The sequence below is a fragment of the Chiroxiphia lanceolata genome, chromosome 3 (assembly GCF_009829145.1).
Source record: "Chiroxiphia lanceolata isolate bChiLan1 chromosome 3, bChiLan1.pri, whole genome shotgun sequence".
Classification (NCBI taxonomy): Eukaryota; Metazoa; Chordata; class Aves; order Passeriformes; family Pipridae; genus Chiroxiphia; species Chiroxiphia lanceolata.
Window position 1 is genome coordinate 52,297,988 of NC_045639.1, and position 144,179 is coordinate 52,442,166.

The following is a 144,179-nucleotide window of genomic DNA, read 5'->3' on the forward strand; positions in this document are numbered from 1 at the left end:
CTGTAAACAGCTAGGTTGAACACATGCGTAACACAATATAGATTCTTTTTTTTTTTGAAACCTAAAGGTCAGGTGCTCTGCTTATTTGTGGCTATTTGGCATTAGGCTGTATTTGACAGAAATATTAAACACTGGGCAAAAGTGACAAAAACATAACTCACTTTCTGTAGTGCACTTGCTACATACATTCTCATGAAAAACTGAAATACAAGTTAAATACATACTTATTTTATTGCAGGCTATAGAATAAGTGTATTTAGGCAGTTTTTCAAAGTGTATTGTACACTGCATGCACAATAAATCAGTTTAATAGCTTGACTGTTTTACAATTTGTGTTCAAAGAACTGTATGATAGGCAATGAAATCATGTTACAGCATGACTTATTGTCCATTTGGACTACATCCATTTTGTTATAAAGAAATTTTTGGAAATCCAAACTGATTAATGAAATATACATTAAACATTTTAATATCAGCATTTGCTCCAAGAAAGAAACTTCACATGCTATATTCAATTTTTAAATCCCTCCAAATAGAGGATTTTAGACAATAAATTTTGAACGTGATTTCATTGCGGTATTACACTGAAGATTGGTGTAATATTTTTCAAAATGATGTCACAGTTTCCAAATACAGATTTTGGAATTTTATGCTAGAAATCAAGATAATATTTCAGGGCCTGCACATCTAGCTTTAAAACTGTCTTGAAAGGATGACTTGTTCATGTTGACAAGAACTTCTACCTGTGTGAAATATCTTATAAAGATAGCTAATGACTAGCAGGTCACCATCAAATAGTAACATTGAGAATATTCAAGTCTACATTTGTAAAGACTTATGCATGCAGTTTTGTCTCTTACACATTGTTTAGATGTGTGGACTAAATGTATTGTGCCTCAAACACCAACAACTCGAAATTACACTATGTAAATATATACATATATGATGCTGTATATGTTTAGTACCACAGTAAATAGAACTGTAATCGAATGATACTAGACATATGTAGGACCATAGTTAAATTCTAAGTAAGAAAAAAGTCAGAGAAATTCAGTATTTCACAGTAGAAGGAGGCAGTGCTTTCTTACTGAATTTTCCCCCCTCAGGACTTGTAAACATCATAGCTCTTATTCTATCAGTATAATAATTGAATATTTTATTCATAATGGTAAATAGCTAACCAACATGAATAAAGTTGTCAAAACACAGTAACACTTTCAGACAAAACAGGTATTTATTAAAAGAAACATTTATAAATATTTTGTCTTGCATTTTAAACTACATTTTCATAAATAACAATATTTAAAAGTGCTGAATATGGTAGGATAGTCAGCAACGCCACTGTAAACAGATTTGTTTTCCACTTTGCAGATTTTTTTTTTCTAGATCCCATTTTGTCAAACACTACAACAGTTAAAATATTTGCATAGGGAATAGAGAATAGCCCTTTTAATCATCTCCTGAATTCTTTATAAATTACAAAACCAAATGAGTTTAAGAAACAGTTTGTTAAATTGTTCGTATATATATATCCAAAAAAAGCACACAGGTTTCAAGTAAAAAGAATGACTAAAAAATTCCCCAAACTTGCTATTTGAAGCATGTTCAATAAATTAAGAAAATGAGAGGTAGTAAAACAAAGGGAAAAAAAGAAGCCCCAGAAGACAAACTAAGACCTGCATCCTCCCAGTTACTGTATCACTGCCTTGGCAGCAGTGGTTCCCGCCAAAGAGGGCATCAGAGGCTGCCCCAGGGGACTAACTGGGTGGCTGGAGCCAACTGTGCTTGGGCTAGATTCCACTCAAGGACACAACTGCCAGATCTGCCAGTCCAATCAAAAGCAACAGGCTTATGCCATGTTTAGTCCTACGTAAGTGAGAAGAACCTTGCCTCTTAAGTCTTAGTATAGTATTAAATATATATTATGTGTATATATATATATATATATATACACACATACGTACATATATGTATTTAGCAAGTATTCAAAGACATTTCTTGGTATATCTTTAGCAGTTTATGAGAGATGCTAATGCTCATTTTGCTTGCGTATGGTAGGTATGAGGATAGGTTTTTTGAAGTTCCAAGTCACTGTCTCTTTAAACATCAAAATGTGTCCTGAAATGGGACATTTTTTTGATAAAAAGGCCAAGCAAACACCTATTAAAAACACCATGGCAGCCAAGTGATGGGAGTACTATGCTGCCTTACCTCTGATTAAGGGCTCAGTACAGGATTCTTTACCCAGGAAAGACACCCATTGCATTTCCATAGGCATTTTGCTTGGGTAAGATCTGTAGGTTTAGGAGCCCTTGAAGTTTGGTTTAGTATTACTCTCCAAACCCCTTGTTTTCAAGGAGTTATTCAAAATCAATGAGGCTAGAAGCTAAGATAAGTCTTCTTTAACCCGCCACCTCGTAAAACATTACTTTGTTTAAAAACATTTTTTACCAGATTTAGCTTTCAAAAAAAAATCTTACAGGACAGATGCAATTCATCAAAAGGTTCTAAAATGCTCTAAAATGCTACATGTAGGCAATCTTTTATTAAATTTCTTTATTCAAAAAACTAAATTATCAAGCTCTTTGTGTTGTTTTTTTTTGTTTTGTTTTGTTTTTTGCTGAAGTACATACATTATACAACAGTGTTAGAACTGGATAGCCAGTCTTTAATAAATCGATTACAGTATCTGACATCTGAAATGTACATTGAAAATCTTTGTTCTTTTAACAATTTAACAATATCAGCGCATAGATTTTGTCACCCAGATATGGATCCCTTTAAGTGATTTGTGCTTTTTTTTCTTTTCTTTTTTTTTTTTTTTTTTTGACATTGCAAACTCTGTAATGAAAATGCCACAGTTTTGGCAGTGAACAACCAAAGGAATCCTCTACTTGATTTATTTTAAATAAACAGTGATAAATAGCTCTTTTTCTCTGTACAGAAATATTGGCTTCAAAAAGTCAGCGTATTGTACTCAGTAGAGGATGTTGAGTAATGCTACACCTTAAAAATTGGCTTTTTTCAGTTAGTGATGTTAAAAAATGCAAGCCTCATTCTGGTTTGCTGCAATTGTATCTATGTACCATAGGACTGTATTGCACAAAAAAAGTCCTTAAATACAGATATAATTTATGTTATTGGATTAAATATTGCAACAACTAAGTGGTAAGTGAAGCAGTTTTACCTTGCACATGCAATGTGAGGATACACAAGGAGACTGTTCATAAAACTACAAATACATCATTGCAATCTTGACTGCAGTAGGGTGAAAGGAGTGTGAAACAAATGTATTTTGGCAAATCCATTCTTCCCCTCCCACATCATCATGAGCAAGGAGGACCTTGGTAAAAATGTAGACAGAGATCATAATATGTATTTGTTTTCTTCACAGTAGCCTGAGTAGTGCTAAACTGTAGTAGTTCTCCAGGAACCCAGCTCCAGATGTTATTAAACTACTTTTCTTCCATCCCACCCACCCAAAAAAAATCAAGTTATTTTGTTTGAAAATTAAAACTAAGTTTCAGAAGTAGAGCCTGTAATACTTTCAACAAGAGACTTATAAATCTGAGAGTTCAAAAACCTTGGAAAAGAGTCTCTGTGCATTAGGGTGTATATCTGGAGCTGGGCATCTTCATACATGTGAGGGCTGGGATCCAACAAGTTTCTGTTGATCACTTCTCTCACCCGGGAATCAAGACTAACCTGAAGAAGATTAGAATAGAATAATATTAAACAATAATATTGGAAAAGCTGTAATATGTATCTTTTTTCCTCATGGCTCCGTTGAACATGCTGACTTTATCAGTTTATTTAGGTGATGCTCTGTGCTTCTTTCAGAGCCATCACACAATTACTGTGTAATGCACTGAGACCATCGACCCTATTTCAGTTTTGACTTGATCTTAGCATCCATCTTAAAATCTGTACAATGAAACACAGCTGTATAACAGATTAAATGCAGTGCAACTAAACTGAGCTCTGCAGTAACCTGAATTTTCTAAAATATGCTATTTTACCCTAAAAAAATGATTTTTATGTACTTAAAATTATTTCTCTGAAATTAATGTTGAATTACCCTCATTCAGAGGGCTGAAATGCTTTTTTTTTTTTTTTTTCCCCTGAGCATTTGTGGTTAAGCTTTTAGAAGCTTTCTATTCATCATTCTCACCTGGCTGCCTACAGTTTTTTGCCATTTTTTTCAGGCACTACTCTTGTTCCTCACAAATTACTCAGAGTTTTTACAATTTTTAGAGTTAGTCTTCCCATTAATATTAACTGTTTCAGGTTTATTTTCTTTTTAAGACTATTTAATATCTGGTTCTTTATACTTTCAGGATATCATATGTCCACATTGAAGTTGTTAGCAAATTTCAGTTTTAGCTTCTCATTTACTTACAATTTGTAATGAACTGCTGTGTCTAGGCAGAAAAGGACATATTATGCTTGGGATGAATGCACAGATGATTTTAGTATATCATTTAGAAATTTGAGTGAATGTACAGCTTATCCACAAAATGCTCTAAAACCCAGCAAATTAATGCCTTGTGGATTAAATAAAATGACAGTAGCAGGAAAGCCCACTGGGACCAGCAAGGTTTACTCAGCTAAGAAGAAAAAGGCTAAAATATTGAGCAGAGAAAGGCCAAGCAGAGATCAGTTAAGCTACTGTGATTTACACCAAATTGCAATCTGGCCCTGCTACTCTGCAGCCATACAAAAAGATATTCATAGTGCCTGAAGGATTGAATTCAACCATGGAAAAGCTCCATGTACTAAGATACCTTGACATATGAAGGACAGTAGCTAGGATGAAAACTGAGAACATGTTTGCACGTGTGAGTTTGTGTGCTTTTATATGTGTTGAAGCAAAGTCTTTGAAACACACTGCTGTGGTGTGACATGGTATGGTACAGTATGGCACTGAGAAGTAAATATACATTTTCAGTATATCTTCAGCACGAACTGTAGAATCTGGCATTATTGGTTTGTTGGCATATTGGAGGATGTTACTGACACAGCAGACAAGCTCTTTCTCTTCCAATATTTGCTGTTACTTGGTTATCAGTCACAAAGTATAACTATGATGCAGATGAACTGCAAGTAAGCTGTTGCCTATTCATGCTAGGAAACTGTACCTATTACTCAAGTACACTAAATCTGCAGAACATTCATTACACCTGCCCTACACATGCTCTCCAAGAACTCATTGCTGCACCTGCAAGCAGCACCCCAGGATGCAGCAAGTGTCCCTCCTGTCCAGCTCTGAGATGGATGGGCAGTGAGCAGTGCTCTGTCAGTGGCTATGAGCAACCTCTTTGCTTTCCCACCCTGCTGCTTCCACTCCTGGTTCTTGCATGGCAGCCCTACAGCTACGTGAATTAAGGAATCTGAAAGTGGCATTTCTTTTTTGCGCTGTTTTCTGATTGAATTCACTGTTTAACTAAGGTATCCGTGCAAGCAGACTGGGCGGCACAGCAGGAACAAATGGACCAGTGGAACTGCTCAGCCAGTGACTGCGTGCAGGGATGTAGTGCTGAGGTAGTTTCAAGTGGCAGTGTTGCATCCATGCATCTTCAGAATTTACTTGAATAGATTTCAATCCCAGATCATTGCATTTCTGCAGCACAGAAATGACACACTAAGAGTTAATCAATTCTCCCCCCCACACAGGCACATGTATTTATATAAAAAAACCCGTTTGTGCAGGTAACTAATTGGCTATTCAATATCATATATAACAGTTTGGATTAAAAAAAACCAAACCAAAACCTAAAATTTGACAGGTTGGTGGGGTTTTGGGCCATTGAGCATAGTAAAAGTTAATAGCACTTATAAAATTTTAAAAAAAATAATTATGGAACATTAATTTGCATTGTATTTCTTCAGTGACTCACTAAAGCCAGATGGCAAAACTAGTTGGAATTACTAAAGGTATTTTCTTGATAAACAGATGAATACAAGGTTGTCTGTTTAGACCACCAAGACCTTCTGCCTCAATAACTTCATCACTGAACGAGTGATGCTAAATATTTCAGCTCTTATGCCGAAAGATAACATCTGGAATGGGACGCCTGGATGAAAAGAAGTTTTCAGCTCCCATGCTGTTCTAAAGGACCGCAAACAGTTCTTGTTTGCCTCCTAAGATTTCCAGTATGGGTAGGAGAAACTGGATTGATGAGATCTGCACACACACAGTGTTTGAATTTTAACTGCTGGTTGATCTTAGCTTAAAAAGACAGCTGAGCATTCATCACATGTATATGTAGTAAAGATATTGTATTAGAAGAAAGACTCATTATTAGCTTGCTGTATTGATAGTAGTATCTCACTCAAGGCAAAAGTAGACACTATGGCACAACAGAAGATAATGGAGCTATAAATTGCTGTTGGCTTCATTCATATGAATGAAGTTGCAAAGTATTCTTGAACGCAGTGCCAAAGTAAAATGTAGAAAGCAAGGTCCACAGTGAGCATAAATTAGCCATTGAGTACGAAGTCAAATGCAATGCACAGAGACAAGGCAAATGTGATAAAGGTACATTATGTGGCCTAAGAAAGACTCTTCCATAGTGCTTTTATATTTATGTATCTCTGTATTCCAAAACATTGTTTAATAGGGCATGCTTTTTCTTTACTCCAGGTGAAGATAATTTCAAAATGTCTATTTCAACTAAAGGGTTGAAGAAAATCTAAAATAATTTCCTAGATATTATATGTTTCATTGGAGAAAATATGTGGTCTTCATTTTTGGATTTTCACGTAGGAATAACAAGAGCAAATTTGGATTTTCTCCCAGACAGCTGTTGCAGCACATAACTCTATAAGGATTCTGATTTAAATTCCTTAATTTTGGTGCCTTTTCTCCAGAAATCCATTTGTATTACTTACCTCCCCTCTCTGGTAGGTATGTGGCATTGCTGAAGATGTATACCTATTTCTCAGCCTTCTCTTACCAGAGTTTCTTGAGTTTCTTCTTATAGAGAACTTAAATGTGTTGTGGTCAGTGATACTAAATGACCCAGCACCTGTGTCTCTACTTTTTCTGTCCCTTCCTTTCCTGATTTAATGTCCATACTAGGACTTTCATCTGACAGATCAGGCAGGCTTTCATACTCCCATCCTGACAATTCAGGGTATAACATTTCTGCTCTGGAATAACAGAAAATACAAATGTAACATTTACAGATTTACCTCTTTTGGTGATAGTATAGAAATGTAATCTTCATATATAAGTCTTGCTTTTTCTTCAATAACTTTCTTGTTCTGTTCCTTCTTTAGATCTTCACATGCAAGCCAGAAAAGCAGGTTCTCCTCACTATACTCTGTTCTAAGAAACTCTCTGAAAAGGTTCCTCCCAGCTGGTGTTTTCATCATCTTGTCAAAATTCTGAGCCCAAGACAAAATTTCATCTGCAGTAGGGTTTTGGCTGCAAAAGCAAATATCATTACAAGTATGCTTCTATTTTTGTAACAGTGTTTTCATACATTTGCCCAAAAATTCTCCTTTCAACTGCACTTTAGTCCAAAGTGAAAACTGGAAGCAACAAGGCTTCATCAGTGACGGGGGAATTTTGTTCACTCTTCACTTGTGCATTCATTATCTCAATAGCCCACTAAACATGTTTTATGTTATGAGACATGCACTTGGCTTTCTACAAGTTTTCTGCTAGTGTTCTTAGCCATGCGACCCAAAGACAAAATCCCACAGCAGCACTGAATTCCTATCTCTGTAGATAAAGAAGATGTGATTGCAGGAAGATGGAAATAGACTCTCTTTCATGAGGGTTTTAGATGACACCTGGTGTTCCTGCCTGCTTCTGATGGTGACTGGCCAAAATTTGGCTGCCACACAATTTGGTTTAGGAAGAAAAAGAAAAATAAAAGCCTCTTGGCAGCCAAAAGCATACTAATGAGCCCCAACAAAATAGTAATTCAGAGAGCTTTTAAATTAGCATATTTCTCTGTGCTTGTGCCTAAGGGTTGCTAAGCTTCACTCTGTTTGGTGCTATTGACCTGAATGATGATCTATTGGCATGAGATGTGATGGATGTTGCTGGCACACTGGAAAGAGAAAAAATGGGAAAAAGTCCTTATTCCCATTTCCTGAAGGAAACTATTTGTGGCTTTTAACAGTGGATGCAGTGGATAAGTGATCAGAAGACTAACTTGCGTCACTAATCCATTAATGTACCAATGAATAGCTCGAGAAGGTAATAATCTGAATTACTTAACAATTAAATACAGTTTCAAACTTAATTCTGAGTGCCCACCCTTCCCTTCCTGATCCAACACAAGAGCGTTGCTAGCTGTTGTTAATAGTTTCTGTGTAATCATAATGCACAGTAAGTGACATTTGTCTATATAATTTCTCTTCAAGTCCATTTATCAAGTCCTACTCTGCATGCAAGGCAGACTGGATGATAGGAAGTTATTTGTGATAAATGATAAATCAGAAAGAGTTTAACATTTAAACTATCCTGCAAAATAATTGTAACCTGAATGAAAAAGTTTAAACACAGATGTGAAGGTGAAAAATCTTCTCTCTGAGGAGAGTGCAAACAATCTATTCAGGTGGATGTTGCTGACAAGCAACCTGTACTCCCTTACTGTCTGTTGGGAAGCTCTCTTCACTACACTATTTTTTGGAAATTTATGACATTGTCCTCTCATAAAAGACCATGATTAGCAATGAAGACAATGAGTTGTTTGGGTTGCTTTTACCATCAGATATGTCCTCTAAAGTTTTAATTTGCTTTTCCTGGGATTAGAGAACTCAGAGCCTCCGATAGGTTAGCATTTTTCCACACACAACAAATATTGGCCCAAGCTTTAGACAGAAATAGAAGCTCAGACTTTCAGTGTGTTTAATCCAATTTTCAAGGTATGTGCTTTTTAGTTTATTTGAGTGAAACCATTGTCCAAGCTGTTTTATGAATGGCAGCCATGTTGAAAATCTGATTGTGAAGTGCACTTGCCCATTAGTTTTTCTTCTTTTTTGGAAGAAAATGATCTGACAGTTAGCAGAGAATTTTTATAGAGATCCACATATGGAATCATCCATGCACCTCCCATTCTTCCCCACAGTTCCTCCCCACAGATAAGAAACCGTAAATAAACCTGACTTATGAATCAATGGTTTTGTCATTTCATTGTCAGAACAGATTTTGCTTCTTTTTGCATAGATTTTTTTTGGAGGAAAAGCAATTAAAAGGACTTTCCCAAAGCACAAGACCCAAAGCAATTCTTAAAATTAGTTAAAGACAAATTAAAACATTTACTAGACAGCAGTTAGAACAACTTACCATTCTTCTATGACTTGGATACTCTCCAGTTTTGTCGTATGCGTTGGCCTTCCTGCATTGTCTCCTCTGTCTTCATTCCTAACAGTGAGGCTGCAATGTAGTACAACACTTTATTTTGTCTAGAGAAAGTTAATTTAAAACAATGACAATAGTAGTGACAACTTTTAAAAGATATAAACCTAAATAAAGTGTCATTTTTCACTCTTGCCTCTAAACTTTTGGAGAAAACTTTTTTATAATGACTTTTCCGCTGTGTTCTGATGAGTATTAATTAACAGTTGCTATCAGCATGTGTATTTTTTTAGAAGCTCACAGTTTATCCGCTGAAAGGGAAAAACTTAGAGGTCACTTTTGGAGTGATTTCACTTAGTAAACTGAGAATATTAGTGACAATAAGGGTAGAGGGGGATAAGAATATTTGAACTGGACATTGATGGGGTTTTGATGCCCCACCAGTTCTGGGTAGTTTTTCATTCTTCATGAACATTCCCTTTTTTGTCTCCAGGATATGGTAACAGTAGATGGCTCAGATATAGAACTTAGTATGTGGCAGCTCCTTATGATTTCCTCCTCTGACCTAAATTTGTTTTCCATTCCAAAAAGTAAAACTTACAAGCCCCTGAACAGAAAGGGATCCGTTATTGTCATATTACCACAAGCAAGGAAAGGAAAGACTTCCTTTACTTGAGGACGTTTTTAATGTTTTCTCTTCTTTTTCAGAGCTGCTAACTAGCATCACTTATTTTTCTGCAGATACCTTTTTAATCAGATTTGCTTTAGTGGTAGCGGTATCCTCTGTGTGTGTTCTCTGTGAATGTTCTGGAACGTAGTTTTGCCAGTGCAACCAAAATTCCTGATAACTATTGAAATAAAGTATGTTTTGAGTGACAGTTATTCATATAGGAAACCTGGTTCCAATAATTAAGCTTAAGAAGCGGAATGTAGTAAGGAGATGGAAATTTCCCTTTATCAGGTGTTCCCTATGTATCCAATTGAGAGAAAACAAGCAACCAAGCAAAAAATCCCCCTCCCAATCCCAAGAGAGCTCATCTTTTGAATATTGAGTATTCACCATGCAATGATGCTCTCAGTCATCCTTGAGTGTTGCTACACAAAAATATGTTGGTAGCATAAAGCTTCTCCCTCTCCCACTAATCTGAAAAACTCAACACTCAGCTCTAAAAAGAAATCCCAGCTCTGAGACATTTTTAGTACAAAGAACCTTTCTTTCTAGACTCTCTGTATTTATGAGTCTCTTCAACACTTTTTTCAAGCATTTGGCAGACTTAATAGGTGATCTCAAACACTGTTCTGAAAACTGGAAGTTTAGGCTTCCAGGTAAAGCAGAGCACATATTAAGACTTAAACATTACAAAGACGTACACTTTCAAACGAAGCTCTTTGATACTGGTTGCTCCTTCACTTACCTGCCAAGACCTTAGTTCAGGCCCTTGGTCCTACTTCCCCTGTTACAGCGTAGGAATGCAGCTCCAGTGCTGCTAAGGTGTTAGGGTGTCATCAACTGCTGCAGGAGAAACAACACATCCTGAACTCTGGGGTTGGCAGGTAAAAAGCCTTTCTATCTCCTCTGACCTGTTCGTCAGTCTAAAGAGGGAGCACCCAGGAAAGACAACAGGAGTTCCATATACAGGAGGAGAAAAAAAAAGGGACCATCCACTTTCTTCTGTCTTGTAATCTTTAAGTCCCCACATGTAACTGCTTAGGGTCACCCTGCATCTGGCCAGAGTACAGAGATGGGGTGAGGGAGAAGCAGGGAAGGCACAAAACTGCTCTCTCTCCCTGCCTCCTTCCCTCCTTTGCAGTCCACAGGTAGAGCAGCATTTATCTTCTCTGCTGGGTGCACAGAACTGAATGTCCTTTAGTTCCATGGAAGAATAACACCACGGAAGGAGGAAACAGCTTGTGTACATTGCAAATGTAACAGGGTGTTCACCTAAGTCTGCCTAAAAGAGAATGAAGCTACTTGTTTTCCTTCACCACATGAGCAGCAGCTAAACTGTACTGATATAATTTACTTGTCAGGCAGTAGATGTCCAAGGATGTGGAGTCTTACTGGAAGTAGAAAGTGACTCATCTGAGAGCAGTCAGTCTACACTGGTAATTTAATTTATTGTCTGAGATCAAGTACTGTTTGTTTTGCTCACACAAAACCTTTGCTAGACTTAGGAAAACTATCATGAGTTGATGAAGAGGAAACAGTGAAGTAGTGAGTGGTGAGGAAAACGGACAAGAAAGCCACGTTAACTTCACTGCACTTTTTTTTTTTAATCAACGGGGTAACAGATAGGCATTATGCATTTTGATTTTCTACAAAACTACGTCTCAATAAAAAGTTCAGATGGTGGGTCTGGAACATAGTGTACCACTTTTCTGGTATCTAAACCAGAGTGACAATATAAGATACACACTTGGCACTGATTCCTTCATCTCAGCATTCATATGTGGAGTTTAATGGCTGAATTTAGTCAGAGTTGCAAAATAGGGAAGACTCTACAGACAGAAGTGTTATACTGGGTTGGAACACTTTCTCACGTTTGGGTATTGCATTAAAAAATGTGCTTAATTTATAATGCATCTTGGCCTAAATTCTGCATTATGTTTCCAGTGACAACCACTAGCACTACATTTCAACTTTTATTTATCTACATCTGTCAAGGCAGATCCATTCCACTAGATACATTACTTTTGATATGTTTTTCCTGTGAATGAAACCATCATTTTTATACAGAAGTACATTCAATTCAGACATGTTCTGTTTTCACTCAAGGAACTGGTTCATATTCTCTTAGGAAAAAAAAAATTAAATATTTACACATTTGTGACTGCAAAGCTAACTTGAATGCAGGCTTTAAATAACTGATCACAATAACAGACTGCTACCTTTTAACTCAAAATGACTACACTGCACTGCTCTTTCCTGTGTTGCTATCTAGCAAGAAATACACTGTCTGTTCACATTTCTCTGTGGAATTTAAGCAGTCCACAGGAGAAAAGGCATCTTGCATACCTGATGTCCCTGATGCCTTAATCCATCATTGAAGCTAGCTGATTATGTCAGAAGAATTATGCTGTATAGTGTAAAACTAAACAGACTAAAAGTAACAGGCTAAAGATTAACAAAATGATCTTACTTAGTTAAGGCTTTAAGAAGAGGAAGTTGCTGATATACCTTATCAAAAATAGTTAGATGAAATGGAAGTGTTCTAGAGAGACATCTGATGTAAATTAACATCTGTGATGCTACTATTATTTATTAGTCGGAATACACCCAGCAGATATCTTTAAAATTTAGAGATGCAAATCGATAGCACACATGATAAAAGCACTAATGTCTTAAAAAGAGAGAGTTTGGGATGTCTAATGACAGAGTTTAAATGGCAAGCATAGCACGTGTTTGTTTTCTGTTCCTGTGGAAGGTTTGTTCTGCCCACTTGTATGTTGATTTTATTGCTCTGGAGAGTACAGTTAAAAGTACTTCAGTGGCCTGAGCTTGATATACCTTTCAAATATATCTTGGGTTCCTGACTGCTACAAAACCAATAAGTTTCTTTAACTACTGCAACAGTATTATTATGAGAAATTTCTGTTTGGAGTCAGTGTATTTCCATTTTGCAACTTCACACACGTTATAAGTAAAAATTTTAATGACAGGGACTACTTGAAGAAGTATACAAGTAGAATAAATGAACACAAATAAGGTTAAACTGGTCCAGGTTCCTAGCTGATGTGTTTTTGGAGGAAATACTGGGATTCAGAAAACCAATCTTTATTTACTTAGCTGCTATTATTTGGCTGTTAATATTCACGTTCAGCAATTAAATAATTGTTCTATTGTGTAATTACTTAGTTAAATCAGTATTGCTGCACCCTGGTGCATGAGAAGGTAAAAAAGCCAAGGTAATTGGAAAAATCATCAGGAGAGTTGAACTAATTTAAGAGCAAACATCTCACTGACTCTTCCTCCAGGTGTTTCCATCTGGTGGTTTTAGCTTTTTTGTAAGTCGCATCCCTAGTGCTGCACTTGTCTTCTACTCCCATTAAGAAACTGGAAGTAATTTAGAACTTGGACCTGATCTTTCATTCTCTGTATATCCAGTAAACAAATGGTATTTAATTGCTTCCCAAGGGTCATGTTCTTATGTACCATTAGCCTAAATCTGGTGAACCAGTGAAATGACTGTTATCAGTATGGCAAGAAAACCATGCCATTGTGACAGGTGCCAAGATTAATCTGCTCATGCATGGCTGACACCAGTTACTACTCACTCAGGTATTTTCTCAGTTCTGTGTATCATATGCAGTATATCACCACAGTATTTTGCAATTATGTCTGGCATTGAAGATAATGTGACTATTAAAACATCTTGCCTTAGTGGTGGTTTTTACTGCTGTCATGAAAATAAGGAGTAGAAATCAAACTGGGACACTGTGAACTAGTTTGGTAGGCTATTGAGTGGCCATTCAGGAGATCTGTGCTCAGTTTCTACTTCTTGGCTGAAGTTTGTAGATGCTAGGCTCTGCTGGGCAGTGACTGCATTTGAGGCTGAACCTGTGTATGTCACTTAGTAGGGCCATGAGCCTTCAAGCCACCACTGTAACACAAAAACCATCCTTATTCCAGCCTAAAGGCCACATTAAGTCAATTGCACATACAGTCTAAAGGCAGAATTTAGTTTTCAGGTGAAAATCAATATTCAGTTAAGATTCTCTGGGTAACAGATGTTCTGACATGTTTCCTTCACTGATCTACCCTTTGAAAGAATATGTCTCACTGGCACCACACTTCACCCTATCCTACTCCTAGGAATTTTTATAATCATAAGATCAAGAGACACAATATTTTTAATTTTCTTAAAAAACCCCCCCACAACTCTCCCCACCAAAAACCCCAAGATTTAATTGTGATTTTAAAATTCCACTGGGTAGGTGATGTAAAATGACCATTCCCCAAAAGTGTTGACAAACACAAGTCAAATTTACCAAACAGATTCAGATAGGAAATTATTTTTTATGACTGTTTGGAGGAGGAAAATCTTTTAAACAAACATTGCACATGAAAACAAGAACATATGATTAGTGCATTTTCCTGAAGTATGGGGAAAGTGTTTTTGAAAACTCCAAGACAAAGATGGGCAACAACCCTTCATCTTTCACCAGCTGGGTAAATACCCTCACTCTTCCATTCAAAGTGGCGGTGCTCTTGCTGATCTCCATGCTCTCTGATTCCTTTATTTTTATTACAAGTGACTGGCTTAAAACATGATATATGAACAGAAACTTATTTTTTCTGGGTCAAATTCAGATGCAGAAAAAGTGCATGCTAGTATCTTTTTCATTTTTGATTGTGGTCCAATCTGACCAGATTGTTTTTAATACTGTGGTTCAACAGTCAGTCATTGAAAAATCAATTGTTTGCACAGTTCTATTCAGAAGCTCAGTCCTATATGCTGAAGCATGCTCTGGTAGATGTCAGAGATAGATGCGGTCCCCATATCCCATATGACAATGCAAAATACAACTATACTGGCACTGTTTAATTTCTTTTATGAAAACTTATTTATTTTACAACTCCAAGTTATTTTCTGACGCCTTTTTTTTTTCTGACAGATGAAATATTTAAGCCTGATGTCAATGAGTCAGGCTGTGTTTGTTTGTTTATTAACAGAGGAGAATGATGATTTTGCTATACTGTGCAAAGCAATAACATTGAAAATAACTACAGTATTATTTTGATCCATTCATAAAGAACAATACAGCTATGGTAATCTCAAATCACTTTGAGTCTAGTCAGTAATGCTGTCTACTATCTCCCTTTTAATGTCACAAAAATAGGTATCCATGAGAATGAAATGTTACATGAACAATATTATCCAAGGATAACATTTTGGGTTTTTTTGTAACCTGAGTAGAGGGTAAAAGACCTGCTTCTGTCAAAGTTAGGAAAAGAATTAACTTTTTTTGTTACAGATATAATAATATCCAGAATAAAATGAATAATATCCAGAATAATTATTATGAGAAAAACTAGAGCTAGAATCATTATTTTTATGAAGAAGCGATGCCTTGTACTAGACATTTTCATAGGCTCAGGAAAAACTTGCACTATATCTTTCAGGGCCCTGGCTGTATCAGAGGGAAAGAGGATGCATCTCTTATCTGACCTCAGAGAATTCAAGTCCTTGTAAGAATAACAGGACAGACTAAAGCTCTACAGCTGTTGTAATAATATCAGTATATGCAAAATATAGAAATGCAGAGCAAACTTCAGCCAAATCTGTGGTATTACATGAATTCTAGAGTGGAGACTTGGGTAGACTCCTGGCTGTCTGCAAGACAAATGTAAGTGATGTGCAGTTCATCCACAGAAAGATGTGAAACAGTAAGAATTGCAAACTTGGTATTGTCATATGTCTGCACTGGTAGTCTACGAGGGAAAAGGTGGTCAAGAGCCTTTGGAATCACTTACTTGATTGGAAGTGGATTGGAATCTGGTTAACTCAGTTAGTAGAACATAATAATTTTTGTTACAAAGAAGAAACAAAGATCAAAAAAATGTGAAGGATTTTTTTTTTGTTAGTGTCCATTCTAGTTTTTTAAGAAGATATGATTTTCAGATCTTTACTGGATTCAGTACAGATATGTAGGATGTAAAATTTTATACGAAAATGAGTTAAAATTTTAATGAAAAATAGCAACATCCTACTCTGAGTAAAAAATTGTCTTGTGCTTAAACTAAATGATGGAGATTGTGTTTAGCAGACTGACACAGGAAAGCAGTCTGTTGAGGGAAAGCCAACAATTACCATAAGGTTATAATCAGCCTACTTGGCAGTGTCTACTGAAACTATAAACTCCTTTCAAAAAGTCCAGGTACCTGTGGTGCTAAGTCTCCTGCATGCCAGAGTTACATTTGCCTTAGGTGATAAGATGGTGCAAGAGGCGTGTATAATCCAAATTGTTTTTAAGAGAAAAAAACAAACAAACCTGGACTCAGTTGTTTTAGTGTGAAAGTTGTTTGAAGAGCATACAGCTGAGAAACAATCTGCAAGAGACAGTTCAGCACTTGTATGTGCTGTGAACACAATGGAAAAGCTTAGTGTCTGCTCAGGATCCAGTAACAGTAAATGCAGGCAGACTTCTGGCTCCCATGTGCACATTTCTGCACACCATAACTTCTGTGAGCAAAGAAGGAGCTCAAGATGTAAATTTTCTGGTCTGATTTTTGCTACCCAGGATGGCTGTAGAAGCTGTTTCACAGGCACTTCCACTGGGGTTTTATGGAGAATATTGCTGACTGGAACTGAGTTTCTGTTTTGCACAGATTTGACAGTTAAAATTAATTTACTTCTAAATTGGATTTCTAACAAAACATCATTTGTGGAAAAGTTTAATGAAATTAATGACATTTCATAATTGGTTTTGATGGTTTAAAAAATAATTATCATTACATTTTAAAATTAAATAATCAATTGTCTTGGTTTTATTCATTGTTAGTTACCATTATTCTAACTAGTCTTTTGTGAGTAATTCTAGTTAGGGTAATAAAATAATAGCTTTAAATGAAATATTGTGCTTAACTTTAAGAAGCTCTTTAGAAAAAATACATTTTGTCATAGGCGATGTTTTTTTCCAGTAGGCTTTCTAATTAGAAGAAAAGAGATTTTCTGTTAAGAAAGCAGCTCATTGCAAAATCCAGCAACTATAATTCTTAACTTCATGATATGTATTTATTAGAGCCTCATCTGTCAGAGTCCTGCAAACAGCACCTTCACCTTTCACTCAGAATGACATTTATACTAAGAACTGTGGAGAGAAGCATGAAAAGCAATGCCTTACACATAAAAATCCTAAAGCACAGCAAAAACTGCATTTGTTTTTTGTATTTGAAGTATACTTACTTCCCTAAAACAGTCTTGAGATTTCTAGAAGAGTAGCATTGATGGTATGGCTGTGGACTATGTGGACACTGGAATAAAGAGATGCAGTCAAACTTCTTGTGCCTACACACGAGTATCTTGGCCTGTTTCTACACACGAGTATCTTGGCCTGTTCACTGCTGTATTTCTGACACCAATGCTGTAGCAGCAACCCAGGAGCGACTGAAAGAATCACTGCCAATTCTCCTGTCTTTGTTCTATAGTGCTCCTCTTGCAGTGCTATTTAGACTTTTCTGTTGAAGGAATAGCTTTTAGCCCTGTGAGATATTTAAGTGTTTAGAAGGAAATACACTTAAAAATACTATGGATGAATGGGGACCTTCTTTTCTTCTTCGTGAAAACTTGAACTAAGTTCTGTGAATACTTTTTTTCAAAGGCTTATGATAAGGCCAGCTCATCCATGTTCAGAGTTGTGAACTCCCCCATGAAAAATAAGAAACTACTCAGTTCACGAGAGATTGTATCTTTCTGCCATACTTTGAAGGTGGGGGAGAGCGGCTTCAATTTCTTTCTGCTTTTCTATTGTAGTGCTTTCTTACTACTGTGTTGGATTCAGCGTAATTGGTCAGTCATTACAGATTCAACTATAAGCCATAAAAGAAAAAGGAGATTGGTGGAAATAAGGTTTAAGATATCTGGAGCACCTCAGACTATTAAGGTCTAGTCAGTTAAGATGTTTAGCTCTGTCCTGATAGTCTTATGTTGTGCTAGTCCTCAGCTTGAGAATTGAACCCAGGTGATCTACTGCTTAAGAGTATAATCATCTCTCTGTTAATGGGAAGTCTTGGCCAAGATTTTGGAGTTTATGTAAGATCATTATGTAAGGTTATTAAATTGCATCCCACATGCCACCGTGAAGGTAGATCATCCTTACTGAAATATGAATGCTAAACTAAAGTAAGTCATAGAGGGATGTGCTTGGTAAAGCATGTACTTAAAAAGGTTTTAGCAAATCTGCAGTGTTTCACTCTCTTCCCTTTCCTGTGTATTTAATGATTTAAAATGGAATAGATCTAAAATCTGGTAACCTTTCTTTTCATAAGGGACAATCAGATTAACAGTCTCTTTCTAAAGCCATGAAGCTATATTCTCCTGCTGTATTTTCCATAAAAGTTGAATTCAGCATACGTTTGGCAGACAAGTTGTCAAATTTGTCCAAACACTACATTTTCCTTTGGGACGTCATGAATAATTAGAAAGCAAAGCCTTGTCGAATCAGAAATCCACAAGTCAATACATCTTCCATCATAGATTGCTACTTGCAATGTGATCTTTGATGTATATTTTATAGATTCTTTCTTCTTTTAGAACATGTTTAGAAGTGTATTCATAGTGGAAAAGCTAACCTGCTGGAAAGCCCTTGAGAAAAGCAACATTCTTCTAAGATGCCCACAGATATATCCAGAACTGTTTTGCAAACATTTATGATCTGAATTCAGTCTTTGCCAAGCTGAACACAGAATCACACAAATACAGAATCACAGAATGGCTGAGGCTGGAAGGGACCGAGGAGGTCATTTTGTCCACACTGCACCCACATGCCCCTGTCCCACTCAAGGCAGAGCCACCTGGAGAAGGCTGCCTGGGATTGTGTCCAGACGGCTTTTGAATATCTCCAAGGATGGAGAGTCCACAGCCTCTCTGGGCAACCTGTGATGGTACTCACTAACCTTCTGTGCTGGTTTTCAGGCAGGATAGATTTAAATTTTCCATAGTAGCTGTGAGGGGGTACAGCCTGGAGCCGGGGGGGCATATCTAGGTTGTTATTCTATACCGCTCACATCATCTCCAGGGAGTGGAAGTAAGAACTCTCGCATCTGGGAAGAAGGTCGTGTGGTTGCCAGTCCTGGGCAAGGGTGGTGGGTGTAGAGTCCATCTGCCACTGTTCATTTTCTTGGCTTAGTGAGCATTTTCCATGTAAATCATCCTCTCTTTTGTACACTGTTGTTATTAGTGTTGTTGCTGTTTGTTTTCTTTCCTCATTGCTGTTTCCAGTAAATTGTTCTTATATCAACCCATAATCTCTGCCTTTGGTATCTCCCATGGGAGTGGGGAGGGGAGCGGTTCGTGGTTTTCTTTTTAGTGGAAGTACTAAACTGAGGAACACCACTCCTAAGCCAGGATATCTTCACAGTTACAAAAGTGTTTCCTGATGTTCAGAGGGAACCTCCTGTGTGACAGCTTGTGCCCCTTGTCCCTGGTCCTGTCACTGGGCACCGCTGAAAAGAGCCTGGCTCCATCTTCTTTGCTCACTCCCTTCTGGTGTTTATACCGATTGATAAGACCTCCTGAGCCTTGTTTTCTCCAGGTGGAACACTGTCAGCTCTCTCAGCCTTTCCTCAGAGGACAGGTGCTCCAGTCCCCCAATCATTTTAGGGGCCCTTTGCTGTACTCTTCCAGCATATCCAGGACTCTTGCAATGAAGAGTGCAGAACTGGACATAGTGCTCCAGGGGCCAGTAGTACCATAAGCACCACATTTACTGCAATTATATTTAAAAAGAGACTGCAATTGAGGAATATTTGGGGGAGGCTACTTAAAAAATGCAATTATATTTACATTAAAGGATGACTCAAGGGTGAAGGAGAGAACTGTGGTCTCAAGGTCAACGCAGGCTAAACGTTATGTGAAAGGAGACTTTTAATGGGCAGCTTTGCTGAACTTGTTTTCTTCCTCTGTTCTTGTGCAACTGATTTCAACTACCTGGCTACAGATATTGCAGCTCAGCAGGCGTTCAGAGGCAGATGGAAATTACCAGTGTGTACTGTACCTGAACTTCTGAAATAAAGGACAGTATCTCCCTCAGACTACCACTGAGCAAAAGTTGTAACTGTTCAAGAGTGGAAGGAACTAGTGATTTAAAGCAATCTGGCTTTCCTACGCTCTTTCTTGCCTCTATCTTGTTTTTCTGAAAATCTGTAAGAAAATACACTTTTTGCTGGATTCTACTTTAAAGAGATTATACTGCTTTTACATAATGATGGCCACAACAGACGCAATTACAACTTTTAGAAACTTTTAATCCTTTCTAGGCTATTTTTTTTTGAGATTTTTGTTCTAAGATGTGGAATGTAATTTCTGTATAGGTAAGAAATTCATGGGTTGCCAAAGTTTGCTTGCCAATGATTTCTAGGTACTCTAGCTTTGTTTCATTACTATAGAGTTGGTTTCTGCTTTAGGCAATATGCAACTCAAGGATGTATTTCTCTTGTAAGGTCACCTAACAGATCACTAGTCTGGCTGCCACCTTCATTCCTTCATTTAGAATAATATTACCATTCATATTCCATCTTGTATGATGAATACATTTCATTACTAGACATTCTGCAGTGTCCTTACTCCTGGCTACAGCTATTTTGCAAGCAATTCCTTCACATATTTGAGACAATTAAAAGTGGCAGTTCTGTAGTGTTCAAAGAAATGTAAATTGTATTCCTTGAAAGGGTAGCTAGATGAATAAAAGCCCTCCAAATCACTAGCAAGCAAGCCTAATGGTATCAATTAATTCTCATAAATGAGCCTAGTCTCAGTTTCTGTGGTGGCTTTTTTTATTATTCTTACTTTTCAGAAATCAAAATAGCAGCAACAGTAAAGAAGTGAGCCTGCATAGGGTCATTCCTTTGATTCTACAGAATTGGATGTAGTTTCCAAATGGGAAGAGATGCCTGGAAACATTCATACTAAATTCACATTTTTCTTTTTCATAAGGTGTTTTGAAGTTCTCCAGTTAAAGAGCGTTTTAGGAATTTGTAAAGGATAATTCCTACCATGATGTTTATGAACACCATATTTCGTGAAATTAGCCTGGAGTGAACTAGTTTATGCTTACCCACATCACAGTCAAGTAAGATGAGGGATCTTCCACTTAACATTTGTCCAGATAACAAACAGGTTTGAGAACCTCTGTGCCAGTCTGTGTATATTACAGACATCTGTTTTGTTGGTGCTCGTTTCTAGACTTTCTGTCAGACAAGGCCCTCAGCTGGGAAGCACTTTCAACATGGATGGCAACAAGAACTGAAGATATACATTCCTTCATAATGGGTGCTCAGCATCTGCCAGTATCAGGCCTTCAATCAGGCACTTCAGAAGAACCAGTTGACATCTAGACAAATATAAGTGCTATGGAATTATTAAGGGTGACTAGACAAGATATGTATGTCCTTTGCCTTTCTGCCTCGCATAATGAATATCTGACCCACTTTTCTAGTGAGAGGATCTCCACCTTGTAAGTGTTACCTACTAGGGGTCCAGACTCATTTCCATGAAGCATTTTTTCTCTTATAAGCAGCAGACGTTTATTCCTCTTTTAACTGACATTTTAAACCGATTTGGAATTATACACGGTTAAAAAATAAACCAAAGTAAAATGGAAATTCTGCTGCTAACAGACTTTAGTAGCCTAATTTTTTTCCCATTTGTTTTGGAACTACAAACTGCATTTATTCTTGCAGATAAAATGGTCTGGGAGAATTTTCTGGTCCTGAGGTTGACTGGCACCATGTAGCCAGTCCATGAAAGCCCATACCCAAAATCCAGGCTTTCTGCACCTGCAAGAGGCCATTGCCTGAGACTGTGCACTTTGGCAATGGCCAAATTTCTGCCAGGGAGTTAACATTTGCTAACAACTTAACTGTACAGGCTGACTGCAGCCCATATTAGACCCTTGCCATGCTTAATTTACTGGTATAGGCACAGCCAGTGTGCTTAATTTGGATAAGGGCATTTTGTTGTTGTTTTTGCATATGAAATATTTAAGTTTTTATTATTCCACAATGAATAAAGTTCAGAGGCTTTTCAAGGCCACCTTGGCACCTTTAAAATGTCGCCATCTATCAACATGCCCAACTTCAGCTTATATTTTGATCTCAGACCCATTTTGACCTTTTGCATACTTCTCCATTTCTGCAGTTTTCCATGGACTCCTGAGTTAATGCATCTTTGTGTAAATATCCAATTGCAAATTTGTAATAAGGAAACACAAAACCAGCCTAAACCCTATCAGGGGAGATTTCAAGGGCTCCAAACTCCTAATATCTGAAAATCACAGCATAAGCTGGACTCAGGTATTCTCAGCACTCCCGATTTTTTTGGGTTTTTTTCTTTTTTTTCGACAGCAACAATCAAGCTGTGTGCTGGTGACAGATAATCTGTCATGACATTATGAATCTTCCTTCAGCCACTGTTCCACAGACACCAAGCTGAACAGCATTTTGGCATAGGCAGGTGGGAAATTGGTATGAGGGGTGAGGGAGAGCCAAGATGCTGATGCTCTGAAGCAATCCATCTCTTAAACAGCCTCAGAGGAGGCACCAAGCAGCTTGTCCCTGGTGGAAGTGATTGTGCCACTGCTTTCTCTCCCTCTAGTCTCCTCAAGAGCAGCTGTCCCTGAATACACTCTTGTGTGCTGTGCCAGGACAGAATCAAGATCCTTTTCTAAAGTTAACTAGATTTAGCCTGCTATCTCCTTCTAAGGAGCTACTGTCAGTATCTTTTGCACCACTGAGTTAGAATGAGCCTTGTGTAATCCCAAATCCCCTCTGAGCATGTATTTATTCTTCAATTTAGGAGGATTGCAGTTCTGGATTTTTTTTTCACTGTAATTTTCTTTACAGAATTGTTTGCTTGAAATAGGACTATTTTCTGCAGTTAGACTGATGAGGTTTTTGTACCGTAGTAGTATTACACACAAAAGAATCTATGCATTTCATTTGTAAATCTTCAGAAACATATATTTAAAATTTGCTAATCTATTATGTTTACAATCTACTCATTTTCTAACCTGCCTGTGTTATCACAGATGGGTAAAAATGTCAGTAAACACATGAGCCTCCATCTGTTCCTCAAAATGAAATGAACTTTCAAAGTTGAAATTATTAAGAATAAAATCCTGATACTAGGAAAGCTTGGCCCAGAAAGCCCAGACCTGGTTTTGATGTTAATGAGGATTCTACCACTGCTTTGTGACCACTGTTAACAGACCAGCTGCATAAGAAACTGTTGCTCTGCTCTTTGCATTAGCCTTCTATTTTTATTATTTTATTATGGGGAGGAACAAGTTTACCTCATACCTTTGAAAACAGAAACATTTATGAGTTTACATGGACTTAGACTCAGTTTATGGTGTTAAGGTTTTTCTGTCCAGGGTTCTTGGTTGGAAATTAATTTAAAGTTAATTATATATGCTGAACATCTGTGTAGTGTCTTGTGCATCTCTGTGTTTCCACCATGATTTCACAGCAAACCAGCAGCACCTTAGTGACTAGCCCTTTGCATCACTTGCCAAAATAAATGCAGTGTGTAGCTTACAGCTTTCTCCTAGAGATTTTGATTTACTCTGCATGTCCTGCAAAGCAATGGCCTGCACCAAAGCTGCTTCTGCACAGCAAATGGCCTGTGGAAACCCCTTGCTGCTGTGGGAGCTGGTGGCTCACAGTTCTTGCCCCTGCTCCAAGGCTGTGCAAGAGCTTGTGCTTCCATAGGAATTTGGAGGTAGGTGGCAGGAGGCTGAAAGAAAGGAGGAAGATATAAGGTGGTTCATGAGCTTGGATATAGGGATTTCTTGGCTGCTTTTTGATAAGGGGAGGTGAGATATATTTGATTAATTTAGAACAGCGACCAAGGCAGGCTCTCATGAGATTTAACAGGTTAACTTTAAGTTTCCTTCAGTTGTTTTTACATTCAATTTTGTTTTCTATAAATTTTATTTCAAAAGTCCTTTTGGTTTGCCAGGAACATTGTTTTCCTGCATTCATATCTTACTCCTTGGAAGCCGATGAAAGAAAATTATTAGTTTGCAGCAGTTAGGATACCTGTGAGCTCATCTAGCATACCTTTACACCTTGTGTCATCATTTATGTAGAAGATATGTGCTTCCCCTCTTTTGAAACGTAGCGTTTCACATCTGCTTCACAGGGAGGTGCAGGAAGTGGTTAAAGCTGCCTTTACTCACCACTTCTGGAGCTCTGGGATAAGCTGCATGTTGAATCATATACGAGGGTATATTTGTGTTCTGGCTCAAGGAGAGAAGATTTCCAGGAATTATTAGGCTAACACTGACAATCTGGCCCAGTGTCACAGAAGGGCACAAACCCAGAGGTTGGCAAGTCAGGCTGTGATGCCCTTGAAGAGTTGTGTAAACAAGCATGCACAGAGCCACCTGTCCCCAGCCTGCCCTGAGAACCTAAACTTCCATAAATTGCCAACAAAATCACTTGCCCTGTCTTAATTGTAAAGAAGAATGAGCTTATTAAATATCATACACATTAGGAAGACATGCTTCTCTGCTAGGATTTCTTTTTCACTTTATAGATCATCCTTTTCTTTTGCTTAAAAGGGAAAAGAAATGCTTTACTTGGGTATTATTTAATAATTACTATTAACTTACAGAAGTATGAAAAAAATACTGGAGAACCTATTTATTTTTAGAGCGTCTTCTGCTTATTTTTCCAAATGCTGAGAATTTCAATTTTTTATTTTAAGTAGCCCAGGGAACATTGAGATGTCCATTTCTGAGGACTAAGTATTTAGATCCTTAGCCCATACTTCACTCCATGGTGTATTCCAGTGACAAGAAGAATGTCTGCCAGCTTTCTCTCATGGACTCATCACTGAGGATATGTGGACTTAAAGGCAAGGTGATTTAAGACTGATTTTCAGGAATATCACATTCAGTAGCTTGTGTGACAGGTCAGATAACAGATTTTATCCAGGTTTAAATACTACCGATCGGATGAACTGGTTCTCCTTTCCTAAGAAAGCACCAGTGCTGCCCATCACACTGTGATGATGGAGATGATACTGTCCCATAGACACACAAAGCATGAGTTCCTGTGCTAGCTAAGCCTACTATACCTCAGAATAAATTATTCTCCAGGAAGGAGTGGGAGTGTTTTCATCTTTGACCTCTGGAACAGCAAATGATAAAAATATAAAGATGTCTTGAGAATTTTTAAAGTATAAAAAGGCTCAGAGTGGAACATCTTTTCCCATTAAATATTTTTAAAAATATCACCTATTTCAATAAAATAGAGTACAGTAGCCTGCACTTCGGTATTCTGCACTAGAGTACAATAATTCTTGATGCACTTTTCCATACTTGATTTTTCTCAGGTGTGATGTTTTGAAAAAGTAAAACACAGAGAATTGAGTACCTCTGTTTCAGATGTGTTGTCCTTTGTGTTTAGGGAGGAAAAGAAGAATTAAAAATAAAATTAAAACCCAAAATATATTTTTCAAAATCAGCACTTTTGTTTCAAAGATAAGGATTTTATTTTCTTGTTAAAAGCTTAAACAAAATCCATATCCTTCTTCCCATGCCTGTCTGCAGCAGAACTTTTAGACTAGAAGCAGACTAGAGGTGGGCTGGTACAAAAAAGTCAGCCAGGCTCCAGCATTTTGTTATTCACATATTTCAGAATATGTGGCTATAATTCATTGCATTAAATTGTTTTTTTTTCCCATAATTTCTTTGCCTCCCTCTCCCCCAAACTTTCTACCATAGTTAAATAAGATAAAGCAGCCATGACTATGGTCCCCAGAGATTATCTTGTGTAGACTCATGCAAAGCTTAGACACAATTTTTCAATAGCAAACTAACATTGAATATGCCAGGAAAAATTTATTCCTCTCAAAGTACTAGAGTGGTGGGAAGTGCAAAAATAAAAAGTGGGGGGTTTTGTTGTTTTTTTTTCATTTAGAATACCATGCACACTCTGTTTGTTATCAGTAAGATAACGTTGTAGAGAAAAGAATTTATGTAATTTAAACCTTTCCTTAGAACTGTTTCTGTCATCTCATATTCATGGCACCAGTGACAGAAACATCTTCTAGTAGGCCCACGTAAATTGCTAAACCCGTGCAAGGAAAATGTTCCTGTTAATAAAGAAAAATATTTGTGTAAGGAGGTCATCAGGAAGAAGTTTCAGACATAACTCACAGCAGTCATAGACAAGTTATAAGAACTGGAGGAGAGAGGTTTCTTGCCAAGAGTAACTCTTGTTCATTGCCAAGATGGCACATACCTTATCTTCCCTGGCATCTCTTGTATATGTTAAACTCTCTTCCACAAGTCTTAAGCAGTTGTTTTAACGGTTCCCTTTCAGGTAAAGGCTCACTCATTTAAATCAAGCTACAAGGAAAGTAAAGCGATCATCTTCACTTATCCCCTGGAAGCCTTTTCATGTCCCCCAGACTGCCATACTGCTAAGGTCTCTTGCAGGGTAGATGTTAGATTCCTTGTGAGCCTTCTGTGTATAGTAAAAGCAGAGGGATTATTTAGCATCAGTGTCCCACCGTTTTCAGATTCACTGAGCACCTTATGAAAGGAAGAAAGGATAAAAAGATATGACTCCTGCTTTGGGTGGGAGACAAAGAAGGAAGCAATATAAATTTGGCAGAAAAGCCAACCTCCTTGTGCTAGCATCTGGAGAGTTTTTTGAAGAATGTGATTTACAATTGTTTGCAAGAGAACAACTGGCTTCATGTCTGCTCAGGAAGCTGGAGTAATGGATTGCTAAATAAGGTTGGGGAGGTGAAACAGCAGGCTTACTACTCTTACCTTGCTAAGCTGAGCTCAAAACTATAAAGTCACAGTTCTAAATACACTCTGGAGCAACTCTCTGGAGAAAGCATAATTGAGGAAATTATAAACTGTCACGTTAAGAGTCTTACTGCAAATTTTGCAACTCTTAGGCTACTCAAGTGTTTGAAACTATACCTAGTAAGGAAGCACTCTCTTCTGTCCTCCACTGGAATGGAGTTTTGCAGGAAATTAAGAGATGGGATTAGATTCAGTCTAGGACCTTGGCTACTTGACTGGTACTTAACTGTTAGCAGTCTTCCTGAAGTGAGTGCCTAAGGTCTACATTTGGTCACTGAAGAGAGGAAGGTCCTATAGAAGATCTTCACAAGGATATATTATCTGCTTCTGGTGTACGTGGACAAGTTTTTCCTGCTGGGAACTTCCGAAGCACTTTATTTTCTCCACTGCGGAGGACTGCTTCCTTCACTACTGATGCTCAGAAATAAGTTCAGAACTTAAGCTAGTTGGGCAATGTCCTGAGCATACCTATTAAAATAAAATGGCCATTTTAATAGTCCTGTTTATCTCCATCTTTTCCAGTCTGAGCAAACCTTGGTAATCAGTCTTGCTCTGTCCTTGTAAACTGAGAAGTTTGTTGTCCTAACAATTATCAGTGCCAATAGACGTACCGGGTCTGGCTGGGATGGAGTTAATTTCCTTCATAGCAATCCATATGATGCTATGTTTAGGATTTGTGACCAAAACAGTTGGTAACACATCCGTGTTTTAGCAGCTACCGGGCTGTGCTTGCACAGTGCTAAGGTTTTCTCAGTTTCTCATATTGCCTTGACAGCGAGCGGGCTGGGGGTGCACAAGAAGCTGGGAGGGGATGCAGCCGGGACAGCTGACTGCAACTGACCAAAGGGATATTCCATACCATATGACATTGGGCTCAGCAATGAAATGACATGTAATTACATGCTTTCCCTAGTTCCAGAGGTCTTAGTATTTGAGTAACATGAATTTCTCAAGAGATACCTGTCTGGAACTGTTGCTGGATTGATTAGTGATGAAGACAATGCTTTAACTGTCAAAAATATTTTTAGAACTCTAATGATTTGTGTGGAAATATGAACTACTGAACTAACTCTTCAAACAGGAAAAAGTGAAAATTTCTTACTAAAACCTGCACATTTCTATGAATGGTGAGGAAGTTGAGGTAATAAGGGGTTAGTGATGTAAGAGCCATCCTCAGTCACACACACAGTTGGAAAAGCAGAAGAAAATTCTTCTAATCTTGGTACTGACAATTAAAGCATTGTCTTCATCGCTAATTATGTAATTACATTAGGTCCAGAGAACTTGTTACAATTGTTGATTAGGATTTCCTATTACAGAGAACTACCCTAGTGAATTAACTACCTAGAATCCTCTATATATGAGAGAATAATAAAGTTTGCTACATTTTTTTTAATTCATTTTGTAGTTTTTAGAGTACACAACTAAGGCAACTGTACTCTACCTGCACAGTTCAAATTTACTAAATGAATTTGGCACTAAAACTAATGACTTCATCTCAAGTGAGATTATAAAACGTCATACAGCTTTTTTCAAAGTTTTGTCCCATCTCTCCTCTAATGGAGTTTACATTGCCAAATCATAGAAGATACAGCTGAAAAAGTTGTATTACCTTTTCTAGCTTTTTGATTTTAGTAAATGCAAGTGATGTAACTATCCCCTTTGACCAGTTCTTTGACTTAATTCCAGAAACTAGCTTAAATTGACAGGATCTTTTCCATGCTCAGTTTAATCTACTTTACAAAAAAAAAAAAGCCTTAAACCCTTAAAAACCTGAAAGACAGCAAAACCAATTACTAAAGCAGATGAATATATATGTCATGTTTTAAATCAGCAATTGCTCTAATTTAGATTTATTATGCATAAGCTGTTCTCCACTCTAAGGAGTGGAGGCACCCCAAGTATCACAAAGCTCATAAAACTTCAAAATACAGTTGTTAAATAAGATTTCTTGAGCTACAGCATGCTTACAAAATAAAATCAGTTGTCTTTAAGTTTTAGAAATTTGACTGATACTTTCATGGCTACTCATACTCTAGTACGCAAGGCAAAAGCCAACCCTAGCTGTACATGTACAATGATGAGCTTTATTTCCATTCAGGAAGGAGATGTAGTCAGGGTGGAAAGTTGTATGAAAACTTTATCTCTGGGGTTGTTAAAAAGCAAGCAGAGTGCTCAGAATTAGTAATAACAGTCAAAGGCAAACACAAAATATGGTGCATCCATGTCTTGACTACTGCAAGATCTCATCACAGATTTCAGACAGGAGATAGGGGAATAGGAAAGATACAGAGAAACATGAGGTAGGTGGGTATATAGGACAGATAACGATAAATCATGGTCTGGGTCAGTTTCTGTATCACAGAGATTAAAATAGAGAAGACTATGAAAGAAAAAAACAGCTGATGGGAGATATGAGAGAGCTCTATAAAATCTTGACTATCCCAGGAACAATTACTCACTGTTGTTCACAATCATAAGAACAAGGAGGCATCAAATGAAAGCAGTATCTAGTAGGGTAAAACAAATAAAAGGGAGTAATACTTCATGGAGTGCACAGGCCTGTTGTAGAATTTATTGCTACAGGAAATCCTAGGTGCCAAAAGTTTAGATGAGGTCAAGAAGTTGCTTCTGAAAATGGTTTGACAACTTAATGGAAAAAAGTTCAATCAAGGGCTATAAACCACACTGGTTAGAAATGAACTCTGGGCCAGAAATTTCCTAAGCTGCAGAGTGCCAGAAGTAGTGAGTAGTTTTGCTGTGGGTAGGTTGAAGACATGCATGTCTACTTGTTTTATCCTTTCTTTATGGTATCCAATAAAGGTCACTTCCTGAAATAGGATATTGAGCTAAATGAACCTCTGGCCTGTAAAAGTATCACTAATCTTACATTGTGCCCTTGTCCCGCAGCAGAGAGAGTAGCAGCAAAACATTCTCTACTTACTATTTAATACACTTCCACCTCTTTTGCAATATGGACTGAACATATTGCAAAGTAACTTAGTGAAAGCATGAGCTCTTTCTCATCCTTGCTCCAAACATCCTCTGCCTCTGGATGAAACTGGAAGTAACAGTCAAGGCAGGAACACCCTGCTACTGCTTCCAGGATGTGGCATCCTGGAAAAAAGCTGTCCCATTTTGTACCTCGTGCATAAATGCTGGTATGTATTTTAAAATATTCTGGGGCAAATAGCCTCAGATTTTAGACTGGGGCCAGATGGCAGATTCAAGTGAAAATAACACAGATACACAGAAGAATGAGCACTCTAGAAAAACTGAACTGTCTAGGTAATAGGATGCACAGGCTCTGAACAGTACGGCATGTCTGTAACTTTGCATTTCAATACTGTGTTCATAAAAGTAAGAAATAAAGACCTGATGCATCTCAAGACACTGAGAATTTAAAGCTATTTCTGAAACTGACTTTAAATTTTTGACATTTCAAGTGAACTTTTTGTTTAAGGGACAAGCAGCCACAATTTTTGAGCCTTTTTTTCCCCTCCACTAAAATTATGCCACACCATTTTAAAGCGGAATTTAAGGCTTGTATTTTCAGATTTATAGAAAATGTATTATTCAATAACTAAGTAGTATAATGGGATACCACATATTCACATTTATGACCATCTCCTTTTTATCCTTCTGAATGCAGAGAACTGCAATATCAAAAGTACAAGCAGAAAAAAATATTTTGATGCAAACTACAAAATATTCAGTATCAAGTCTCTCATTCACACACAGGAATTTTACAACTGAAATTTCCTTATTCACTTATGGTTTAAGTAGGGTAAATATAGCTTGAACTTACTATTCTTTCCTTTTCCCCCTCAGAAGATGTCCAACCAAATTTGGGAATTTTTAAATCAAATTTTTAAGTAAAAAGTTAAATTGTGCCTCCTCTCCCACAAGTCTGCATGTTCCCAATGCTTCACACTTTCCATTCTCATTGTTTACCTGTGGTGGATACGGAACCAAATATACTACAGGACATACCATGAACAGCTGCAGCAACAGCACCAACAAAAGCAACATGTGTTGTTGGGCCTTTGGTTTCCAGGTGCTTGAGACACAGCTGATGTTCCTTCATTTTGTGACTGCTGCCTCTTTCTCATTTCAGCTACTTCAGTGCCCAAGTGGCTATAAGAACACAGACATAAGAGATGTACAGAATTACTACAGACCGTCATAAACGACATTCACATTTCTACAGCAATCTCTGATTCAGCTGATTTTTACAGCTCATGGCAACAAAAGCACATGACCATCAACTGAGCTGGCCAAGTAATAGTTCTACTGTGCTAAAGGCAGCTTCCAAAAGACCACATTTTAGTGACACACTTACACTACTGTGTTGTTGAATCACGTCTATTCTTAACGCTTTGGCTGGGCTCAAAGGACTGTTTATTATCACTGTTTTGAACAGCAAGGCACACAGCTTGTGTAGCACTTGGGAAAGACCGAGTTGTTCCTTACCATAAGACTATCACAGCTCTTTCCATTGTACTAAAAATACAGTGGGATGACTTTAAACATGAGCTGGAAACTGATCTTTTTTACTTTTTTACTTCTTTAGTCAGTGCTGGACCAAAGAAATTAATGTAAGTGATATTATATAGGCACTAATAGCTGTCTGTTAAGAGCCAAGATTGTTGTAAGTGTCATAACTGAGAGGCTTGCTACTTCTTTGTAAATAAAATGAATGATAAATATGTATTTCTAAAATGCTTCTCCAACCTTGAGACAATTTTCTTGTCACAGATTTTCTCTTGTTCATTGCCAGTTTTTTCTAGGTTTTATTAGGCCAAGATATTTTTCTTTCCGGTGACTTGAAATATGCAGCTGGAAGTAGTACACCATGCATTATCTAATTTTCAAAAGAAGTTAAAGATTTATTGCTAAGTTATGTTATTTAGGGAGGTTTAGATATCAGGATCCTTCTAATGGTTCACATATTTTTACAACAACTATAAGTTTCCTAGAGTAATGGCTAGTACAAACACATAAATTAGAACAAATTTAGTAGTTTTGCCTTTGAAAAAGTACTAACAGATTACTGTGGAAAGGAGCCTGGTTTAAAACAGAAGTGGGTAGAAAATGGTCTGGTGTGAGCAGCATGCTCTGTGCTCCACACCTCCAGGGCATCCTGCTACAGCCAGGAGTGCTGGGGAAAGGCATACTTGGTTGATTTGCCACCTGGGTACACCATGCACAGACAAACAAGGGATGTGCCACTCCACCTACATGCATTCAGGCAGCAGCTGTGAGAGTTTGCATTTACATGGGTGCTAAAACTCCTGAAGATTTTGTTCTGTAATAGCGTCCTTCTAGACAGCTTTCACACAACACGTAGTAAGGATATTAAGCTTCAGAACTCGAACTCATGCTTCAAAACTTCTTATGGTTTATAGCTGCTCTTACAGATTAAAATGACACACAAAAAAACCCCCACACCTTTTTTTCTTATCAGATGTAAACCTGTGTTGTTAACAAGGGATACTCTGACATAATTGGAAAACTGCCCATAATTTTACAACAGATTGGAAGTAAGGAAAATGTGTTGCAGCATAACATGTAGCTCAGAGAGTGAGTTACAGTACGGAGTCACTTTCTCCAAATTACAGTACTGAACTTCTGCTGACTGGGCATGATGCAGTTAAATTATTTCATAGATAGCTGTGTCATGCCTGTGAATGATATTTGCTTCAGCAAGTGCAATGACTGCAAAGAAACAAAAGAACATTTGTTTCTTTTAATCAAGATAGAGATTCTAGAAATATCTGTATAACCAAAAAAAACCAACGAAATTTATTAGTTTCAGAAATGAGTCAAATTACCCATATTTAGGTATCTGTTGGGCTGTAAGCCCATTCATTCCACCCACATACCTGAAGTGAAGCATTTTTTACACAGTTTTAGCTATATATTAAAAATATATTATGGCTAGAATCTGTTGCACTGTAAATAAAGGGGCCAGGATGAAGGTTACCCATTCAGACATGATGATGACAGTTGCTGACTTTGCTGTAGTTTCAAAATAAGTTTAACACACCACAAGATGCTCCCGCCTCTGAAATACATACCTCTCTCCCTTTTCTCCTGCCCAGCTCACAGTCACTCATTCCCTCACCTGAGCTGTCCCCTTCTCTATGTTGGCAGTAGCATTTGAGGAAGTACTTGGTGAATTGGATAAAAGAACAGGCATGATTTAAATTTAATCCAGAGGAGAAAGGAAAAAAAAATTAACTTGCTTCAAGTCCCTGTCTCGTTCACCTTGGGAAGATGTGACCACTTGGACCACAGCAAGGGAAGAAACAGTACATCAGGCAGGTAAGGAGAGTATGGGGACCACTTTCTTCCATTCTTGCTCACGCCATCAGCATATGATGGTGAAACAGATGGGAGTTGTGCAGCTGCAGAAAGGTAAAATCTGCAAATGCAATTCCCAACACACAGCACACAACAGAGGGGGTCAGAGTCAGAAGTGGGTTTTCACAGGAATGGTTCACATCCTCAGTCTTGCCCAGCAATTCAACCACTGAAAATTCTCCAATATTCATCTTGTGATCTGGAATGCCACGGCCAACTGTTTCAAAGGTTTCCAAGTCTGGTAGGACAGAGTTGTGAGGAAACGTGACTCTTCATTGTAGAGCATTTCAGGAGAAATGGTTTCCTCCAAGGCTGCTCAGAGCACACAGGTTAGCCAGTCTTTAGAGTGGGACTGCTTGTTTTGCAATGCTGACTGCTCTGGAGTATGGGAAGGGACAGAATCCATCCCCTTTCTGACCATGCATTATTTAGAAAAGGAAGAGAGAAGTCCTTGATTGCATGTACAGTTATACTTATCTCTTTAGGCTGTATTTGAAAAAGAAAGAAAGATATAAAAGAAAAGAATCAGAGAATCAGAGAATGGCCTGGGTTGGAAGGGATCTTAAACATCATCTAGTTCCAATCCCCCTGACATGGACAGGAACACCTTTCACTAGACCAGGTTGCTCAATGCCCATTCAACTTAGTTTTGAACAACACTAGCGATAGGTCATCCAGAACTTCTCTGGGCAACCTGTTCCAGTGCCTCACTACCCTGACAGTACAGAATTTTTTCCTAAGATTTGAGCAACTCCCCCAAATCCTGTATATACATCCAAGGAGAGTTTGCATTCTACCTCTAGTACAATATGTATGATAAAGCATTAATTACAATGCCAGCAAAGTGCTGCAGTGGGGTATATTTTGAAACTAGTTGCAAACTTGGATACTGTATACTAGGACTATCCTTAACTTCCAAGCATAATGAGGAAAGATCTTACTGGCACAGTGGGAATAAGTTGTATTTACTCCATTTCAGATTCTGTCCTTTCCACAGCTGACATTGGTGTTCCCCCTAAACCTTGCTGTATCTCACAATGCAAATGTTGATTTCACTTGGCATGACTGGTGCACTGATCAATAAAAACATGAGGCTGAAAATCCAAGAAAGGGGACAGTGTTCTCAGTGAATGCACATGTTCACTCCACTGGCTTAACCACTCGCTGAAGTCAAAGTTATCAGCGCTGTTCTTCTGTTTGCTTTACATTCTCTCAGACAGCTTCTAAGCTGAAGTCTATAAGAAATGTGAAAAATCCGCCCTGTGATGCAAAGCTATAATATGTTTACTGAGGATGAAGTAGGATGGGTGGAAACTTCAGTCTCATGCTTATTTTGGTTAGATTTCATGTTTCATGTTTTATTTGCAAATACCAGGTGTCATCTATGCAAAACAGTAATTAGATTGTTTAGGTTGCAGAAGGAGGAATTCTTGGCTATATTTAGAGCCTGAACTGTAGACAGAGGGTTTATATTTGGTGCCTTGGTCCCAGGCACGAAAAGAAATTTAGAATCTTTAATTCAGCAAGTAAATGATGAGATGAACTATTTTTCTGTACTTGAGTGTAAAAGTTAGTACATAATTGTGAAGGAGTAGAATGTTGTGAACTGATATTGAGTAGACTTTCTAGGATAGTACAAATAGTACGTACTGTCTCCAAGATTTCAGTTTGCCTTTTAGCTTTTTCATCATTTTCATTCTTCCTGATATCCTCTAGCTTGGCAAAAATGCTGCGTGGTGAAGGCGGGCCTTTGTCAAATGGAACAGTTTTTCTCCTTGGTTCTCTATGTACGATCTTTCAGACCGTCACGTCACAGGTATCAGTTCCTTCTGTCAGTTTTGCATCTAGTTCTTTGCCTCCATTTGGTGGAGGCATGGTTTACTAACAGTTTTATGATATCCATTTGTGCTGATAGGAAATAGGAATAGGATTCCAGCTTGCTTGTCTGACTCATTCTCTTGGGGGTGGTAGATATTATGGCCCTTTGAGCAATCCCATAATCATGAAGGACTTCATTTCACAGAACATCTGCTGTCCCTTCTTTGCAGCTGAGGAAAGGAACCCAGGAGTACCACAACTGTTTATTTTACCAATTATGAGACAGGTAGCTCTTATAAGCCGCAGAGCAAGAAAGTCTGTGCAATCCTGTGTTTATCTTCAATCTTGTAGTCCTAGAAGAATATGATAACTAAAAACCTCTCTATTTCGAGTAAGGCTTCCTGTTAGTTTTGGAAATGATGGCACAAGGATCTATTTCTTTGTTCAGACAATCACCATTTATTCCCCTGGGTTCTTGGGGATAATTATTACAGAAGCCCCTTGTGTACAGAGCACTGTCTTGGGAAGAGAGTTCAAAAGAAGTAACTCACAGAAGAATCATTTGGTTTATTACCTGGGCAGCCCTATTGAATACAGACTTCAGTCCTTTCAAATTCCATAGAGTATCTCTACAAGATGAAAAGAAGGTAATTTCTGAAAGGTTGCACCTCCCTGCCTCTCCACCTCCTGCAGGACTTGTGCTAGGTTTTATCTAGGTTTTAGAGTGTTTTCCCTAGAAATTCCCAACGAGCTGGACATAGCAAAAACATAGGCTGCATCATTTCAATCATTTCATTTGATGTCTATCTTCTGATGAAGCAAGAGTAAGCTTTTTTTTTTCCCCCTTTCTTTTTTTTTTTCCCCCCTAGCCTCAAAAGCCTGTTATTACAGTACTGCAAGTTATCAGAACTTTTGGCACGGTCCCATCCAGCTCCCACTGCTCATTTTGGAGCTTCCCCTTGCACATGACCCTCCTGTAGGCATTTTTGTTCCCCTGTCAGGATTGGGAAGGCATTCTCTGGAGAAGCTCATGCACTATGAAGTCAGCAAAACATCCTGAAACTACACTGGGGATTGAGAATTTTTTTATCATATCTTCTGGAACCATTATCTAATGGCTGCTTTGAAACAGAGATTATATAACGGTGCAGATAAACACACACCATTCTATACAGCAAGGAAGTGGCATTTTGTCTTTTGTTGGAGGTAGGACAAATAATGGCTTAGATTTCAGGACAGAATTGGTGCAGAATCAGCTAGAGCAATCCGTCTTTTTTTGAACTTCTGAAATAGGCAAGAAAGTTCACCTTGCATCAGAAAGGTGCAGTCAATGACTTAAGGATATAGAGGGTGATTTACTCTGCAGGCAAGAAACTTAGCACTTAAAATATCTTTTTTTTTTTTCTGTGATCTATCACATCAGTTCTTCCACATTACTTCTTTTGACTTTGACAATAAAGGACCAAAACCTTACATAAATTCATACCTTATATCAGCTTATTTCAGCCCTGGATGTGACTCTATAAATCTCTTAACCATACTTGATGTTTTCACTGTCTTAACTGTCATTCATTTGGCACATGGATTTCTAACAAGAATTGTTTTTAAGTTTGGGGATTTTGAAAGCCCTCAAGCCTTAAGTACTAAGGTAGACACTATTCATTTAAGATCCCGTCCAGGCCTCACTGTAAGAACCAAAATGCACACTGTGGAAAGCTTTGTATATTGTGGATTCCAGACTTGCAACTACCATTCTGGATTTCCCACATATTTGGAAAATGTCAACATTCATAAGAACAGTTACATTAGCACTTCCTTTAATTTTTTTAATGAGTTGTGTGGGCATAACTGGAGTGATCTTTACAAGAATTTGATTGGTTGCTTGGGTTTTAGTTTCCTAAAACAGTCAATGGGAGAGTGACAGAGACAACTCTGAAATACTGTTGGGTTATTTTTTCAAAGTAGTCGGGTGCCTTATTGAATTTTTAATAGACAAACATCTTTTTAACTTGAAACACTAAGCAGAAACCCTCAGAGAATGTGACTATGATATGCTTAATGATCTGTGATATGCTATGTTTTAAATCCACAGTGTGATAAGCTGTATGTCATAAATCCATAGTTTTTTTAAGAAAAGACATACTAGATTAACAGAAGCATGCAACACAGTCTGGATGCAGCTGCCAGTTAAAGAATCTCGCAGATGCATGTGCTGCACTTGCAATGCAAAGATAGCCCTAACACAACATTGATTTTTGATTTGTGCTGTCTTCATTCATCTGGAGGAGTGTTTAAAAGGTACCACAAGCTAAATGAAGATGGACCACAAGATATCTCTGAGCTAAAAAGATTTCCATACACTCCTTGCAATGCTGAGTGAGTAGTGAAATCAAAACAGCAGAACCATGGGCACCCTTTTAAATGCTGCTGACCGCTTATACAGCCATCATAGAGCAATGGCACTCATACTAGTCACTCTGCATGAGAGAAAGCACGACATGGGTACATTCCTTTTTGCCACAGAGTCCTGAAAGCCACTCAGTAATTCACAAATAAATTTGTATACAGTAATAGAGAAGAAGAAGTCTACCAAAAGAGGTATAATTCAGTTACCTTGGGCTCCATTTACTTATTTAAATGTATCTCTAGTCTATCACAGAACAATCAGAAGCTATTGCCAACAATGAAACCTTACCTGTACCTTAATTGATTTAAATATAGTCTACATGGAAAATTGCAATTAATTGAAGCAGTATGGGAAGTTTGAAATGTTTGCATTTTAAGAATTTGTGTTTTGGAAGGCAAGATCAATACACAAGGCACTTTCTAAAAACTATTCTGGTTAACAGTAGTCATGTCAGAATGTGAATTATAACTCAAATTTTAACAGATTTGCTTTTCTGGGTTCTTCAGAAACTGTATTTTGCACCATGTCTAGGTTAAAAAAAATTGTGAAGAGTAAGAAGGTCTGAATCAAGACAGAAGTTGACACATGTATTTGTAACTAGAACTTCATATTGCATACCCCATGCTGATGTGCCATATAGGCCAGTACACAGATTCTGTGTTTTACATGCTGAATTCAGCCCAGAAAAGGCATGCATATATTATAGTTTTTAATTTTAAAAGCTTAGCTGCTACATCAAGCTGTATGAACTGTTGATTTTAACTCTGATGGTCCCATACTGATTACCAAGGCAGCAGAACCATGGAGCAAATTTCTTTCTCTTCAGTAGCTTGCAGTGCCCAAGACATCGCACAGCCCCCTTGGTGTCATTCTTCTTGTATTAATGGCAGGCCATCTTCAGATAGTAACTCTTGAAATTGTAAGTTTCGTATACTTGTTGGCTCAGAGAACAGGTTATTGCACCTACTGAATTTTGCTTTCAGAGAACTGAAGACTTGAGCATCTACAGTAAAACATCTTGCTCTTCTATTAGTTACTGCAACTCAGCAAAAAATTTGAAGACGTGCAGCACTGCTACATTACAGACATCTTTATCTTGTCAGGTCTTTTGATCTGGAGATGCCTGACTCTTTCTATAGTCTTCCAAAACAAGCTCTGAGAAGGTCATAAAGTGGACATTTTATCCATTATAGAATTGAAATAAAAAGAAATTTTGTGGACCACTAGCAGAAAATATTTGGACATTAGGTGTTTTATTTAGGGTAGAACACTGCTATGCAAATATTCATTTAAATTGAAATTGTGCAATTGGGCTGAACACTATAAAATCCTTGCCTTTTTTACAGTAATATTCTTTTTATGACTTTACCAGACAGCTTCTGTACTCATAAAGGATGTCTGAGATTTCTTTTTATTATTTTATGGTGAACTTGGTATCCTGAGGAAGCCTTGCTTAAATCTTTGCATCATCAAATAGATAGGAATTTGTACTTATGAATCAGACATTACTGCTCAGTGACAAAACATTAAGCCTGACAGTAATGCATTATTGAAAAGATGGCTGCATGTGGTTTTTAAGAAGCTGCACTAAAATTATGATTAAGAGCACTTTACAGTCTTCAGGAACATTTTATAAAAAAGCACAATGTAAAACTCATCAGGAAACCTTTTATCTTTTTTTAAACATATTGTTTTTATTGGTAAGTGTTTGAAAAACATCTGACAATGCTGTTTTACACTACATCTATATACCTATTCGTTGTGGCCAGGATGGCTTCCACTGACTTAAGACACGTGAAGCCAGTACAGTTTAGAAAGCTGAAAAGATACTTTCCTCACCTTGGGGAAACACAGATCTTGACATATTGCTGGAAAGAAGTGTTTAGTCTCTGAGGAAAGTCTCTGACATTCCTCATAAAGAGGACACTAAGAAGACACATGAGAACACAAAGAGCTTTATTGCTGGCATTAGCACTGTAATGTCTGAACAAATTTTTCTGTGCTCAGAGCCATTTCTCTGTGCAAAATGCCAGATGTCATTTGGGGATCATGTGATCTGCACAGATTCTGTACAAATTTAAGCAGAAATTTAAGAAAAAAATCCTAGGCCTAGCACAAAAACTTGTAGCTAACAGAGGGCAAACATATTTGCAAGTGCAATCGAAGTATCAAACAAGCTTTAATGTTTTTTAACCACTTTTTCAGTAGACAAGACTATTCTGGAAAATTTTCATCTGCAGAAATGACAGCATTTAATGAAATAAGTGTACACAACCTTTGTTTATGGTGCACATGCTACTATGGGCTGAAAGACAAAGGAAGGCATTAAGAAAATTGTTTAAGTGTGAGAAAAGCTTTTCTGAAACCACATTGGACGTGGTTCTAGTCTCTGAAATGACAGAATCTACATTTTCACTGTAAAATGAAGACCTGCACCCTCTTCTTCCAAAGCTCTTTATTTTTATTCAAATTCCTTCTTGAAATGGCAGTCTCAAATTTGAATAGAAGGAGCTTCAGAAAGCTTTCCTTAATATAGGCTTTTTGAAATAACTGGATATTTGGTAGTCATGTTGACTGACTTCTGAGGTATCCTCTGACATGATCTCTGTGTGTTTCAGCTCTCCTCAGCCATCTTCGCAAATAATAATAATAAAAGAAGTCTAATAAACAAAATCAAGAGATTAGTATGGTGGGGAGAAGGTATTGGTTAACATGGTGTGACTGAGAGAGAGAGGAGCAGAAGGTGGCATGAGGTTGAAACAGCCTTAAGGTCTTTCTGGATGGCTTGGAATAGTGAGAGAAGGTGAATCCAAGCAGTACATGGAGATGGGTTTTTTCCCAATATGAAACAGAGGGGCAGGGATTGCCCAGGTGGCCTTGTTGTGCTCACATTACAGAACATTCACATTCACATTATGAATTTCATGACCATAGAACTAAAGGAATATTTGCCCTTGGCAGAGACTGGACAGAGTGCATACCCACCAGCAATCTTCATTCCCTCCCACAAGCTATGCTACTTCTGTTAAACTTATAGCAAGCTCCTGATACTTCTGCTCCTCTAGTTAGTGCTAATGCTTTCTGGTCTGAGGAAAGGAGAGGAGACCAATTCTACTCTGTGCAAGGGACATGCTCTTTTCCACCACACTGGCACATGGTATTAGAATCAACTGTTGTTCCCATGCTTGGAGAAGGTTTGTTGTCTGAAATCCTATATTTCTACTGGTCTGAATCTTTCACTGTACTTGCTTGTTCTATGTTTAATGATGTTTGGTTTAGCTGCACATTCCATGCAGCAACACTCACTCTTCCATCTGCTACTACCAAGCTTCACGTCCTTCCTGCTCTATCACATGTGAGGTTTTTCCACTTTTTCTTTAGTAGTAGGATGGCTTGTGGATGTGTGCCTCTTACTGCTGTTTTTGAGATGACTAGAGCTTTACCAGTCCAGAGAGAGCTAGGAGCCACTGATCACAGCCACCAGCACAGGACAGTCATTGAGAGGAGCTATCAAGGGCTCTTTTATCTCTTTCTGCTATTCAGCAAGTTACCAGGAAAAACTGGCATGGAATAAAAACAACAGCTGACAAGAGTGGGACAATAGGAAGATAACAAACAAATATGGAGGGAAGACAAAAGAAGTGAATTTACCTTACTAAATCTTGGATTAGAACTATTTTGGAGCAAGAAATTAGAGTGGATGTCAAAGAGATGACAAGCTATGTGGCTTGAAAAGCTTCAAACTTTTAATGGAAAACTTTGTTGATATATAGAAGAACAGGCACAGAGCTTTCAACTACTGTGTGCCTTGAAGCATATTTATTTGTTAACAATGTAAATATTTCAGCAACAATATTTATATTGGTCAAATATATAAAAATTCAGCCTAGATCTCATGGAAAAGGCGAGGCATCTCTGTGCAGTGGAAGCCACCAGTCTAGACTCTGAAGTTGTTTGCTTCTAAGGTTCTCTGACAGCAGAAAAAAAGGACCACAGGGTTTTTAAAAGATGACACTGTGTTCTTTGAGCTCTGATTTGTACTCACCTGCAACAGCCCAGTGCAGTGGTACAGGATGGACTCAGCTGATAGCAGAGTGACAGACTTTCATGGGACCATCCACCTCCTCCTGACCTGAGCCAGTGTCCTAGCTCAGTTCCTTTTCCATTGCCTCTTTTCCTTCCCTCCCCTGAGGTCACTGTCTTTGCCTGGCTAAGATGTCTGTCAGCTCTGTTGTGAAACTTGATAACCTGCAGAGCAATATAGCAGGCAGATATGTGTCTAATGCTGCTGCAGAAAGATTCACTACAACTCATCTCTCACTAGGCAGCACAGGAAACAAAAAGAGATTTGTGGAGAAAAAGAGAAATCGGACTTCCAGATTAAATCCCCTTGCCATTACAAGAGCTTTCTAGAACTTACTGTCTTTTCAGTGAGAGAAAGCAAGTTTCCTTTCCCCTGTCCTGGTTTTATCCCTTTCCTGTCTGGAATGATTCCCATGTAGAAAACTGTATACCTCCTTTGTGTATCTCATCACTTAAGAATCTACTTCAGCTGCCTGAATCCCCACAGGTGTCTTGTTTGTTAGCTTGCCTGGAAGAATGGGTGTTTCTCCAGAGCTAATCACAGGTCACTTTCCAACTACCACAAATTTATGTGTCTGTTGGTACTTTACAACATCAGGTAGTGGACACCTGATGTCTCTCTCTCCTAAAGAGAGAGGTATAATGCAAGTAGGAAGCAAAAGAAAGCCATAAATGTCTAAATTATACAGAAAATGCCTGACAGTGAAAGTGGTATCTCTCAATCCATAGAGATTCCCTAGGCAGAGGGTTTGAGGTGTTCTGAAACTAGAGTGAGAAGTCCCCAAAACTAGTTAGCATGTTGTGCATTGGAAGGGATGTATGAAAGTTCAAAGAAATAAAAACTACTACGATTTCTTCTCTCTTTTCTCTTCCCATTGTCATTTTTTAATGTGTTGTCCTAGTTAGAACAGCTGGGACCAGTTCATCACTGGATGGGTGTAACCCAAAACTGTGTTCTATAGCCTTCCATGCCATTTCCCAGAAACTGTTATCAATGAACCATTTACACCATCTGCCCATAGAGCCTGACTCCTCAGGCTATAAACTAGGTGTTAAGAGGCCTGTGAGATAGGAGGATGTTCCTGTCCTCACACCCACTGTGGAACTCCCCGCCCTGAGGGAGGTACTGGGCATTCCTGCTTGAACTGGAGGATATATAATCTTGGGAGTCTTGAGACTTTTTTTTACCACTTGTGGGATCCAGAGGAAGACTGCAGGTCACCGCTCTCAACCAGACTGCAACCACCACTCTCGACCAGACTGCAACCACCACTCTTGACCAGACTGCAATTACCACTCTTGACCAGACTGCAACAGCACTCTCACCAACAGGCTTTTTCCCTCTCCTTTTACTTTGGACTCAGGGGGCCCAACGAACACCACCCTGTTCATGCCCCAGGGTGCTGGGTTATACATTTGGGTTTTGTGGGTTAAAACCAACTGTTTCTCTGTATAATTGTATTTATTGTATTATTTTATTAAATTGTTATTCTGACTTATAATCTCTCCTTTGAGTTGAGTTCATTTCCCCTGCTGGTTTACCTTTAAACCAGAGCATGTGTCAATTTTAAAAATAAAAATTTCCAACCATCCCAGCAAAACAAATTTTTATAGCAAGCTGTGCATGTATTTTCATATTCACCAACAGAAAATAATAAATTATGTCTTCCTGTAGAATCTGACAGTTATTGCTGCATGGAAAATTTACATATTAAAAAACAATATACCAGTTTTTCTTCCTTTGTTTTTTAGCTTTTTAATTCTATCAAGTATGTGAGTAAACTCTTCTAAAATGTCTACAAATGCTAAATAAAATTTTGCATAAAAAGAATCCAGCATTTTTCATTCTTGGAAAGGACATTTTGCTTTGGAGGACAGACAATAATAGTAAGAAATATTCCAGAAGTTAATTTGTTCCTCATTGTCTTTGTATGATGGTATACTTGAACCAATATGTGCTTAGGGAAGGCTGTGGTGCTACCACATTTTTTCAAAGCTTAAGAAGGAAAAAAGAATTGTGAATTATTCGTTGCCCAGAAAAGAGCATAATACATCCAAACCTCTTGAAGACCACTTCTAAGTGAATTACAAAACAGACTTACATAAAAGGTCTACTTTTAACACTTCATTTTTTTAAAGTTTAAAGGATGGAACTTAAAACTACTTTCCCATAATATGAAGTTCACAATTTTTCTTAATCTATTTATGTACCAACATAAAAAAAAAATCTGCTAAAACACAAGGGACTGAAAACATGTTGTGAAAACTTAAAACCTTTGAAATCTCTGAAAACATGCAAATTTTGGTATGAAAGTGTCACGCCTAGTCATATCCATACATTTACAAGCTCTCTACTCTTATACTGAGCATTAGCACAGGTTTGCAATCACCAACTATGTTACTGTAAAGTAGCTTTTCCACTAGAGCATGCAATGGGATAGAGTAAACCAACCTTATTTAGATAAATAGATCCCTGAAGATCAGCAGACAAGACCTCTTGAAAAACCGCTGTGACATCACCAAGTGAAGCTTGATGTGAATGTCTGGTATAGCACCCTGTTCCAATAAAAGCTCTGCTCACTGGCAGTACAGCTTGCTGTCCTCATTTACTGCCACACAGATGACTGACTCCAGAGAGGAGGTCCATAGGCATCCTTTTGTCCAGTATTTCATAATGTTAAAAAAAGCTACAGAGCTTTGTAGAAAGATACATATATATTCTCCAGCAAGTGAAACAGGTAGGGGGGTTTTGCTGAATTTTAGAAAAATTATGTCTATAATAGAGGACAAGGTAATGTTTTGATTTAAAAGAACTGTGCAATAAGTCTGGACAGCTTGTTGACTGTATGTTTAAGGACAGCATAAGTGGATTAAAACTCCACTTTCCCCACGATTTGCCCTTTCTGAGACATTCAGCTATACCATGACTTGGACACTGAATCCTGTTCCAAACTCTTTTTGAAAGCAGGACCTCGCTGTGAGATCTGTAAGACGATGAGGAACACGGGAAGCTTGGGAAGAAGTTTGAGTACAAAGCCTGGTTGTACTGCGACCTCACACACCAATTCCTTCCGAGGACCTTCTCAGTCACAGCAACTCTTGCAGCAGCTTGGGTTTATACCAATTCTGTTGGCCAGTAAAGCTTAAGCTTGCAGATCAAATATGAACAGGATGGGCCTGTTCAGCCTCAAGAAGAGACAACTGAGAGAGGACCTTGTCAATGTTTGTAAGTATCTGAAAGGACGGTGTCAAGAAGATGAAGCCAGGTTGTTCTTGGTGGTGCTGAGCAATAGGACAAGAGGCAACGGGCAAAAACAGATGCACAGAAAGTTCCACCTCAATATGGGGAAGAACTTCTTCACTGTGTGGGTGACCACGCACTCGCACAGATTGCCCAGAGAGGTTGTGGAGTCTTCCTCACTGAAGATATTGAAGAACCATCTGGACGCAATCCTGTGCCACGTGCTCTGGGATGACCCTGTTTGAGCAAGGAGGTTGGACCAGATAACCCACTCTTGTGCCTTCCAATCTTACCCATTCTGTGACGATTCTATGATTCTGTGTTTTTCTCCACAAGAGCCTTAGAAGGACCTCTCTCCTTCACTTGGCTGTTGGATTTTTTCCCAGGCACTTGGGTTAATTTTCTGCCTTTGAAATTTTCTTTGAAAGTTTGACCTGTCATTTGGTTGAAATTGAATGACATACACGAAGTTAGTGGAGAGAGAGTGATAGAAAGACACAGCAAGGTCTCATATGTATCATCAGCTTAGGATGATACATATCGAAAGGAAAGGAAAAGTCAGAAACCAAAAGGAAAAGTCAGAAACCAGATCAATGTGAAGAGCTTTGAGCAGTATGGCCTGGCTGGATAGCCTACCACTGAACAATAAATTCCTGTTTTTCCAGCCACAACTGTGAGCTACCTTCAGTCACTGAAGCAAAGGGGGAAGGGTGTTGCTGGGAAAGGATGCTGAAGGAGAAGAGTAGTGCTTGCTTTCTAGCCCCAGTATATTGAGTCTAGCAGAGCTAGACCCCTCTGTGTTTGTTTTTTTTTTTTAATGTCAGGAGTGTTTAGGCTAGATCCAGTCCTGCCAACTGTGCAGCTTCATCACATGCTTTGGGGAGGAGAAAAAAGTTATGCAATAAAACTAGAAAATATGGTTGAAGCTACCAAGCTTTGCATCAGGCTAAGGAGGAGGTTTAGTATCAGTGACTACTTCAGTCTGTTTTTAAAAAAGGCAACAATTAGAAACAAGGTTTCTTTAGAGGTCGTTTGTGTGTTTTTTTACTCCCCTAAAACATAAAAATTCAAAATATTCCAGCTGAAGGGCCTTATCTAGCCCTCATTTCAGGTCAAAATTCTTGCATCCCATTTTTATTTGCCTCAGCTGATTCTACTGAGGCATAAGGTAGAGTATGTTATTCTGTATTTATCCGTAATATTGAATCAGTTGCTTTAAAATCTCTAACCTACCTATTTCTAGTATCTTTTCTTCCAAACCCCTTTACAATAAAAGAATAATGAAGCCTTTTTTTTTGAGTGCGTAAACTGGAAATTAGGGCACAATACTAATAGCAAACCGTGCTTTTTATGGACTAAGGTCTGTCTTTCCTCTTATGGAAAGTACATGTTCTGTATGATAGGACTTTCAAAAACATCCGGTCATTATAATATGCTTTGTTCACTGAACCAACTCTTAAAAGTTTCTCCAATTTGAAGCAAAGTGAAGATGAGGCTCTCATTCTGAAGAAGCTGAAAAACTCTGAACATACTCTTAAACCCCTTAGGTTTAAGAAATTTTGGAGACAGAATCTTTTAAAAAATGCATGTTACAGAAAACTGCATGGAAATATTTTTATTTACTGCAAAGTTATCTATGCTTTAAGCATTAGGCATAAGGTTGTTTCATACTGCTGGTTTCCAAGGTTTCACGATGTGGATCAGAGATTTCTCTGACATTCTAGCTCTTTCATGAAGCAAAACCCATTACATTTACCACAGTTAAATAAATCTTTATCCTTTGAGGAAAAAGATGAATATTTTAACACAACTGTGCGGAGTCAGAGACCTACTTTATGTCTTTCCTTGTTGATACCTGAGTGGTGTGCAACTAAAGGCAATGGTAAGTAGTAACAGAGGCTTTACAGAGGGACATTAAACACAATGTTTAATATTTCTCAATATTTCTCCATAAAGAGACCACTGTTTTGTTTCAAGAGCTCTCAAACTAAATGATGTTCTCATGTTATGTTTTATATTTGACATATGCATCTTGCAAAGTTTTGGTACATTCAGTGAACACACAACTGAAAAAAACCCTCAGCATTTCTTCCCAGCACACTCAATACGAGTCAGCACGCCTAATGTTAGTCTTACAGTCCTTGCTAGTTCTAATGCACATCTCTTGGAGTGGCTTCATTCCACATTTCAGACAAGGAGAACAAAAAAAATCCCAGTAGAGTTACTCAGTTATGCTTGGAGACAACTCATGAAGAATTGCCCTGTGCTGCACAGAGGAGCTCACGGATGTAGAACAAATGAGGCTGATACAGCAGGCACACGTGGCACTCACGGAGCATGTGGAGGCAGAGGTCTTCAGACTACCATTCCACTGGAGGCCACCTGAAGCCTCTTCTGAAAGGAAAACAGCTTATAGACAAAAAAGAAATATACAACAGATATTAGCCCTAATAGGAATACTTTCCCCAGCAGTACTGCAGGTTTGTTATTCATCTGTCCTCTTGTGGGGCAAAAGTCACCCAGAAACCTTTGTTTCTGTTATTTGTTAGTATCTGTAGCTGAGATACAGTCAGCACTTCCAGCACTGTACTAACTGTGCATTGGCATTCAACATTGGATAATTGAGCATTCCATATATTTGCAATTAATAATTCATTCCAGGGCTGTCTTGGACTGTATGGAAACATTCTTCTGTTCATTGAATTTCCCAAAATCTGCTAAGTCTTCCTAAGGGCAAATTCCAACACAATTCCTTTGTTTTTTCCACACTGGGCAGCCATGCTTATGTTGTTTGTAGGGTGCTGCTCATGGTGAACTTTGAGTTCTGAATGCCGTTCTACTTCACGTCTGTTTCTAAGTGTGTTTTACGTTTGTCTTCATTTCCCACACTATTGATAAGAGTTAATTATGGATCTTTCAGTAGGCCAAGGGCTTTGCCTCAAATTGCAGCCCTCGTGTGATTTTGTATCTAAATTCACCTTCCCAAAATTACCTTTGAAATGTAGACCAGTCATTAACTCCATTTTTATTTGCATGTAATATCTTGCTAGAAAACATGTTGTTTCTGGGGCTCATTTTTGTACATTGCTCCTAGTTCGAACATAGCATAGGTTGTTAAGCACCTCTTCTTGAATTATCAAAAATTCTTCAGTACCATCTACTTTCAGAAACATGAATGCTCCTGCCCACCTTCCTTTTCGAATAGCACTGACTACTGCCAAAATGAAAGAATGTCTGAAACTTCTCTATTAGCCTTTCCAATTTCCAGACTTCCAGCTCTTAGTGGAGGATGATCTGCTCTTTTCTTCCCCTAGAGCTGGGGTAACAGTTTCCATTACTACTTTTGTCATCTCTGGACTGGTGCCTGGTTGTGGTTGGTATCCCTTGCAAGGCCCTTGAATGTCCTCCCTCTTCCAAACCCAACATGTGGTTCTAGCCCTGGTTTCAGCCCACCTAAGGATGCTGTTCTGTAGAGGGAACTGCAGGAATAAGGTCCCCCAGTATGGGCTGAGACAACTCCATGAGCAATTCTTACTGAAGGAGGAAGGAACATGGCAACATGAGGGAGATTTTTTTTCCCCTATTTTTATGTAAATATATCTGTCACCCTTCACTCCCATTTCAAGGCAATGCTTTCAACCACAAGCAGGAAGTGGTTAAAGGCATGTTGCCAGGCAATTCTTTTCAAGTTAATTAATCATTACAGATAATTCGAATATAGTCAATGAAACTGATGAGAACCAAGAAGTTGTGTACTCCATGTGCTCTGACAGGAAATCTAATTCAGTTGAACCAAAAAATGGCTTATGAAAAATTATGCAGATGATATTGCTCAACACTCCTGCTCAGGTTCTTGTTAAGTCACCAGGTATCTTACCTTTGATTTATTTATCCATAAAAAAAAACTTCCAAATAACCTGTTCTATCCTGAAACACTTGTGAATTACTCAATAATATTCACAACTATGACTGCACCTTTTTTCCAGAAAAAGACTCAAATTATAAGCTGCTGCTCATACCAGGTATTAGACAAGCCTTTCTAGTGATATTTCAAAGTTAAAGAGTTTTAAAAAATACAAAATATTCTGCAAAATCCAACAATTGTGTCTTGCTATAAATTACTGAACAACATTTAATGTGGTTCTGCCAAGGACTAATCAAAGTTTCCCTGTGACTGCTGGAAAACAGCATTTTTGCAACATTACAGGTTTCCAGGGGTGTGGTAGTGGTGGAAAGATTTTGTTGGTTATGTTCTAAGTTTCTGGTTGGGGGAAATCTCCCCTCTCCCTGCCTCCTTTCAAATTTGTTCAGTTCAACATTAGACTGTTTCTGCCACTGATGCCATGATTCATCAATTTCCCTAATGCTGGGAGCACTCACTAGATTTATCTCCTCTGATGCACTGTTTTGCCTCATTGCCTAAAGCCCACCATGTATCACTGAAGTTGTATTACTGGAAGTGCAGCACAGGAAACAGTGGGGAGAGAACATCTTGATTCAATGGAAAGGTGCTATTCTGCATGTAATGCCTACAATGCTTAGATGGAGTTGTTTTAATGATGCTTTGGTATTTCTAAATCAAAGTTCAGAAGCTTTGCAGAGTTATTTCAATCATTCGAAATGAACACAAATATTTAAGTAAGGCAGATTTCCATTGGATTGATAGTCTCATTTTTGCCCAAGTTAATTGGCACTTCTATCAGCTCTGTGATCTTTTCAAATTCAAATTAATTCAGAAGAACAGTTTTACTGGAGTGGGTCCTTTCCTATTCACATCACTCATCATTTAATTGCCTGTATTGAAACTATCATTTGTATTAATGAATTGACACTTTAGTGACAAAAGGCCAAGTTCTGATCTTCCTGTTTAGCGGTAAATGAGGCTACTCTGTTGACTCTATTGTAGGTGTTTCTTCCTTTGCAGAGGTGTGGTGAGCCTGAGTCTTCTTGTAGTAATCAGGAATGCCAGCCACTTCAGCATTTCTAATGACTCTTTCTCTGTCCCTGCCTATTTCTCAGTCAGCAGTTCAAGACTGTAGACTTCATTTCAGTTAGCCTTTTGGTAGGCTGAATTAAATCAAACTGGAGCTGACTGAAGTAATTTAGTGTCACTACAACCCCTTTATTCTTCCTTTGCTTTCCCATTCCTACCGGCACATACACACACAGTCACAGAATCACCGAATGGTTGGGGTTGGAAGGGACTTCTGCAGTTCATCTAGTCCAACACCCTTGCTCAAGCAGGTTCACCTACAGCAGGCTGCAACAAGTATTTCCAGAGGAGACTCCACAACCTCTCTGGGCGGTCTGTTTCTGTGCTTGGTCACTCTCACAATAAAGTTCTTCCTCATGTTCAGGTCACAGGAACTTCCTGTGTTTCAGCTTGTGTCTGTTGCCCCTTGTCCTGTCACTGGGCACCAATGAAAAGACCCTGGACCCATCCTCTGGACACCTTCCCTTAAGATATTTGTTTACATAAGATGAGGTACATTAAAAATTTAATCAATTTATGGGTGTTACAAGGGACTCCTGACATTCATGTCCTCTTTCACTCCTCAAGCCCTCAGAAAAGGAGAGTCATAAAACCCAGTATTCTCATTTACCTACTGAGGTTGAGAAAGTGATCTATTATCCTCTTGGTACATCCAAGGCTTTAATGTCAGCAAGGCCTATGGAAACAAGATTTGTTTTGGTTTTATGGTTGAAAGAACAACCTCTGCCATTACACTAAAAACCTGAGTATCTTCTATGTTTTTGTTTTATTGTTCCCTAAAATTCACACTGAAGAGTAGCTGCTACAGTGAACTAGTTATCTAGGTATCTCTGTCCATTTTGTCAGTTCTGTTCCAGAATTATACATAATGCATACCCTCTCAAGGAGAGTTTGTTTTTTTCTGAATGGAGAATTATTCACCACAGCTTCCAAGCATAATTTATTCAAACTCTCTTGAAATGTATCGATTAGGATGTTCAAAGTAAGTGATCTGTGGCAGTGAATAAATTCCCCCCAGGGAACAAAGGTGTCTGCTGAAGATGAGACCTGGAGAGTATCCCAAGGCATTCTCAAGTGCACAAGAAAAAGATTAATTATATCTGCCCCTAAAATGGCTGTGGCTAGAAAGACGGAATTGCACAAGGAGAGTGTAATCACTATTCTCCTGCTGTGCTTTAGCAGGGGAAAAAAAACTAAAAAGGAGGATTTGATCTGGAGGAATAAAAAGGTTTTGAAATCTATCCGGTATCTCATTTCCTCTCCCTAGGAGTGCAGAAATTCCAACTCATCCTACATGTATGCAACTCTTTTGATACTGCTCTTATCATTGCACTTTTTCCACCTCCACAGGTATAGCTCCCGATGCAAGTACCACTGCTGTCTCTCTCAGTGCACCTTACCACTGCCTGTGCTACAGAGGCAGCTGTGGTAGTAGCAGCAGCAATAAACATGGTGGGTGGTGCAACAGCAGCAAGGAATAACCACTTTTTTTTCTTTAAAATTCAGTCTAAAAATGGGGAGATGCTTTATAAGCAGGTTTAATTTGTAATTGGCAAGGTAATTATTCTGTTAAGGTATTTCAAGAGGAACATGAAGCTCTGCAACTGCGTGCATGTATATAGTTTGCTGTGGCCCTGCAATTAGCAGAACATAAGCTTTCCATTGGGCATCAGTGGCAAAAAGGCTATACCATGGAGTAAAGGGAAATCTAGATTTTAATCTTTTTTTCACCAAAATATGATATTGATGACACCCATTTCCTGTGAAATTTAATTTTTTAACCAGCACTGTGAATGTTGATATAATACTGCCATGTCCTGCAGAGAACATATTGATAATATACGGATGCTTTCCAGGGCAGGGAAACAGTCAGGGCATTAAACAATCCCAGTTTGACCATGCTAGTTCCCCTTGCCATCACAGCAAACAAAATCAGTAATCCTTTCTGCTCACTATGAGATTTTTCTGGGAAAGAAGTTACCTTATATAACATCACCTTAACTTTTATGCCCTCACTCCCCAGCTTGCTTTTCTTCTTTTGGCTACACAAATATATTTCTTTTCAACAGTGTCCAGCTACTAGCCAACTCCCATGTCAATCTAGAATAGGCATGGTAAGGAATTTCTCAATTAAGCATTCTTTAGAAAAGTCTGTCTGTCAAAACTGAGTGCTGAAATAATTGGTTTTGACAGATGTTCTCTTAAAAAAAATCTTTTATATCAAGTCTGGAAGTTGCCAAAGTATCTCGCTGAAGTGGTTTAGTTTTGCTTTTTTCTGTTTTGGTTTCATTTGGATCAATGGAGCCAGCTTTTCATTTAAAGAAGTCTTTGGGTTGAAATTAATCAATTTATATTGGGAATTGAAATAAAGGAATACCCAAACCCTTCTGTTTTAATTAATTCATCCTAATTTTCACATTTTCCTATGAATGAAGGATGGTTATGCTTAAAAGACTTTTTTCCCTATTCAGGGGAGGAACAGTTTTGAAAATGCTAAAGATCCTCCTGGGATAGGCCAAATCTTTCTGGCTCTAGAATTGTTCAGGATCCTGTGTCAACTCATTCCTAGAGATGCCAGCAAGTTAAAAGTAGAATACAATACTTCTATGATAATATCAATTTTCTACTTGCTTATAAACCACTAATTTTCTAGATTTAAAAGTTGCATTCTCCTCTGGAATCCAGTTTATCTTGTTTTCAAGCAGTTGTGCTGAAAAAACCCTGAGTGCTTCCTCATGAATAGTGAAAACTGCTGTGATCTGACTAAAAATAGAGAAACAATTCAGAGGAGAAATCAGACCTCAAGTTATAGAATTAATAAATAGTTGGTTAGGAAAAAAACCCCAAACCAATACTTAGCAAACACATTGAGAATTCTTCTTGTACCCAAATCATGTTTGCTTGTTTCTTAGGATGTGAACAAACACCTTAAATTTGGCTCTCATTAACTGATTGCTACCGATTCAGCTAAGGTTATTTTACAGCAGAAAACAGCATTCCCTCATAGCAGGTTATGTATTTAACAAAGAGTAAATACTAACAAAAGCTTTTTAGGTTAACAAAGCTTTTCTACTTAATAAAACAATTATACTTGAATACAAATCCTGGGTACAAAGCCAAATACATTGGCGGCTAGAAGTAAGTTGGTTATTCTAAGTGTCTCATAATAAGAAAAAAACCAGAATATTTAGATTTTTTTGACAATTTAATCTCTTCCGTTACAGACATCTAGGCTACCTCTGCTAATTAGCTCAATCCCTTTTGAGTACACCAGTAGACAAGTAACGATTGAACTGAAGGAATGGGACTCTTTGGGAATAATGGAGAAGAAAAGCTAGAACTTCACTCAGTCAAGTAGTGTCAATATTATAATAATATCTAATATCTTATAATAATTATCTGATGTTTACGGTAAACTTGTGCAAAAAGAAATCTTATATGTGAGAACAATAATTACTCCTGTCCATGTATAAAGCGATCGAGTGATCAGAATCAACATACTGTATATTATGACAAGGTCTTTAGTCCTGATTGCACCCCAGCACATGAACTGTGTGGAAGGTATCCTGTCAGGACAACTGAACGGATCAGGGATGCAAAACTGAGTGATACGCAGCAACTGCTGCCTGAAAAGTTCTGCTTCAAAGATTAAGAAATTACCCTGGTACTTCTTTCACAAGATGAGTGTCTATTATTTGCATAGCTGCTTTCTAGAGTTGCTGAATCATAAATACATCTAGGAATTATTACTCACCATTTACTATCTCTTTACTCTTAAACTGGAAAAGCTATATAAACTGATATTTTAAAATGAGAAAGTGAACAGTGAACAAAAGCTTTACATGAGCTGTTGGAGAAGAGACATAATTTAAAGCGCAGCTGTAGTGTACATCAAGGAATAACCATTTTATCCAGTGACCCAGTAAATCTGCCTGGATATATTTCTGGTTTAACTCCATCTTAGCTATTGCAAAGACACAGTTTGGTAAGAAAGCAGCTTTATGCACTAGCATAGAATTTTCATCAGATTCCAAACACCTGAGATATGCATCAGTTTCCCAAATAACTCTAGAAGGAAGAGGAGTTTTGGTTTTCTATAACAAACCATATGAACATAAAAGCAAGTGCATAAGGGATATTTTGCAGAGTTACACAAGAAATCATCAAGTAAGGATTTAGAACACAATGTTTTCTTGAATGCCCCAAATGTCGCCAGATAGAACTGAACATATTTCATTTTGAATACAGTTAAAGTTTTGGGGTTTTTTTTTTCTTCTTTTCTTTTTAGGACCAGAGCAATGAGAGACAAAGTTCTTAACACAGAATGGATAGCCCTTGCACTTTTTACTATGAAGAAAGAGGGAGATAGGACGGAGATTTTTGATTTATTTGCTTGACAGTGAAGAAGCTTGACACTGAGAACTGAAGATGTTAAATTGCTATAGAACAAGCAGAAGCAAAATTACTATTTCTATCAAAACCCAAGTAATAGCTTGGATACACTGTGTCTCCTAAATGAGTCCTGGGCAAACGCAGAGGACAGTTTCCACTCCTTGCTCAAGAGGATGACATATGCCATGATGCAGGAGTTTGCAGATGTTCACCTTGTTCTCCTTTACTAAAGCAGTTCTGCCAGCTGTCTCAGCTTTTTCAGGTCCCTTTCTCTGTTCTTTGTCCTCCTTTGTTATCAGGGAGTGCTTATGCTTCAGCTGCAGAAATATCTACTGTAAAGCTCCTGTGACAGTTTATAGCCATTTGGCAAAAAACAAGATGGTTTATGGTTTACACTTTATCTTGTCAGGAAACTGTGATTTGAGTCAGTGAGGTTCAGCAGCCATGTAGTTGTAACAGACTGACCTCAGATTTCAGGAATAATCTCAATCTGGTTGCCTGCTGTAGTATGTCTTTCTGGTAGCTTAGCTCTCAAAGTCCATTAGTTCAAGTGAGTTTATGGAGGATAAGCTGCAGTCAAGACAATACTACTTTGGTCTTTAGCATCATGTCATATTCAGTCACCAGAATGATATGAAAGAGATTCAGAGTTTTCCAATCCATGCTAAATGGTATGCAGTGTTCCTCACTCAAACTTTTCTTCAGTGAAAATTGCAATTTAATTGCCCACTTGCAGTTTACATGGGTTACTTCAGTATGCTTCCTTTGGAAAAGGTAGGAAAACAACCCCAAGCCCCAATCCAGCAACATACCTCATATAGCATAGTTTCTTGAAAAGATGAATTTCTTTAAATTTCGAGTCACTAATCCATAACCTCCTAACTACCATTATATTAACCCAGATGCAACCTAAACACTAGCCTCCTTCAGATACAGAGGGTATTTTTTATCAAATGGGGGCAATGAATTACTTTTTTGATGTGATGCTGAAGACAAATGAAAGGAAATCAGAAACTGCAATGGAGAAATTAAAGTAATATATAAACAATTACTCATTCTTTAGACATGCTTGGCAAATTTTCCTGGTAAGAATCACTTTGGAAGATAATTTAATAGACAGAGAGTACAGGAAAACCAGTTTACTTCTAATGGCATTGCTATGGTGTAATGGGGCTGAGATGGCTATATTCAAGACAGATCCATTATTTGTTCTAGTTTTACCATAAGTGACACTATGATATTTCCAAAATCAAGCCTGAAAGCCTATTAAAAACATTTTGTTGGCTTGACTCATAACAAAATGTAAGAATTGCTTTTTTGAGTCCTGCTGAATGGAGAAGCTTTCAGAACACTCAGACCAATGACCCCTAGCTTTTACGGCAAAGTACAAGGCAAACTTAGTGGTCTAGTGATATGCTTTTATCGCCCTTTCTCTTTTAATGACGTGTCCTTTTCCATCTGAGTTATTGCAACAATGGATAGAAATGTTGCTTCCCTATTTACTCATTTATTCCCATTTCTGTGCATTTGTGTCACTTCCATGAAAGGCTTTAAAATTTGGTCAGTCTGTTAGTCTCACACAAAGATACCTGCATGCTTTTTAACTGATGAAATAAGTTCTGAGGTCCAGGTGAAATCCTGATAATTAAAGTTTAATTTAGCATAAAACCCCCTCTCTCTTACTGCACTTTGGTTGTAACAGTGTTCCCTGCTGTTGTATTCCCCTAACAGACCACATATACTTTTTATTTGATTTGTCTTTCCATATTCATTTTCACTCATATCCTAAAATTTGACAATATATAAGCAAGACATTCCTTTCAAGAAAAAATACAAAACCAAACAACAGTACATGTAAACATTAACTCATTAGAAAATCTAGACACTTTCTCAGTGTGTCCAACTTTACATAGAAGGCAGCAGAAAAATCTGCTATGATTCACATCTGGCACTGTCTCTACGACAGTTCACCACAACTGTAATAAACAGCTAACAAAGGAATTCCACTTGTGCCCAAGTCAGGCACCATATCAAACTGATCAGAGACAGTCAACAAACTGGAAAGATGATCCAGTAGCTGAGGACTATCCTGAAAGTCTTTTACCTTTCAGTAGGAGTTGAAGACTAGAGGTTGTGAAATTATGTATTTCAGGTATTCATGTAAAACATAATTTTTCCATTTCATGAAACATTTATATGACTTTAAAATCTTTCCACGTTTGATCTGAGTGACTCCAGACTTCTCACTTGTGCACAGGTACACAGGTTGCATCAAGAGGAATGTAACTGTTAGCAGATACAAAGCTAACAGGTGATGCATGACATGTAAGTACCTTTTCTGCTCATCATGAACTTAAACTTTGCTTTCTAAATCCAGATGGAAGAATGAGTGAATGACTGCTGGATGAGGAGAAAGGAATCTTTTCCTTTTGACTAGACAGTCAAAAAGGCAAAGTCAGACTTGAGAAGAAGGTTTTTAAGCCTTAAGAGAGTCTTGTCTGTAATTACCAAAACTGCTTTACATTATTTGCTTCAGTCCTACAATCACTTTTAAAAAAGAGCTTCTATCATATATGACTCCTGTCATACTAATAGTTTCATGGACTAGGGGAACAGTCTCTTAACTCTTCCATGGGTCTCTGGAACAGGGACTAACAGATAATTCAGAAATGTTAAGTGGAGTTTCCTAAATCCATCCACATTCTGCTTGCATCAGCATAGGTCCTGACCCCAGGAAGCTATTTCCTTAGTCTTGTTTGATGTTGCTGCAGCATTTGAAAGATTAAAAACAAATGGTCTCTTTACAGAAGGCAACAATTTCAAAATTGTCTGACACAACTCTCAGAAGAGCTCATTTGTGCCCTGACCAAAAGCCATGTCAGATAAAATGGTTAGAAAAGGTCTGCCTTCAGTGGGTCCTGAATCCAGGTTTGGTATCTTCACCCAGGTGAAGTTAAAGGAGACTTGATTATAGTATAATTTCTTAGAAAACATAAAAGAGAAAGAAGTTATGGGATAATGGTTTAGGATAAACACAGAGCTACAGAACTTCTATGTAAGGATAAATACCTTTTAGGATGTTCGGTTCTTTGAAGGGAACTTGGCAGGTGTTTGTTCTATGTAAGTTTGTTTACTGTAGGTTTAGTCTTTGCCTCAGGTAGGCATCTAGACTGTGTTGGTTTTAATGTGCTTCTAATGACATTTTTCTATTTGTTTGAACAACAGCTGGTAAGTTGAACCACCTTTTTTAGCTTTTCATTCAGTTATTTGTTAAATGTTAGTCCTATTGCATATGATCATATGTTTTGTAAGATAACAAAAAATATTAAACAAAAACATTACTACAAGTTAAAAGTGGAGCCCAATAAAAACAGAACACCAGAAGAAAAAAAATCCCAGTTCACATGGGCAGTATTACCAAAATGAGGAAATGAGAAAGCCGGCCTGATGCTCCTTCTGCTTCTACTGTGCACTGTAGAGACCACTGGGTTTCTCAAAGCTGTGCCTGCTCAGACCAGACACCTCTGGGTGCAGAGGCTATGAACCATTTGTTTTTAGTGTTTTTTGTGGGGTTTGGGGGCGGGTGGGTGGGTGTATTTTTGTAGGGGTTTTGTTGGGTTTGTTTTTATTTTCCTTCTTCCAGGAAGAGAACAGCCTTGCATGAAGGACCTGGGCATCTGCAATACCTTGACAACATGAGACATCTCAGAATGAATTCCCAAAAGTAGTATCCCAAGTATTAGGCTCCTTGGCAACTTTAGTCAGATTCAGTTCAAGGCATCAGTTCTTTGACTCCTGCTTCCTGGTTGCTGTGTTTCTACCGTACGGTAACAAAAATCAAGTATGTTTTGTAGCAGAACACTAACTCCATAGAAACAAATGATTAGCTGTCAGGTGGATTAACTCTCTGAACTGATTCACTGTGGTCACTTAGGCAGGGAGAGAAGGGCAGGCAGTTAGACTGGCATAAGATGCTGCACAAGTAGGAGAGAAGGATTGGTAAGCAAGAGGGTGCTTTGCCCTGACCCTTTCTGGGATTAAGAAATCTAGTCTGAACTGCAGAATGACTGAGATTTGCAGCCATGGCCCTCTCCTAGATTTAGGACCTTGAGTCATCCCTTCAAAAAACACACATTAAGGACTAGAATATGCTTGAAAAATGAGACAGTGGATGTGCTTTCTTGCTTTTATTCAATTTTGCAAAGATTAAATAATGTGGCTCCCATAGTCTTTAGTGCTTATAACAGGGCAGAAATCAAGGTGTTCCTACTCCAAGGTGAACATTGTAATGGTGCGTACTTTGCTCTCACTCTGGCTAATTGCTCTTTAATTGTTTGATGGGACTTTGGGTAGGTTCTTTTGCAAAGCAGCAGTGAATGGGAATAGTGGAGACTGCTTCTCCCCTTGAATATCTTCAGGACACAAAACTGGTGATTTGGGAAGACTTTTTGTGATGGGGAGGAGAAGGTCTTAATTCCCTTATCTTCACATGGGATGAATCCAGGTGTATCACATCTTGGCTGAAGCTGTCCCTCCTGTTTTATTTTATGAAAGAAAAATTAAGAAAATGGTAACAGTTTTGGTGAGGGCAGGAGGGATGAAGAAACCACAAAGCTTACTTCTGACCAGCCTCCTTCTCTGTCTGTGTTCTGGAATGACAGTTCATTTGTGTCTGGTGTTTTGTGATGAGCTCAGCTTCTTTAGAAAATGAGAAGCGCACGCTCAGCGTGTCTTCTGGATCGAGCTCCTCTGGGATTTCTGGCAGACAACATGTCCTGTTGAGAGCTGGTTGTGACCTACTTAGCTGGAAGCAGTTCCAAGCATGAGTAATAGGCACTCAATGCACTTGACTGGGAAAATTTGGGTACCTAAAGGTGTGAGGGGAATGGGATATTGTGTATTCTTAGCTACTCTTAGAGCACTGAAAGGCAGTTAAGTCCTGGGTCAAGGTACATACAGCAACTACTGTCATACTAGCTTGAGTAAAGAAGATAAAATCCTCCTTGCCTATCTCTATGCTAAGCCAGTTCTACCCATGCACAAATACCTAATCCTGGAAGGTTGCAGATAGGAAATGCATAAATTAAGTGAAATATTTTAACCACATTTTCTGTTTCTCTTCTAAAAACTATGTTTTCCTCAAGATGACAATTAGCCATCCCCCAAATTACAGAGTTCTTAGATTTGATCCCTGAATGTATATTCAGTCATTACTGAAATGGCCATTTTCTCTTTACCAGAGGGTTGAAACTCAGGACACCACTGGTGCCAATAAATATGCTACTCTAATATTTATGAATCTTCCATAAACAGAATTGATGAAATAATATTAGGGAATAATATTAGGGAAATCTTGGATAGAGGAAAATAAAAAAACCCAAAACAATGAAACTAAATTATTTTTTTAAATGCTAAGGGTACTGATCAGGATACAATGAATTTTCAAATTATCTCTAACAGCAATAAAATCTTTGGGAGACTTGCAGTTCACTCAACAGCACCTACCTCGTTAGGACCTCGGTCTTGTAACAGAAAGTGTGCTGTGGATAAGAAAGGCTTCCAGTAGATTTGCCTCATAAAGTAAATAGCATGAACTTTCATTGCTATCAGAAGTTGTCTGTCTTCTTTCTCTTCATGTGCAGATCTCCACACACAATGAAAGCACAGCTTTGGGAAAGCTGATTTTCTTTCTTTCCAAGATTGTTTGCTCTTCCTTTGCCAGAGGTGTTTTGCTTGTTTTGACCATGGTGTAGGATCAGAAAGGAATAGCAGGAACAGAAGTATTATCTAATTTTTAGTTCTTATCTCCGTTACCTCCAGATCATGGAAATTTTGTTGCATGGCACAAAGTTTTGAGTGTTTCAGGAGGAAATTCTAGTTGCAGATATGAAAAGAAAACAACCTTGGTTTAGTGTGGTTTTGTTCTTGTTGTTCTGGTGTTGCCCATGTACCATTATTTATTGCACATAGAAGAATTATTTTATTTCTTAACACTTTTTTTTTTAAAGCAGGACTTGTGTAATATCTTTCTCAATAATCAAGCTGAACAAACTTGTCCTTGTAAGACTGAATTCCTCAAGTGCTACAAATATCTTTTAATAATCAAAGGTTATTAGAAATCAGCTTTTATTTTAAAAAGCAACTATAATACATTTCTTCTGTTCTCCTCAGTCCCTCCTATAAAGTTCTTCAGCATCTCCTGCTCTGTTTTCTAGCTCTTTAATGGTGGATTCCTTTTTCCCATAACACATTCCCCTACTGCTTAACTCTACACTGGCACTCATGTCATCATTACTGTCGCTGGAATCTTCCTCTTTCCAGCCTCTCACTCATCAGTGAATGGCTTTCTTCTCCTTGATGATGCACTGAAAATTTATATTCATTGGATAGAGAAAAAACATCTTTATCTCCTTTCCAAATTTTCCTCTCTGTTCTGTACCATAATGTTTAAAAATAGGTGCCAAGCTGTTAAACTCAACATTTACCATCAACTCCCCTCTTCTTCATTTATCATCTCAACTCTTATGAAATACTGTTAATTTTTCTAAAATCCCTCTTTTCTCTCCATTTTATTAGCAAAAAGCCTCTCTCTGCCTCTGACCTTTACTTTTTCAGTGTCCTGCTCTCCTATTCCATACTTCCAAGACTTTATCACTGCAGTCATTTAATCCACCTGTTCTTTACTAATTTCCTTTTTTCTTCACCAACTAGCATCCAGACTCATCACTCAGTACTCTTCATTGCTATCTATCATTACAATCTCACTGTCTATTATGCCTGTTTCTTGCCCTTTCACACTTTAAAGGTCCCCTTTAACATCTCTGTGTTCTCTCAGTCTGTGCTGGTTATTACTTCTGCTCTTGAGATTTGTTCCTTTACCTGGAAGATCTGGATAACCAATTCTGCAGTGTACACACTCTCTAAAACTGTCTGTTAGACCACCCCTGTCAATAATTTAGTCTTCTTGCTCCTCAAGTTCAGCAGTTCTTGCCTCAGGATGTAAGCAAGGAAACAGCTGGTGAGCCAGGGGCAAAAAGCCCACAATGAAAAAAAATGTGGCATAAAAAGTTCTTTATATCTTATAGAAAGGATGTATGGAAGGCAATGAAACAACACTTAGCATCTCAATAGAAGATTCATGCCACTTTGTGAATAGCATAAACTTCTGTTCTCTGTGGAGCTGACTCAAGCACTTCTTCCTTCAGGATTTTTTTTTTTAGTTTTGTGGAAAGAACTAGTGAGAATTAAATTGAACCACCTGCATATCTGGTCACAAAGTAAGATTTTGCACATTTTTCGGCTAGGGTGAATGCCTGTGTTCATGTTTATCATTTCACTGTGGGGAAATGTAGGAAGGAGTTCTGCCTTGCAATTACTGATTTGGACTAACATGTTTCCTCACTGGGGTAGACCTGTAGGCAAGTATTATAATACTTTCATGTAGAATATTTTTTATTACATCTTTTAGGATGAAGTAGCACCAAACAGTCTAAGAAAGTGTATGTCTGCTCTTACTGACAGAAACCATCCCTAGCCACAGACTCTCTATACCATTGTGGATCTATTTCTAACCTTCCCATTCTCATTAATATTCTGGAAAAAGTTACACACGCTTCTCAAAGACAATCTGATCATCTCAAAACTTCTGGAATTTTCTTATTGTGGCTTCACTTTAACTTACAGCTTTATTGCTATAATTCTGTCATGACCCATGACTTCTGGAGAAAGACTGATAAAGGTTAGAAATTCTTGCTAACAGTATTTCATCTAAATCCACATCTGAAATTTTCATTTTGGGGAGTTGCAGGTTAGAGTCCTAGCAAGAATAAGCATATGCTGTAGAAACCTTCTGTCTATCTTTGAGAAGCTTTGCTTGCAAGTGGAAAAAACCCAGAAGACCCTGCCAGCTGTAAGCATGGCAAGTTCCCATGGCCAGTTCCCATCACTCTCCTGTGAACAAGATGACAAGATTTCTTGTGCCTGTGTGGTGTAACAACAGCAGCAGAGCCAGGGAGACTCAGGCACTCATATCTGGGTGGGATGTGCAGTGCCTGATGGAGGACCATCCACCGGACACTCAAAAGATAAGTGCTTATCACTTGGGCAGCCAGGACAACTCAGTGTTGTCCCCTCATTTGTTGGGGGTGTCTGAGCTCCAGACTGGCCTTTAACAAATGGTATGTGCATACCTTCCACCTTGGGGTAGTGGCTGCTTCTGATCAGGGGACAGTGGTTTGGGCACAGCCAAATTTTGTTTCCTAGTGAAGTCCCTGTCCTGAGATAGTGCTATTTTTCATAGTGTATAGTAACATGTAGGATGATAACAAGTGGAATAAAGGATATGGCATGGTTATTGTCAATTCAAACCTCTTCTTGGGTCTAAAGACGACTTTTTAGATGTGAATGCGAACCTCTCCTAAAGTAGGTTAAGTGTCCTAAAGACATTCAAGTCTGCAAGTGGGTCAACACAACAGAACTTAGTCTAAGAACAATCATCGACAATCACCAACAATCACCAATTCATCCTAGTGGCCTGGACTCTTAATTTCCTTGACAAATGTTTAATTTTCACTTGTGATTTGACTTTTCTTTAGAAGGTGAGTCATGCAACAACAAATCAAAATTATGACATTTTTGTTTGTCCTGTGCAATCTCATGTAGGTGAACCAATGCATTTGCAACACAGTTGTTATTGCAGAAGCCCTTCTCTTCTAGACTACTATATGTCTAGATTAATATTTTACATGTTTATTTAGTCCTACAAGATACCAAGATTGAGAAGCACTTATAAATAACATATAGAAGAGTTTCCTGAGAGTCATTTTGTCTGAAAAGAGAAATTATACTCATACTGAAGCTTTCCTGTATCCAAATCAACATGGAAATGTATTTTGATGCTGGAGAACAAAAAAAAAAGATCCTTTAGGCTCCCAAAAAGTTTATGGTGAATCATTTCTTACACATACAATCTCATGTGTTTTGCTGCCACTGTGCACAGTGAGGATTGTACTGCATCACAGCACTGAAATTCAAGCAGCACATTTCGAAGATTTCTTCAGGTATTAGCTGCTCCTTGAATACTTAGCAAGGGATCCCCTTTAGGTAAACAGGAGTGAGAGAATGCTCATGGAGTAATCACACAGCCTACTGCATTCATACTCCAGGGAGCTCCAGAGATGAAGGGAAAAGGCTGGAGGAGGGATTCTGTGGTTGGGAGTAGTGCTGTTGTCATGACATTTGAGCCGCCTTGTTTCACAAGATACAGATTTTGCATTCTGAGTGTTCTTTTCATCTTCCGATGTCCATTTGATCTAAAGAGCATTTCTGGGACAAATATTTAAAGGGGAGAGAGATGAGTATGCCAGGTGGACAAATGAAAGGGAGGGAGAACAATTTAATATGGATGATTGCACAAGAGCAAATGGAGAATAAGCTGGTTTTGAATGAATGTGGCTGGAAATGAGAAAAGGGTTTTCAACAGGAGCTCTGGAACAGCCTCTGGGTGAGAACTAATGTAAAAGAAACCCCAACAAAAACCAAACCAACTAACCAATCAATCAAACCAAAACATAAAAAAAAAAAACCAACCAAAAAACCCCCAACAAAACAAAAGAACTTCCTGCTTTTAATATCAGCTTGATCCAAAGAAGGAAGTAAAGGTAAGAATTGGTTGATGGAAATAGACAGAGTTTGGGATTCAATTAACGAGGGTGTTCCCCCCAGCCTATGTTCCTATTTTCCAATGTTCCTAAAACTGCTACTAAGGTACCTGCTGGAATTGGCCATACTAATGAATAGCAGTTTAATCCAGAGCACTGCTGAGCACACACTGCCTGCCTGGTTCAATAGCGTTGATTTGCTTGGCACTCTGGATACACTCTGTACCTTAGAGGACAGGACTGTAGCACAATTTAAAACAGTCTCTCACCTAAATAGCTCAGGGTTTAATGCAGAAACAAACAAATAAAAAAGGCAGTTTGCTGTATGAAAAGTACCCAACTTGGGTAAAACATAAAATACTGTTTTAGATGATTTAGTACCTCACGGAATACAGTATAGTCAAAATCAAGGTGTCTTTGGCATTCAGTCCTTTGTTGCCTGTGATCTCACTCTCCAGCAGAACAGTTTCTACTTAGCAGAGCCTAAATAGAGCCTTGCAATCACATTTGAAATGTGACTGATGGCTAGCACTGCGTGTAAGAATAGCTGCTGCCATAGAAGTCCATTCAATTTAATGGAAAAATGTCTGACACATTAATAGCAATTCAATTATTTGGAGTCTTAAAACCCCTATGAACCTTAAACCGTCTCCCATCTGCAGCTGGATCTGCAATAAATTACACTTTCAGATAAATTTAGTCTTCTTACATTAAAGCTGTTTTGGACCATATTTTCTTGAATTCAAGGAGACCTTTCCTCCATCTTTTGAGGGACACACAGTAACTTCTTTTCATTATGAAATAAACTACATTGCATTTACTTGGGCCATCAGCATACTTCACAGGGAATTTACTGGAGAAGCTGACTGGTGGCAACTTATGCCACAACCCACATATATGTCCTCTCACTGTGGTTTTAAAGAACTGATGAGCTGAATGTCAGGAGACATATGCAGAAGGTATTATGCTACTTGCTATATGCATCCATTCTCTCCTTTTAATTTTTTTTTTTTAAAATGTAGGGCTACATTGCTCAACCATCAAGTCTTCATGTTTTTGCAGACTTTTGCTTACTGAGGATTTTTTTTTCTAACATGGCCCTAACTAATATTTTTATATTGATATTCAGGTTACATATTCAAAGTGTAATTACATCGGAGAGGTTTTACTCAGGTAATATTCAAATGAGTAAGAATATTTGATCAAAAAGATTGGCTTCTGACTAAACTCCAAATTCCCATTTCTGTCCTGGAGATTTTTTGGATCTGGAGATTTTCTGGATCTTATGCTCTCTCTGATGTTTTATATTGAGCATTACTTTGGTAAAAGGGAAGCTATCATTTGGAATAGGAGACAAGAATGTTAATTTTGACCCTTGAAATCAACAGGAATTTTTCCCTGCATATTTAATTTCTGCATCTGCCACTATTTTACTGTGGATCTTGTAATAATTTAATTGATATGTATCTGTATTTCTTTTCTGTGAAATAGCAGTGCTGTTTTCTCAACATGCAAAGGTGATGTGGTTGTTTGAAAAGTGAGCTTGTAGAAAAGACAGCATGATGGGACAATTATCTCAAAGTCCTTACTAGGTCTAAATGCCAAAAATCTGGAAGGACTGGAACAGCCTTTTCATAATGTGTTATTTATTTGTTCTCAGTGCTTACTAAATTGTTAGATTCTCAGGATAATAATAATATGAAGAGTAGGCCCCTCTTTTATTATTGTTTTGACCAATTGTATTCTCTACTTGCTTAAAAGTTCCTGAAATGTCACATTGCATAAAACCAGGTCACAGTGTTTGTCACAGCACTATATGCCTGACCAAGAAAAATGCTCAGCAGAAGTCATACAAGGTTTACAATTTTCCTGTTACCTCGTGCACATTCAGATATAAGCCACTCACCTTTCCTAAACTTTACACTTTCTTTATGAATATGCTTGGACAATTCTCTCTCCTGTTCTGTATGAAAGAAATAAATGTTGAACATAAATCATAACCACCTCAACCCAGAGATCTGACAGAATATTATTAGTAAGAAACATATGGAGGACTTGAATGAACTTGATATAATTAAAGCCACTTGATATGAGTTAAACTAAATATAATTTTTAAAACTATATATTTTTGAGATCAGTATCAGATGGTTAAATATAAATATGTTGACTTCTGTTAGTACACAAAACATTGGGCTTGTAGAATAAACATGACAACAATCAACATGATAAACATTCAGTGTATTAAAAGCTGATAAATCTTGGTCTGAAATTAAAAATGAGGAATAATTATTAAGCAGGTGTGTTACTAGATCCTTCAGGAAAATGTTTATTTATACAACTTGACAACCTTCCTCTCTGATGTGAACAAAAGAGAAGGAACCATAAAAATTAATAGTGTTATTATTTGTGGTAGGTGAATATCAAAGGAACAACACGAGCTAACACAGACTTAAGATGATCTGGACCCATTGTTAAGTAAATCACAGCAAATAGGAATTTACTTTGGCTAATATCATATGCCTAAGAAGAATGAATGCAGGCCAAAGGCAGAAGCCTTCCTGAAGAGATGTGATGTGCCTGTACTGGAAAGCTAAACAATTCCAGGGCTTATTCTCTGGCCCTGAGGCTAAATAACCAATTTAGTTACATGCATACAATTAGACTGACCTGCTTTGGGTAACAGAACAGTCTCGTATCAGCATTTTATTGGTAATGATCCCCAGAATGTGATAACTTTCCAGTCAGCTTTGGGACCATTCTAACAATTCAGTACATAAACGATCAAGTTCTGGTGCACAAACTCAGGCTTCTGTTAGTTTGCAGAGACATAACATGGGACTTTTAACAAAAACTGAGTCATGGCAACTAAAAGAAATACTCAGTGCAATCCTGCAATCCTGTACCCACAAGAGTTGTGCTACCTTGCCTACATAAAGCCGAAATCTTAGGTGAAAGCCATGTTACTTCTGTATTTTTCATTGACTGCTATTGAAACAACAGTTGTGATGTCCTCAGATGAAGATGGTTATTCATCAATTAAAGAAGGTTTACAAAGAGCTAAGAGAATGGTTGAAACAGTATGGAACACATTTCATGGTAAATGCCCTCAGGAGCTATTTATATTAAAAATAGAAAAAATTCAGGAGTGTATTTCTCAGTTTCGGAGTAGTCTATAATGCAAGATGACACACAGACAGTAGAGGTAAAATATTGTAATTCTCTTCCACGGGGCTCAGTGCTGCTTTAACTATATTTTTCAAGTGTCCAACCTTTGTCAGATATCTCTATCCTAGATTGCAATTAGCAGTGGAGGCATCGGCTTTGAGACTAATAGTGCATACTATTAGTCCTCTGGAAGGAGAGCTCAGGACAAATCCAATAAACAGTCATATTTCTGTATACTGAATCACTGACGAATGCACAGTGCTACATGAGCTATCAGCTCAAAGCTGCCGCATTCATAACTTCACAATTTATGAAGTAGCTGCATTCACTGGGTAGAGGTATTCCCTCTATCCTTTTCAAGATTCTCACCACACAAGTACTTAATTTTTTTGTGGTTGCTCTATGACTTAATTTTACATATCAAATAATCAAAGAATTTCAAAACATCCTTGTCTATTCTGGCCAGCACAGTGCTTACCACACCGCTTAGACTTGAATTATTAATATCATCTGAGTTTTTTACATTGTGAGGGTCACTAATTATTTAAAAAAAATATTTGGACAAATATAACGCTTATAATAGTGAAAAAAATGCTACACATTAGACTCCAGTTACTAGATTATCAGATATATCAAGCTGTATCAATTAGATTACCAGACCTTTATATGACAACTGCATTACAACAAACTAGATATATTTTTAAACCATTCTATGTGAATGATAAAAAAATAACTTCTACATCTCACTCCTCTCTTCCCAAACCCATCCTAAAAGCTAGGAAGTATCTGATTAATATTTTAGAACTTTGTAGTTTCTGAGGATAATAAGATTTGGAAATAAAAGTACCTTTTGGACACTGAGTAATTAGGATGACCCTTCCAACCTACATTCATTAAAACAAGGCTACTTGTGAAGTCCTTATATAGGAAGTTATTACTTGCTGTTCCCCATCTTCATATTATGCAAATCATTGACAGAGCAGCATCTACATCATCCAAAGGTCTGGTGCAATGTGAGTACCCGAAAGCATGTGCTGTCTGCAGTGCTGTCAGAGTAAGGTGGATTTGATACAAAATTCCTTACTTCAGAAGGTTGCTTTCATTACATAAATGATAAACGGTAACGAGCGTACTAAAAATTTACTATACATTTCTTCACTATGAGGCTAGTGAGGCACTGGAATGAGTTGCCAGAGAAAGTGGGGATGCCCCATCCCTGGAAGTGTTCAAGGTCAGGATGGATGGGGCTTTGAGAAACCTGGTCTAGTGGAATGTGTCCCCATCTGTGGCAGGGGGGTTGCAACTAAATTATATGCAGGGTCCCTTCCAGCCCAAACCATTCTGTGATTTCCCTCTAATTTAAGCTCCTATGAGACCAGCACATATACAGTGACACTAAGCAGCCAGTGGTACTGTAAGAAATTTAAGGCATTCCATCCTTGCCATGGCTGCGATGCGCCTAGGAACATTATCTCTTGGGGTGCTCAGTGTTTCGAGCTCTCTCTTGAAAGCTGTTTGGATTACAGTATCAGAGAATCACAGAATCATGGAACAGTTTGGGTTGGAATGGACCTATCATCTAGTTCCAACCCACCTGCCAGGTTGCTCAAAGCCCCATCCAACCTGGCGTTGAGAGCAGCATAAAAGTGCCGTGCTAAGGATACTACGACAGCCTTCACCCATGCTTCCTGGGGTTTAACTGCTTTCTCTAATAGGATTATTTTACTGTAACTGACATGAGCTGCTGATAAATTAAAGACATTGTTACAGTATACCACAGCACAGCAAAACTGCCCAAATCATATTCAGCCTTCCTAAAACAAAACAAGACCAAGTCTTGCTTAGACTTGCACTTAGCTAAAATTACAGAGCAAGGTGGCGTAATCAATTGACTTTACATCAGGGAGCTGAGACAGTGTGGCTGTCTCCTTTTTAAAGACAGCGTTACTCTGATATACTTTCTACTAGTCCGTATGTACAGAGTTGGGCTATAAAGTGGTCTAGCTTGTAATGTCTCCCATGTTTCATCAAGTACAGAGCTGGCATTACTGGAGAGAGCGGCCAAACTGATTTAAATGAAGCTGCTTCGGTAGCAGAAGGTACATAGCTGTGTTAATGCATCACTCTCTAATTTACCCCTTTCTTACTGAAGAACCTTGACTATATATCACTCGCTATTTTAGTATGGAGAAAGATTATGCAGTACAGGTGTAGTGTTTAAGATGTGTGAGTGTCTTTAATGCTTGGCTGTAGGATTTAAGATTTTATTAAGTTTTCTTTCTGTTCTATCTCCCTACCTGTAATTCTCCATATACATTCTATCTAGAAATTTTCTGATTTCTTAGAACTTACAGCCATCTGCTTATAAAGTAAATAATGTACGAAAATTTTGGTTCTATGAAAGGTTAGAAGCACTTAGTTTATATTTTATAAACAAGGAACTTAAAGACAAAGTTATCATTCAAAATTTTTATGAAGATATGATAGATTCAATATTAAATTGAATACAATACTTTTATTTAAGCACAGATTCAGTAATACACCAGAACAACACAAATTATTAAAAGCACAGAAGTCATTTAAATTGAGTTTACATCTACTTTGCATCACTGGAGCAGTGCAAAGCAGATAAAGCACACCAGGGAATCAAGCCCTTACTTTGGTTTGGTTGAGGCACAGGTTACACGGTGGCTGGGCAAATGCCAAGTTCATCTGTTTGTGTGCTTTAAGCATTCCCCCAGGTTCCTGCCACAGTTACACTGCTTGGCTGCTTCCTTTGTGCACACTAGAGACAGCAGCAATGCCAAGGGACAGCTTTTGGGAACGAACACCCAACTTCAACTTGAGACACAGAACATTTGCAGAAAAGATTTCTCTGAAATGGTTAACTTTCTGGATAATTGAAGTGAGATGTGCATGCAGCTCCCTGTGTCAGACCCACTGTAACCAAGATGTGCAGAGGTGCCAAGCAGAAGGGCTGGGCTCCTTTGAAGGGTGCAGTAGACTCCCAGGAGTCAGTAGCAAAGCTATTCACACAATTCTATTTACAGCCTGTATAGCCACAGCCATTAGCTATAACCACGAATAGATAAACTTAATTACAACTTAATCTATTAATTTGTTTTTACACCCTATGCGCAAGCTTTTAATTAATTAACAGTATGAAAAGTTTGATTATGTTATTTCATTATTAAGACTACTTAGAACAAAAAGTATGTCAACAGAAATGCTGAATTTCTTGAAGGATTTAATTTTTAACTCATTTTAGCTCAAGCCAATTAGCACATGAATTTTATGTTCTTAGAAACCTCATCCTGTATTCACAGAATAAGCACTACAAGTATAGTAGGGAAATATTTTTCATTAAAAAAGCTGAAACCAAGGTGCAAATGCAAAACAAATCCCTGACATCACGAAGACATGATCAGGAGGGTGCTAACGGAACTGTGATAAACATCTCTGTGAGAGCTAATATCATTTCACTTAGAACACTTCTGGTGTATTCATAAGAATCTCCATATGTTTCATACTTAAAGGCATGCATATAAAGCATATAAGTAAGAAAGTGCTATTTAAAGGTACTAGGATTGTAAAATTTATTTAAGATAATGTATTTTTAGTGAAGAAAAATGTATATACCATATATACCATATATATATATATATATATATATACATAGTTCACCATATATATATTCACACACACATATATACCACTTAAAAAGTGGAAAATCATTCTCACATTCAGTTTGAGACCGGCTAAAGTCCGAAATTGGCTGACATACCTCCTACCCTGTCCCCATAACACTACCACTCAGCCTCTTGTTTTAGTCTTTCGGGAGATGAGGATTAATGCATCTGAGGTTTCCAGCATTTTATTTTTTATGAAGAATTTCACAACTTGTGGGTTTCTACCCTTCTCCACTTAATCAGGTTCTGCTGTGGATTGTATTGCTCCAGGTTGTGTCTGCTGCTGATTTCAAACTGTGAGAACTTCTGGATCTTTGGGTTCGGGTTATGCTTTTGTAGTTCTCTGGTCTGTTATTCCTCTATTATTCTTGTGAGGAAACCAAAGTGGGGCTACCAGTAAGATCAGGGAAGTTTTCTGCAATGTTAGTCTGATTAATACCTCCTCAAGCAGGATTGGAATTCAGGAGTACTCATGGGGAGAAGATCTTGTGTCACAGCTCCTTACAAATCAGTTAGATTTTATGGGACATTTAAACTTTACTTTTGAAACTATACATGTTGTTCAATATGCACATCCTTATAACGAACATTACACAAAAAAATTAGAAGCAATGCTAATTCAAATGTACAGAGTTCATAGCTATATGTCCCTTGACTTATAGCTTGCATGTGGTATACTTATTAAAAAAGAAGGATTGCAGTTAAGAATAAAACATTTCATCTTTTTTTCAAGGTAGGTAGAAAACTGGATTGGAATAGGGAATTTTTCACCAAGTTGTCAGTCAGATTTCAATTCAAATCAATAGTGCAGGGAGTTATTTTTCAGCAGACAGCTTTTCAGTAGCCTTCTTGAAATGAGTTAATGGGTTCAGGGCAATTCTTTGTGCATAACTGTCCATGTTGCATAACAAGAAAAAGAATGACTATTCTTATCTGTAGATTTCAACATAAGGACCCAGAGCTGAATATAGGTTTACATCCCTAGGCAGACCTCTCAACTTGGTGTTAGGTAAAATGAAGGGACTTGATCTGTCAGTGCTGTGCCTGCTCTGGTGTGAGAGGACACTCCTAGCACCTTATACAGACAGAGTACGTACTGCTTGTCACATACAAAAGCTAAGGCAGCAGGTTCTTGAAAAGAATATCTGAAAGAGTACACCAGGAAAAGATCACTGTATGCCAATCCTGTTTCTTACATTTTTCTCCCTTCAGCAACTGCTAATGACTGTAGTCAGAGCCAGGATATTGGACTAGATGTTCAACTCACTATAGCAATTTATTTGATCACATGCTTTTAATCAAATTATGTTCTTATTTTGGCTACTTAAAAGGATCTGAGGACCTGATGGAGAAAGGCATTTAAATGCTTTAATGCTCACATTATTTTAGGGAGGCAAGTACTTGTCCGTATCACAGCATTCACGTCTCAGGCCATAAACTTACTGGGGTGGGGCTCATGTACCTTTTATTAGGACTTCACTTTTTCTGGGTATGAACTCAAATAAAAATACGTATTTGATAACAGTGATAACAGTGTGCAAAACTGTTTCTCTACAAAGGTTAAATAGTTTGTTTGGCTAAATGGCTTGTGCTACAGGAAAATTCTCCAGTAATTTATGTAAGAATGATGAGACTAGCATTCACTGATGTGATAAAGAATCAACTTCTATTATAGAACTCCCCACAATTGCAATGCATGAATATTACATTTGTAGAAAGCTATTTTTCACCTGTTACCCATAATAGGATTGCCAGACAATATGTAACTTACATTTACCTAGCAGGGTATTTCAGATTTCATCCATTTTGCAAAACCATCTGTCTGCAAACCTATGACACACGTTGGTGAAAATCCAGACACAGAAACGAAGAAACCAAATACTGACAACCATACATTTTACCTCTGCCCTGCCGGTTCTAAGCCCTGACAGCGCGAGTAAGGTTTCCTTCTAATCCAGCAAGAGGAGGTAGCGATGAATTGGTTGACAGCCGAGTAAGCGAGACAACCTCGGCTTTCTTAATTGCGGGCGGTTTCACCCCGAGGAGAGGCGCAGACCCGCAGGAGCAGCACAAGGCGGGTCTCGGGTGCTGGGCAGTGGTACCGCATCTCCCGCCGCACCGGGAGCCGCGGTAGCGGGTGTTTCCCCGGGCAGCGCAGGGAAGCCCCGCGCCGCTCGGGGCCGTGTGGCCGCACCCGCACTGTCCCGCGCTGCTCGGCGCCGGGGTACCGGGAGCATTCCCTGCCCCGCCGGCCGCGCCCGGCCACCTGCTCCTCCTGGGGCCCCCCGCCCGCCTCCCGCGACATATGCAAGGGAGGGGCGGGAAGGAGGCCAGGGCAGAGGGATGGCGGTGCCGCAGGGTTCGGCGGGCGGGGGAGGCTGGGTGCCGCCCGGGCGCCGCGCAGGGCGGCGCGGCCGATGCCCGCGGGGGCCCTTCGGCCCCCGTCCGGCCTGGCCCGGGGGAGCAGCCGAGAAAGGGGGCCGGCGGAGGGAGGGATGGGAAAGCAACTCCTGATCTTAAAGCAACGACTCGCTTGTTCACTCTCACCTTCCGCCGGTTCCTCGGATTGAAATACAACAACGACGATAATAATAATAATTACACCGCCTCCCTCCGTGCCAAGGAGACCCACGTTATAAGGAGGGGAAGGTCAAGAGGAAAGGCAGCAGGAGCGTTGCCTCGCCTCCGAGCTGGCGGCTGTCACACCGCCCGCCCGTGTCCCCGGCTTCCCCGGGGGCGGCCCAGTCCCTCCCCCTCCCCGGGGTGGGCAGCATCGCCCGGCGCGGCGGATGCCCCGCGGCATCGCCCGGCGGAGCCGCGGCACCCCCAACGCAAACCGTGGCGCGACGGAGATAGGAGGCGCGGGCAGAGCCCGGCGGTACCTCTCCCCACCCCTTTGTGCATCGCGGGCAGGACACACACACACACACCCACACCCCACCTTGCAGTCTCGGCGCCGCAACCGCCCCTTGTTACACACGCATGCTGACACGAAGCCAGTCCCCCTGCTAAATGCATTTTCTGTTGAACTCCACCGTCATCCATCCATCCATCCATCCATCCATCCATCCATCCATCGTGTCGCCTACCCCCTTTCTCTTCCCCTCCCCCCCCCCAGTCGATATAGTTTTTTCCCCACATACACATCCCTAGCATCACTATAAAGCAGACATTTTGATGCCGTTTATCACGGCACAGGCTGAAATAAGCGCGGAGCGCCTTACCCACCCCCGCCTGGCTGCGTGCAGTTGGCGCTGAGCGATCCCGGGAAGGACTGGTGCGGCTCGTCCCTAGCGCAGCTGGTTCGCTGCCATCCGCCCAACTTCAGCACCCAGCCGGCGGGGAGAGGGAGGGAGGCGGCGGCAGGCAGGCGGGCAGGCAGCAGGCAGGGAGGGAGGAAGGGAGGGAGGGAGGGAGAGAGAGGGAAGGCGGGAGGGTGCGAGGAGCGGCGCGGAGGCAGGAGCAGGAGCCCCCGCACATGCGCTCTGCCAGCGGCGGCGGAGCCCGGCGGCGGCGGGAGTTCCCCCGCTCGGCCCCGGCGGGGGAGTCACGGCCCGCCCCGGCTCGGCACCCGCGCTCGCTCGCCTGCCCGCCCCGAGGATGCTCAGCCGGGCTTTACCGCAGTTCGCAGCGAATAGCAATAGCGAGTGAGACTTCCCCGGCAGTCATGGGCGGGGGGTCTCCGGAGGCGGTGGGGCCGGGGCGCGCCGGCCGACGGAGCGGCAGCATCCGCGCTCCTGGGCACGGCGGGAGCCATACCGCGCCGCGGTGGTGAGAAGTGAAAGGCTAGCGGTGCTGGGCTCCTGCCTTGTTTTAATTCTGGTCCCCACATCGATATATCCAAATGGATTTAAAAAAAAAAAAAAAAAAAGAAAGTGTATGAACCAGTATCCAACTCTTCATTCTTCTCGTGCAGCCGAGGAAGAGGTAGAGATTTAGTGGCCAAGTAACTTTTTAATGTTGGGCACCTGAAGCACGATGCCTAGATAAAGAACCAGCGTGGATCTGCACGGATCTGTTGGTGGCTACTGTGAGAATCAAGATCAGGATGCTCTGAAAATCTGGCTCTGAATCCTGAATCCCTCCAGGTCTTGCCAGTTAGGTTTTCCCATCTTTTCAGACTCCAGTTGCCAAATTTTGGCTCAATAGCGAACGTTATTTAGCTTCCCTACTGCACCTTAAAAATCTGGAGCCTGATATGCCTCAAGGCAACAGCATTGGAAAAATACGTATTTGGCATCTGGATCCTGTCAAATCATGCCATGAATCCAGAAATGTTAATGTCTCAAGAGAGAACGCATTACTGCATTTACCACTCCACTAAAACAGTCTGGCGAGATGGTACAAAAAGGCACAAGGTTGAATTAAGGTGGTCCTGTGGCTTGCCAACAATCAGTATTCTCTTTGAAAAAGTGGCCAACACACCTGTGTATCCCACCTAGACCCCAACATGGAGTGTTAAAAAAACTAAAGCCAGAATCACACATATGATTTGGGCTGAAATTAGAACGATTGAAAGCAGCCTAGAAAGGCTATCTTGCATGAGAGCTGTAAGAGCATAGGCACATCAAAACAATCCCAGCTCCTGGGAGTTTTGATTCAAAATTTAATTCAACAGCATAGCAGTAACAGCCATGATTGTGTGGCTTTTTGTCTTCTGGGATAGAAGCTTCAAATTCTGAATCACAAGGACCAAAGTCAGTGTTACCTTCCTGAAAGTCTCTCCTCATAAAACCATGGCTTTTCTTTGCTTCTTATCTTGATCCTCCTGGAGAGTCTGAGAACTGAAAGACACAATTCTACTTGATACCAAAGGTTATTGGCATGACAATTTGGAAGTCTTTGTGGAAATCTATCTTACGTTTCCAATCCTTAGAAACATTACTCAAAAGAGTATGATAAAAGATAAAATGTGTCTGTGAAGCATTAACGGTGTTTTTATTTGTTAGTTGCAATGCTTCAAATATTACTTGGATATCTTTCTGCTGCTTTAAAGAGCACCAGTTCTATTCTAAGGCCCCAGTTAGGAAAAGCCTCCATACTTAGAAAATAATCTTAAGACTTGTTTAACTTTAAGCTCATATGTTGAAATATATTGACTTCATGTTGAAGACTGTGAGCCTTCGTACCTGCTTAATATTAGGAAGACAGTTTTAGTCTGACAAAAGCTATGAAACAAATAAAAGCAAATGTCTTCTACAGATTGAGTAGCTACACAGAGAGTATATGCAGATGTTCAATCTAAAAGGGAGACTAAGTAATGGGTAGGATTGAAAGAAAATAATTTTATCCATATATCAGAAAAAACCCAAATTTTACAAGTTTGAAAATGCTATGCTTAAAATGCTTACATTAATAAAATTCTTCAGCTTTTTATGACTTCGTTAATATTTCCCACAGCTCTGAGCAAGCCCAACCATTCCTATTTACCATAGTTTCCTGCACTGAAGTCATTACTTGTTGTTGCTTGAACTCCTGTTTATAAATCCACTTCCTTTCAATAGCTGTTCAGCTGCTCTGTTCTGGCTGCTGCCTAATCCTTGTGCCTATTTTAGAGCCCTGCAAGTGCTTTCAATGGCTTTTTCTTCCTTTCTATCCTCTCTCTCAGGTTTATGTGTCTTGTTCCATGCTTCTTTGCATTTCTTAACCCAAATGGTTTTGTTATTACCACGCATTAATTGTTTATTTTTTATTAAAACCTGTTGTCATTGTTTTTCCAATGAATTGTCACTGTCTATTGATAAAAGATGTATGATAAAAAGGCTTGTGAAAATCTAGAACATCACGTATGTGAGAAGGTACAAAGAATCCATATAAATCTAATGAAATCATTTTACTTCAACATTGTGATCTTAAATGTCTGGATTCCTATCAAATTTAATGGACATGAAATGATGTTCCTTATTTTCCAGTATTAAGTCCGCATAATTGTTAGTCGACTGTATAATTTCAGTCAACTTCATATTCTGCCTATAGAAATCAAGGCCTTTAAAACTTGTCATGGTCATGAACTCTTCAGCATTACAGTTGGTTAATAGTATTCTCTGCCTATCTTCAACATAAGTCAAAGGCTATATTTAAAATAATTCAGTAGCAAAAGACGTAATATTGATCAGAAACTCATGATCTTTTGTGGCGCCAGCATGGCTTCAATGTGATACAAAATGAAACATTTAAAATGTGTTTGAAACACAGATCACATACATATGTTTTCTCTGTAAGCAGCAGTATTGTAACACTTTAAAGACACTTGCATTTGTAGTGTCAACTAGGATATGGTCATAAAAATGTGCCACAGTTGCAGAGATGACTGTATATTGAAAGTCTCTTTCGTGCAAAATACTGATTTGAATCTTTCTTAGCTATGTCTGTGCAATACCATGGTTCTTTTCTTTTACAGTCGTGACCTTTTATAACTACCAGAGTGTCTAATGTTATTTGACACTATTAAGAAGGATTTAAAGAATTAAATAGACTTTTCTATGCTGCTATACAGAAAACCATGAAAATTTAAAAAGCCTTGAACAACCACCAACCCCCTCAACTCTTTTTCTTTGTCCCAGAACAAATGAGTTGAAGAAACAATCATCTTCAGTTGGCTGTTTGGATGAAAAGCTATCTTGCAAAATATGAACAGAGCTACAGCATCTCCATGTTAGAGACATCCGGTTTTGCAGTAGCAGCAAATCAAACAAACACAGAGTTTATTTCTGAGAGTCCATTTTCAGATTTCCCCAAGTGACATTTATAATTTGGTTTGTTTACATGCAGAAACAAAGGCTTCAGAAGTCCCCTTATTAAAGAACTGCTCTTTACAGATGGCAGTGCTCTTGTAGCTTACTCAGAGCAAGAGACCCAGAGATAATGACATCTTGTTTTGCAGCTGTTTCTGTTAACTTTGGCTGAGCAATCAGTGTTTCAAAGGCTACAGCCACCAAAACCCAAACGTCTGTTGACTCAGAAGAAAAATGTCACTGCCACTAAACTGGCAAAACCAAACTGAACTATAGCTCTGGTGCTTGAGATAGCTTCCCATGGGCTTGAGCTGCCCTGATGGTCTCTTGATCCTAGCTCAGTAGGAAATTATCATTTTACCATTTCACCAAATATGTTCTTCTATCAAAAGCTAGGCAAAGATTCCTAGCACTATTTCTAGAGCTAAACATATTTCACTCCCTTTCTTTAGCAGCTAGTGAATAGATTTTAAAATGATTCGTTGAACAGAAGCAAAAGATGGAGATTTGCTTCAGTAACCAGGTGATCTGAGCACTCTGCAACAAAACATTTCTGGTCCTTAAGTTGCTGAATGGAACTGAAAGGACCAATAGATGGTAAGTAAGTTTTCAAGACCAGTAGTCATAAAACTACTTATATCTCCCAAGAAATTACATTTGGGTGACAAGAAGTATTTGGAACACGTCTGTTTCTAGTGATTGATAATCCCAAGGTTATGAATCCTGATAAATTCATAATAAATTATCAAGATTAAGGTTCAACGATGAAATACTAATTTTTATTTATCTTGCCAATCCAGAAACTCTTTAATGTTTCTTTCCAATGATGACATCCCTGATATCATCCCTACCCTCAAATGTCATGGGATATATCATAATGCCCTTTTCCTAAAACTTTGTTCTGTCTCAGTAAATAATTAGTAAAGTTTTAAGACTTTAAACACATGCTTGTTCTCAGTACATGAGACTTATATATAGATTTCATAATAATACCATCCTTAAGAAGTTGTATAAGAATAGCACATACTTGATTACTTTCTCAAGTAGAAGTTTGTAATTTTTATTCTGTTTTACTTAGTTTATAATCTCATATAGTTTGCTGAAGTGAAAATGAAATCACAAAGACTTGTGTTTTATATATTATTTCTACTTAGTTTGTCTACTTCATGTTTCCATGAAGATCTTAATTAAGCTGAAGCTGAAGGTCAGAGTGCAAATGATAGTAGGTAAAAAAGCCCCAAACCTCCTCTACCTCATAACACAACAGTGGCTGTAGGAGTTTACATTGTTGAAATTCAGAATGGTATGATTTGACTTAAAACATCCAAGCATTTGAAACAAGAGAATGTAGGTGAATACCGCCTTTTAAAATAGGCAAATATTTCAGGTGGAGAATTTTAAGTAAATATAGAACAAGGTAGATGTGTTGCAATACAATTGGGTATTTTATTTCATGGAAGAGTCTGGGTAGTATCTGTTCTCTATTGTAAGTACAGGCAATGTGTTCAGTATAATGTGAAGAAATGAATTAAATGAGCCCATTTCTTTTCATTGTTATTTTTGAAATGTATTTAAGTCCTCTACCAGAGTTGATAGTGGCAGCAAGACTTGGGATAGAAAGCACATATAGGTGACCACCTGGAGTTTCTGAGAGAACCAACAAGAACTTTTTTCAAGGGAAAAAAACCCCATGAAAAACCATAACAGTGATTTCTGTTATAGAAATAAAGAGTTGTGGTATATCTTTAATAGTGGTTTAACATGTAGCTTTTGAAATTCATGTGGCTTTAATCCTGTATATTTCTACCTATGCTATGCAGCTGGCAATAAGGTGGTGAGGGTCTGATCTGTGACTGAGACCTTCCCTTTCCTCAGAACCCTGTAAGGCAGGTTTTACAGCTCTCAGCCTCAGAGATTTTATTATACAGCTGATGGAGCAGGGCGAGCAGCTTCCTGTGCTATGGATGGTGTGTCGCCCTCTCATTCATTCCCACTAGGTTTGGCACGAGTTTATTAACTCAGCCTGTAGCCTACCAGCATCAGAGAGGCAACTTTCCTGCCTGAGTCTGGTGCCAGTCACAGGCTGAGTCCAGAGGTTTGTATGTTCCCACCATCTCCAGACACATGGGGTAGCCTCAGTTCCAGGCAACTAGGAAGTGTTCTGTGCCTGTCATCTGTAGCTGCACCCCTTAGCACCCCAAAAACAATTCACCTTTGGTCCTTCTGCTGCCAGCCTTGTTAGCTTCAGCAGTAAATGCCATATCTCACTGCAAAGGCAATTTCTCTGTCCTTGATTGCCTCTTTGTCACTGCATAATGAAGAATCCTGTCAAAGTCATATGGGTTTTAATGGCTAGAAATCAGCATCTGATAGTAATTTGAAAAGGTTCCTTACAGTAAACTAGACACCTTCTTCTTCTCTTCTTGAATCAACACCACAACCTCTAGTTGCGATTATGGTGGGTCCCATGACTAGTGATTGGGAAAACCCTGGAAGACAGGCTTACATGAATGAATCTCTACCCGTGCTCCCCTGTCTGTCACAGCCCAGCTGTCCTCCCCATTGAAGCATCTGTTCATCTCGCTTTTGGATCAACGAGGATTCCAGATGAAAAAGTCTTTTTTGGTTGCCCTTCCTCTCATTCACCGAGAGATGGAGGCAGAGCTCTCCCTCTCCGGTGCCAGGCCACTGTGCTCTACCTGCCTATTGAAGAATCCTATCAAGGTCATCTAGGGCCCTTCATGTAGGGGGAAATAATTTAATTATATGATTCAACACAATAGATTACTCAGTATTTACAAACACACTTCCCTTTAGAATATGCCTGGTCTTTCTAACGATATTTTTATTTGCACATAGACAACCATGTAGACAGTGTTCTCTGGTTGGTTCTTGCTTTTTCCTCTTTGTGATGTAAAGCTGAAACTTTCTGAAGCATAGTGGTACACAGCCACGGAGAGTCCACGCAAGGCAACTTAGGTAAGTAATGCTAGCAGATGTAACCAAGAGAATATGCAAATATCACTGAATTGTCCTCGTGAATGATGACTCGAGTATTCTGTAACATATCCTTTTGTGGTATCCCCTCTTCAAGCCAATAATAAATGGTAATATGAACTTAATTCTCTGTCTGGTAAGCAATTCTACAAATACTTTCAGATAATTTAGTGTGTTTAAAGAACTTGTCAATAAAGAGTGACAAAAGTGATTTGAGCGTTTTTATGAAATCAGAACAAGTGGCCGCAAAACGTACTGTAAGGGCTTATTTAGTCTGCCCACCAAAAGAAAATTTGAAGCTGTTCTTGTATCATTTTCTTAACTAATTGCTTTTGGCTGTCTGAATATTTGAAAAATAGTGTCATGTCAACATTTGTATGGGATGCAAGAACAATGAACTGCTGGATACTGTCCTGGTCAGAAAACCTTAAATTTGCATAATAAAAAAGTAATGCTTTCTATTTGAAAATAACCTTCTAATAAATGTTATGAAAGCAAACTCCATCAGAACTTACAGACCAATGACTTCATCACCTTTAGATACAACTCACAAGTTAGCAAGCCAACAACAGGCTTTGTAAAAAGACATAGATTTGACCTTATGAGAGATCACAGGTAGAACAGAAATATGTTTTCCATCTACTTGAGAGAGAATATTTCAATAAATTTAATCCCCCCACCCCCCGAAGGGATATACCATGTGCAAGCACTGTGGCTTTTAAAAGCAGTTGTCTGCCAAAAAAATCTTGGACCTGTATTTTTTCGATTGTTGTTCCTCCTTACTCACTTTTTTCTTCTTTTTGCTTTGACTGAGAATAACTGGCAGTAAAGCCAATACAAAACAGTTTTTGTCAAACCTCCACTAAAATAACAGGGGGGTTGGTGGTTTTTTGCCTTTGTTTGTTTGTTTGTTTGGTTTGATTTGGTTTTTTTGTTTTGTTCTGTTTATTGTTGTTGTTGTTTTTTAAATTTAAGTCTTCTGCGGGGTACTGGAAATTTAGTGGCAATTTCCTAACTTCTGAAATATTCTCCTGAAAATCAAGTGACAGTTTCCTTGATGGATTTTCCTGCATGATAAATTTAGCCTTTAGTCTCCAAATGGTTTATCCAAATGCTGAGAAATCAGGACATCTTTTACCTCAATGTCCTTCTCGCAGAATAATAGAATGGTGTTGACCTGCGAGAGATACAGAGAGAGAATGGTGATCAGAGAATGTTGCTTCTCAATCTTTACTATCAGACACCATCTAGAATCTTTTGAAAACATCCCTGTTCAGTGTTGCTACACTCAGCTCAAAATCAGCATAAATTTTGAATGCTCTTATATAGCCTGCTTTCCCCCAATTTAGCTTCTTTTCTCGATTGCAGATGTTAGGATATGTAGGATGTGTTCCCTTTCCTTTTCCCTTAGATTCATTTTGTGTGACAACTCCAAGCAGAGAAGCAGACTTATAGCAAGCTTTCCTCTCCCAGCATCACTGCTGTAAGATGCCTGAGGTTTAGACCAACAGCATCACTAATGCTTTTAGAGATTTGCAGCAGATGAAAATAGCGAATGGGTGTAAATCCAGTGATTTGTAAATCTCTAATTTGAAAATATGCTGGTTTGTACAAAATGGCTCTTTTATAGCTCCATTTGAACTTGTTTAGCTTTTTGTTTCTGTTATTACCCTTGCAGTCTTACTGACCTCTGGCTTTATGACTCGATTTGGAAGACTGGGAACTGCACTGTCACTAACAAGAGGAGGGGGTGGTCCATTATTTCAGCTGTGTATCATATTTAATGTATCCAAAGTCCTGAAACGAAGATATAACAGCCACATTCAGCGACTTCTGCTAAGCAGTGACAACTGTAACAAGGCTAACCAGAGCAGCACTGAGATTGGCTCCTATGCTTTTAGACTTTTTTCTTTTTAAGACTATTTCACTCCCCAAACTTATAGTTCATTTAGAGGGTAAAGGAGAAAGGTAGTTACCTTACATGCACAACTGAAAGCATTTACATTTGAGCATGCTGTAATTACAACATCAATCCAAATTAGAAGAAGACCTGTAAATTTGTCACTCAACTAGGCATCATGTTTTAATGAGCTGAGCACCTAACTGGAAGCTAACAGGCTGCATATGGTTGCTTTCATATATGGGTGTTATGTACCTGTCAAAACTCACTTCCCTAAGTAGACTCCTGGATTAGAGTTTATTTATTTAAAGACTTTTAGACTAGTCTATATTTATTTGAACATGATAAAGCAATTCCAAAGTTATACCCAGACAGCCACATCAGCACATTATTTCATTTTTAGCCTCCCTCCCTCAAAAAATGTTCTGTATTTATCATCTTCTTCTGTCGGTTTTGTTTTGAATCCACGTGACCCAATAATATTGTACAGAGAAATGTGAACTCACACTCTTTTTTTTTCCAACAAGAATCACTGTGAATTCCTAAAATGAAATCAGCCAAAACCTTCTCTCCCTTTTGAAATTGTTGACTGGAACCTAATCTAGGCCATATTGCTGTAAATACTGAGAAACTCTATTTAATTTACCACATTCTAGAAAGATAGTCTGATAAATTAGATTGCACTATATCTTCTATAATAAAAGATAATTGATAATCACTGAGAAATTTGTATTTCTATGAAATCAAAATCTGCTCACCAAGATTCTTCTTCCTCCCCTTGATGAAATGCATCATCTTTTCAACTCTAGTTTAACTCAAAACTTAGAAGACAGAACTATAAACACACTAGACAACACCACTGTTAGCGGTGAAAAATCAAGCTTTTTTGGATCAATCACTTGTTTGCTAAATCTCTCTGAATCTAATAATTCAAAAAATGTCATGTAGTTGATATTGCCCAGTAAAATACTTTGGACACAAGAAACAAGAGGGAACAGAGCCTTTTTGAGAATGATATAATTTTTTTTGAGAGCACTTCAATTCTTGTCACCGGCCAGAAGTCAACAGGCTAGAACCTGAACAGCAAATTTAACCTGAAAAATGAATGTTTAAAATCGGCACCCTCTAACGAAAAAGGCTTGTTCCCAAGATATAATCAGAGCTATAGTGGAGGGAAAGCATTTGGAAATTTAGTCATGCTGAGGAACACTACAAAGAATTCCTAACCACCACTTTATAAATCAAATCAAAGGACATAAAATGAAATAACATCAAAGCATGTTGAACTGTAGGTTCTCTTTTATACTGATCAACTGTTACTTATAAGATCCAGGTATTTCTCATGGCTGATGTGTTGTTAGAGGCAGATAGATAAAGTTGCCAACTTTATAATCAAATTTCAGAAATTTCAAAAACCAGAGACATCCCAAAGCCTCTCATTTTTAGAGAAAAGGCAGGGAAAAGGAGTGGTCTTTTCATGAGTTTCTGTAATGCTGAGCTGCTAGAAACATCTTAAACTAATCTAATTCACTTACCATTTCATAAAAATCATGGTCCCAGTTTGATCTCAATTATAAGGCTATAAATTAAAAAGACAACTCCAAATTTAATAGAATTAATTGAACAGGAGTGCTATGTTAGTTTAGATCAGCATGAAATTCACAGGACATTTAGATCCTGTAGTTAATAATATGAAAACATTTCTTTTTCATATAAATCCCTAATGGATAATCCAAGAAAGGTACCTTGGATATATGACCTTAAAAAAAAACCCCAAACAAAACAAAACAATAATCTTTTTTCTCTTAGTGGTGGATTTGTGATATTGCCAATAGTAAGAAGAGAGGGCTATGAGCATTGCTTATGTATTTTAAAAATTATTTCTGCTCTGTTTGTTGTAGTGCTACATGCAGTAGCAGCCTTTAAGAGGCACACATAATCACTGACTGTAGGAGAAAATAATACAAATGGTATTGCACGTGCATGCACAGACACACCATCCCTTTGGTGCTCTGGGCTTTCTATGAAAATATTTTAATGAAAAAAATTACTCAAGCAACCATTCTTTTAATAGCCCTTTATAAATTTAGGTCTTGGATAAAGTTGTCCTTTCAGTTACACAAGCTCAGTCTGGAAATCAGTCACCAAATTCAGTTCTGTTTCACAACTGAGTAGATGAAGATGTTCAGTTCCTTAGGATTGGGCAAACTGCTTTATTGGTCTGCTTTTGTGTCTGAGATCTGCTTATATGGGAAGCTGCGCCTTCCAGACCTCATCTGTTTACTGACCAATCCCATATCCCCAGCTCTAACCAGGCTGGGAAGTGATTTCTTCAATAGCATCTCTTAGAGGCTGTTAGACCATATCCTATTTTGAAACTTAGTATAAGGAAAGGTGTCTCACTTTTCTGGTGATGCTGACAGCTATACTATCATTTGTAAGACTCTCTGCATCACAGGTAACTTGCTTGTGCATACAGAAAGTGGTAAGGAAGTTAATTTAATTACCAAAGTACTTAAGCCCTGGCCCATCTATCAGTTTGCTGTGAGTCAAATCATAGAATCATGAGCTGTAAGGGACCCTAAAAATCACGTAGTTCCAACTCCTACCATGGGCAGAGACAACTTCCAGTAGACTAGGTTGCTCAGACCCCCATCCAGTCTGACCTTGAGTTCCATGAATGGAGTAAGTCTAAATATAGGAGAATATCAGAAAATCCTGACAGTTAAACCAATTACATATTGCATGTGATTCCTTTATAAATTATGTGTGGAAAGTAAAGTAAATCTGGTATTTCGTTCCTTACCCACTGGGAGTTCCCTTGGGTTTTGCCATAGAACTATTGTGTTGTGATTGGAAATGAAGTTTGTGTTTCAAAGTAAATAAAAAGGCAAGGGTTGAGAACATCCAATTTAAGAGAATAACAACATGATCAACACACAAGAAATGCTGATGAGAAAGAAAAAAAGGAGACAAAAAAAGGTGAGGGCCCAAGTTTGTTGATGGCAGAGAGCTTAACATTTCTGTGTAAAGGAGCTGCCAGCATAGACCATCAGGACAGACAGTTTTGCATGTCCATGTTTATCTTATGCAGAAAGAGCTGTAATTACTGAAGTCAGGATATCCAGCACTTACGAGTTCAGTGGTTAGCATTATCACCAAAACCAGGCAGAGTGCAGAGTGCATACCTGGAGAAAAGGCTGTTTTAATTCACTCTAGGAACTTTGTAACATCTTTGCTTTCTGACTAGGAAAGACAGTGCCATTTCAGTAGTAATCAGATGTTAGCCTGTGTCTTATTTAAGTGTTCCAGCATTCTCCATGTTTAGTGCAGCAGTAAGATTATGTATGTCTGATGTGGTAATGTGCATTGGCCTGGAGTATGTCCTTCTGGTCTCTGCATTGTCTTCTCCTTATTGTGGGATGTTGGCCCTTCTACCCAAAAAATTTCTGTAAGCCTACAAATCAAACTCTGTGCGAGCACCATATCAGCCAATAGATTCACAGAGACATTGAAATCACAGGGTTAGTTAGCACAGGATTAATAAACATCAGCAGAAATTTTGGACCTGAAGATATATAAATCTAAGAATTGGGATGAATGGCTTGAATTGCAACAGATGGGATTTGTATCTGCGTTGATATTGGTGGCCCTCAACATGAGCTGATGTTTTGGAGTTTCCCTGTCCTATGGATTACTGATTATCTTTTGTAATTTACTGGAAAAAATACAAACACCATCACCATAAATTTCAAATTGTTAGATGTCCTTCACATTTAATTTTTTCTCTTCAGTGTATAATAATGACACTTTCCACTGTTAAGTCCACACTGTTAGCCTTCCAGTCTTGACCCCAGTGTTCATTACTGAAAGCTTATAGTGAAGGAAAACTGAGTCTGGGATTTGAAAATCTGTTTCAAAAAACAGTATGTCAACAAACCAGAAGCCTTTCCAATTCAATTATAAAGCTCATTTATGTAAGCTTTTCTTTTCCAACAGACAGTAAATAAGCATGTCTGGGGTTTTTTTCCTTTTTTTATAGTATGCATTTACCTTTTTGTTTATGAAAATATCACAACATCCCTCCTACAAAGCATTCATATAACTTTTCTCTGTGGGGCAGGAATGGAGAGGAAATTTCACATAACAGACATTAGTTTTCTTTGTTTAATCTTAATTTGGGAAAGTGCTCAGATGCTGTGATGATTGGCACAGCATGAGTAGGAAAGGACAACAGAGTAATTCTACTTCTCATGCCACCCTCTTACTCCCACAGAAGTCCATTGGACCTAACTGAGGGCAAAACTTGTCTGACAGTTCCTAAAATGAGCTTGGATCTTTCTCATACTAGACTTCATTGGAGTAGGACTGTGACCTTCATTCTTTGTAGGATGTGTTGTAAGGAAATGAGGGTTGTTTCTGTTTTAAAAACATTAAGGTAAACTGTTTAACCAAGAGTGTGGAGGTAACACTGCTCAAGTAAAGAACAATAAGTGTGCTGAATCTTTTAAACAACAATATTTACAGTTTTTCTTCAATTCCACTATTAATTTAGAGTAGATTTCAATTTGTTTGTGAAATCCTGAGCTCCCAGGTATACCTGGAGTACGCATTTTGCTAGATTTTAGCCACACTAACTTTAGAAAAAAAATACTAGATTCAACAGCTTGTTCCTTCAGTTTGGGTTTTATATCCTCATCCTCCTGTACACAGAGAAAAATGCCAATGTTCTCTGACATGCTTTGTCCTTGAAAATCATGTGTTGAGCTATACAACCTCGCCAACTTTATGATAAAAATTGTAAAAACAAACTTTTTGATTATATAGAGCACACTGGGCAGTCTAAATCAAAATGTTTTATAACTTACTTAGGTTTGGTCTTGGTGTCAGATTTGCCATCTGCACCTTAGTCTTCTTGGACCATGAAAGTGAATACATGAAAGTCCCTTCAGTTTTGCTAATAGTGGTGTTCTTACAATATTTGCTGAAAGGCAATTGACATTTAATAGCTTCATCCTACAAGGCACCAAGTGCCTCCTCCAGAGTCCTAAACTCCTTAAGCCCCTGCAGTAATTAGAGGGAATAAGGAGAGAATCTGGGAAATAAACAGTTTCTTGGTTATTAAAGCTGACTTCTCCTAAGTATTATATAGTGGATGCTGTATTTGATGTAGTCCTTGCAGTGCTTCTAGAGTTTGTTGGAGCTAGTAAATTGCTGAAGCTTTAATATGATGAATTAGCAAAAAGTGAAGTGGGAGAAAAATGCACTCCCTATTAAAGCTTTGTCCCTGAAAGAGCCCCAGTACCTTCAGAAATCAAGCCAAAAAGCGACTGAGAAAAATGAGTGAAAGCAGCAGGAATTTAAAAAGCAAATGCTACATCAAAGGGACAGGAAGGAACTGCTATAACACTGCTGTGATTGCAACTGGGCACCGTCCCAGGAGGTTGGGGAACAATCACCTCCAGCAAACAGAGCTGTTTCTGTACCAAGTAATACGAAGGCTTGGTGAAATATGGAAATATGCTCAGTAAAGGTGATGAGCATGCTGGTATTTCACCTTCACAAGCATTTACTTAGCAATCATCAGCAAATACAAAGCCCAATAAGGACACATCTTGCTACCAGCATATGAAGTCTCTGTGAACCCCAGTAAAAAGGATGCCCCCTGAAATCATCCTCTGAGAGCTAACCAGACAAAGGCATTCAGATGTGCCAAAAGGCCCTGTGTAAGAGCTCAAGGCTTTGAAATGGATTAGGGGGAAAAAAAATAAAAAAAGCACCAGGCTTTTTTGAACTTTATTTTAGTTTAATTCCTCCCAGCTGAATGAAATAGCAAATCCAAGGGTAGTCACAGTGACCGTACAACACCAAGGCAAATTACTAATTAGCTATTCATTCTCTGCTGAGTACTCCAAGCAAAAGAGAGTATTTAATTCTGAGAGTCACCATCCAGTCCTGCCTTGCACCCTGATGACCACAATACAAATAACCACTGTGACTTGGCATAAGTTACTTGTCCCATTGTAAGAGTTTCCAAACCTCAATCTGAGAAACAGAAGCACAGGAAGAAGTGCCTGCATTTCTCTTTTACTCTATAGGTATGTGCCTTGGCATGTAGACCACTCCTAAAAAGCATGGAAGAGAAATGTCTGATGGCTCTTTGGATGTCCACTTGTATGGCTGCCCATCAGAAGCTATGGGCAGCCCTCTTTGGATTTATGATGTGCACACTGAAACCATGATTCTGCAAACAGCTATGCATCTGCTTTCTTTTATGCAAGTAGATTATTTCATATAGTTAATTTTATATATATGAGTGGACCATCTGTGCCAATAAATTTTAAAATGTACAAAAGAGAAAGAAAGCACAGGATATCTGAGAAAGAAAGCGTAGCAGATCCCAGAGGGTCACAATGAGTTGAAGGCTTGTCACCAGAAGTTCAGTACTGGGTCCAGTATTGCTTAACTTATTCATCAATGATTTGGATGAAGGGACAGAGTGCCTCCTCAGCAAGTTCACTCCTGACACAAAACTGGGAAGGGGTGGCCAGTACCACAGAGGACTTTCCAGCCCTTCAGAAGGATCTCAGCAGGTTGGAGAGATGGGCAGAGAAGAACTGTCTGAAGTTCAACAAAGGCCAGTGCAGGGTCCTGCACCTGGGCAAGAATAATCCCCTGCACCAGTACAGGCTGGGGACTGACCTGTTGGAAAGCTGCTCTGTGGAGAAGGACCTGGGGGTCCTGGTGGACAGCGAGCTGTCCATGAGACAGCAGTGTGTCCTTGTGGCCAAGAAGGCCAATAGTATCCTGGAGTGCATTAGGAAGAGCACTGACAGCAGGTCAAAAGGAGGTGATTCTGCCCCTCTGTTCAGACCTAGTGAGGCCACTTCTCCTGTGCTGTGTCCAGTTCTGGACTTGTCAGTACAAGAGAGACATGGAGGTCCTGGAGGGGGTCCAGTGGAGGGCAATGAAGATGATTAGGGAAGTGGAGCATCTCTCTTACAAAGAGAGGCTGAGGCAGCTGGGCCTGTTCAGCCTGGAGAAGAGACAACTGAGAGGGCACCTCATCCCTGTCTATAAGTATCTGAAGGGAGGGTGTCAAGAGGATGGATCCAGGCTCTTCTTGGTGATGCCAAGCAACAGGACAAGAGGCAGTGGCCAGAAACCGATGCATAGGAAGTTCCACCTAAACATGAGGAAGAACTTTGTTACTGTACAGGTGACCGCGCACTGGAACAGGTTGCCCAGAGAGGTTGTGGAGTCTCCCTCACTGGAGATATTCAAGACCTGTTTGGATGCAGTGCAGTGCAATGTGCTCTAGGATGACCCTGTTTGAGCAAGGGAGTTGGACCAGATTTGTCCACTGTGATTCCTTTCAACCTTACCCATTCTGTGATTCTGTGATTCTGTAATTGCTTTACAGTTTTCCTTATAGTCATAGAGAAACTAGGGCATCTCTTGAAAGGCATCGCTTGTATTTTAGCCACCAATTTTAGGCCTGAATGATTGCCTTGCAGGGCATAGCATATCTTGTAGAGAGAATAGGGCAAAATAAGTTCAGTGTTGATTTTAAGCTTTAGCTACTCAAGTTTCCCATCTGTGAAGGAGATGGCAGAACTTTTTTGTCTCGCCAGAGGGAGCATGATAGTCGAAGACATATATAAGCACCATGGTAATGGAAGCAATATATAAGTATTTAATGGGCTGGAAAATGAGGTTGTGTGACCTAAAGCAAAGTGATGGTTTTAGGTATTCCTTGTATGGATAAATATTTTTATGCCTCTGTAGCTGTTTTTTGATCAAATTAGAAAACAGTCAATATAAGGTTTGTGTGGTAGCTTTTTGAATAGCCAATAGATAAAACTGATAAGGAACAGAAAATGATTTTTCCCTTGGCAGCTCTTTGAGACAGCCTGTTTTCAGAACCCTTGTTAGCCAAAGACATAAAGGAGTAATATAGTACCGCACAAGACTACTGACAAGTCAAAAAATAACGTTCTCCTCTTTGATCTGTGCTCCAGATCTTTTATGTGCCATTTGGATATCAATCTACAGCACACCCTTCACTTATTTGCTGCAGAATATGCAATGTACTGGATTTGTGATGTTGATCAAAGGAATGACCTGATTGGGATGACTGAAGTAGGAAAGCAGACCCATGTGTTTCTCTTTTTCACAAGTATACCCAAGGGACAGAAATTAATCGGAACTATGTTAGGAGCTGAGGAAGCCACCTACCCCCTTTGGTCTTCAGGACTGACTGTGAGCACAAAAAAGGCTCAGGAAAGAGCATGTATGTCTTAAACCGTTCAATTCTATTATCAGATGCAGTAAAAGACTTGCTATATGGATCATGTTGAAGGCAAACACCTCCAGGTAGAAATCTTGTTTTGAGTTCCTTTGATGAGGAGGTGTGTGACAAATCACAGCATCTTCCAGGAAGCTAGAATTACTGCAGAAAGCTTTAGCTTTACACATCTCCTAATGTGTTTGTTCTACAGTTCTCCTTGAGAGATTTGATCTTCAGGACATTCTGCAAATTTTCCTTGGTCTCCTACATCTCTGGGAGCTCCTTGATATTTTAATCTCTATTGTTTTTCACAGCAGCTAATGAGGTTTTTGGAAGCTGAAAGTGACCTTCCCCATCACTGAGCTCACTCCTGAAAGAGCAAAATCTACAGGAAGAACTGTATGTGGGCATCTCACATCCTAGTTCCTTACAATAATTTCTTGCAAATCAATTTCAGCTTTTTGTTGTTGTTGCTTATTTGTTTGTTTGAAATGAAAATGTGCAACTAATTCAATTCACTGGTGGAAACAACAGCCATAGTGAGAGCTACCAGTACTCAGCTTTGGTTTGATTTCAGGGAGTACAACTTAGGCTTGCGCATGGTAAGATTTTTCTAAGACGAAGCCAGTCCAACAGGCACTTGTATAACTTACAGATGGTCTCTGCAACTCATATCAGGGGCAGAAAGACTGAAAGAAATACTGCTGGTCAGAGCAACTAACACTGATTTCACTGGTTGACTGAAAATGGAGCAAGCGTGTTGGGGCTTTTAGCCACAGCATTATTAGAGTAATCCTGATTCTTCTCAATCACCAACATAGGGAAAAAAACCCAATTCCTCTCCGGGGATGGGCAAATAGGCTGCGTTTAGATGTAATTTTCAAGATGTTCTGCAATGGTTCCTGTCACTAGCATGTATTCATATTTGTTTTGCATGGAAATGAAGATAAGTGAGTATGGATGGGACTTAATGATGCCCAGATCAGGCTCCAATACAGGATGATAACAAGAAATATGTCTGGATGTGGGAAATGGGAGGCAATTCTGGATACAGTAAGGCAAATGTGACTATATAGATCTAGAAATTCATGATATCTAGCTGGATTGCAGTTTAGGAGCACAGGAACATGTATTTAAAGCAAAGTCACACCCAATAAAAGGCTTCAATCTTTTACACATTTCTATCAATTTTGATAGGAGATCTCCAAATTCTTTAAGGAACTATGGAAGAGTTAAATTAACAGGAAAAATTAGGAAATGTTAGAACAAATTTGGAAGTCAATATTTTTTGCACACATAAGGTATTTCACAAGGCATTTCTGTAGTTTCCTTTTTCTGATGAAAAAAATAAACCCAAGCTTTTCACAGTTGCATAAATCTTATTTTAAAGATGTACGATAGAAAGCATAGACATAAATGAATTTGCTTCATCATGTAGATTAAAATTGTGCAATTGTTTCTAATAATATACTATAGATCTCATTTTCCCCATTGGATCATAGATTATTAATTTTCAAGTATTTTAGAAAAAATCTAAAATTACTTTTTGAGTTTTTTCTAGTTAAGTACTGTTGTTAGTAGATTATAAACTTAACAAACCCAAATGTATAAATCAGACACTTACCTGGTACATTAGATAAAAGCCACCTAAGAATAAACAGGTCATAATTTGCAAGTTCTGCTTAACAGCGTGACATGACTTTGAATAACAGGTATATATTTTAAAGTGCTGTGTGCGAATCTATCTGACACACAGAAAACTTTGCTAATTTGTTTAACTAATGGCATGTATTAATCAACAGGAATTTTCAGCTGTGTTTTGATCTTGTGAACATGTTGAATTTTTTTCCTAAAACTTATGGGATGTTTTTTCAATGAAATGTGAATCTTTAATAATGAATTTTAAGAAGAACATGGTATTCAGAGAGTTCTAAACCTCTTAAATCATAAGCAAAACAAGACAAAGAGTGTCATCCTTATTCTATCTACTGCACAAATGGAAAACTGTGTTACTGTATAAATGTAGGATTTAATACATTCTGATTGCAGTTTTCTTCTCCAATCCCATCATTTAATGGAACAGTCTTTCAGAAATTCAGCAGAGACAATATTATACAGCATGAGGCACCCACTTTTAAAATCAGATGGCTTGGAAAGCTCACTCATCCAAGCATGCTAATTGGCTGAATGCTCTTGAGTGCTTTATCACATTATTTTCAAGGACTGCCCTCAATACTAGGAAGCAAGCCACGGTTCTGGAGATTAGTGCCAGAAAGCTGAATGTTAATTATTTCTGGGCTACTTTAGTATAGTGACTGATTGTCTGTAACTAATTTCAGAAATAGACTATTGAAAGAACTAATTAAAATCTAATTATTTTTATTATGAATTTCTGATCAATTCAGCACAAAGGTTGATCACACATTCTTTTATAGTTATTCAGAAGAGCATGGAAAATTGTCAATTTACTAATAAGATTTTACCAATGGAATAGAAAATATTGTGATAATGACACTATATAGGATGGAAAAAAGAAATAAAAGACATTAGTTTTATTTCTGTGGGAGAAGAAATTTCAGAACAAATTTTCTTCTCACTTGCTGAAAGATTAAGCTTCTTTGAAGGTTGACTTCACCTGATAAAAGCAATCTAAATATATTTCCAAATGTCTTCCTTTTAATTTGATTTTTACCTCTTTACAAAATAATTACTGTAAATTACTATATATATTGCCATATCTTTTCAACAATCTGCGACTAAATGTTAATTTTGAAAATGTATATGCCCTAAGATTGATTATCCACTAATATTATAATTACTATTATTCTTATATTTTACTTTATTTTATTTTATTACAATTCTTAAACTGCTCATTTCAACCCAACTTTTTTTTTTTTTTTTTTTTTATTCTTCCCATCCCACCTAGGGGAAATGTGAATGAGCAACTGCATGGCCCTTAATTGCCATTTGGGATTAAATCAAGACACCAGAAACCTAGAAACCAGAAACTTTCAATAAAAGCTGGCTATTTTAAGGAAGCAGATGGGGAAGAAGAAAGACATGGCAAATCTAATGACTCTAGTGAAGTGTTTTCAGGTAAATATCTCCAAACAGAGTTTGAGAGATCCCATTTGAGGTTTTTACCTCCGAGCATTTTGAAAATTAATTGTAAGAGTCTTGAATGCTGTTGGTAGTCCAAAAAGAGAGATGTATTTGATACAATTTTACCTATGAAATCATTACAAACATAATCTGAGAGCAAAATTCCCTATGTGGTCTTACGTTTCAGCTAATTACAGTCATAATTTCAGCTAATTACAGACATCTCTAGGGCTCTGTGCTATTGGACTATTGTTGAATCTTCAAGTGAACAGGCAAAACATTTAAACATTTTCAGAAAATTTTATTTTTATCATAAAATATTATTCCACCAAAACCAAAATCTCTTTAGAGATACTGGTTTTGGTAACATACTCAATGGAAAACTTCTTTGCAGTTCACCATATAGTCTCTAATCTGTTCTCAGGGGAAAGAAGAAAACTTGCAAGAAAAAAGGAGCCTTTTGATCATAGAGCCATAACTATGGTTCTTTTTTTTTTTATTAGTTTGTAAAATATCTGAAGGCTTTTCTTTCATGCCGATGTAGTATGAACAAAACTTCTGAAGCCTCAAAAATTTTGCAGTAAGGGAGCTGTCAGTCTGAGACCACCATTAACCATTAATCCTATCATTCCAAAACAACATTACTGGACTGAATGGCCTCCCCACAAACTCTGAATTCAAAGACCTGAATGGAAGTTCATGGAATCAAGGGCAGAAGCACTGGCATGTTAACTGAGCGTGCTGAGTTTCTCCTTGCATTGGAGCTATGCACAATTTTACATGAATAACAATTTACTTTCTCTGTTTTCTGGATAGTTGCTTTATAAGAGAAGCACTGTGGCAAAGGGTTATGGGTGACCCATACGTCCTCTGTAAGGTAGTGGTAACAGTATGCACTCACAAGATTTAAAATCAGCAGTGAAACTGCTTCTCTTAAGGCAATGTTATTCTCTCTCTGAAAGTACTTCTAATAATGATAGTAATCCAATTGACAGTACCAGCACTTTTTAATTTGTTCCTTTATTTTTCTACAAGTTAATTAATGTGCCTTTTAATGCTAGATCTAATGAGGTTATCAATGACAAGGACTCGCCTATGGTCCTCAGGCACTTTTTTCTGCAGTGCTATCAAGCATACTCAAAATGCAAATCTAATGAATAAGAACTTCAGAGGGTGACCTTTGGTGTTTGTTATTCAGAAGCAGGACTGAGAAGACCAACAAATTACTTAGAAGTGGGTTTAACTCCTGCATGGAAGAAACAGGAATATTACACTGCACACCTGTCCAATAGGAGATTTGATAATTATGGACACTAGTTTCTTAGAGATAAGTAAAAAATATGGTTCTTCATTAGATTGCACAAACATTTCTTTGTAGTATTGATCTGGATCTTATCTTTGAGTTTTAGTAAACAAAGTTCATAAACTTTATAGAATTCTAAACTTTTCTAGAGTTTGACAAATAGTTTAATGACAAGCTACTCTTACTGGAGAATCAGGCAATGCATATGTAAATATTGGTTGTTATTATTTGAGAAACAGAGTTTAGTATCACAGTTTCTATATACTCGATGTTGCCTGAGTGATTCAGATGGTTTAGTCATATTTTCAACAGTGATGTAGGGTATTTCATCTACTAATTAGTGATAATTACAGCATTATATCCCTGTCATATTAATGACTCTTGGAGACTTAAATTCCTTTGAAGATTAGAGTGTAAAGGACTTTGAAAATAGGATTTAGTCTTCTAAATTGATGGCACCTGCAATGATAAGAATAATGCCCAAATAAATTTAAAATAAAGATATATTTATTTATACATTTATAAAGATTATATTAATTGGTGAATTGCTCTATATGATTTCAGCATAGGGATGACTACTGTGCAAGAGGGTGGTTTTTCATCAAAATAAATCTGTTGTGCCAAAGGTGTCATTCAGTAGATTAGACTGAACAGTCACCTACTACCTTCAGAGGAGTGTTTAGTGGGTCTAAATGGGGCAAATATTAGTGCTTTCATGTTAATTACTGTGCAAGCCTAAAGCAATATCAAACATTTGAAGATCTGAAGACAGAAGTTAGGATACAAATGTGTAGTATATAAATTAGAAAGTGAAATACCTTTTATTTGGTTCCATCCTTCCTTTGTAATACAGTTTACTTTCTGAATAGACCTTAACCAGTTCTAGTTGAGATACTTTGGAAATCTTGTTGACTTATTTGATAATACTAGTATAATGTTACCTTTCATAAGATGAAATTCAATGTATATACCGTAACTAATATATTTTGAATTAGAACACATATCTTTTAGGGATAAATCATCTCTATCTGAATAATTTCAGTGACAACAGAATACAACTGCTCAGAAATTTTTCGATACCTTCCTGATTTTGAACATTTGTGAATTTCTCTAGCTGCTTCTTCACCCAGTTACCAAGTTTTGCTATGTCTCATTCTGCTGTTACAAATATCTATTGCCAAATTTTTTTAAAGACATTATCAGGTGCCTATAGGTAATTTTACTCTGAGATAATATTACATGTTCTAATTCAATCTTTTCCTTATCCTTGATGAGAAAGCTTGTTTCCCAGTCCTTTAACCATCCTTGTGGATCTTCTGTGTAGCAATATTCTCTCCTTGCACTGCAACTGCCAAAAAATGAGCACAGCAACTATATTTCAACCACATCACCACTAAATACAGAGATATTATAACCTCTCTAGTTCTATCCCCTTTTATTGGAAATTAACCAAAAAGTGGTATCTTTAGTGTACTATGGGCTGCTCACGAAAAGCACAGTTTCAGAAAATGCCCTTGACTTTTCTTGGAAATGAGCAAATCCACAGAAAAAGGGGAAAGTTTAGCAAGGAGAGAACAATGCATCTTTTGTCCATGCAATGCCAGAGGTCAGTTGGCTGGTTTTGGCAGCTGTTTTTCTGGTCCTGGCTCACCCTGTAGGCTATCATGTTGGTGGGCCCCTGTCTTGCTGGGCGGAGGCTCCCAAAAGAACCCACCTCATCCTGGCAGGACTAGAAGGGTCACCTGAGCTCCTCAACACTGGGGAAAGGGAAGGAGGTGGCTGAAAGGTTCCATGAATGTTGGTGGTGGGGTTCTTGCTGATCCATGGGTGATGTGAGTTATGATCCAGTTTCTCTTCTTTTTTTTTTTTTTTTTTTTTAGTAGGATAAGTCCAATCTATCCATCTTCTTTCCACATTCCTTTTTTTCATTTTTTTTTATTGCTAGAGGCTGTCCTAATATCAGCTGAGCTGTTTCTCATGTCTGCACTCAAAGAAAAGGTGAGCTTATAGACCCAAGTTTCTCTAACATGGGGTGTTAGCCCTTCTGGTGACAGAGCTATTCTGAAGGCTCATGTTTATTTGATTATTCTCCCTAAATCCCCAATCATTCCTTAAAAGTGCCACATCTGAATGTATGGATTATTTACTCTATTGTCAGATAGGTCAATTCTCATTTGGCCCCATTAAATGCGTATTTCAAGTTTGCTTGAAGCCTTTGGAGACCATCTATCTCACTCTTAGTTGAGGCTTCACTAGACCATTAAGTTCACTTGCACAATTTATTAGTAATGGTTCCATGTTTTCAACCAATTTACAGATAAAGGTGTTAATTTCATTAATACCAAGATCTAGTCTCTGTAAAATATTGCTGGAAACACAAACGTCGAGACATAATTATCTACTGACATGTTTCAAAATGTAAGAGTTAATCAGGTTTAATGAATTTAATGATTGCAGGGTTTATTTTGTAGTCTACCTTAGTTTTATAAAATTAATAGAACATCTTCCAGAAAATGAAATATATTACATTGCCATCTACCAGTGTAATAAAAACTTGTAATTTTCCTTTTCTTTTTCTTTCCTTTTTTTTTTTGGATGAGCCACATGATTATTCTTTAATAAATGAGTCCAGCTTGAACAGTCCCATTATATTTTCATGAACAAAATCAGTCACTAGGTGGATAATTTCTATTTATACTTTCTAATTATTGACACAGCATTGTTTTTCTTCCAGATCTTTGGAACTTGCTTTTTTTCTAAGACCTACCAAAAAATCAGCATGTATAATTATCAAGGTGCTGGGCCAGCTCTTTGAAAACTTCTAAAGACTACTGTTCCAAAACTATTATAGATGTAACTACATGCTAGGAGGGAAAATGTCTCTTTCCAGAGTCTCAGGCCATTTTCCTTGAGAATTAGAAACCATTTTTTTCTCATGTGACTAATATTGACCTAATTGCTGTCATCAGACAAGCAGAGAAAGTCTTGCAATAAGTTTATTTTACAATTCTAGAAAAATAATTGTTTAGAGGAAAGTCATCTCTTTCAAGTTGCTTTTTGAAATTAATTGTCACAAAAAGTGATGTTAATGTCACCAGACTTATGAAAATGACAGCATATTTCAATACATGAAACATTTATTCACAGAAATGAGTGGAAATTTATCTGTTAAAAAGCAAAACATCAGATTTTGTGTGGAAAAAATAATATAAACTAATACATTAACTCAAGTATTTAACAAAACTCCCACACAATGTAATATTAAACTGTGTAACACAACATATTCACAGACATTAACAATTGCCACAGAAACATAAGAATTCCTAATTTATCATCATTGAAAATGAAAATATTTGACTAAACCTACCATTTCATAGCCAAAGTTGATACCGATAGGATCATCACATTTTTAACAAATAAAGTGGTTGAATTAGAAAATGTCTCTTAGAAACTACAACATGATAGCCTCTAATTGAGTATGTTTCATTAATTGAATGCGTAAATTAAAACTATTTCATAGAGTGTTTATAATTTGTAATGTTCCGCAAGCCAGTTAGCTATAAACACAATGAAGACACTTGAAATCCAGCCTGGGTTACCCTACAGTGGTGCATCAAGATTGCTAAGTGCTCTTTATGTGGTCTCTTTCTGTTACTCTTAAATATCTGAAAAGTCTTTCAATGGGTCACAGAGAAGAACCTCTTAGATGTTAAGACCATAAAAGTTAGCTTAATTCAGCAAGTGCAAGATGCTTGCTTGGCTCCTGAGTCAGTAGTTGTAATGACCAGAACTTACAAAGGTCTTCTTTTCCATAAGATGAAAAACTACTGTGGGAACTTAGAACTGTGGTTACCTGTGTATAACTGTCATTTATAGAAATATATACATGTGGCCAAGATTTCCTGGTGTTCCACAATTAAATCTTCTAAGGATCATGACTGATGTAGTAACCTGATTTCCTAAAAATCAGCAATAGTTGCTTAGGAATTTTTAAATACTAAGTTAGAAGGCAGAAAAGAATAGGAGGATCCAGATTAGATAACTAATAAAAGTAACTAATGATTCAAGCTGAGCACTTGATGCTTATATTCTGCCCTTTTAAACGAAAGTTCCTTCAACTTAGGAAAATTCAGTTACTATGTGGGTTCACACACAGTATCTGAATATGAAAATATGCAGATATGTACCCACTGGGATTTTCAAGAGGAGTTAAGTGTTTAGAGGCTCTTGCAAGTAACAACAGAAACATATTGCCAAGGAAGGTAAGCATATTTTTTATTAAATTTATCTCTAATTGCTTAAGTGTCTTACAAAGCTGAGCAAAGATGAGCAAAAATTTTCTCAAAAAGCATTAAAAAACAGGTTTTTTTGAGTGGATCAGTAAGTAGACTCAGTTGAGGCCACTTTAGATCTCATTCTGCACATACATTAACCCCTCTCCTGATGGTGCAATGCACTCGTGTGCTGCTGTTCTCATCATGCTTTGTTGTCTTGCATACAGCAAAATCAAATTCCTAAAAGATTTCAAAGGACTTATTTTTTTCAGTTTGTGGTCCTCAAAGGACTTCAGTTACTTAACTAAAAAGCAATGAAGATTCCTGTCTGTGTCATCCTTGAGAAAGAATGAAGTATTTAAGTCAATACAACATCTCTGATTTTCCTGAGAGAATCAGAGGCATGGTCACAATGGCTATTCTGCTTAATTAGGTTTTTGACTTATTTTTAGTTTTGTTTTGGGGGGTTTTTTGGGGTTTTTTTTGTTTGTTTGTTTGTTTTTTTAAGAAATGACCAGTTTTAGTCTGTGGATAGATCTACATTTAAAATGTGAAAGGGCTAAATTTTAAATTTTTCCCTCTGTTCTTTTTATATGTCTCTCTTCCTTTTATAATTAACTAATCCCAGTGGACACTGTGTTCAGAGGTGTATGGAATAAGGGTCATCTAAAGTGCTTAGAATATTAAGCACTCTTCAGAAGCATTGGTTGACTATATCTTCAGCAGACTAGTTAAGCGCTCTGACAAGTGGACTCGGCTCTGTGGAAGGGCAGTAGGCGTGTTATCATTATCATTAGATGGTTGTGCTCACAGGTGCAACCAAAAAGTTGCATGAGCACCTTTAGGCACTCAGAAGTAGGATCAACTTCTGGAAACACTGTATCTATGGAATGCCTCAGCTGCTACCTGCATTAGGACGGAGCACCACAGACAAGTCATCCATTTGTCATTGTCATTATATGAATTGTAGATGCCACAACATTCCTTTACCCATGTGAATCTGGATTACCATGCTGTTAGAATCACGGTAAAAAACAAGAAAAAACTGTCTTCAACTAAATATCCTTGCAAGAAAAACAGTAAATTCTTGTATTCTGTGCAGAACTTGAGCAGATATTGGTGCACACATGCACATACACACACACATAAAGTAGCTTCTTTGATCTCAACACCTGAATCTCCCTGCACTGACTTTTATACACTAGACGAAATGTCATTGTGCTAGTGCTGGAACTCTCTTGAAATGGAGCTGCTATATAACATCTGTATTATGTTATATACATAAAATTATATATATTATGTATAGGTACATAATATTATATATTATGTAATGCCTCAAAGTGAATTCAGTGACTGAGGAGGATATGACTTTAAAGGAGTGATTAATCTCCATTTAATTGGAGATTAAATTAAACTTAAATTTAATCTAATTTAATTCCTCTTGGAAGAATTCCGTGGGAGTAGGCCCTGCAGGGAAGAGGAGTCCAAGAGACCTGGTTGATATCCAAGGATCACTTTCTCTAGGCTCAAGAATGTTGCATCCTGATGAGCAAGAAACACACAGGAGATGGAAGCAGGGTCAGACCACTTGGAATGAATATGCAGAGGTTGTCAGAGTAAGTAGAAATAAGACAAGGTAGGCCAAGGCCCATCTGGAATTAAATCTGGCCAAGGATGTCAAGGACAAATTGGACAGAAAACTTGAAAACTTGTATTTTTCAAATTCATCAAAAACAAAAGAAAAACAAAGGGTAATGTGGGCCCATTACTAAATGTAGGGGGGACCCTAGTAACAGAGGATGCAGGGAAGGCAGAGTTATGGAATGCCTTCTTTGCATTGCTCTTCACTGATAAGAACAGCTCTCAGGAATCTCTGACCCAGGTACAAGGGTAAAGGAGTATTGTAAGGAAGACTTTCGCTTGGTCAAGGAGGATTGAGTTAGAGAATACCTAGCCAAACTTGACATCCACAAGTGCTGAGGTACTTGGTCAACACTGTAGCAAATCTGCACATGAGCATCTTTGAAAGGTTGTGGTGGTCAGGAGAGGTGCCTGAGGACTGGAAGAAAGCAAATGTCACCCTGATCTTCAAAAAGGACAAGAAGGAGGACCCAGGGAACTACCAGTCAGTCAGTCTCACCTCAGTCCCTGGAAATGATTCATTCTGGAGGCCATTTCTATTCATATGGAGGACAACAAGGTGATCAGGAATAGTCAGCATGGTTTCACTAAAGATAAATAAGACTTGATTAACCTGATTGCCTTCTACATGAAACAACTACCTGGATGGATGAGAAGAGAGTACTGGATATTGTCTACATTAATTTCAGCAAGGCTGTCTCTCACAATATCCTGATAAGTAAACTCAGGAAGTGTTGACTGGGTGAGTGGACAGGGAGGTGGACTGAGAAATGATTGAATGGCAGATCCTGGAGGGTCACAATCAGTGGCACAGGGTCCAGTTGGAGGTGTGTCACTAGAGGTGTCCCCACAGGCTCAATACTGGGCCCAGTATTGCTTAACTTATTCATCAATGATTTGGATGAAGGGAGAGAGTACCTCCTCAGCAAGTTCACTCATGACACAAAACTGGGAAGGGGTGGCCAGTACCACAGAGGACTTTCCAGCCCTTCAGAAGGACCTCAGCAGGCTGGGGAGATGGGCAGAGAAGAACTGTCTGAAGTTCAACAAAGGCCAGTGCAGGGTCCTGCACCTGGGCAAGAATAATCCCCTGCACCAGTACAGGCTGGGGACTGACCTGTTGGAAAGCAGCTCTGTGGAGAAGGACCTGGGGGTCCTGGTGGACAGCGAGCTGTCCATGAGACAGCAGTGTGTCCTTGTGGCCAAGAAGGCCAATGGTATCCTGGAGTACATTAGGAAGAGCACTGACAACAGGTCAAAAGGAGGTGATTCTGCCCCTCTGTTCAGACCTAGTGAGGCCATTCTGCTGTGCTGTGTCCAGTTCTGGACTTGTCAGTACAAGAGAGACATGGAGGTCCTGGAGGGGGTCCAGTGGAGGGCAATGAAGATGATTAGGGAAGTGGAGCATCTCTCTTACAAAGAGAGGCTGAGGCAGCTGGGCCTGTTCAGCCTGGAGAAGAGACAACTGAGAGGGCACCTCATCCCTGTCCATAAGTATCTGAAGGGAGGGTGTCAAGAGGATGGATCCAGGCTCTTCTTGGTGATGCCAAACAACAGGACAAGAGGCAGTGGCCAGAAACCGATGCATAGGAAGTTCCACCTAAACATGAGGAAGAACTTTGTTACTGTACAGGTGACCGTGCACTGGAACAGGTTGCCCAGAGAGGTTGTGGAGTCTCCCTCACTGGAGATATTCACGAACTGTTTGGATGCAGTGCAGTGCAATGTGCTCTAGGATGACCCTGTTTGAGCAAGGGAGTTGGACCAGATCTGTCCACTGTGATTCCTTTCAACCTTACCCATTCTGTGATTCTGTGATTCTGTAATTGCTTTACAGTTTTCCTTATAGTCATAGAGAAACTAGGGCATCTCTTGAAAGGCATCACTTGTATTTTAGCCACCAATTTTAGGCCTGAATAAGCACCTCTGCCTACCTCCTTCCATTGACTAGTGGACAACCAGAAATAATTCAGACTAGGTTTCTGCATATATATTCTGCATAATATCCCCTAAAGTTAGGGGATATTAACTGCCTTGAACAGCCTGAACAGTGAAAGGTGAGCACACAAATAATTAAGCTTTTCATGTACGAAGAACACCAAGTTCTGCAATAGAGACCCCCCAGACACTGGAGCAGGCTGCCCAGAGAAGCTGTGGATGCCCTATCCATGAAAGTGTTCCAGGTCAGGCTGCGTGGGGCTTTGGACATGGTCTCGTGGAGGGTGTCCCTGTCCATGGGAAGCAGGTTGGAACTTTAAGATCCCTTCAAACCCAAACCATTACATGATTCTATGATTCAATGGTAAACAAAGAAAAAAAGTGCAAAGACACTACTACTACTACTCCCGTCCCAGGTTCCTCTAAACCTCGTATTCTATTCTCTTGGTGGAGGAGTGCTCTGGATAGGTGAAACATAAATATTTCATATATAATTTTGTTGCAAGATGTCACAGAACAATGTTCTTCAAAAATATAGCTGATGATTACCATATACTTTGCTTTATGAAGACAGACACAGGTAACTATTGCAGTGTTATCTATACCAGGCTAAGCTGAAAAATTTATCTTTTTTCAGAATACTGTTTTCTACCATGCACAATTTTCCAATAGAGTAGCCTGCAGCAATAATTTCCATGCGTGAGTTGTATTCCATGGAGATATATTTCTGTAAACTGCTTTTTCCTTCCTCTTTAGGAAAAATCAATTTTTCTTCCAAGGACAGATTAATAAGCTATACCTGTTATAATGAATCCCTTTTACTGTTTCCCTCAGGAGCCTAAACACCTTCTAGAATGGTGTGAATTAAAGGGAGCCCAGATACTTTCCTGCTCTTTCCATCTCCTGCTGTTTTCTTTATCTTTGTTTTCCCTTTGCTTTCTCCTATCCACTTGTTCAGCTTCTCTTACTCTGAACCTAAAGTCTCCTCCTGTTTTGCCACTGTGTCTGCATTTTTGGCCTCTGAATATCAACAATCAAAAAAGAACACAAGATAGAAGAATGGACTCTACCCAGGTGTAAACTATATTCTACATCTATTCTTTTGAATTTTGCTGTAGGAGTGTAGACTCACTTTATGATTAAAGTATAGCATATATAGTTTTGTATCTCTTTTGATTACCATTTCACCTCGCAGTTTTGGCTTTGGATGTTTGATTGTGATGCTTCCAGAAGATCTTTAAGAGCAACTCATTCTTCACAGTGCAAGCTTTTTTTTCAGATGTGCAAAATGCTACACCTGGATCCAAGCAATCTCAGGGATAAATACAGATTGGGCAGAGAAGTGATTGAGCATAGTCCAGTGAAGGAGGACTTGGGATGATGGTTGACAAAAAACTCAACATGAACCAGCAGTGTGCGCTTGCAGACTATAAAGCCAACTGTATTCTGGGCTGCATCAAAAGCAGTGTGGCGAGCAGGTCAATGGAGGTGACTCTGCCCCTCTACTCTGCTGTCTTGGGATCCCATCTGGCATCCAGTTCTGGTGTCCCTGACATAACTATGACATGGAACTGCTGGAGCAAGTCCAGAGAAGGACCACAAAGTTGCTAAGAGGACTGGAGCATCTCCCCTGTGCAAACAGACTGAGTAAGTTGGGGCTGTTCAGCCTGGAGAAGGTTGTACGGAGACCTCACAGCAGCCTTCCAGCACCTGAGCAGGGCCTGCAGGGAAGCTGGAGAGGGACTTTTTGTTAGGAACTGTAGTGATAGGACAAGGAGGAATGGCATTATGCTGAAAGAGAGTAGGTTTAGATTAGATGTGAGGAAGAGATTCTTTACTGTGAAAGTGGTGAAGCACTGGAGCAGGTTGCCCAGAGAAGCTGTGGATGTCTCATCCCTGGAAGTGTTCCAGGCCAGGTTGGAGGGGCTTTGAGCAATGTGGTTTAGTGGGAAGTGTCCTTGCCTGTGGCAGGGGGAATGGAACTAGATGTTCTTTAAGGTCTCTTCCAACCCAGGTCATTCTATGATTCTATGATTAATCTGCTACTTGACATTATTGTGAATGACTGTATTATATTATTTCCCCTTTTTTTTACCAGTTTATTATTCCTTAAGATGTGTACATTCTCATTCCTTCAGAGATTTAATTGGGTTTGGGATATGTTGAGGAAAGACTGACTTATACCTTTGTGTCGGCAGAGGGAATTATAATATGTAATTGTCGTACTACTGTTCTGAAGGTAGAGTTTATTATATATTTATATTAGCTAACTCAAAAACTTTTAGGAGATAGCACTACTCCACACATTATTCTGAATGCTATATTCACAGTGGCTTTTTTGAAAGAAAGAATAAGAGATTCTCTTCCTTCTCCCCTTTTAAAAATTTTTATCAAAAAATCAGGCATAATTTGAACTTTGCAGAGAAAGGATTGAACCAGAATAAGACATTTAATTAAAGTAATTTTATATATCTCTGAATTCTATGCTTTTCTGTTTTCTTTAGGGATCATTTCTTGATTGCCACATGCAACCATAAACCTACCTCTGACCCTACTAACCTAAGTGTGCACATAGATCCAAAGCCATTTCTGAAACTGGTACTTTATTTCACCTGTATAGGGATGTTTCTATAATGTAATATTTATATAGTTACTAACTAACAGCATTCCTCTTCCAAAACCAGGAGTAGAGGTTATTTTGGGATTTTGATAAAGATCCCACAATCAGGAAATCTACTTTTATGCTGAATTGTCCTTGCAATTAGAGGACTTTTTCTTATGCCTAAGAATGATTTACTTTACTCTAATTTCCACCCATTGCTTCTTGTTCTAACTCCAGTGCACAGGAGGAACAGTGCACACCCTTCTTCTCCACAGACTGCCTGTTTCTCTCATAGAAGGGAGAACATTATTTGTTCTTTCTAAGTAATTAGCAAGTCAAATACGATGTTGGAAATCTCTGGCTTTTGAGTACATACTTATATTGCCCTCTGCTGGGTTGGAATGTGCTGGATTTAACAGAGCACTCACTAATACCTAGGTCTGTATATAAATATATATATATATATATACATATATATATATATATATATATACACAAGCTACTGCAGACATATCTAAGAATGATCTTGGTCAATACTAAACAACAGAAGACACATTACTTCTCTTCTGAATTTTTCTATGATTTTGTATAAAAATGCATCTGAAATTATAACTGCTTAATTTATTTTTGTGTTACTCTGAAAGTACTCTAAATATGTGTTGAGAACCAAAACTACAAACGAACTTCTTCCATTGAAACTCGTTAATACCGTGATTGATTTAGGCCAGTTTTTTAAACCACTTTTTATTATAGTAGGAAACAGAACTGAAGAAATTGCTAAGAATATTAGTAGTGAAATGCACTGCCAGTAACTATACCTTTATTTGGAGCAAGAAGAGAATTATTCTGTAAGAAACTGTCTTTCCTCTTTCCATTTTATTGCAGAATAAAATAACTTACTCCAAACTAACATTAGCTGATGTTGTGACCTGCAGAAAGTTGGCTCCAGGCTGAAGCATATTTATTCATTTGGACAAAGGCACTCCCACAGTAATGACATTTTTTTTTTCACACAGTGACCCAAATGGATTGGGAATTTCTTTGTTGTTGTTGTTGTTGTTCCAAAGAGGCCTTAATGGATTAACTTGCTGGAGGCCTAGGAAAACTAGTGACAGAATACTCTTGATGAAATAAGTGCAGCCTTTAAAAGCAGTTTCTTCATAAACATCTGAAATAAATCCTAAACTGGTAGAGAACTTAATAGTAATTAGATTTGGGAATGTGTATTAAGTCTTTTATGTCTATCCTCTGTGAATAAATTACTATCTCCTATGCAGGAAAATTTCAAGATATTTAATTTAGAGTCATTTTTGGTGGCTCTATAAAAATGGTTTCATTTTATTACACAAAACTGCGGTTCATTCCCTTTATTGATTTTAATGAAAAGATAAATATTTTCTTGGCTAACTGAAATAATTTTAAAAGGTCCCCCAAACCCCTGACGTTGTGTTTCTGCTTTTTAACTTCTTGTGCTCCTGGAAGGCTGTATGGAGGGAGGTTGCACTGTAGGACCCATTCAGTCTCATGACTCAGCAGAAGAAATATTTCCAGCGCCTCCATCAACTGCACCTGTGCAAAGCCACAGAGGGGACATAATCTGAATGGTATAATCTTTATTGCTGGTGACAATGTGCAAAGTGGAAATAATCCAGCCTATACCTTAGCTCTCATGTTGAGTGTTCAGGGCTGACAGCTGTCGTCTTTCTTGAGAATATAGGCCTATGAAATAATTGAGACACAGTAATCTTCAACATGTCAGTGTTACCAAGCTACTTTTCAAAATGCCACTGCACTCAAAATGATTCAAGAGCTGGGATTTCCTCTGGGATTTTCTTTGAACAAGTCTCAAAGATTAACAGACCATGCATTTGATCAATGTCTCCAGATATATATATTTTCTTTTCTATAATATCAATCCATTATATTTTCCATTGTATTTCATGCAGTATGCAGTACACTTACACTTCAGAAATATGTGTTGTCTTATCATCACTGTTTTTCCCTGCAATATATTTCAGAAGAAAATAGAAGATTCCATAATAAGAAAGACAGGAAGAAAAGTACTTTTGTAGGCTATAAACAATTCTCAAACAGTGACACTGTTGATGTGCAGCCTGCAAATTTCAAAATAAGTTACTAAAAGAATGAATTTTGTAATCTTACTTGCCTTCCAGTTCTTAAGCCTTTTGAGCATATGCTTGAGTGAAATCCGACTGGATATTGCAACCCAGAGGGTAGGGATTTGAGGGAGTGATTGCTCTCATATTGCAAAGTAAGCATGAGTCTATAAAATTTTACCTTCTGTGCATTTCCAAGTTATCTAGACAGGTAAAAAGAAGATGGAGATAGAAGAACTTCACCTTTGTGTCCCTGCTCTGGGAGCAGGGAACTAGGTTGGGAGTTGTCATGGTTATGTCTGAAGGAGAGGATGAAGTGCTGCATCCTGAGCCTACTGAGAGAGAGGGTGCTGTCCTTTTCATTTAGGAGTAATGTGATGATATTGTACATTCAGTTCAGAACCCCTTTTCTTAGTTCTTCTAACTCACTTTCAACTTCCTCCTCTCTCATGATTGTATGGGTATGAGGTTTGCCTAAATTCTATTCATGAACATCACTGACCTGAATAGCCAGCTCACAACAATGGGGGACTTTTCCATGTGACTGGGTACAAGTCTGAGCAAGATACTTGTGGGGTCTGAGGGACTAACAGCAATTCTCATAGTTTCACACTATTCCAGGCAGCACTTTTTTCCAGATCAGACAATTTTAATATAAAAGTGGTTTGTTTGGGTTTTTTGAGCCACAGCTATTACAGTGGCTGCTGTCTGAGTTAAAATGCTTAAGGAAAAAATCTTTCTCTCTGAGAAATTTTAGTTTGCTATTGGGCATTATTAGCAAAGAGCTGAAAAAATGCAGCAGGAGTTTGCTCCTTTATTATGTCTGAGCAGGTTGAAATTCATCTCGAGGTTTCACTTACTTGCACTTCTAGGTATCAGCACAAGAAGGCACTAAAACACTACAGTTCTTCATCCATCAGTCTAACAGGCATGTTTGTAACCAATGTCTCCCTTGACAGACACACTGGACAAGTTAACACCAGCGAACAATAAACTGTTGTTTAAGCTATTATTCAGTGCATCATGCTTTTAGTTCTCATTTACATTTGTGCATGCATCCCTCATGTGCTGCTGTGTTTGGGGAGTACAGGTTTTCCATGTAGATTGATGGATTGATGAAAAAAGCCCAGCTGCAGGCAGCTAGTCCTGCATTTCCTTCCCTGATGGAGTAGTTGGATAATCTGATCAAAAAGGAAAACATCTGCTGCCATGAAAATTGAAGCAACGATATGGGGTCTTGAAAAGAACATAACAGAGTGATTCTTTTATTGTGTATTATAAAGAAGTTTTAGAATTAAATACATGGAAGAGAGTGAGTCAAAAAGAAGTGGTGCATTTCAATGCTACTTACATTCACAGGATCATTTTGGATTTCTATTTAGATAAAAAGTATGCAAATATGATCTTGAGATATTAATTTACCCGTCAAGCACATCTTTCATCAGTCTTATGTCATTATGCTCCCCATAAATCAAGAGAGGGTAAAGCAAGATGAGGCAAAGGAATGAATCTGCATGAGTTTAAGGGGATGATACTAATGATTTCATATTTAATGAAACCAGTGATAGCATTTGATTTCATATTTCACTTGCTTTACTCTGATGCATAAGGGGTACAGGACACTGGAGAAAGAGTGGCTCTGTGCTGTATTGATGGCCACAATTTCTAAGTGCTAGCACTTTAAAGAGCAGCAGGTGCTAATGAGATCCCATCAAAGCAACCTCATTTACACAGACAAGCCTGCAGAGAGCACCTCAAATATACGGGTAGTGGGCAATCACAGGCTAATCCACTCAGAAGGAAAATGAGATATGTCAATGAAAGTCTGGCTTGGCCTTGCTACCAAGCTGGTGCTCAAGGGATGTGGGGGCGGAATCAATCTCCTCCTCTATCTAGTGCACTCAGTCCCAAGTGGCAAAAAACTTAGAAGAAACTTGCTCAAAGAGTTCTGAGTTTGGAGACAAAAGAAATATTCTGAACATGTTTGGATGTATTTCCGACCCATGTTCTTTCTGCATAGTCACTTCAAGAAAAGGTGACACACCACAGGGACTCGAGAGAGGAAATGGTTCAAAGAGACAGGAGCTCTCAGTAGTACTTAGTTCAACATCTCTCCAGATAGAGAGATGTAATGGCACAAATTCTGCCAGAATAACTTACAGGAGTAGGGAATTGGACCAGATGGAATTCAGAGGTCCCTTCAATCATAAATTGGTCTATGAATTTGAAAAGTTACACTAGATTCAGAAATTAATTTTGTCCATTCCTGTACAAAACCAGATAAAAATCAGATGTTTCCTGTCTGGTTTACAAAACTGATTGTTCAACACAGGGTATTGAATGGGAGTAAGGACAAGAGATCAAAGACTGGGAGATGGAGGGGAAGAACAGGTCCTTCTTAAGTTGCCAAGTCAATTTATTGTGTAAATTGCACTATCAGAAATCAAGCTGGAATTCCAATACTTGGTCAGAAACTATGATCATCCTTGTCTGCCCTATCCTTGAATTTTTCTGAAGGTTTCCAGTATGTGGTGTATTAGGAGATGGAAGACAATACGTTCCTCCTTTTCCTTAAGGTAAAATTTGTTCCCTGGGAGTTTTTTTTCTAACTTCTGACAATGATAGACTGATGGCAATTATAAAGTACTGACCTGTGATATTGGCATGAAATATCAGGAGTTTCTTTCTCAAACTATATTTTGTTTATGTGGAGGTTTTTTTTGTTCAGGTTAGTTTCTTTTTTTTTTTTTTTTTTTAATACAGATAATTTCAGACTTCCTAGATAACTTCTTTCTCTTTCAGGGACTATTTTAAAAGTTTTTAGAATTTGTTCTTTCTTAATCAATTGCCTTTGGATTTTTAGCAAAACCAGGCTTGCAACTCTTTGGCTATTGAACACTGAATGGCTGTAGCAAATTGCTCAATCTACTGTGTCTTTTAGATACCTCTATGTACATGCATATTCTCTGGATGATGTGTGCCTTTCATATCTGCTCCTCCTCTGCCTTCTATTGAGTGGCAGCATCATGTTAATAAAGACCATAGTAATGTCTACAAAAACAGACTTGTGATAACTTTATTTCTCTGACTAAAAAGAAGACTTCGAGAATATCCATAGATATACAAGATTATCACGGACAGTCACCAAAATTATCAAGAATATATATATGCAATTTCAATTCAGAGATTCTCTGAAAATCAGTGGTGCCATCAGTGATGCAATAATGATATGATGCAAGTGATAGACTTTATTAGCCAGTCCTAGAAGAAATATATATTTCACAGCAAACACACTTAAAATCCATGTTTACTGATATCCAGCAAATTACTTGATGCTTAGCTGTAAGTTATGTGAGAAACAGCCAAACCACAGGAACTGAAGACTGATGTTGGGGACCCATCAGAGAGCTGAGTCTTGCCTAGAAAACCATATCTCATACCCATTCCTGATGGCAGCAGTGCCTTCCGAATGATTTTCTAAAATAGATATCCTGCAGTACAAAACTCAGTACCAATAACACTAATATTAAGTAAAAAGAGTAAATAAATATGTAAAATTTTTTTAAAAAAAGTACATGAAATAAAATTTTTAATGACTCTTTGTAGGTATAGGGAAAGAGAGAGCCTTTGAGTCTCTGTAAATGCAGATTCTAAATCTCCTCCAAAAATAACATTGGTCTTTGTAGTTCAAGTTTATCTGTATAACAGACATTACCACCACTGACCATTCAGCAGAGCAGGTAAGTGGGGTTAAATAGGGATGTTGGGTTGCCGTGATAACAATAACCACAAAGTAACCACAGCATATCCACAAGAAACTTTGTTAGGATTCTAATGAGTAGCTAGTTAACTCTGGCCTATGTTATGTGCAACATTCCCCCCTTTTATCACTACTGTGATCACTCAGTTTTGGAATGCATTTTGGAATATATTTTTTTAAGAAGTGGGATTTTATTTTCTAAAAAATACAAGCTCTAAAAATGGAATTCCGTTGAATGGGAAATGATCCATTTTCAGTGAAAAGTTTGAAATACGAAAAGACCACTTTTTCTTGCCTTCATTGCACGACCTGACCTCCAAAGCTTATTTCTTCAATTATTTGCTTTTGAATATATTATAAAAATAATTTCCCATGGCTTGAAATTGAAATGCAAAATTAAAATTCAAAGAAAAGGCTTAACCAAATGTGAAACACTTCAATAATATGTACTCTAACACTATAATTAATTTATACTAGACCTCCACCTCATCCTTTCCTCACATTAACTTCTGCAGTGTGTATTTATGTTTTCTGATGGAACTGTGCAATGGTAAAATGTATTAAAAAATCCTTTTCACCACCAGGCTACAATGACGTATGGTTGTCATGAAAGTGTGGAAGTGAAAATGATACTGAAGTAACCTGGGAAACTCAGTCAAGGGTTAATCCCCGCCCGTGCTCAAAGGAGAAAAGGGGCAAAAAGAGCAAAAGGAGAGGGGACAACCTGCATCAAATATTATGTCAAGAGCCGGAGCGGGAACAAGTGAGAGTCAGCAGAGAGGTTGCACAAGGAATTAAGGACTGGTAAGTATTCAGCACATCGCTGCAGTAGCAAACATCCCACTGACAGCCATAATTTGCTAGTCTTCTCTGAACTGCAAGTCTTGCTCTGGGACATGCCACACCAGCTGCTGGACCTGCCATCCACACTGCTGGTCCAGCTGGCCAGGTGCTCCTCCAGGGTTGTGCTCAGCTATAGGTGCTGTAGCAGCTGCAACACCTCCTCAGAGCGAGCCAGCTCTGACGTCCACTCAGGATGTCTGAGATCTCTCCTACCAGGAGCTGCTGAAATGGAGCTTGAAATCCCCAGGATTGTTGCCTGGGGTCTGTTTCTGTCTGAATGCTTGCATGGGCATCATACAGGATTTGCTCCAGCTTTTCCTGCTTAGACGCACAATTGTCATAATCTCTTCCTGCAGACTTCTGTGCAGGCATGTGAATACATGTGTGCAGCGTTGTTAGAACAATGTGAGATGCTTCTGCCAAAGTGAGGCAGAAATGGCTGTATTACCCAGAGTTGGTAAAGTTATGAGCTGGCAAATTGTTTATCCCAGTGATACAAATATTTTCTACATTAGCAGATGTACACACACATATGCTTTGCAAGCAAGGACAGTATTATTTTCCCTATTTTTAAGTGGGAAACATAGAAGCAAAAAAAAGAGAATTTTGGTCAAAGTAATCCAGAAGTCCATGCATATTTTTGTTGCATCCAAAAAGCTCCAGAAATCTTGGCAAAAGTCTCAGGAGAAAATATATATATATGTATATACATAAAAATCCAAATATATCTCAGGAATAAATGAACAAAATTCCTCTAAATGATGTAGCAGTGCTTTTTCTTTCTGCAGATTTCATAGCTTATATAGAATGCATACCTACACACACATATATATATCTAAACTTAGGTTTGAATCCTGTGGACCCTGTCAGTACTAGAAACTGGTTACTCTATGCCTTAAAAGATTCTGAGAGTTTGCCATTTTCAGTCACACTGAGTCATAAATTACCTGATTTTAAGCCAAAATTGAACCAGGTCTAAAATTTAATGTATTTTATCCTCCATTCTTGGAGGTTTATCATCGTCCACTACCTGAATTACACCTCAATATAGCAGCTGAAGCAAAAAGATACATAAACTATAAATCTTTGTGGCCATCACAGTCACTATAGATTTCAAAAAAAAAGAAAACAGCCAACAGCCCTGTGACTAACATGAGTGGTCACACTTAGCCAGAGACTCCTAGTAGAGGAACTCCAGCAGTCATTTTCTGTTTAAGTTTTCACTGATTTTCCATGTGTCTGAGGAACCAGAAGAATAAAGCAAATTTTACTGCTATGTGAAAAATTATAAGGTACTGCTGAAACTTTGATATTTGGAGAAGAGTTTCAATTTGATATTCAGGGAATGCTGTTCAACAGCCTCAGTTCATCCTTTGCCATTCAGCAGGTGAAGGAACTCCCGATCTCGAGTTGTAGGACTTGCTGACTGATTATGCGGCATTATGATTCAAGTAGAGACATAGCAGTAGATGGTAACTGTGTCTGTATCCAGGCAGAAAAAGAACAAATGACGCTGCTGATTTTGCCTCGCTTCTGACTGCAGGTACTTAGCTTTGCCAACAGCCAAGCAACAGGTTCATGAGATACTGGTTTCTATGCTTATGGTACTGTATGCTGTGATTAAGGAATACGTTTTGCTTCAGCAGTGAGTGAGTCAATTTTAACCCTTAATTCTGAAAATAGCATTAAAGTCAAGACTAGATTAACGAATTCAGGTGACTTGGATGACAGAGCAGTGAACTCAGAAGTGCTGATTTCAGGTCTTGACTTTGTTGACTAAGGCAACATCATTTCATTTCTCTTGTCACTTTTGCCACCAATAAACAGGAATGATACTGTTCCCTGTAATAACATTCCTCCATGATAATTCCTCCATGATAAAAAGTCATGGAGAAAATGACTAGTTTTACCCTATCTATGATCTATTTAAATTACTTCCTTAGCGTAGGTAAGTAATTTTGCTTTGCCATCTGGGATCTTTGACTTTTAACAGTTATCATCTGTAAGACACAAATAAATACTCAACTGCTGAAAAATAGTATGTGGCACCCATCAAACAGATAGAATCACTGATTTTAAAAATCAAATGCTTTCTGGTTTTATATTTAGTTTCTTGACACTGGAGTGATCCCAGATGCTTGATTGACTCCAAACACAATCTCTTCATGATGCCGATAACGACGTAATAGAATTTCAATTACTTTTTTTTGACAAATGTCTGTGATTAATTAATTCTCTATTCAGTATAATCACGTTGATAATCCTTTTGAAACAAATGTCACCATCAGTTTCATACAACTGTTCATAGAAGCAGTTATAGATGAAATAAAATATCAAACTGCATGTTCAATCATCCTGTTTCACCCTGAGGCCCCTTTCTCTCAGGGGCCTGTTTATTGTGAGTGGACAGATGCAGGGCATCTGTGCTTAAGCCTGTAAAATCAAGGCTTAATGCTTTGCACTTCAGAAGCCATAGGTGGCCTTTCTCTCACTGGGGATGTGATGCTGAACAGCTTTCTGACCTACATCAACAACATGGTGAAAGTGCGACCACCCTATCCTATGCTGCTGGATGCGACTGGAGGGGCTCTAGGCTCCCTCAGTGAAATGGACTGTCCTGCTTCACCACTCTCTCCCTGCCAAAGCAATCCAGGGACATAGTCCTGCAGGAAATTCAAAAAGCTTCAGGAAGGGGATATTAAATGAACCAGTAGCTATTCTGGAGAGCAGGGGTATTCAACCTTAGATGTACATGCACTCTTCAGACCACTTGTAGGCCTGAACCTGTTCATTCAAAAAAACCCCCATCCAACCCCAAAACCCAAAATCCAGAATACATGAAGGACAGGGACAGTCCTTCTGTTTTCATGCATAGGGGAAGAGAATAGGAGTCCCCCTTCATTCCTTTCTCAGACAGTTGGATTCTGGGGTTCACTTCACTCAGCTACCCTTGAAGCCTGACTAAGCCCCATCTCCCATGAAAATGCCAGAAGTACTGGTCTATGGATTATTCCAAATTGGGGCAAATGCCAATGGCACACCTCAAACCTCTGTCATGTGAAACTTCTTGGGACTGCAACAGTCAAATATTTTATTTAGTGATGGTCTGATATATGTTGTATATTAGAAGAAATATTTGAAAGGAAGAATTTCTCACTCCACAAACTCTCAGATAAATGCACCATTGAGCTATTTCCTTGGCAGTGAGAGTCATCTTGAAACTGAGAACGGGGTTGGATGCCAATCTTCCTCATGGCCTTCCTGTCAGTCTTTGAAGTGCTGCAGTGAAAGAAAGACGCTGCTGTATATTGTACTTGCCTCATGAGATGTTCTAGAGTGCTGTCTTCAACATGACCCCTAGGGAAATATTGTGAAGAACATCTCCATTCTTGGTGGAACCAAGGGATTGAAAAAGTGCCAAGGTCTACACTTCTGATGCAAAATGGGAACTTTAGCTATGGTAGTGTCACAGAGTAGTGAAACAGATGTATGAGGGTTTTGAGCACTGCAAATTCAAATTTAGTGTTAAGATTCTGTCTAAACTCAATGTACATGTACAAATTTGGACCTGGAGCTTTGTCACCTCCTGAAGAGGTGGGAGCAGAACTTCTGGCCTACAAGTACACTATTCTCTTTCAGGTTTATTTTGGATGTCCAGTTGACAGCTTGACAGTATTTTCTGAAATAGCCATTCAAAAGCCAACAGTAATGCCTTTCATTTTAGAAAGCCATATCTGTTGTATGGAGTGATACCAAGAACTTTACACTCACTGACTCACTCTACCAGAGACTGGGGTTGTTTAAGCTTCTTTCACATTCTATTTTTCAGTGTGTAACAAGGTGGGTGGAAAAAACTCGTTAGTCTTCCCTATTTGAAAAATCCGGTTGAACCAAGGCAGCCCACAACTTTCTAGGTCATAGCTCTTTATACATCATGTAAAGTATTATAAGAAAGATAAGGAGATGTAAAGTGATATTAGGGTCAAGCAGAAAGCATGAGTCATTGTAATCTTGATACGAAAACAGAATAGAAATAGTAACGGTGGTTATGCAAAGCTTGAAAGGTAGGTAGTTTTTCTTTGTCTCCTCTCTTTCTTTCAGAAAACCAAACAGTAAGTCCATTTAAAGAGGGAGTACAGCTTCAGTAGCAATTATTTTTCCTGCTCGTACAGAGAGAACAGGGAGAATGAAGTAAATCAGTGCTTTCTCTTCCCTGTCACAGTCAGAGTAAGGATGTATCTTTTGACTGGCTCACCTTTAGATTATTTTGTGATATTATTATGATTAATTGTGTAGCCTGGATATATTTCAGTTGTACAATTATTTGATACTCTGAAACATGGAGTTATCAGCACTTTCATTAAGACATGCATAAATGTTTGCAAGCTTTGGATGACATGTTTGGAATTGAATCAACCAGCTACAATTCTAAATCTGCTTTTTACAGAAAGATTCTTTTATGTTATCAGGCGATGGGTACAACTTTCATGTTGTTTTAGAGGCTTTAGATAAACGCAAAGGTTATAGAGACCACCTTACTCTTGGAGTTCAAACTGATTTGGTGTGTGTGCTTAAATGTATCACTTACAAGGCCCTTACTTGTTTAGGATCTGACATTAGAACACACCCTTACACCCAAAAATAACCAATGTCCAAAGCAAAATCGTGCAGCCAAGGCTGAGGAAAGTCCAGCTTTGGAAAGCTCATTACATAGTCAAAGTCTTAGCTTCTGTTTCGATACTGCTCCTCTGTCTAGAGGAGTGTGCATCATCCTTTAATTGCCTGTAGCCTGATATCATCTCACTTATCTCTGCAATGGAAATTGTGCCCATGGAGAGAGAACTAATTCTGTTACAAAGAGGTTTGTGATCAACTACAACACCCAAAATATGAAATGAAATGAATTATTTATCAGCATGGGAAGATTTGAAGCCTGAGGCAGTAAAAAATCACTAGGCATGAACTGGTATGAAACATCAAGGCACAAAGGCTGCACATGCTGATGTTTAAAGGTAATCGGAAAGGATATGAAACAATGCAAATCTAGCTCCAATTTCTTGTCTTAATGTCTTCACAAGTGAGAGTTAAATGGTCCCTTTTTTCCATGGTTCATTGTTGTTAGTAAAGGAGTTACAATTGCTTTCTGAAGAACATTCTGATTTCTCAGTTGATAAATTTTTTTGTTTTTCTCACGGAACTGTTTGCATACCATTATTTCATTGAGTTACTTTGCTTTTGCTGCTGATTCTGAAATCTAGTTGTCGAACAAACCAGAGTAACTCAATTTTCTGTGTGTCATAGCTGTGGTAATTTTTAATGAAGTCTTTTACGTTTCATGGCAAGAAGATCACTAAAAGTTCAAGAACAACCAGGAAGCTCTGCATTTCACTGACATTTAAGTCCTTCCTAATTTTACACTGCTGTTAATTTCAAATGACTATTATTCTTCCTGATCAGAGGAAATCACATAGGGCTTTTTCCTGCGAGTTGCCACACATACAGTTCTTGGCACAGTGTTGTAGCATTTTGGCATTGCTAACTCTGGTTGGATACTTTGCAAGCAAAATGAGACTCATTTGAATTCCTTCATTACGAGAGGAAAGCAGGGAACAAAGGGCCTTTTTTTGCCCTTCAGGATCCAGGACAACTTCCAAAGTTCACTAGCCAAGGTCCCATGGTACCGTGGGCACCACACCAGCAAAACACGCGGGCAGGGCTGCGCTCCCTTCCTTCATTCTGCTTCTCCAAAACGAACAGTGGGTGCACAGCCTTTTAGGGAGATAGCAGGCCTCCCAGTAGGTCAAGTCTGAATGTGTCTTCTGGGGTCTACTACGTGCCAGTAGCCTGGTAAATTAGTTTAAACCAGAATGTCTCAAAGACCTGGTCAGCTTTAAGGTGAGGGATGGGGCCCTTCGAAAGTGAAAGGTAAGTTAGAGGCTTATTGTTATGCCCAAGAGTGGGCACTAGGCAAGTCACTGAAAAAGGTGCACCACAGAAACAGAGAAACTGAAGTGCAGACCACTTTTGTATCATGTTTTGACTTCAAATATTTCTTCAAATATTCTTTAGCAACAGCTTTGGCAAAGTAGATAAGACATTTTCTTCCTAAGTGAAGGAGACAGAAAAAGAGTGATCAAACATTTTAAGAAATATATTATTACTTCAGCAATTTAGTTTAAGGGAAGGAAAGGGAGAAGAAGAGTACAGAGGTAGTGGTACAATTCTCTTTGATTGCAGTGCTAGTGGCTATTCCCCAGATTCATTTAACGTCCTTTTGGAAAGGACAAATATATATGTCCTCTGTTATGGGACCTGACCACCTAAGGTGTGACACATCTTCCAAGACAGCTCTGGGTTCACTTGATTTTAGTTGCAATAAGGTACTTAGCAGAACTCCAAAATCAGAGTCCATTTCACTCTGTAGCTGCTTTTATTTCAAAATAAAACCTTGCATATATGCGGATGTTACTAGAGGCAACATTAACACCATTTAATGAAGCTGTTCTGGTGTTGTGTTAAGTGATGCAGGAGGTCATGTGCACAAGGTCAGCTGTTTGCTTTTGCTGTGGTCATCTACTTTGGCGTGTAATTTTAATGGTTTAGAGCCTGGAGGATGGCTAGCTTGGATATCAGACATACATATACTGAAAGAGCTCTAGGAAGATGCCTGTAATATTATAACAATGATAACATTGTTACTTTCAACAGGCCAGCAACATTCCGGATTTTTCAGGTTTGTTGATATCTCTCAAAAAATCAGATGTCATGTGTGCATTTAACACTGAATAGCAATCCTATGTAGGGCTTTCATCAAAGAAGGAGAACAGAATACACAGTGTATTTATTTATTCTGCTAATTGCACAAAAGTAGCACTATATAAATTTGAATCACTTTGTTTACAATTAAACTTCTGTCACCTCTTCACTGAATCATGTCATAGAAACATACTATGCAACTAGCTAAGATGAAAAATAACAAAGCTTTATTCACGGAAGTTTTTGGAGAATTTAGATAACTGGAATGTAGTTACCCAGCTTTTTATCCTTTCCAGGATGTCAGAGCCAGTAGATCTGTTATTGAATATTGTTTTGGCTAATTCTAATTGCCCATGGTCAAAAGCAGCATGGTGCAGTGGCCAAAGGGCCATGGAGCACATTGTCCATCCAGCCTTCCTGTGTGAATACTGCCTTCTACATTGTAAGCATGGAATAGCTCAGCTGATTCCACCAGACATTTGGCTCCACATCAGCACATTTGTTTTACTCATGAGGGACAAAGCTTTTCTGCTGCTACATAGTGTGTCTGAGACAAGGTGGACAGATTGGCCCAACGGCAGGCAACTGGGTTGCACAGCCATGGGCTCTGCATCCCAGAGGGAGCCACTCTCACGAGGAGAAACTTTGTTCTTAACATGGAGGATTGTGTTTCACAGATGAGCCTTGCCTTAAAAAATACCAAGCAATGCTGTGTTCTGTGCCAAAGTTAAGCCCATGTTATCATTTGTTAGTTTTCTGAGGAGGATTTGGCTGTATAAATGTCTGGTAAACACTACAGTTAATTAGATGCCTGCATCTGCACATTTAGTCAAATATGCAGGCAGATATTGATTCCAGCCACAAGACTCTTGTAAACAAAGTCATTGAAGATATGTGAAGTGTTTGGGTGAAAATCCTTATATGAAAAGATTACACATCTAAAAACTCCAAAATTCTAAATTATCAAGAAAATCAACAGCAAGAAGTAAATTCCACCTAGACACTCATGACAAGCCAAAATGGTTATTACAAAATAAGAGCTTCACCCATTTTCCATCACTGCCTATGCAAACATAGCACAAATTCCTTCATTATTATGAAATATTAACTGTATTTTCATGATCATTGTATGAATTGGTAACGACATCATACCACTAAAGCTAGTTACTGAAACACTTTTCAAGGTAGAATTTTACTGTTTATAATTGTGAGCAAAGGACAAAACAGCCTTTTTTCCCCCTAGAGTTTCTGTCCTGCTATTATAGAATAATAACAAATCAATTGCTAAACTTAGCATTATGGCTTGGCATGCATGCAGTTTTGAACATATCTAACTTCTGTCTTCACGGAATTCGAGGGGTGTACAGGCTTGTGTGTATGTGTGTAGGTACAGAGATCCTGTTGTGCCCACATATGTTGCTATAGTCACAGCTGTGTCATCTTTTCAAATACTGACTCTTCTAGTACATGCAAAGAGGATAGAGGCAGTAAATCATTGTAGTGGGCTGGTTTTTGGAACTTTTTGGCCTTCCTTAGCAATGGGGTCAGAAATCTAAGGAAGTATTCCATATCATCCTGTAGCATAACGCAACATATAAATAAGGTGGAGACAAGAGACCTCGCTCTCTTCTCTTCCAGCGAGGTTTGGGAACAGTAGGTCCCTACATTGGTCTTGCTTATCTGGAGCTGAGGCCCACAGTGACTGCTGTTGTCTGCCACGTGTGAGGGGAGAGTGTTGGGCCGGGTCTGGCTGTCCTGCTTTTCTCAAGGGAAGTGGTGAGATTTTGCTAGTTCTTTATTTTGCTGGTTACCAGGTTTTTTGGTTGTGCATATTTGTTTTGTTTTCTTCTTTTTTGTCCCTTTTTGTCCCTTTTATTTTTTCTCATTTTCCCTTCCCCTCTTCTCCTTCTTGGGAGTTATACATAATATCCTTACTGTATATAACTGTAATATATGTAAAAATACACATATATTTTGGTATAATTCAGTTGGTTTCGATTTCTCTCAGTTTCTATAGTTTTTTTTTCCCTTTGCCTAAATGGAGAGGGAGGAGAAGAGCTTCCGCTGAGTTTTGCAGACTTGGCAAGAAGCCAGTTCTAACTTGCTTAATCATATTCAAGGTCAGATATTATTTAATAAGGGCAGATAATGTTAGTTTTTATATTTCCAAGACTTCTGTATTATAATATATTTTATTCTTTCTTATTAAAAATGGTCAATACCTTCTTTACTGCTTACAGAAAGTTCTGAATTAGCAATACACTAGCCTTCCTAAACGTGTTGTCTTGAGTTTTTTGAAAACTGAAACAGTATTGCAGAAAATATTTTTGCTTGCATTAAAATTTTTTTTGAGTTTTATTTCAATCGTTTTTAGCATCTTATCCCTGAAAATGATGCCGAATTGCATATTACTATATGACTTTTCTTTCCTCATAGGTGTAAGCTTATGTACTGTATCCTAGACTTGAAAACTGTGTGATTAAGGTCCTATGTTTTTGTAGCAGCAGTCAAAGAGCAACATTAGAACAGTAAAAGATAATAGGGAAACAAACAAGTAAGTAACATTTCTAGATCTTGTGATGCATTAGCAAAATAAAAGAACAGAAAACGATCTCTGCATTGTTGGGAGAAACATGCTCCCAGCAACTCCAAAGTAATTTTATTTGTAAGTTGGAGGGTAAGTGAGTCCAAAGCTAGGCAACAGTGTGCTTGTACCTTTTAAATGCTTTTCTGTAATTTGCAGACATCAATTTGAAATTTTTGGTATTAGCATCAAGCTCACTCTGTCCAGGATCAGGGCTTGAGATGTCATCTGCAAGTGATCACAAAGATGCCAAAATGGAGGACTAAGGGCGATTAATGTGTAAATTGTGCAATGAAAGTTGGGGTTTTGGTCTTTGTGTTCTGTAGATGTTTTTTTACATCAGTCTCATGGTGGTAAATCTTTGACCCTTTCAGATTACATGTCTGTTCTACATTCAGTGTATGTGTGTCCTGTTTATGGTCCTCTCTCCTACGTGAAGTCTTTTTCCTTGTAGACTGAAATATTAAATACAGACATCTCATACTTCTGAAGTTAAAAATAAGATCAGTGCTTCAGACATTCTTTAGCTTACAACAGATATTGAAAGGATATTTCAGTGTTATCACACTAGATGTAAACAGTTACATCAAAGTGTTCAAAGTAGTCGTGGAGACCAACCTGCCCTTTTAACCTTTCTAACCTGCTTGCATAACCTTGACAATGAAAGAGGCTGTTCCTGCTGTTATTGCTATTGACCCTTTGCACACTCTCAAATTTTCCCTCATTTCTATAATAAATGAGGACTGAAAGGAATTACTCTATAGTTCCTCATGTTGCAAGTAATACACATTTCCCCTTCTTCAAGAAGAAAAGATCCACAGAAGTGATTTTATTGGTTATAAGTGGCTTCTTTTGCTGTTTTATTTATGGCAGGTATTTATTGGTGTTATTGGTAACACCAATAACACAGAGTTGTAGCAACTTGGCTCACTCCAAGCCTGGACATTGTGGACTGCATTCTTTAAACCTCATCAGACTATTTGCCTGAGCATTGGTTGGAATGTTTCAAAACATGTTACTTTTGACAATTTATAGCAAAATATAATAACCATGTTTTTACTAGAAAAATTTTTTTCATCACAGTTCTAAAGATGAAAAAGGACAAAAATAATTAAATAATAATGATAATAATTAAAAAAAGGCAAATCTAACCTGATAACAGACTAACACTCTAAAGACACATGACTACATTCCTGTATGTTACTTTTTTTTTCCTAGCATTTTTGGTGGATTAAGGAATCTCTAAATTATGTCACAATGAAAGGTATCCAACAGTACTGTCATGGATCAAAAGTGACTTTTCAATGGACTGCAGGGAATTTTCCTCATCTTACATTCAATTCCATTGATGTTCTTAATCTGGTACAATGGCTTCTCAGAAATGACTTGCCTAGGACCAGTCAATGACTAAGACACACTTAATGTATGATATCAGGCATTTAAGACAGAATCTGCCAAGGTTGTTGGTGAGAATATTGCTGGCTTTGTCCCACACATCAGCTAAATATGAAATATCAGAATAGGGCAAAGGTGTAATCAGGCTGGATAATATTTTTGTGCCCTAAGATCAGACAGATAACAGACTCTGATGATTAAGAAGTGGATCACAGAGAGTCAAAGCCTATTTATGACAAATATGAGCCATTACATTTGTTTGTTTGTATGATAGGTTAATGGGCTTATTGTAATACTGTTATTTGGATGCATCAGGAGAAGGAATTTTCATTCTTCTCCATGTTGACTTGCATGTTTATTTGCCTTCCTGAATTATTTGACCTTATATGTTTGAACAAGTCTTACCAAGTTCTGCAAGTGCATTGGCACAGCTCAAAACAGCCATACTCATCCTTTTGGCCTGCAGTTATTTGCAACTATTTTTGTCACTTCAGTTGCTGAGAGGGGGTAAGAAGACATGGTGAAGAAGTTCTTTCTGTGATAACTGCACACTCGAAGCTGGGTTTAGCTTGACATCAAACAACATTCGCTTACCTAGAAAGAAACTGACTCATATTGGGAGAGAAAAAATGGTGATAAAAATAATGAAATTTATCTGTTGGTCCAAGTATACCGTTTGTGCCAGTGGATGCTGGGATAGTTGCAGCTCTGTCATCTTATTAAGTCAGTGTCAGAAATTCATACTTCAATAGTTTGCTCAAATAGTTTGTCATAGGTTTGTTCAAATAGGTGGTCCATACATTTAAATGATGGCTGTATTTTGATTTGTTTGGCCCATGAAGTAGAAGAGAAAACTAGAACCATGTTGAAGTATTTCATAGCTGTAGCTAAAACCAAAATCGACTGTTTTAAGCATAAGAGACAAAGATGAGTGGTGCTCAGTGCCCCTTGAAAACTTGGTGTTCTTCAGGATTTCTGCTCTCTTGCCACCAAGAGGAGAGACCAGAGATGGAAGTGAAAAAGGAACCAGATGAGCAGCAGATCTATATGGTAGAAACTCCAAATCCCCATCACCAAATTTCCTAAAGCATCACCATGTTTTCTGACACACAGATTCTTCATGCTCTAGAACTTAATTTACTCTAAATTATCAGTTATACAGATCTCAGTCACCTGTTCATCAGAGGAAAATAAAAAGCTTTGGCAGCTGAACAGAGAGAGAATGCACTCCCAAAGTGTCTAGAAAGTAAGAAGAAAAGCTTAAATGACTCAGAGCTTCTTACATCAAACCAGATGAGAGATTAAACAGCTGGTTAATAGCACAGATAATTTTAGTATTTGTGAAGCTCTTCAAGAGGGCTGGGGAGATATGATGAAGGAAAGGGTGAAAACAGAGACCACTGATTTATCCTTTACTAAAGGAAGGGTCAAAATGGCAAAGTTCATTTTTGCAAGGATGGCTAAAAAGCTTGCAGAGGTAAAGCAAGAAGGAACAGAAGAAAACTCAGTGGTGCCAGGCATATTGACAATGAACTCTATTTTTTCTCTTAGAAGTGGAAAAAGTCCTTTGGTCCAATTCATACACAGAAGATTTCAAAAAAATGCACAACTGCATTGAAGAGATTTCATATTGTATATCAGCATAGGAAGAGGTCTGGAAAGTAGATGTTCCCAAAAGCGCTAATAAGTTGGCTGAAGAAAGTCAGAGAAATTTCTGATGATTTTTTACATTCCACTGGAAAAGGTTCACTTGTTGATAAGGAACTTATTTAAAAGAATGTATAATTCTGGTGAGACTTTTGGTGGCAGAGCTTTCACTGCTGCAAGATACTAGAATAGCACGTGTTTTTGAGACTGGGAACACTCAGATGGGAAATAAAAGACTTGCATTTGCTTTCAAACTTTCCCACAGCCTGGGCGGGATCCAGTGCTTTCTCTTCTCTGGTCAGTCCTCTGTCTTTTACAGAAAATAGTTCTGAGAGTTAATGGCTTCCCCATGATTCCAAATGAAAATATTCGTTGTCTTGATTCTGAAAGATTTATTTGCAGAAAAGAGATATCTATTCAGGTGTCTATGACCACCAGAGAAGACACAGACAAAAAGCGAATTCTTCAAGCTGAAAATCTGATGGACTGTCAGAAGCAAGAACTAATAGCATTTTAGAAAGAAGAGAGGGTGAGTACCATTTTACATGAGAATGTCTGACACTCACATGAGTAGTTTTGAAAGTCACAGTGTTTCTATTTGTCTTTATATGTTGTAATACATATTCCAGGTAAAAACAATAAACTAAAAAAGAGATAAAACAGAAAAGGTATTAGCTGAGACTAATACATTGTACAGACTGAGAAAAATGATGAGTAATAATCAAACTACACTTTCCTGTGCTGCCTGTATGGGCTTACTTTTAACTCTTTCTAACTGATAGCAAGCAACAATGATCACCTTTTGCTTGCTTAAAGCTCATCCTTCTGAACAGACCTGAAGTTAAATGAATTTCTATTTCTGTCACTGTTCTGGATCAGCTGCTAACAAAAGGAAGATGCAGGTGTGCTGAATAATAGCCCAAGTCTTTCATTGTTCACTCCCATTTCTGAACACTTACCATCAAACCTATTGTTCAGGGCAGCACAGCCCACTTTTAAACTGCCTAAAGAAGCATCAATACTCGCTTCACAGAAAGAAAAGCAGGTGGAATACAGAGATATTTGTATTCTTGTGGTAGAAAATATTAGTGATAAAACAGAGTGGAAATCCTGAGACTGCTTGAACATGTTTTCAAGGCTGTTGTACCACAGATCGTGTGCCAGCTAATGGAAATGTCCCTTTCTAACAGTACAAAGTGAATGTATAATGTAGCCATGAAGTATTCATTGTCTAACTTTTTTTCAGGTTTCTCCATGCTTGGCTAGCTTTGCATACCAAGCTTAAGTATTGCTCAGTATTTTTCAGCCTGACTCTAGTGTTAACAGCATATGGATGTTGTCAAGGGACATTTTATTCTAATGCCTCCTTTTGTTTTATTCAGTAGGAAATTACTGCCCTGATATTGTCAGTTACAGTAATTCAGAAAAAATAACTGCAGCAAATGCTGTTCTGTGGTATACAAAGCACATCAAGACAGACATATGAATACCAGAACTTTAGCTTGTATTTAGCTTGGGTGGTCCTGATTTCAGTGTTCTCAATAGTCTTTCACTTTCCTGCAGAAGTAAGATGTTTCTGCCGTAGTCAGCTTTGATGTGTGTTTTATTCCCCTAGGACACTGCATTTGCCCTGAAACTCCTAGTTCAGAAAGGTGTTTTTTTTTTCTCTTATTCACATGAAGAGTCAAAGTACTTTCACCTGACATTTTCCTGTTCCGGCAAGTTTATTTTTCCAGATTTTTTTTTTTGTTTTCTGTGCCTCTGTATTCCTATTTTCCAGCTGCAGGTACTTCTGGCTCCTGTTCCCAAGGTAGCCCATCTTATTGAGCACACATCCAGATGTTCTGCTGCTCTGACCACATATAGCTTTTTTTGTCTTTCCCTATTTGCAGAAGGAAGGGGAAAAGGATGAAGGGAGGGAGAAATAATGGAGAGAAAGCAAATTAAGCCTGTCTTTGCCCATGGGTTGTCGTGGAGGTCAGACCTAGAAACTTTTGTGTACTAAGAACTGATGCCCAAGCTCTCCTGGCATGGCCACTTTGCTTTTCCTATCCCACAGCAGCCCCTTCCTCCGCTCCGCCTTTACGTCACTCTGTGGCTAGAAGCACAGTAGACAGACCATAACTGTATTTTCACAGGTACAAATTGCCTCTCCAACAATCTATATCTTCAAATAACCTACACAAAAACAAAGGCATGAAGAAGAAAAGGAGGCAGAAAAGGAATGTAAAGGGAGGGACAGGAGACGTACTGGAGTAGAGGGAACAGGCTGAGATGGATCAGAGGCTGTTTACTGGCAGAAAAAAAGACCCATAAATTAGTGATACCACATACGCACATAACTTCTAATGATGTTTGATTATGGCTTACTCTTACTGTAAGCTTGGGTTTGGTTATGGACATCAAAATACTGCAGTGCTTTCTGAACGTCTAACCTTTCTTTTGGAGGATGTACCTATCTCTTGTTTCTTCCAGGTATTTCCTGCTTCATTCCCAGTTTCTGGACCTGCCCCCCGCTGATAACTTGTTTTTCCTAGAGGAGCCCTCCATTTTCTTTATACCAGCAGAAGTCAGCAGCTCTGGGTAACACACCCCCGAGCTTCTGTCTGTGCTCTGTTACTCTGCAGTTCTGTCCTGGTGACAGATCAGCCCCTTCTTCACCATCACAGGGGCAGTGTCTGTGCCTCTTGTTGAGTATCCATATGGTTTTACTGGCTATGGACAATGTATAATATGGAAATAATTCTGGATTGTGTTTAAATTAAAAGCTGAGTTAATTAAAAGTGTTTTATTTAACTGTGAATATAAAAATGCTTATGTCTAAATTAGCTTTAGGTATCTGCAAGGCAAATATTTAAATAATATTTTCTTCCAGTTCTGAAGTCCAGTTCAAATTCCCACTAACCTGCATGGGAATTGTGTAAGGCCATTGAGGAAGACAGTGAAGAGAAGAACAAAATACTAAGCCATATGCTGACTATAAAAGATTCTATTATCTGTTTGAAACTGTGGGAAACAGATCACACTGATGATGATAAATAGCAACAAAAAAAGGCCCATGAGAGAAAAATAATCTACCAAAATCTACTAAAAATCTACCTTAGGCAAAATCTACCAAAAATGCCTTTTTCTTTTTGGTCTAGAGGCAATAAAGTCAGAAAAAGATCAAATCATGATGGTAAAACACAAAAGCAGGTCCTGTATCACATATGTAAAGGATCCCATAAGCATGAAATTTCACCCACTAATACAAAATTAGATGTGGCAGAACTGTAGTACTATTGTGTATGAGAGTATAGGCTACTTCTGTTTGATTGAAAATATTTTACACACAAGCAGACAACCATCTCTTCCTTGAAAGTATTTTTCAATCACCTGATGTGATTATATCCCATCTCATGACCTAAGACCTTCGAGTGCTTCCAAAAGTTAATATTATTTTCTTCTGTGGAAGAAAATAATGTGAGTTATTCAGTGACACACCTCAAGAGAGATCAAGAAACTAGGAGCAGAAAAGAATTCTAGTCCCTTTCTCTTATACAGGAGGCAACATTACCCGAACCTGAATGCAATGACAGTGACACTGAAAGGTACCTGTCCTGTTCTGAACTGTAATAGCTAAAAAGAAGACAGCACAATAATAAACCAAATAGTTCACTTTTACAACAGTTGTGCTTTATTTTTCTTTTCTGAGAATTCCTTGTTCTTTTCCTGTATCTGGGCTATTAGTCCACTCACACAGAATTTCAGGCATAGACAAAAAAATAACTCAGTAAAAAGGACTACTAACTTTACGAATGAAGAGTTACCCTCAAAAGAAAGTTATAACAGCTGGTTCAGTGCTGCCTCTATTGTGGCCAGATTGGGTAATGTTCACTCTGTTTTCATTAGGCTGACTCGTGGATCTTTAATTGTTAAGAAAAGAGGGAAATTAAAAGGATAGAATACTGTAGTCATAAGAAACAAATAGGTAATATGTTTTGGAGGTGAGCTATTCTTCATCAGTGCAGGAGCAATCCACTGGAATAATATTCATTCTCAATTGACACACTTAATAAATCAATTTTAACTGTATTAAGGTAATTTTCTGCTACAGAAAATTTGTTATCTGTTTCTCAAGTAAGAAGTGATTTACACCTTGCATATTCATTGGGAAATGGGAACAGTGTGAGCTGGATGCATTAGTAGTTTTTAACTCTACCTCAGGGCAACAGCCTCCCTTACAGTGCACTGGTTTCTGGCAGTAAGAAAGTCTTGTGCATGTGGGCTGCAGGGGGGTCACAGTGGAATCCTGGAATATGTTATGAAGCAAAACTACTCTTTAGCGTAGTTACAGGCTTAGACTCCATCTTTTCTACTTAGGAGAGTAATGCACCATCTAGTAGACATTGTGGAGAGAAATACAGTTTTTATTAGAATGATTTTATTAAAGACATTATGTTTCATTTAGAAGCACCTACCATTATTTATATTACTAGTTGTTGTTTCCACATGTAGAACAAAACACAGACTTTTCAGGCAGAATGGCATTTTTTGGCTTGTGAAAAATGACAACAGTGGAGCAATTGTGGCCTCCCTGAAGCAGATGGCATTATGCTCTTTGTGAGCCATCGACACTGCCCGTCCCCAGCGGTCAGGCAGCGTGACACATTCCTTTCGAAGGTACAAAACATTGCAATTTCTCCCCTGGCCCTCATAAGATTCAAGTAGCTGCAGATATGCTTTCCTAGACTTATAAGCGGACACTGTCAGGGCCCTGAGGGCATTCCCTCCTCTCCACAGGCTTTGACTGCCTGGGCTCAAGGCCAACTTTAATAAAGAAGCTGTCAGACCATGAGAAGCTCGGCAGATGCCTGTCCTGCCTTTGCTCAGGAGTTGCTTTTAAACTGAGGTTCCTGGGCTTAGTATTTGCCTGAGTTATGTGGCAGGTATGCCTGTGCCTGCTCCTGTGCCTCCCTGAACCCCATCCTCTGACCTGGCTTTCCAGCTTGAGCTGGGACCTGCCTTGTCCCAGTAGACTTATCTGGCAGCCTGGACTCTCAGCAGAGCAAGGTCATCTGCATCCTCCCAGCTCCGCTTGCCTCCCTGTGGACTCTACTTTCTTGGCATGGTGCTGCCCTGCTGTTCCTGCTGCTCCCTTGGCAGTCTATCGGAAAGAGAAGCAGTGGTGAAGTCTTAGAGAATCATTTTCCTAAGATGGATATCAGTCCATTACAAGCTCAGCCTAGACACGTGGTCCAAGAGGTCTGAGTCTTTGGTTCTCATGTTCAACAGAGTTTAAATCCATTCCATGTTTTTCTGCAAAATACTGTCCTTCTTCTCTTTTCTTAGATGCCTCAAAGTTGCTATGGAGAAAAGTTGCTATGTTGTTTAGGAAAGCCACAGGTGCATTAGCTTTATTTCTCTGTTTCACAGGCAGAGCTATGAGAGCATTATTGGCATAGGCAGATGGATAGCTATTATGATCCTTGCCATCCTTGAATGGCTGCTCTTATCTGTAACCCAGGCTTGCTGAGTTTCTATGTGAATAACACTTAAAGGAAGAGGATAGATAGAAAATATGTGTTCAAGGTAAGGGTAAGGAATTTCGGAATATACTGTCAGTTCAATAAATAATAAAGTCTACAGGAAAATATGCAGCTTCCCAAATGGACAAAAGAGAATCTTTTCTTCAAATGTTTTTGAATTTTTGCTAGTAGGAACTTATGCTTGAGAATTAGAGAAATTGTAAAACTGAGCTTGAGCTATCCCTTTTTACTCACTGTTGAGTTTAAGAGTATAATTATAACCCCTGTAAATTTAAATATTACAGCAAATTCCTACCTCTCTGTTCTAGGAGGAAACTAGTCAGTTCTACTTTGTTGGAGCAGAAATAAAACTTTATATTTTAGGAAGCATTATTTTATCACAAGAAAACTCTTCCAAAAGGTTTTTTCAATAAACACTTAATTATGACAAGTGGAAAGATAAAAGAGAATATCATGAGGTCAGCTCTTACTTTTATGTACTGGTGGGATGTAATGCAGTAATGCACTTGGATACAACAGTGACTGAAAACCACTTCCAGGTTCATAGCATATTTCCAGGAATATCTAAAATTTGCCATTAAAATAAGAAAAAGGATTATCAAGAGTATTGTAACTCTGTGAAAGATCTCTAATAGTTTGGTTTAGTTCTTCACTTTATTAAAAACAAGCTTGTTACAGATATATGCTATATACATTATAAGAAGTGCTGATATAAAAAATTAAACATAGGAGGGAATTTATTCTTTTGCCAAGCAGTTTCCTCCCAAAACACTAGATTATTCTACTACCTAAAATGGCTACAGAGAGTTCTTCTAGAAGGCAGGATTTAACCATTTTACTGCGTAGTCAAGCTCAGGTCTCTATCACTCAGAACAAATCTGGTGTATGAACTGCAGGGTGCAATTAGAGGGATTGCCTTTTCCATTCAAGTGATTGAAACAATTGGTTTTACTTGAATGGAAAACAGTTGGACAAAGGAGTTCCTCAGGCTGAATAATGGGGTCTATGAAGCAATAAAATATCTATTAAAAACCCAGAAGTAAAAACCCAGCAGTGATTCTCAGTTTTTCATCTTTTAGGAGAGAAGTAAGGGAAAGTACTGAAATGAAATAGAAGAATTGATTACTTTAGACTTCATGACTCTAAATGAAAGATTAGTTTGGGATATTGGCAAACTGATCAGCAGTACTTGTTTTTGTGATTATCGAGTAACCATGGAGATGAAGGGTTGTAGGCAAATGCTGCTGCATAATAGTTATGTTTTGGATACTTTAAGGAGTGAATTGGTGATTGAAAGCACTTTACCGAGAGATGCTGTCACAGCATGTACTTCAACTACCAGCATCTTTTCTCAGAGGAAAATAGCACTTTTTTGCTAGCTGGGTGAACAGGTGAGAGGGGTTTGCAGGAGAAAATGGGTTAGGAACTAACCATTTGCTCTATTTGCTCTATTGCTAAACTTGTGGGAAACAAGTGCCAGGGTGTGCCTGGTTGGATTTTTAAATGCCATCAGATTTACCTCACTTCTTTTGAGGTACAGTGTTGTGTCACCCTTCCATGCTGAGACCCTCCTCTGAGAGGGGCTGCACAGTGATGGCTCCCACAGCACCCAGAGCTAATACATACAGCCACAGAGGAGAGCTCATTAGCTCTGGCTGGGCACCATGATACCAGCAGTCACGACACATCAGATCGTGTGGAGCCAAGCTGCAACACATCTACTGCTGTCCACAAGACAGACTCTTACAGGGATGGGAAGGAAAACCTTGCACTTGGGTAAATGCAGGCTTAGAGCAAATGGTGTGGGGGAGTGAGAACTCTTCCTCTCCCCCCATCTTTTAACAGGAGACATAGCAGAAAAGAGTGCTGGGTGGTTGAATTAGGCAAGATATACCCTCACTACCACTGCTTCTCTGGCATGTCTGCTGTCTTGTGATGGCTCCATCAGCCAGATCTAATATGTGAACTGAAAGAGCTGGAAAGAAACTGCATCCACTGCTGATAGTGTGGTAGAGAACCTGTAGCTAATGGGAGGATGGAGACCAGTTATCCCCTTTTGTCACCACACTCCAACCCATCCAGTTCTGTGGCTGGCTTGGGCAGTGTCCTGCAGCTTGCATTTTTCTGTGGAATTGAATGTTCATTAATAACACATTCGACATATGTGGTTTAAGAACTGCTCTAGTGAAATGTATTCTTTGCAGGACAAATACTGCCAGCTCTGCTGTGCACTTTGCTTACCCATTTGTAATTGTCAAGCATGCTTTATCATGTTGCACTCTTTATCTCAAGAGGTGTGGGCAATTCTAGGGAAGCGAACTAAATTTCATATAATTAAGACAACAATGTTTGCTGCTAACCATGAAGGGTCATTCTGTAATTGAAAAGGCTCTTATTAAAATACAGTGGATGGACTCCAAAAGGAAATAATTGCTTTAGGGTTTGCTGCTGGCCTTGTTTTTTTCCCCCTTGTATATATATTTGGATAGTGTTACCTTAGAACATTGTTTATGCTAAGTCTAATTAGTTCTCTTCTTCAAGGAGTGCAAAATGATTCTGTCAAAAAAAATTACCTTATTTTGCTGTAGCTGGAAATATCTTGCTGGTGAATTGTTATGATTTGTACTCCTGAGCTTTGTGATTTGTTGTCGATGACCACAAAGACCCATTCCAGGCTAACATGAAATAGCAGATCTGTTCTTTTTGAGGATACATTGAAGTTGTAAAATCTTTTTATAGTCAAGACTTTGTTTTTGTCTTGCTCCATTTCACAAGAGTTTGTCCATTGATTTTCCTGTTCCAGTCTAATGAGGAACCAAGGGACATTGTGATATGTTAGTTCTTTTGAAGGCTATTTTTACTGATCTTACCACTGCCCCATGGATTCCAAAACTTTGCAATTTCCCTTCTTCTGATCCAGAGCACTTTGAAGAAGCTGTGATATTACAGAGGACAGCTTCCTGCCCAAGAGTTTAATTAATGCAGAAACCAAATCAGCCAGCAAGGCTGGAGTTTAATATTGTGCAACTGTTTCATTATCATTTTAATGACACTAACAATTGGACAAAATATTATCCATGTTGAGCTCTCAAAGGTTTCATTACTTAACATTTGTCTTGGACTTTGAACTTAAAAACTCAGTGGTGCAGGGGTGTTAGCAGACACAGAACTTCTTAACTAAATCTTTATGTTCTTTAGAATTATTTAATTTGTGTAGGTTTTGTATGAAGAGGTAAATGATATCTAAAGACTGAAATACAAGGGGCTTGCCTGTAAAAATAACAGCATGCAACTTCCCTGGCTTAAGAGTAAGTTTTCATTCAGGTTACAGTATTAGTATGACTGCCATCTCAGCTGTCATGTAGCAGTTCCTTATGCCAACAGTTTGTAATTTTCTATATTCCTGTAACAACGCATTTGTCACTTTTATTTTAACATAACAGAGAAGCCATGGCATCTCAGGAGGATCACTAAACACAGGTCTGTGCAACCGTGGACTTTATTTGAGTGGTTTGAAACCAGACATCCTGCTCAGTTTCAAACAAAACAAACGCAATGTAGGAGTAGGGTTTTAGGAAGGCTCCTCGATGAGGCATCCTGGGAAATGAAGTCCCAAGTACTCCAACAGACGTGGGCAGTGAGATACCCATGGTGATTGATTGTTAAGGTCACATGGTGTGATGTGTCATTATTGAACCCCTATATAAGCTATTGTCTCATATGAATAAAGAGGCTTTGGCAGTGACCCCTTGACCAGCTAGCGGGATCTGTATGGCTTATTTACTTATTATATTAATAAGTTATAGTGCAGTGCTTCTTGATTTATGGCAACATTTTGGAGAGTTTGATTTATTTAGAAGAAACCTAATGTGCCAAGAAGGAGTGCAGAGTGGGGATGTATACCACCAAAGGACATTTTCATTCACCTCTCTGATCTGTTGTTGGAGGTGGGCAGAGTTCAACCTTGACCCTGTATATTGTTTTTGGCTGGGATAAATTTCATTTTCTTCTTAGTAGGTGGTACAGTGCTCTGTTTTGGATTCAGTATGAGAATAATGTTGATGACGGACTGATGTTTTGATTGTTGCTGAGTAGCGTGTACCATAAGCCAAAGACTTTCCAGTTTCCCATGCTCTGCCCATGTGCAGGTGCACAAGAAGCTGGGAGGGAACATGGCCAGCACAGCTGACCTGAACTGGCCAAAGGGATATTGCATACCATAGAATGTCATGTTCCTATATAATCTGGGGAGTGTTACTCAGAACAGGGGTTGATTGTGGCTCAGGGCCAAGCTTGGTATCCGTCAGCATGCGGTGAGCAATTGTATTGTGCGTCACTTTTTTTTGTGTGTTTTATCTCTATCTCTCCCCTTCTCCTTTTTACTATAATTGGTTTTGTTTGTTATTATTGTTGCTATTATTATTCTCAGTTTGCTTCAATTATTAAACTGTTCTTATCTTGGCTCATATGTTTGGGTTCTTTTTTCCCTGATTCTCCTCCCTGTCTCACCTGGGGAGGTGGGGGAGTGAGCAGCTGCATGGTGCTTAGTTGTCAGCTGGGGTTAAACCACGACACACTGGCAATTGAAATTCCATGAACTGTCCTTACAAAGCTTTCTTCTAGGGGCAGGGCAAGGATCTTCAGAAACAATGTCACGGCTATCCCCAAATTGTCTGCCTGTCTGCAGTAGATTCAGAGCTTTTTGAATCCTCTGGACATTTTAGCAAACTTTTCCTTTGATTATTTCCCTGAACACTGTATCTCCTGACCACTGCAGAAGCACATACACTTCGGTCTAATGGTTTTATTGTTTAAGCTTCCACCTTCTATCTGACTACTTGAACTGCATTATTCAGACCTCAACAAATTGGCAACAGCAAGCAGATAAATACTTCCCAGAAAAGCTTGTGACACATACCATCTTTTACCAGTGTTTTAGAGCAGGCTATATGAGCTAGCACCTCTTGTGCTAGCAAAAGTAAGCCCTGGTTGCGTGACTACCTAAGAGTGGATAGTAAAAAGTGAACTTTGTGTTTCTTGGATTTGTCAAATATAATGGAGCTCTTCAGAGAAGCTTTATCTCGTTCTTTTCCTCTTGAAAACTTTCCTTCTTCAACCTGCACTGAAAATAAAAAGATGAAGAAAGAAAACAGCTTTGCTTAGGCACTGTTAATGGCATTGTCTTGTTTTGCCTTGTTTGCTAGATGAATTTCTGCCTTCTCATACAACTTGGCCTTGAAAAGTAGATTTTTTTATTCAGTGAGACTATTTGCATAAAGTAAATCCATGAAGGAGTAAATACGATAAAAATACCTAAATTCCATCTGATAGCCTGGGTTCATCTCACTCTGAGACTTGGACACCCACAGTAAGCCATTGGGTACCTGGGTAGTAGGTGAGACATCCTGAGAAAGTGATGATATGTAATCTCACCCTGACTGTGGTGCTTTAGCAAAATTTCCTGGCACTGAAGCTGGTTCCTGCTGCAGCCAGTCAGAGTCCCTATAGGTTTCATCTGAGTTTGGAGAAAGACTAAATTCTGCTTAGCTTCCCAGCATGCTTCCCAATTTATTACCAGAATCTTAATAAAGGGTCTTGCAGCATATGAGTTAATTAATCTCTCTCCTGGTTCTCAGTCATGGAAGGTCAGACTGTCCTAAGAGAAGGAACGTTTGTAAGGGATATAACTGACTATTGTGTACAAACATGCTGACCTTAACTAAGCAGAGATCACAATCATATAAGGAAAGGCAGATAATAAAGAAAAAAGTCAAGACATGAAGGTTTTGTAATCAGCCATTTGAGGCTACAACACAAATAAATAACTGAAGGAATAAATGCATGTATTTTGATGTATTTAGGTAGTTACTTTGCCTATATGTAAAGACACTCCACACAAAGCATGCCTTAACAAACCTTTGATACACTAACTTCATACAAAAACTACATTTTGAAGAAAATGGTGATTGTAAAAAATATTAAGTTAAAACATCTATGTGTTACACACATGTATAAGCATATAAGACAGCATGCTTTTCTTTTGAAGATATTAGGCTATCAATGTAACTGGTGATTCACAGAAGAAATGAAATTGTCCTTTTTCGATTTTTCCTCCTACCAACCAGCTTGAAAATACTTTAATCTGCTATATGGACTCAAAAGAGAACCTTTAATGCTTTGAAATTTACAGTTTAAGGCACTGAGTTTAAAAAAAGGTGGAACATTTTAAAAGAGAGTTCTTTTTTTTGGTGGAAGGCTCTAGGAGATTGTGATCTGTGTCAGCATGTGTCAGTTTTAAAGATGGAGACTTAACAAAGGAAAAAGACACGAGCATCTATTGTCTTTGCCATGTCATGATCATGACATTGCAAAATATTATCACTATTTCTTACAATTGTGCCTATCCAGGAAAACTGTGAAAGCTTGGGGAGACTGTGAAGTTACAACATAATAATGAATTTTAGTTGTCTGAGGGAGATTTTTACAAAACCGGAAACTACAAACCAGTCAGGCTATTGTCTATGCCTGTAAAAGCCTCACTTCTGTCCCTGTAAGATCATGCATCAGATCCTCTTGGAAGCTATGTCAAGGCATGTGGATGACAGGGAGGTGACTAAAGACAGCTAACATAGTTTTATAAAGGGGAATATTGTGCCTGGCTAATCTGGGGACCTATGGTAGAGCGAGTGGATTGATGAATAAGGGAAAATCAACTGATGTCATCTACTGTGACTTCTTTACAGCCTTTGAAACAGTTCCACAGAACATGTTTGTTGCTAAACTGTAGAGGAGAATTTAATGGATGGAGTATTTGATGGCTAAGGAATTGGATGAATGGCAGCATCCAAAGGGTTGTAGTCAATGACTCAGTGTCCAAAGGAGATTAGTAACAAGTGGTGCCCCTCAGGGGTCCATATGGAACTGGTTTGATATCTTTAATAATGAGATAAGCAGTGGGATTGAGTACACCCTCAGCAAGTTTAGAGAGGACATCAAGCTAAGTGGTATGGTTGATACTCTTAAGGGAAGGGATGCTATCCAGAGAGATCCTGAGAGCCTTGAAAAGTGGATCAATGGGAATCTCTTGAAGTGCAACAACACTAAGCACAAGGTGCTGCACCTGTATTGGTGAAATCAGCAGAATCAGTAGAGACTGAGTGATGAATGGATTGAGCATCCCTGCAGAGAAGGACTTGGAGATATTGGTGGATGACAAATTGGATGTGACCTGCCAATGTGTGCTGCCAACCCAGAAAGACAATTGTGTCCTGAACTAAATAAAAAGAAGTGTGGCCAGCATTTCAAGATACATGATTCTTTCCTCCTATGGTGCTCCTGCAAGACCCTAGCTGCATCCATGTCTGGGCTCTGAAGGAGAAGAAAGATGTGGACCTGTTGGAATGAACCCAGAGGACAGCTAGGATAATGATCAGAAGGTATCAGAGAGACCTTATTGAGGCCTTCAAATACTTAAAGGGGATTTTAAGAAAGGTGGAGAGTGACTTTTTACGACAGTAGGACAAGGGGTATTGTCTTTAAACTAAAAGAACATAGATTTACACTAAATATAAAGAAGAAATTCTTTACTGTGAGGGTGGTGAGGCACTGGAACAGGTTGCTCGGAAAAGTAGTGGATCCCCCATCTCTGGAGGTATTCAAGACCAGGCTGGATGGGGCTTCACTGTCCTGGTAGGAAGATGTCCCTGCCCAGTTGGAACTAGATGATTTTTAAGGTCCCTTTCAACCCAAACCATTCTATGATTCTGTGAAAACTGTTTCACAGGGTTCTGTTAATACTTATTAAAACAGTGGGATAGAAACTAATTGCTAAAATTTGTTATCAACAATCCTATTTCTTCAATCAAAGGGTGACAGACAGAGTTTGACCACTCTTCAAAGTTCTGATTGAAAAAGTAAGGTGACAGCATGGCTAGTATTTTAGAAGAGGAGAAATTTCACGTTTCAAAACAGTACATCATCAAGTAGATGCAAAATGTCAAATTAGTTCCTTCAAAAATACAGTGATTAATTAAAATAGACAATATACCTTTTCTACGTGATTCTTGGTAACATTGCTTGTTGGTGATTAGTTTCTGCTTATTCTCCTAGCTTCAAGCAAATGCCAGCTCTACCAGACCTTATTTACCTACAAACGCAGTTCATGAATTTCCAGTGACTACTTCATGATTCTTTTAAGATATGTGGCATTTCAGAACTGCAAAGGAACTGAAAATTTTAAACTTAAAAAGGGCATAGAGTCATATTATTTATTTATTTATATTTGCTTGTACTTTTTATAAGGAAATTTTGATACAAGTATAGTATTTTTTAGCAAAGTGCTATTAGAGCTCAGATATGTATTATCTGTGCTTTCAAATAACTGAAACATTTTAGGTAATCTAGCATTCTTTCTGGTGCTCGAGATTCAAAAGGAGCAGTTACGTTTCTGCAAACTCCAGCAGATTTTGACTATAAATTGATGACTCTTGTCTACCTGTTCTTACTCCCATTAATATTTCATAAAGTTATGAAATTACTTTTATGCAGTTCCACACTGAACATATGCAAGGGGTAAATGTAATAAATCAGTCAGTGGCTCTCAGCTAGAGTAAAGGCAATGGAGAGAATTCCTGAAATACTAGTAGGCTGTTAGGTACAGACAGCACAGCTCTCACTGAACTCAAAATGTTTCAGAGAATATCCCTTGTGCAGCTTTCCTGCCTGGATACTTGTCAATATTGGGATTTGTACATCTCACCTCATCTCACTCATCTCATGGCTAGGCTTCACGGATGAAGATTTGGGGAGGGCTCTACCCATGTTTATTACAAGCATGTTGGTGGCTAAAAAGGCCAATATGAGATAGACACGTCCAGTTGCAAAAGGTACAGCAGGACTCCTTAGGTGGTATATTCTGCAAGGCATGATTCTTTCTGCGTTGTTTTTTCTCCTCAAAGTGATCCTGCGTGCTTTCTCAAAGGAAGCAGCAGCGTTATAGATGGTGTGTCTCCCGACCACCCGATTGGAGGCCAGAGTAGACCAGTTATGTTGATCAATATGGCCAGGGCTGAGATGTTGTTTCAGGGAGTCCTTGTATCTTCTCTTCGGGGCTCCTCTCTTGCGGCAGCCGGTGGCAAGTTCACCATAAAGCAAGATCTTATTGAGGCGGTGGTCCTTCATTCTTGAGACGTGCCCTGCCCAATGCAGCTGTGTTCTCAGCAACATGGCCTCAATACTTGTGACTGCTGCTTGTTCTAGAACAGATGTTTTGGTCACATAATCTGACCAGTGGATCTTTAGGATTGTACGGAGACAGTGTTGATGGAAGCTTTCTAGGAGTTGCAGGTGGTGGTGGTAAATGACCCATGATTCAGATCCATATAAGAGAGTACACAGCACTATGGCTCTGTAAACACTGATCTTGGCACTTTTCTTCAGGTGTTTATTTCGCCAAACTGTTTTATGAAGCTTTCCGAAAGCACTATATGCCTTTGCTAACCTGTTGTCTATCTCTCCATCAATCTTGCCATCGGAGGAGATGAGGCTACCTAGGTAATTAAACTGCTGGACTGATTTGAGCTCTGATTCGCCAATGATGATATGGGGATGATGGGGGACTTCCTGAGGTGCCGGTTGATAGAGAACTTCTGTCTTCTTTAAACTGACTTCCAGCCCAAATAGCTCAGCAGCATCTGCAAAGCAGGATGTTCAACTCTGCAGAGCTGCTTCTGTGCGGGCAACAAGGGCGGCGTCATCAGCATAAAGCGGATCTCGGACAAGATGGTTTAAGGTCTTAGTGTGGGCCTTCAGTCGCCTGAGGTTGAATAGGCTTCCATCAGTACGGTATCAAATGTAGATACCGTCCTGATCCTTGAGGTCTGCCGTAGCCCTTTGGAGTATCATGCTGAAAAAGATTGTGAATAGGGTTGGTGCAAGAACGCAGCCTTGTTTCACATCATTAGTTATTAGAAAGGGCTCAGAAAGTGCATTGCCATATCTGACTTGGCTGTGCAAATCCTCATGGAGTGAGATGATCATTTTAAGGAACTTGGGGGGACAACCTAAATGTTCCAAAATCTGCCACAGACCTTTTCTGCTCACAGTATCGAAAGCCTTGATGAGGTCAACAAAGGTTACATAGAGACCTTGGTTCTGTTCCCTACACTTCTCCTTGCAGTTGTCTGAGAACAAATACCATGTCTGTGGTACTCCTGTTGGCTCTGAAACCACACTGGATTTCAGGTAGAATTCCTTCTGCTATAGTGGGTATTAGTCTGTTCAAGAATATTCTTGCCAGGATTTTGCCAGCAATGGAGAGCAGAGTAATACTATGGTAGTTTGAACAGTCTGATTTAAATCCTTCAATTGTACATAGGCAGACTGTAAAATACTGCTGACATAGCAGTAACTCTGAAGTTCAATGTCTTTCTTTTTTTTTCCCCAATTTTTAGCAGCCTTTCAAAGCCCCTTAGTTGAGATACTGTACAGTGAAGTCTTGTGCCAGAAAGAAACTCTGTGCAAACCTTTGAGACTATAGTTTAAAGAACAAAACCTCTAATGATCACCCTGGGCAATGGCTAGCAGAAGACACATACAAATTAAAAGGTGTTCATAATAGCAAAAACTTTGCTCTTTAGAGAGTATGAGTTGTAAGGAATAAGAAAAAGAATTTTTTTTTTAGGAGTCTTCATTACATTTGAATTATTTTTCTTTGAAAACTCATTACCCGTGCAGTCTCGTTTTCAAAAGCAATATTGCAATGATCTAAGTTGCCATAGTAAGTATTTCAATTCATGTTCAAAAAAGAGACACATTTGAAAACCCTCTACAGAAGCTAATATTTTATGTAGAAAGATAGAGCGGTGTATATTAAAAAAACCAAACTGGTTTTTTATGAAAATTTTTTTTTAAATCTACAAAGTCTTTTCATTTTAAGACTTGTAAATGTTCATAGGACTCATGAATAGCACATTCAGACACTCTAGACTGTACGAGAGGCTGCGTTTTAGGAAAATAATGTCTGATTATATGCAGCTCTAACTTTATTTCACATTTGTTTTTCTGTATGATTTTGCATAAAACACTCCAGCTCCTTCTGACTTCAAGCTCTACAGAATTTACCTAATCAAATAAATAATCTCCTCTGACAGTTTCTCTGGCCTATTGAAAGAACCTTCTTTTGGATCTTTTGTTGGTCTCTTCCCTGTTCTCCCTGCTACAAGGCTTCTCCCAGTTAAAGAGGTTTAAATAACCTCTTTAACATGTAGCATAAGAGCTATTGGAGTTAAATATTCAGTTGGTGTAGTAACAGGTAATAAGATGAGATTTTCATAATTATCTGATTGAGTTGAACATCACTACTTTCAAGATTTCTGAGGTGATATAAATGCTTCTGATTATGTAATTTTACAATAAACCAAACCCTTAAAAGTAAAAAGCCAAGGTCTCCTTTTTTGAAAGTAGATGTAAATTATGTGAAAAAAGATTTTCTACCTATTTTCGCTATTAGAAATAGTGCTTATTTAGAAAGTAGCTATGTAAATTAGCACAGCTGCCTGGCTGTGTGTTTTCAGGCCTTTCCTGGCATTCACCAATATTGTCCGAATAAATCTATTTGTACTAAACCATAGGAAACAGGATAGGCCTTATCATACTTTTACAGACAGGAGAAAGACTAAGCAGTTGTCTTTCTTAGGATCTCTTAGGAAGTCTGTGGCAAAAGTTATACATGCACACATCCCTGATACTGCAGAGCAGTTCCTTAGCCATAAACTGATATTTTCCCTCTTTCGCCTTCCTAGAGAAGAATACCTCTTTTAATCAACTCTTCAAAACAATTTTGAATGTAAAGCATTTCTTAGGAATTATTAACTAGCTTTTTAGATCCACCGTTGCCCATCAATGAAGAAGGAGAATTTAAAGGAATTTCACAATAACAGATTATATGTAGTTCAGTTCCTAGCACAATGCCAATTTTTTGTTGTTCCTCTCTTCGGTTTTCATTGGATTTGAAGCCTTGAAAAACAGTCTAAAAACACATTGGCTAGGGGAAAAAAAATCCTCAGCTGGAGATAGAAACTTGGTGAGAACTTAATTGAAATCAATAGAGAATTAAATGAAGGAAAAGATTATGGTAAAAAGAAAATATTTCAGTCTGACCAAAACCAAGAAAGAAGTTCAGTCTTTCATATTGGAATTCATTCTTCTTGTACTTAAGATAGCTGTAAACCTTGAATCTAAGATGTTTTCTCTAAGGATTTTATGTTTTGGGTTTTTTTTAGCTATAGCAGAACATTCTAAGTGACATCTTTTTGCTTATGCAAGTAGATGGGGGCAACCTCCATATAGACTTGCTATTCAGCTTTCAACCTTGCTTTCAGTTTTTTTTAAGAACTTGAATCTTGTATCTAAGCCATCACAGGTTAGGCTTATTTTTGTAGAAGGTGTTTTCCTGGCTAGTAATTATTGTATACCTACTGGGCATATGCAGACCTGTACTGAAAGCGGGACAAAGAATAAAAAACATCCATGACTGCAGTGTTCTGGTGGGTCCTTAACCATCCCTCACAATTACTTCTAAGTAATTTGCTCAAAGTGTGTCCACCATTCATATCCCTTGTTATAACTAGAATATTATATTTCATATTTGCTTCTCAAAGATTTCAGATGCTATACTGATAGTAGAAAAGATAATTTAAACTGTTTCCCTACCGCTCTTCTGGGAGTTTATAAGGACAGCTTATAAGGACTCTGTGTTGCTCTTGTTACTCTGTGTTGCATGTGGCATGGTAATAACAATGGATAAGAAACTCCTATTCATGGACACACTTGTGGTGTGTGGAGAGGTTTGGATTTGAAGAAAATTTCCATGTTTAAATTTACTTTTGGATAGGTATGAAGAAAAGTGTCTTGAAAGAGATTTAAAACTAGGTATACGCAGACTGAAATGAGTAGAAAATCTTGGAAAACTTGTTGAATTAAAACTAGTCACTTGGATATTTCTAGCGTCATGAAATGCAGCCTGTCATTTGTTCTATGCATTGTTATTGACTCTAGAATCCCTATTCTTCTCTTTCACAATCACCTATGTAGCAGCATACCTGGTTTCATGAACACATTGAATCACAAACACTGTGACAGTTTCTTGCCCTAAAACAGGGTGTCATGGCTTACAGGCAGTCACACAGCTTGGCACCACACATACAAAGCAGCAGGATGAGCAGACGCAGTCGCTTTAGCTGGTACACATGAGCAGAACACAAGCATGAAGGATATACCACTTAAAAGTGCTTACTCTGTCTGGCCACACCACAGTGATGTGGACAGTCAGGACTGTCTTGAGCAATGGCCTGGTATTCCTGAGCTCAAGCTGTGTAAGAATTTCCAGTGGTTACAGATGAGGGCAGAGGGCACTAAAACACATTTTAGCTGCCCAGTCTGACTAGACCAGAAGTTTCAGTAGTTTCTAGTGACAGATTTGTGTTTTAGCAGCTGCTCGTGGTAGGCAAGATACAGAGGTTGCTCTCTGTAACCTGAACTCCTGTAACTTGCTTTTCCATGATGACACCAGCTAGAGAGAGGGCTGCTCTTACAGGCGTGCACTGCAGGCTACAGTACCCCCCGCATTTCTGCTGGTGGCATTGTCTGCCAATGCAAAACTTGTGGGGAGGGAATCAATCAGGACAATCAGAGCAAAGGGAAATTCATATTAACTGTAAAATATCTCTTTACTTCAGAGAGGATCAGTGCTCTGAGAGGAAGCTGAGGTATAAGATTATATGACTTCACCTTGAATACCATGGTTTATATTTAAAAGATTACTGTGGAAAGACAAGTGACTTATGCCAGTGGGTGGGTCTAAAGAGACTCAAAACATTTCAGTCATTCAGAATGAATCTGTAGACTGGGAAACTATACTGCTTACTAAAAAGTTGTTTGATATGACAGGGAGAAAAGACAGAGAAAAGCAAGGCACTCAAACTGAACAGTGATGTGCATGCTGGCCCACAGGACAGAATCATTAGGAACTCATAAAACCTATTTCTCATATAAAACTCTTATTTCTTTTCAACTGTTTGTCTCCTGTGGTTGC

The 144,179-nt window shown here is 38.5% G+C and overlaps 1 protein-coding gene and 1 long non-coding RNA gene across 6 annotated transcripts; one reads left to right on the plus strand and one right to left on the minus strand.

Annotated features, from left to right (window-relative positions):
- Window positions 1–212: 212 nt before the first annotated feature.
- On the minus strand, window positions 213–74,063 carry RGS17 (regulator of G protein signaling 17). Of its 5 annotated transcripts, none has more exons than XM_032683266.1 (5): window positions 73,905–74,063; window positions 30,857–31,000; window positions 9,305–9,382; window positions 7,195–7,429; window positions 213–3,705 (listed from the first exon to the last, which is right to left on the minus strand). In XM_032683266.1, exons 2-5 carry the CDS (start codon window positions 30,973–30,975, stop codon window positions 3,517–3,519), a joined length of 621 nt encoding a protein of 206 aa, XP_032539157.1. In that variant the 5' UTR covers window positions 30,976–31,000; window positions 73,905–74,063; the 3' UTR covers window positions 213–3,516. The 5 variants fall into 5 exon arrangements, with proteins under 5 accessions (XP_032539157.1, XP_032539153.1, XP_032539154.1 ...); XM_032683262.1 differs by having other exon boundaries at window positions 9,305–9,394; XM_032683263.1 differs by having other exon boundaries at window positions 9,305–9,394; window positions 73,901–74,063.
- Window positions 53,013–54,187, plus strand: LOC116784546. The gene is made up of 2 exons (XR_004356122.1): window positions 53,013–53,130; window positions 54,060–54,187. It is a non-coding gene; the product is annotated as an uncharacterized LOC116784546 (long non-coding RNA).
- Window positions 74,064–144,179: the final 70,116 nt, after the last annotated feature.

What these genes read in the sequence shown, in the direction of transcription:
- RGS17 (XM_032683262.1), bottom strand. Translation starts at nt 30,975, where the DNA reads ATGAGAAAGAGGCAGCAGTCACAAAATGAAGGAACATCAGCTGTGTCT. An exon ending in TGTTGCTGCAGCTGTTCATG is followed by an intron (nt 9,395 to 30,856) that starts GTATGTCCTGTA and finishes ACTACATTGCAG; the next exon opens with CCTCACTGTTAGGAATGAAG. An exon ending in ATCCAAGTCATAGAAGAATG is followed by an intron (nt 7,430 to 9,304) that starts GTAAGTTGTTCT and finishes TTGCTTTTGCAG; the next exon opens with CCAAAACCCTACTGCAGATG.